Genomic DNA, 144179 nt, shown 5'->3' with positions numbered 1-144179 from the left:
AAATCATGCACCTTCCCAAACCTATCGTTTGTTGGCTTACTGCTCCAAATATCGGCACCCTCATCTCCCTTAAACCCGACACTACCAAACCTGACCCTATCTAAACTTGCTATCCTCCCCTCCCCTTACCTCACTAACTCCTCCACCTCCTTGTATTTTTCCCCTATACCTCTTCCTAACCTTCACACAGGGCTCATTAAAATTTTGATTGACTAGCCTTTACTAAGGCCCTCATTATAAATAAGCCCCCAAGTGACTTGTACTCCCTTCTTTTATTTCCCACCTAAAAATCTTTTCCCACCTTTTTTGCTTGTACCCCCCACATTTAAAGAGGAATTACTCACCTTTCAAACTAGCCTCTCCTCCCTAACTATGATACTTTGTACAGGTTTTTGAACCTTGAATCCCTAATTAAACCCCCTCCTCTCTCCCTTTTTCTTTACACCACTGATGAGTTAATTTAGCGAAACGCGTTTGGTGTAGACTCTTGTGTAGTTCCTCTTTTTCCCTTTCCTTCTCTCTCAACCCCCCCTCCCTTTCTCCATTTTCCTACCTTTTTGCTATTACCCTTGTGTTTGAAACAAGTTTCGCTCGCCAAAAATACTATATTTTTTAATTAACAAGGATTGATGCTTTTAGAATTGTTTTGCCTACATCTAAGAAATCTCGTTGGGATGTAAAAGATGTGCAGGCTCATGCATTGATTGTGTTGTTTGTGAAATACACTATTACTCCCCACATTTGTTCAATGAAATATGAAAATGTAAGAAACTAGGCAACTAGGCTCTCATGGATCCTCCTCCCAACCTCCCTTTATAGGTGGGCTCTTAGCCCCTTGCCCTAGACGGATCCCCTGTCCACACTGCCTAGCCCGGCCCTTGGCCGTAGTACTTGCCTAGCCTAGTTCTTAGGGTACAGGACCCGTGTCCCATTACTGTCCCCTTAAAGAAGAGTTTTCGTCCTCGAAAACAAAAGTGGGAAACTTCTTCTTAAGAACGCTAATGTTTTCCCAAGTGGCATTGTTGGACGGATACGCCGCGACGGACGTCAGCACAACGAGAACTCACCTAACAAGTTATGTCAGCTAAGGACGAAGCTCGACCCGCAGGTGCATGGAAGCAAGCATAAGGTGTCAACTTACACTCGACCGACTCCTAACTAGTTCCTACAGAGGCCCCTACCAATTGTCTAAGTCACAGTCTTCAAGAGAACAAAAGAGGACGCTTCCTACAACGCTTGCTAGAGCCGAACACCTATCAAACACTTCGGAAACACCACAGAACTTGAAGGAGACCCTACGAATACCTATAGGCCACTCTCCCTAAGGTCTGTGAACCAAAGTCACGACCCAAAACACCCGGTGCAGAAACACGTAGGATGTCTGGCCGAAATCTTCAGGTCTTCGTTTCCGAAATCTAAAGTGCCTAATGTGTGGTTCTACTCAATGTGAACGTGTGGATATGCTGCAATGCAAAATCGGACAACGTATGCTCACCCAAACAATCGATGAAGCTCGTAGAAGAAGCTCCCAAAGCCGGACCGTATGCGCGCAATGTTGGTATCGGCTCGTAGCTCTAGTTGGGGGCAACACGCTGCACTTCTCCGCACTCGATTCCGACCACCATAGCACACGTAGCGTCAAGACAAAGCTCACACTCTCTCTCACGTACACAGTACTCTCACTCACAAACTTCAACTTGTTTAAAATGACAAAAGGTCTTTCATTAAGGTCAAAAAGTGATATATATACCTTACAACTTCTCAAACCCTGAAGTTCCAAAATCATCCATCTACTCCTTCTAACTATCAAAACTGGGATACAATCTGGAAACTTCTGTAAGTCCCAATATTTACAAGGTGAAAAATCGGGTTTTCCTCAATGAATGACTAATTACAAAAAATAATAATCCGCCGAGTAGTTAGATGCCGTGGGGTGTGTCCAGCTTCTAACATCCCCCCCCTGCTTGTTCATGTCGTCCCCGACATGGCCTTGAACTTTTTGCTTCACCTTATGGTCTCCCGCATCTTTAGCAGCGATTCATACCGTGCATGTAGATTCAGCATTGTTGGCCCAAAGATGTCTGTATGCATGGTAAAGAACCCCGTGTAGAAAGCTTCTTCAAATGCCTGGAGGTGATAAGATGGGAGAAACATGATTCTTTGATATAATGCATGTATCACCTCCTTGGAAGGTTGACCTGACATCTCATACGCACATCTGTATGTGTCCTGGAAGAAGAATATGCTATCAATCACCTGTCCTGGCTTGAAGGTTTCAAACACTGCTAGGATGGTCCTGCAGATCTTTCTCATCATTGTGCATGTAAGGTCAGGTGAGCCAATGAACAACTTTATGGCGCCTGTTAGGGTTTTCACCATGTATTATACACTCATTCTCTCACCTGCCTTCACGCCTGGCAGCTTTGGGTAGTTCAGCCAAGTGGGTTGGCTTCTCTGTAAGATTTCGTGTGCTTTCCACGTCCTAACCCATGGTAGAGGGCAAAAGCTGAGATTGTCCCTGATGTGTTTAGGTGCCTCTACCAAGTATATTAGGTACTGCGGGTACTTGGTAAGCCAAGCTTTCCTCCACTTGGGCTAAGAATCTACTATCAGCCTTACTCCTTCTGGCCTCGAGGTGTCTGCGTTGTAGAGAGGGACCGTTGGTTCTTCTCTGATCCGCTGGTTTATTGTTGCTGCTTCATATTTAAGCAATGGATATGGGAGAGAGGGTTGTAGCCATTCACGCCTGAGATTGTTGGCGTCAATTTTCTGAATTGTCATTGATTTGAAAACCCTATGTTCCCATTCCAAGGCCTCTTTGGTGCTCTTTCTGAGCTCTGCCTCTATTGCTTTTCGCAATTTTTCCTCTTCTTCTTGTGTTAGATCCTGGGGCTCTTGAGAGGAGCCTGCTATGCTTTCCTCTGGCATGGGTGTGTCCACAGGATCCGACACATTGTCGAGGTCGACCCCCTCATTGGCAGCTGGCCCTGAGCTCTCTGGTTCTGCTTGTTGTTGGCTTTTCAACTCCTCTATTTGCGTGAGGAGTGTCTGCTTCTCCGCTTCTGCTTCGCCGCCCATAGTCATGAGGAGGTCATTGAGTTCAACATTTACTTTTTCTGCCTCCTTGAGCTTTATCTTGATGCTTGTCAATTCTTCTTGTAGGGCCTTTTGGCTGTCCTCCAATCTGGTTTGCATTGCAATAGAACCTTCAGCCATGATCACCCTCTGCTTCTTCTCGAGAGTCAACAGCTTTTGGAGTTCTTGCATTTGCTCTTCATACATTTGACTCTCCGAAATAATTTGAGTTGAGCTTGTAGCTCTAACTCGCGCAGGTGATGCTCTCAGCCTCTGGATGGTTTGATCTTTGACTTTTAATTGGTCCTTGAGCTCAAGGACTTCATCCAGGCTTTCTTCTTGTTCTATTTCCGCCTTCTCCTTAGCATTCCTCAAGGCCTCTACTTCTTTTGTTTCTTATGCTAGCTAGAGTGTTAGATTATCCCTTTCTTTTTCTGCATCTCGCAATGAATTGCTGAGTTGTGAAGTCTTGTTGCTTTCGGGGTAGCCGTTAGGCCGCCATTTCTACTTGTAGGTCTCTACCGCTCGCTTTGTGTGTGACCTCTACGCTAGTTTTCGTGACAGAATGACAAACATGCGCGAAAAGCTCAAGGTGGTGAGCCTACCTCTCATGTTTGGAGCTGGTCGGCGGGTAGACGTGCGCATCGTAGAAGCTGCTGGAAGGTCGATCCGCTCTAGGTGGCAGAAGCTTTCTCCACAAGGTCAATAGTGAGAATGAGCTAAAAATGGGGTGAAAAATTCTTATAATGGAGGTCCCCGAACCATTTTTCATGAAATTTGACATGTGCTACTATTTTTCTGCAAGATGAGGTTTAGGCTTTAAAAATTCTTGATTTGGACTCCATTTGCTCTGTTTACCAAAAATTTGTCATTTCGGCCAAAACCTGGCCAAAACACACTTTCCGCTTTAGTCTCATAATTGCACCCCCACTGTACTATAGGTTGTTCTTTAGTCACTGGTCATCCCCATATTTTTTGTTTTTCATTACGACTGTTTTTCACCTGCTTTTTGTATTTTTGAAGTTTTTCTGCCGAAAATTAGCAAAATTAAAAGGAAAATAGCAAATCAATCCCAAAAAATCCCCATAATTCATAATAGATCACAAACATCACCGCAAAACATTATATACACTCTCATGCAATTTTTGTGGCCAGATTTCTCCGTTTTACCAATATTTTGCCTAAAAAATGGCTATTTCTACATATATACACACACCTAGGGGCTTAATTTTGGCGTTTGGCCCCATATTCCTGTAGCTTCATGCTGTATAAGGACATATATACTTGGGTTACTCCAAAAAATTTTGCAATCAAACGTCAACCCTGAAAATAGTCGAAAATTGTGCCCTTATTTGCTATTTCTGTTATTGGTTCCGCATTGAGAATGCCTCCCCCCCTCCTAGTCGGAGTCCCCCTGGACGACAAGGTTTCGCCTCGGAGTATGTGCCGTGCATAGGTTGAAAAAGTCGTGCTAATGCATGGCCAATTAATGTGGCCCTATTTTATGCATACTCGGTCAATGCATGGAAAAATTAATGCTGTGTAAGAGAAGGGAATAAGCAAGATGCTTATTGGAATTCGCCGTCGAGGTTTCGTGTTTTCTTGGCAAGTAGCAGCTGTAACTCTACTGCTCTTTGTTTAATGGTCTTTTTGGTCAGAGGCAACTGCGTTGCCGACACTGTTGATGGAGTCGTAGCTATTTCGGAGGATGTGTTAGCTATGGGCTGTATGGCCTTGGCTGTCCATTGGTAGTGTGGTGCGGCCAGCTTTGCCCCTTGTTGGTTTGTCATCGGCACCCCCTTATATTTGTTTGCCCGGTTGACCTGTAGATGTCTACTTTCCATCGTTGCTTGTACCGTAGGTATTTGCTTTGTCTTTTGCTTTGGTATCCAAATGTGAGTGACATGAGGGTTTTGGCTAAGCATTTTCTTTGGAATCCATATCTGCTTGGTTACCTTGGTTTTTGGTTGCACCATCTTCTTTGTTAGAATTCGATTGTCACATTGTGTTTTCCCCCTCATGGCGTTTCTATCCTTCCGCATCCATACTTGTTTACCTTGTTGTGGTAGTCTAGATTTTTGCAGTGTAGTCGGTGATTTCAGCTGTCTGTGATGAGCATGGTTGGCTGTTAGCTGGTAGTTGGTCTCAGGTTTCGTGTTGATCGTTGAGGGTATTTGTTCTTTGGTATTTGTTTCCAGTGATTGCATGGCTTGCATTTGATCCGGATGTTCCTTTTGAGCAAAAGCTACCACCTGCTGTTCGTTTTCGTGCTGGATTTTGACCGCCTGTGCTTTCCAGTCTATTTGGACATTGTATGCTTTTTGCCAAGGTTGCCCTAGCAGCATTGGTTGTTGTGTGCTTTCATCTGTCACCACATAGAATTTGTGTGGGTAAATATATTGATGTAATTGTATATGCAATATAATCCACCCTAATGTTTTCAATGGATGTGATGTGCTACTTTCCAGCACTTGGGGAGTAGGATGAAGTTGATCTGCGACTTGGAGCTGTTGGTATAATCCGTAAGAGATCAAATTTGCTTGAGCACCCGAATCGAGCAAGGCTGGTGATTCAACTTGATCATTGCCCACCTTGACTGTAATTATTGTTTCGACGGTGTCTTCTTCCAAGTTCATGAGTCGAATGGCATTGATTCTCAATGGTGGTTTACTTTGTTGTTGTTGTCGCAGAAGCCGTCTTTTTGCAATGCGTTCTTGTGCTTCGGTTTGAGCTTCCTCCCGTACTCTCTCTTTTTCTTTCATTCTTTGCTTTCCTTGATGAATTTGTTGGAGCATCTCCTGTGTGAGTGGAAGGTGATATCTGCTTAGTCGACACCCACTAATCCAGTTTGGCATTTCTTCACCTGCTAATGTAGCAAGCTTTATGGCCCCACTTTGTGATAGATCATGAATCACAAATGGTCCCATACCTTGCTCTTTCAGTTTCTTGGCATGTTGCTTCAATGTATAAACAAGTACGTAATCTCCTGTTTTAAACTCTTTGGTACGCACATGTTTATCAAAAAACTCCTTTTGCCTTCTCTTTTTAGCATAGATCGAAGCGACAGCTCGTAAGCGGAGTTCATCTAGCTTTTCAAGATCATTAATTCTTGAAGAGAGTTCATGCCTTGTCCATTCCAAGTTTGTTTCTACGCGTAGAGTTGGGACTAAAAACTCTATGGGTAGTATAGCATTTAGCCCAAACACCATGTTGTATGGTGTTGTTCCTATTGAGGTTTTGTAAGCTACCCTGTATGCCCATAGTGTTGAGTGTAGCTGCTGATCCCAGCCGGTCCTTGAATGTGACACTATTTTAGTGAGGACCGTGCATAGTGTTTTATTTGTGGCCTCCGCTTGCCCATTGGCCTGTGGATGCTATGGTGCTGATTTTCGATGTATGACCATGAAATCCTCTAGTAGATATTCAATGACTTCATTGAGGAAGTGTGTTCCACGGTCACTGACAATTTCTATCGGTAACCCATAACGTACAAAAACATTCTCATACAAAAATTGAGTTGTGGTGCGTGCATCAGCTTTTTGTGTTGCTTTGGCTAATTCGACCCACTTTGTGAGATAATCCGTAGCCACAATGATATATTGGGTATGGGTGCGATATGCAGGGGGTGATATAGGTCCCACAAAATCAATTCCCCACTTTGCAAATGCCCTTGCCCCCATCATTGGCCTTAATGGCATCTCATCTCTTTTGATTGGTACGTTGGTGCGTTGACATGCATCACAACGTTTGACAAACTCTTCGGCATCCATTTGCAATGTAGGCCACCAGATTCCTGCAGTTAAGACAATTTTCTCCGTCTTATCGCCCAAAAAATGGCCTCCAGTTACTCCGCTATGTGCATGTTCTAGAATCAGCAGGTATTCGCTTTCACTTGCACAGATTTGGAGTTGGTTGTCCTTGCCCCGTTTATAGAGTTGATTTCCAATTAACTAAAAGTCACGAGCTTCCAGCTCTATAGATTTCTCCCGTGCTCTTGTAGTGTTCTCAGGGAATGTCCTGGTGGTTAGAAAGTCAATGATATATTGACTCCATGCAGGTGCTATGTTCACCCGAAACAATGTTGCGTGATCCACTGGTTGCTTGGCACTACATACTGTACAATTGGTAACGTAAGAATGTGTATCCGCATACATAGTTGGCCAATAAACTCCTAATTGTTTCAGTCTTTGGTGTGTTTTCACTGTTGAACAATGAAATGCACAACCCTGGACATGAGCCTCTTCCGGGTAGCACTTGAATTCTTCCGGATTTATACATAATCGTAGGATTAGGTCAGATTCAAGATGATACAGCCGTCCTGCTATCAACTGGAAGTTTTTTGTTTGTAGAATTGTTCGCTGTTTGTTTCTACATCCTGTATTATCAAACTCACTTCCAAAGGATAGAATGCTAACTATTTCCTGAGACCATTTGGGTACCATTTCGATGTTGAAAAGATAAGCATCTGGTATGTCATCATCTACCCCTTGAGGGGCTTCCCCGTTGTGTATTCTTCAAAGATGATCAGCTCGCAGATGAGTTTTCCCCTTTTTGACCACCAATGTGAAGTCAAATTCTAGCAATATAATAAACCAGCGTACGATTCTCCCTGTATTGCAAGGTTTATTTACTAGGTATAAAAGAGCTTGATGATCTGTGAAGAACACAAATTTGTTTGCAAGCAAATAATGCCGAAATTTCTTCATAGCATAAATCATACCTAACCCTTCCCTTTTGGTGGTTGTGTAGTTCTTTTCTGCACTGTTTAACTGTCGGCTCGCATAGCAAACTGGAAAATCCATTGTTCCGTCTCCAGGTTGAGCTAGAATGCTACCAATGGCATATGCCGAAGCATCAATGTGCACATGGAATATCTTGTTCCAATCTGGTGCCTTTAGCACAGGTGCGGATATAAGGTTTTCTTTCAGCCTTTGGAATGAAGTCTCACACTCATTGGTCCATTCGAAATTGACTAGCAAACGATACAAAGGTTGTGCGATAACCGCATACATGTATATGAATCTTCAATAATATCCACAGTGCCCCATGAAGGATTGCACTTGTTTTGCATTAGTAGGCCTGGGTAGGTCTACAATGACTTTGACTTTGTCCAGGTCTGTGGTTATGCCGTTTCTTGAGACAATGTGCCCTAAGATTCGTCCTTGCTTAACCATAAATACACACTTTTCCGGGTTTAGACAGATTCGATATGTTCTGCACTTTTCAAAGACTTTTTGCAAATGGTCATTATGTTCTTCTCGCAGAAGAGAGTGTACACATAGGTCATCCATGTAAATTTCTAAGAATATTCTTAGGTATTCCTTGAAAGCGTGAGTCATTAACCTCTGGAAAGTGGCTGGTGCATTTGTTAGGCCAAATGGCATAACTAGATATGCATAAATCCCCCATTATGTGGCAAAAGCTGTTTTGTGTTGATCCTCCCTTGCTATTGCCAATTGGTTGTATCCTGAAAACCCATCCAGAAAGGAATAAGCCCGTTTCCCGGCCACTCGCTCAAGGACATGTTCTGTAATTGGCAAGGGATAATTATCCCTTACGGTTGCCGCATTCACCTTTTTGAGGTTTACGCACACTCGCAGTTTTCCATTCTTCTTGGGAACGACCACAATGGGTGAAACCCAGTCTGTATGTTCAATTTCATAGATGAACTCTGCGTCCATCAGCTTATCAATATCTTCTTTGATTCGTTTGGCAAATGTGTCATTATATGTATAAGGACGTTGTTTGCTAGGTTTTGCATCTGATTTTAAAGGAATTGTATGTTGGCATATTAATGGATCAACTCCTTTAAGGTCTTTATAGGACCAAGCAAACACATCTTTATATTTCGTTAGAAGTTGTGTAAGATGTGCTTCCTCCTCAGGCTCTAAATCATTAGCTATATAGACCGGCTGAGGCTTTTCACCTGGTTCTGCGAGGTCTATTCTTTTTGCGTTTTCAAGCCCGTCGTAAGATTCTTGGTTGGTTCTCTCCCTGATTGGTGATGTCAAGATGATTTTTCTTTCCTAGATAGTAAATTTCCTATAGTGAGGTGGTACGTTCATGTTGCCCTTTTCTGACTCCCCTTTACCATCACTATCCTCTTCAGTGGTCCAGATCTCCCTCAAAGACCGTTTCAGTTCTTGGTATTTCTGTTTACGCTCTAGTTTGGTCCACTCTTGGTATTTTGTTGGTTCTTTTTTTGTTTTTTCAGATTTTTGTGATTTTGTTTGAGCCCGAGCTTTTCTTTCCCGATTCGCTTGTTCTCGCGTTCGTTCTTTTTGATTTTCTGAGAATTTTCCTGATATTTGATCTTTCACACAATCCTCTGCTTTTACAAGCATCAAATAGTGAGTTTTTCCTTTTATCCTGGGCATCAGGTTCTATCTCACTTTATTTTCGGCTCTTTTCTTCCTATAGCGTTCTTGGCGTCTAGGGTGTTGATTAGCAAAATCATAAAACTTGATATTCTCTGCTTCATTCCCACGCTCACTGGAGGTGTCCGAACACTCATTATCTGCCTCATCATTTACTTCCACTTGCTCAGAAGAGTTGTAAAACTCTTCTTGTTCTGGAGGTGCTACCGTCTCTTTTTCTGGCATCACGCTTACCATGTAATAGGGTAGCACATCGTAACCATCCTTATTGCAAAATTTTGTTGTTGGATTGTCGGTAATGGTACATACATCTAACGTTGCCAGTATGTGTTCCCATTGTAGAGGCTCCAAGGCATCTTCAGGGAATGGCTCCGAAATATACTCTTTGTCTTCAATTGCTCTTTCTAAGATGCAATCCTCTTTTCTTAAGCTTCCACAATGTGAAGCTCCGCACATCCATAGCTCTTTTGGTTGCCCCAACCATGCTGGTAGTTCTGATCCTGCTATTGTAGCCGAATCAAACTCTTCCACAGGTGTTTGGTTTACATCCTTGTAACTATGGTCTTTCAAGTGTATTTTAGTTGTCGTCTCGCCATGTCTGAGGTATATGTGGTCATAACCCCAATCTTGGACCATCTTCAGTTGTCGCATGAATGGTCGTCCCAAGATTATCTCATAATTGTTCTTTCTGTCGAAATCGACTATTGCAAATGTATGCTCATACTTGATTCCACACGAAGTGACGATTACCTTTTCCAAGAGTCCGAGAGGCTTCTCCATGAAACCATCCGCCAACTGCAGCTTCATTCGGGTAGCCCTCAGAGCTAGTTTTTCCCATTTTTTCCAGACTTCCTTCGTGGCGATAGAAACTCCCGCTCCACTGTCAAGAATAGCTTTGGAAACCACTCCTTGGAATTCTACAGGTAGTGTTGTGTTTTCGTCTTCTCCCTCACAATATTCTCCAACCTTATTCAATGGTACCGGCCTAGTGTTTAGATTAGGCCTGTCCAACTCCCTGATTCCTTCTTGTAGTTTCAAGGTGGGTTTTTTTACTCCAAATTTTTCCAGGCATTTTCCTACTGTGGTCCACATGTTTGGCCTTAGCTTTAGGAGTTCTGCTAAAGTGATTTTGCATGCCACCGGGGTGGCTAACAGCTCAATCAATCCTTGTGAGTCCATCACCTTGTTAGAAGAAAATCTTTGAGATGGAATTGCCCTCACTTCCGACTTAGCTTCGTATTCTCCTAGGTAAGAGGGTAAAGTTCTCAAAGAGTCTGGTTGGCTGTGTCCCGAACTAATAGATCCTTGGTCTCCCCCTTGTGAATGCACCTCAAAGTTTATTTGTGATCTTGCCTCAAATTCTTCAATAGGAGGTAGGATCACATTCTTTCCTTTTCTCGTGCTATTCATGTGGTCATTCATTCTATTAGCCTCGTTGGCCTCTCTGATTTGCTTCCACAGATCATCTAGATCATTACCGTCCTTTCCCATCTCTGCCGATATTCTAGGACGGACCCCGTCACTTGCCCCTTCGGTGGTATTGGGCACTATGATAGGCTCTCCTCTGGACTCATATTCATTAGTGAGTCTTTCCTTTGTTTCCTCATGTTTCTCTATTGTTGGTTGGATAGGGGTTGGAACTGGCACATCATGGCAATTTTCCGGTTTTCCCAACGGGTCTTCCATCAATGATTGAGCCGTCTCGATCATCTTTTTACACATATCCAATCTTTGTTTTTCTATTTCCGCATATGGATATGTCATCCATCTTTGCTCCTGGGTCTGGTTTTTTTAAAGCCAAGCTTCATAAGCTCTTAGAAGCGCATCCAGCTGCTCGTTTACTTTGTCTACTAGCACAGATCCTCCTGATCCTGCACTTTTGGGCTCAGCTATTTCCTTTGGTGCTATGGCTGATGTGGTGTGTGAGCTTAGGCTGGCTAGATCTTCTAACCGCTCCAACCTGTTCTTTGTATGTTTCAACTCATCGGATAGGGCGGTTTTCTCTTGTTCTTTCCTGGCTTTCCTACGCGCCTTTCTTGCCTTCCAAGTGCTTCTCGGATTTTTCGTTTCTGAACTTTGGGCATCCGTCTTTGGTTCTTCTATTATGGGTTCATTCGTCCTTCTTTGGGCTTGGGCCCATGTCACCGCCTGAACAGGTATGAATGTTTCACTTTCTAATACTCCACTAGAAGGTACTATTTCCAACAGATTCAAGGTGGTTTTTGCTCCTTTACTCGGGTTTTTAGGGCAATCGGGAATCAAATGAGTAATTCCACATTCTAGGCAATACGCATTGACTCTAATGATTTTATCATGGGGACAGTCTCTCAGCTAATGGTCTCCGCCACACTTGTAACAGGGGCCCTTGGGTTGTTGAGGTGCTCCTTGAGCTCCCCGTTGCTGGTAAGTCTGTCTCTGTCTGCCCATGCCTCCATTGTCTATGAACAACAATTTTCGTTCATCTAAGTTATATCTTCCTTCTCCTGCGGCCTGTATAGCAGTTGGAGGTCCTTGATTCCCCATCATGCTCCATGGATCTGGTGTCAAGGGTTCCTCCGGTGGATAATAGATAGGGTTTGCCACATATCCATTGGGATCCTCATAGTATGCATGCATAGGCACCAAAGCCTTTTCTTCTGGTTCAGTTACCGTTGGGGTGTATCTTACACCAACTGGTCGTAATCCTGGTAGGGGTGGTTGTTGCCCCAACACCGGTTGTGGTCTCTCTACACCTACAGGTCCTGGCAAGTTTCCTGCTTGATATCTAGGCATAGGTGGAACTTGAGGGGAAGCTACAGGAGCTTCGGGAGCATAAGGTCTCTCCCTTACATATCCCTTGTTATAGTAACATTCCTCGGTCCCATGGTTTGTCCATTTTTGTTTAATAGCACACCACTTGGGCGGTTTAGCCTGGGGTTTGGCGTACAAGTTGATCTTTTTTAGCACTTCATCTAAAAGCTGTTCTTGGTTTACCACTATTTCTCCTTTCAGTGTTGTCTTGGAGGACTTGCTCCCACTTTGCTGTGAAGATGAATCGTCATCAAGGTCCTTGAACTCCCCTTCTTTGTAAACCGCACAATTATCCACAAGGTACAAGGCTTCCTCGGTCAACTCATTCAATGTAGTGCTCCTCTTCATATGTAAGTCTTTTTGGAGATCTGCATTCCTTATTCCTTGGATGAATATCAGCATAAGTCTGGACTGAGTTGGCAGTTCTTCAACGGGACAGAACTTAACATATCTCTTTAGTCTTAGGACTGCCTTCCGTACAGATTCTCCATCTTTTTGTTTGAATTTATGGATTTGTGAGACGGTATTATGAGCTATTCCCCTTTGAGAGAATTCCTCAATAAACTCGTCAAACACTTCCTCCATCGACTCAAAGTCTCTACGCTCTACAGATTCAAACCAAGTTGCAGCATCATCCTCTAGGGTTAGTCCAAACCCTGCGAATTGGGTAGGAAAGTCTAATACCTCTTCAACTATAATCACACGTACAAAGGCTGTTACATGATCTCTTGGGTCTCTGTTTCCTGTGTATTTCCTGTTTTCCCATTTTTTCACTTGAGAAGGTCTAATTCTGCGATGGTCTACAAACCTCATCATGGGATCACCCCTTCCAAGTCTATACCCCTCCTTAGGCCTTCTGTAATAGGCTGGTTCCTCGCCTAACGGTGCTCCTAAGCCATAATTTCTAAAGGTTCTCGCCTAAGTCTATGCTCCTAAGTCTATACCCCTTCCGTTAGGCTGGTTCCTCGCCTAACGGTGCTCCTAAGCCATAATTTCTAAAGGTTCTCGCCGGAGGTGGTCCTTCTCTTCGAACTCGTTCCATGGGTGGTCCTCCAAGTTCGGTCAACCCTTGTGTCTTTGGCTTACTCTCTGCTTGATACCTTGAATAGTGTGGAGGTTCTTGCAAATCCCTGAGCCCTCGAGCCGCTGGATAACCCTCTCGGTTTTTGTCTGGTTCCATTGTCGCACTTTGTCTAAGCCATGCCTGCAATGATGGCTGGTTTACTGGTTGGTCTTGGTTGTTGAATGCTCGCGGTCTGGGGGAATGTGATGTAGCGTCATACTCATCTGAGAATGGATTCGTTGACTTGCTTGGGGTGTGGACGGCTCTTGGCATTTCCTCACGGGCATATGCTGATGCTCCTGGACCTGTTGCTCTTTCTACTTCCTCTGGGAGAATACGTTGGTATTCTCGCCCATATCTATCAAAAAAAACTATGCCCTTCCCTGTAGCAGTTTCATAAGAGAATAAGTAAAGAACTTTGTCTTTGCTTAGTTCGTCTGCGTATGGTTCTTTACTGCGAAAGTAAGAGACAATACCCTCGCTCTCGTGTTTGTAGATTCCCACATTCTCGTTATAAGTTGGAACCCTGATTGTTTTCTTATCGTACATGAAAATAGCTCCATGCCGATCAATGTTTGGTGGAGGCTCTTGAGTTTCTGAAATCATTTTCCCTTTAGCCACGTTGTCTCCATATCTGTTGTAATCTTCAGGGTTGCTAACTATTAAATAGTGGTTTCCCTTTTCGTCTCGGAATCTATCTCCATCATCATACACGTGGATTATCTCCAATCTTTGTGCTGGCCTCTCTTCAATACAAATGCACTTGCGACCTCGACAGTCAGAATAGACTAGGGCTCCTCTTGAGTTTGTTCCCTCCAAGAAGATCACAGTAAGCCTGGAATCATTCGAAGGATTTTGGGAGGTACTTCCTCCTCGCATAGGTCCCTCATAGGCAAAACTTCCTGGCTGTTGGCTCCCCATCATGAAGAAAGATTTTTCTGACGACGTGTCAGTATCACTACCTTCCTCAATAATCGGTGCTAGCGGATCTAACCTTGCCTGAGTTACACTCTCTTCAGTGGACACTACGCTAACTTGGTCACCTGCCACTTTCTGGTCTCTAACAATGTATCTTCCTGATCTTAAATTCATCAAACTTATCAATGCAACTTATCACAAGTTCAACCACTAACCTGGCAATGGATCAGTTTCTGCATAGCGTCTTGCTTTGTTGCTAAATATACCTGTACACAAGAGTTTTAATTTCGGCAATTGGATAAACGCATTTATGTGCTGGAGGTGATCTTAGTAATGATTGGTATAACTGGAGAGTTAATCTCAACCACTACTGTATTCTATACACTGTTGATGTTCCTGATTAGGTTGCTAATCTGAAACAGTACCCTTCCTTGATGTTGGCCAATTTACGTGAAAAAGCTTGAATTCAGTATTTGCTTTGTCAAATGGGCAATCACGGTCCAATTTTACCTCTGATAGAAGTTCTAGAGCCCTTAAGCCAAATAGAACCTCACTGTCTAGGCCAAGTCAAATTTTCTCTCCAGAATGCCCCAATAGACATCCTACGCATAGGATGTCTCATGCTGCATTTAGCCTAGATTTCTGCACTGTATTTTCCCCTTGTTGTGCTGAGCTTACAGCTGTTTTTACTTTTTGATTTGGACTTCTAGAAGCTGGTCAATGAGTCAGAAATCTGTTCTGACGGCCTGATGATGGTGTTGATCAGTCTAATCAACTCCAAATTGGACCAAAATTGACTAGCAAGATTGCCTTAGGCTATATAACCCCTTACAATGCTCAAAGTCCAATTATGGCTTCACTTTCTTGCATTAGACATACTACGTGTAGAATGTTTTTTTCTTCAAAATGGCTTTAAACTCAAGACTTCAGCTCTTATTGAGCTGCTGATCATCTTGGTATACTCAGATTTCAGTTTGGAGTCCTAAATCACTCAGTAGACATCCTACGCGTAGAATGTCTTTTTGGCCTGCTTGACCCCAGATTTGTTCCACAGCTTCCCCCTGATGTCAGTATCCCAGTGGTATGCTTAGATCTCAGTTTGGATGTCAAAAGTCTCAAACTTCTGCTGTTTTTCTTCTTTCAGTCAAAAGTGCTAAAGTCCACTTTGAACCCAATTTTCTTACCCGAATGAGGTGAAGACCCTTTCAGACACTCAATATATCATGCAAGGCACACTCATGCAGCCATCTTAAGGTTTTGGTTTCAAGTTGATGCTTTTGCACTAATTGGGTAGGATGTCCAACAATTTCAGTCTATCTGGCCTTATCCTGTCAAGAGAAGGCCAAATTTCCCCTTTGCAGTTGAAATTAGGGTAAACCCTACCTTCAGAACACACTGGTCACCTCAAAATTCCAAAATTCCTCCCAGATTGGCCTGTAGACATACTACGCGTAGGATGTCTCCTGGATTAAAATTAAAGTTTTTCCTGACAGGAATGCTGCTGATGCTCTTTAGGCCTATCAGAAACACTCACAGTATTCTTTGGACTTCGATTAGGCTTTCAACCACACTTTTGCGTCTTTTACAAACTTGTAATGATTCTACCAAGAAAGTATACATGCATGAAATGCTCTAGATCTGAATCATGATGTTCTACTTACTCTACTCCTACCTACCATGAAGAAATGGTGATAATTGGTGTTTTTGGTTGCCTTTTGGCCTCTCCGGACTCTCAAGCTCTCTTCACACCGCTTCTCCCACTCCCTGTTCCTACTCTAGAACTCGACTACAAACTAAAAAACTTCCTATGTGTACCTCCTCTACCTCAGTCGAAGGATCTAGGCCAGACACACGCTTCCTAAACTCCCTCTAAGACCTAGAGAGTCCTCCACCCTCTGATCCTATCTAAATGTAAAGCGAGACTCTTGGCAAGACAAAAATCCCAATCCTCAAGGATTAGTCTCGGTCACCTACCTAAGGTTTTCATCCCCGGCAGCGGCGCCAATGTTGGACGGATACGCCGCGACGGACGTCAGCACATCGAGAACTCACCTAACAAGTTATGTCAGCTAAGGACGAAGCTCGACCTGCAGGCGCGTGGAAGCAAGCATAAGGTTTCAACTTACACTAGACCGACTCCTAACTAGTTCCTACAGAGGCCCCTACCAATTGTCTAAGTCACAGTCTTCAAGAGAACAAAAGAGGACGCTTCCTACAACGCTTGCTAGAGCCGAACACCTATCAAACACTTCGGAAACACCACAGAACTTGAAGGAGACCCTACGAATACCTATAGGCCACTCTCCCTAAGGTCTGTGAACCAAAGTCACGACCCAAAACACCCGGTGCAGAAACACGTAGGATGTCTGGCCAAAATCTGCAGGTCTTCGTTTCCGAAATCTGAAGTGCCTAATGTGTGGTTCTACTCAATGTGAACGTGTGGATATTATGCAATGCAAAATCGGACAACGTATGCTCACCCAAACAACCGATGAAGCTCGTAGAAGAAGCTCCCGAAGCCGGACCGTATGCACGCAATGTTGGTATCGGCTCGTAGCTCTAGTCGGGGGCAACACGCTGCACTTCTCCGCACTCGATTCCGACCACCGTAGCACACGTAGCGTCAAGACAAAGCTCATACTCTCTCTCACTTACACAGTACGCTCACTCACAAACTTCAACTTGTTTAAAATGACAAAAGGTCTTTCATTAAGGTCAAAAAGTGATATATATACCTTACAACTTCTCAAACCCTAAAGTTCCAAAATCATCCATCTACTCCTTCTAACTATCAAAACTGGGATACAATCTGGAAACTTCTTTAAGTCCCAATATTTACAAGGTGAAAAACCGGGTTTTCCTCAATGAATGACTAATTACAAAAAATAATAATCCACCGAGTAGTTAGATGCCGTGGGGTGTGTCCAGCTTCTAACAGGCACCTTCTTTAGGTCGGTCTTTCCACTTGATTTGTGAGAGCGTACTATATACCATCTGGGTAGCATGCCTTGCATACAAAAATGAAAGCCCGTGGCTACCGTGATAACCGTTGAAGTCAACACCCTAAGTGCCTTGCACCGGTTAGACTGGTAAGGATTTGATGATATCCTGAATAATGTAGGTTCCCCAAACTTGGTTGCCAACTGCTCTTGTCGCCGAGGTAATCGGAGTACAAATTAGAAGCCTTACGTCATGTAAAATGGGCCAAGCATTTGGTTTTTCATAATACTGTCCAAAGTAAATGCAAAACGTAAGTTGTAGGACACGTGTATCATATACACCCTAATTCAGTGATCTTGCATGCATCTCAGAATGTTTTCGGCAGATCATATAAGCCGAGATGATGTGACTGGTCATACCAAAAATGACTGTGGCAGAAAACAATTGGGGTTTAACAATACCCAATTCAAAAAAACGTATATGATACGCTGAAAATTCCATATTGAAGTATGAGAAAATGGCTACGCCCAACATATTCAAAAAGCCATATAACTACCGTGCCATGCGCCAAAACTGGAGTTTATGTCAAAGCACAAACTCATGCATCATGCTTAAGTTTTTCGACATGTGAGCACTGCTTTTTTTGATGTGTTCCTAAGCAAATAAAGAATAATTGTTGACTTTTTGCACGTTGAAATTCGGATGGTGATAGGCGCTTCTTGACCACGTTGGTCGTGCCCTGATTTGTTTCGACAACCGAATTATTGTGGACATGTTGGACCTCTTTGGTCATAACTAGTAAATTGGCAACCCCCTGGGTTGCTGGCAAGTGGAGAGATGATTCTGGTAGCATTCTGTAAATTAGTTGTGTAAGATTTTCTACTTGTGTAACCAAGATTCGAACCCTGACAGCGAGCTTGCGAAATCGGGCATCTTCCAGTCCTGTCGAGTGACAAACTCCCTGGCATCTGGCAATTGACTGTCATCCTCTAGAATATCCAACACGCTCTGTGGAGGAGGGGTTGATAAACGAGGAGACAGAGATTGATCACCTAGGTTTGCACCATCCATCCCTGTTGCCACGAGGGTACTCTCTGTGAGAGTATCTGGCCCCATGACATCCACAGGTGGAGCTCATTCGATATATTCAAAGTCAAACATGTGTTGATCATCAATTTCCGCACTCATGGAGAATTTGTGTTGTGCGAACAAAAGAGAAAACAGTACCTTGGAATGCAACAAAAACTCGTAACCATATCTAACACAAAGGTAGTTAGCCGTGCTAACCTCGCCGGCGGTCGTAAAGAAGGTGAATTTCCAATCTTGGTAGAATTGGCGAAGAGGTGAAATCACTAAGGAACTTCATCACTAGCTCGTAGGCAGGTGCGATAATTAACTGGGTAATTATGTCTTCAACTGAACTGAACGTCGAAGTTGAAATTGGATTGTAAATCCCAAGCCACCACGAATTCAACACTTGATTTGCAGCCGAGGATGCCTTTGCAAACACTGATGTATGCTTCGTAGCCAATACGTGGATTTGCCTTTGAATGACTCTTGAAGTTGTTGCTAAAAAATAGTAGGTGCTGTAATTTTTGTAGTGAATTTTTCTTGCTCGGCTTGCTTCACCGGAGGCTTACCGGAACACGAAAGTGCTGCCTTGCCAGTGGGAAGGGCTACTACCAATGGCCAAATTCAATAGCCATGGCCAATAATCCTCCCATGTGAACTCACGGGTTTTTATTGAAGCCAAAAAAGCTCACAGTAGCGAGCAGCTAGCGAGCGACCATCTGCGAGCAGGGGAGTAGTGATGGCAGGGGAAAACGAGGCCGGCTACGGCCCTTCAGTGATGGCGCATAGTTTCATCTCCCCTTGGCGCCCCTTCCAAGACTAATAGCTCTGCATATCATGCACCATAGCTCCGCGTCCAAAACAGGAAGCTCTGCCCGATTTGGCAAGTAGCCTGGCTAAAAACAGAAAAGGAGCTTAAAAAGCAACGGTTCTTACAAAAGGAGCATGCTTTTAGGGGCCTAAAGAGACCATGCCTAGAGAGAGAGAGGAAGAGAGACCGAAGCTCTGATACCAGTGTAAGAAAATAGGAAACTAGGCTCTCCTGGATCCTCCTCTCAACCTCCCTTTATAGGTGGGCTAATAGCCCTTCCCTAGACGGATGCCCTGTCCACACTGCCTAGCCTGGCCCTTGGCCGTAGTCCTTGCCTAGCCTAGTTCTTAGGGTGCAAGACCCATGTCCTGACCGCAAAACAGGCTTGGGATATTCTGGCTGGTCGTTATGAAAGTCGTTAATGAGGCTAAAATTGCATTGCTGCATAAAGAGATGGAGTCAAAGATTATGCATGAGGAAGATGATATGGACACTTTCCTTGCCCGTGCCAAGGATATCAATGAGCAAATTATTTTTATAGGTGAAGTTATTTCAGACGGTTCCCTTGTGCAGACTGTTCTTGATGCCTTGCCAGATTCTTACTAGACTTTCGCTAGTACTTGGAGACTTATGACCCAAGGAAATCTTGAAGTTGTCAAGTTTGATGCATTATGCACATTGCTATTTCTAGAGTAAATTTCTAGAAAAAACAAGACTAGATAGTGTGTAGTTGAACATGCCTTTATTGCTACTCAAAGCAAAGGTGATAATAGTAATGTAGACACATCTCATGGTTCTTTTGCAAGCGATAAATCACATGTTCCTAATGCTTCTACTGGCAGCAATTTGTTTGGGAAGTTTGGTGATAAGGGAAAAAATAAGATGCATTGCCATTATTCTAAACTAATGATCACTTGATCAAGAAGTGTCCTAAAATGAATGCCAAAGAGGCTAAGAAGAAAGAGGGTGGTTCCACTGCAAATGCTAGTTACATTACAAATGAAGCTATTGTTGAGTCTTTTGCAAAAGAAAATTGTGATGCTAATGTTGATGTAGAATGGGATTATATTGCAGAGTGTACCTATAATCCTATTGTTCATGATGCATGCATGTCAATTGCTGTAGATTCACATTTGTCATATTTTGATAGTGGTGCTACAAAGCACATTACCTCACATCATGATTTATTCACCTCTCCCGAGTCTGTCCCTCACGAGAATTCAAGTACTTGTGTCAACAGTGCCTCTTATCCGGTTCAAGGAGTTGGAAAGATTGTACTTACCTGCTACAAATGGTAGTTCTTTCACACTAGTTGATGCACTTTATGTACCTGGGATCAAGAAGAATCTTTTTTTGGTATCTGCACTTTTCTAGACTTGGACTTGTAGTCAAATTTGTGCATGACAGATGTACAATACATGATCTCAGTTCGGGTGAGATGAAATTGTTGCATCTGGCATTTTATGTTGTCAGCTATATAAGCTCACTTTGTATGACAAGTGTGGGCAAACTTTTGCAAATGGAGTTATGGACTCAAAGGCTATTTCAGATGCAAAACTTTGGCATGGACGTTTTGGCTTTGCCTCTTAAAGAACTTGTCAAGCATATTTGTGAAGGCTGTATTTTGGGTAAGATGAAACGTTCAAAGTTTCGAAAGGATGGTTTGGTTAGAGCCACATGTATTGCAGCTTATGCATCGTGATGTTTGTGGACCCATGCAAACTCCATCCTTGCAAAATTACCTTTACTTGTGACTTTCATTGATGATTTCTCCAGCCATGCATGGGTATTTCCGCTTAAAGTGAAGTATGAAGTATTTATGTGCTTCAAACAATTTTTGGTTATGGCTGAAAATGTCTCAAAATGTACTATGGGCACCCTCCATTCGGGTCGAGGGGTGGAGTATATGTCTCATGGTTTTAATGCATTTCTGGCTAGTCATGGGATAGAACATGAATGTACAGTGCCTTATACACCTCAGCAAAATGGTGTTGCTGAGAGGAAAAACATGTCACTTATGAAAATGGTAGAAGTATGGTCAAAAGTCATGCTTTGCCACATTTGTTTTGGCTTGAGGACATCATGTGTGCCACCTATGTACTAAATAGGTGTCCTACAAAATCTTTGCAATCTATTACTCCATATGAAGCATGGCATGATAGAAAGCCTTCTATTGAGAACATGCGTGTTTTTGGTTGTTTGGAATATGCTTTGATTCCTTGAACACAGTGCATAAAATTGGATGATAAGGCTATCACATGTATTTTTGTTGGTTAGAGTGTTGAAAGCAAAGGTTAAGGGTTGTATCATCTGCAAACAAAGTGTATCTCGGTCTCATGAGATGTTGTGTTTGTGGAAGATTCTATTCAGCCGTTGTCGGCGTGTACTAGAAACAATAATGTCAGCTCACAGGAAATTTATGACACTTTGTTGCCTCTTTTTAGTGGTGGAAGTTTGAATGTAGCTTCCAATGAGGCAAATGTATAGCCTACAGGGGTTTTTAAAGATGTTTCAGATCAACATATTACTGATGCAGTTGTACATGATGTACTTGATGAGGAAAGGGATGAGAATAAGTAGGCTAGATGTATGCCTAAGATGGTGCATACTTTGTGTGATAGTAAATTGGATGCACGTTTGTCTAGTCGTACTCGTTCAAGTTCTCTCAATGCATCTTATGGATCAGATTGTTATGCTTTCACTGTGCCTAACTTACATAATGTTGAGGAGCCTATCTCTTTTAATGAAGCACAAAGTTTTGAAAATGGGATGGCTACCATGCAATCAAAATATGATGCACTTATAAAAAACGACACATAAAATTTATGTGATTGCCTCCTTGAAAAACGTCCATTGTTACAAAGTGGGTTTACAAGTTGAAATGCAAGCCATATGGTGAGATTGATCGCTATAAGGATCGACTTTTTGCAAAGGGTTATGCACATCAAAAAGGCATAGATTATGAAGAGACTTTTTCTCCCACTTGTCGTATGACTACTATGTGTTTTCTACATGCATTGGCAGCTCACTTTGGTTGGGATGTACATCAGTTAGACATTGTTATTGCTTTCTTGAATGGTGACATATTTGAGGAAGTTTATGTAACTCAGCCTCACGGTTTTGTTAAGAAAGGACAAGAAGACAAAGTGTGCATATGTAAGAAAGCTTTGTATGGGTTGAAGGAATCTCCTCATTCTTGGTATCAGAAGACTGACACTCATTTGGTCACACACCCAGACAACTCAACACCACACAAGGAATTTACTTAAACTCCAACCCACACACACCACCACTCAAGAGATCAATAATAATACTACCCACAAGATCAATTCAAACTCCAAACGCCTTGACTTATAAGCGCTTGCCTGCTTGCAGACACTACAAGGTGAGTCGAGTTGATCAACACTTGAAATCACACTTGATGGTGACCAAAATATACAGAAAAAACGATAAAAATTTCAAAAACTCCAGCCACAAAAGGCCACTCTCAAGCCATTGCAAATACCTCACCAAACTCCATTCTGTTGGACTCTTTGGAGTAGCGCCAACCCTAATGCCACCGATACAGGGTCACATAGTCTTGTAGAAAGCCGCACCTTCTTCCCTCAATTCCTTGCACACAAACACCCATGGAAACCTCAGAACTTCCATAGACTCTCCCAAGTGAAAATTTGGAGATAGAAAGCTCTTATTCACTCTTCCACACACTCGAAAATAGGACGCGAACGCGACGGGACTACACTAGATCAGGAACCCTGCTTCCTCCCACACACAGAGAGGTGAAAGTGCCAAGACTTGGCTTCAAAAACTCTCCTTCAGATGGACCATCATGGCACCGTGAGTGATGTGGAAATTTGAAGGCTTTTCACACCTTTTTTTACCATTTTTTGACCTTTTTGGTCCAGTTTTGGCCAATTTTGACCCCCAACGGGCATTTTTCGCGGGGAAAACCCCAAACGGACTCCAAAATTGACCAAATTTTGGATGCTTGATCCTTGATACCCAAATCACTTTTCCACATCCCCACATTCTATTTTTGACTACTTCTAGATGGCACATGTATCACTGCAGATCACGTACCATAAATAGACAGTTACTGTAGGTGCCAAACTTCTTAGGTGCTCTTGAGGAACATGCTTAAAATGTATTTTATCAAAATCATGCAAAAGCGTCTTGATGCCATACAACCACTTCTTCAAATTGTCTTTGTTATAACATTCCACAAACCAAGCAATTGATTCATGAATAGCAACACATCCCCTTTTGCAATGACCATCTTCAATCCAAACTCAATAGACTACATCAACCGAAGGAAAAGCGTGAGATACTCGGCCTCATTGTTCCTTTCAGCTTCATCAAGATCGTAAGCTCTAGATAAGATTACATCGCCTTTTGGGTTCTTAATGACTACCCCACCACTTTCCTTTTGAAGAACTTTCCTGTATGAACCATCAAACATCATTGTGTACGCATATATGTCATATTTGCTTCTTCTTCACGATCATCCTTGTCAACCCTTGGGTAAGATGGAAGCTCGCCTCCCTTGTGTACCACTATGTCCGCCAAGTGAGCTTTAATAGAATGATCCACTTTAAACTCAAACTCATACTCTTGAAGCTCCAAATTCCACTTTAAGATGTGCTTGCTAGGCTTTAAATGTTGTGCTACATCCGGCAACAAGTTTGATGTGGTGAGCACATAGAACTTTTGGGGCAATAGATAGGTTTTTCACCGGTGACAAGCAAGAACCAAGGCGAAGACCAACTGTTCCATTTCTATGTAGGAGAACTCGCTTACATTTTTCATCTTGCTCTCAAAATAGACTGGCTTGAATTTCCTTCCCTGCTTCTGTAAGAGCACGGACCCAAAAGCTATTGACCCCACACTAATAGATACATAGAAAATCGATTGCAAGTCAGGAGGACTCACTGTTGGTAGAGCACACAATACCTCCTTGACACCATCAAAAGCCTATTGCATGTCTTAATTCCACTCAAACCCTTAAACTCTTTGACTCAATTTTTGGAGAGGATACACATATTGACATAGCATCCATAAGAAACGTGACAAGTACCTGAGCTTATGCACAAATGGTGCCAAATCCTTTGTGTTGCTGGGTGGATCCATAAGCAATAAAGCCTTAACTTCTCTGGGTCGGATTCTATTCCATTTTGGAAAATCACATGTCCTAGCAAATGGACTCTAGCATGAGTAAACTTACACTTCTTTGGGTTGAGTTGCCCACCCTCTTATTGAAGCCTTTCAGAACTCAACATTAGCTTCTCCAAATGTGTGACCCTGGAGCTATAACATCCAATGTCATCCATGAAAACTTGAATGAACTTACCCAAGTAGGGACCAAACACTCTATTCATCCATACTTGAAAGGTAGCATATGCATTAACTAGCCTAAAAGGCATCCTTTTGTAGGAAAAACAACCCCAAGGAGTAATGAAGGTCGTCTTCAATCGATCTTCAATCGCTATCAAGATTTGAAAGTAGCCAGCAAATACATCCATGATTGAGGAACATTCATGAACTGCAACCTGATTGAGGATTTCATCTAGAAAGGGTAGTGGATAATGATTCCTTTTTGTGGTATCATTCAAAGGTTTGAAATCAAAACATATCCTAAATCTTCCGTTCTTCTTGGGCACAATAACAACTCGAGAGACCCATTCAGACTCCTCCACTCGAAAGATGAAATTTGCTTCCAAAAGCTTGATCACCTCTTCACGAAGTGCCTTCTCATGAATGACCCCCAACCTCCTAAGCTTTTGAACCTTTGGCTTGGCACCTTCTTTTAGATTGATTATATTCTTGACCCGTTTAGCTCCTTGCAAATCTGTATATTCAGTGGCAAATAGCTTTGGAAACTCCGTGAACATGTCTTCATACTCCTTCTTTTATTTCTTTGTCAAGTCCTCTCCTAGCATGCTCCTTGCGTTCACTTTGGCAGGCTCTACAATTGCTTTTGTATTGTCCTTCTCGTCCTAGACCTTCACATCATACATGTATTCTTCCTTTTCGACACTTATCCAAAAAGATTAAGACATAACTGCATCAAGCCTTCCTCTACACTCTCCTCTGATGATGTAGATGAAGCATCACTATCGTATGACGTAGTTTGTGTTGAATCTGTATCTTGCATCTCCAATAGGGGCTGTGTACGGCTCTCGTGTGTCTTCATGTTGTAGACAATGGTACTTCATTTCTCTTGGTTGGGGATGGTGATCAAGCCCGTTCCCCAATCCTGCTTAGCACCAAGGGTTATAAGCCATGGCCTTCCTAAAATGATTGGATAAGCATTGTCACCCTCTTGCATCACGTAAACCAAACACTCAATCCCCAAGACTATTATCTTCACATGTTTAGTTATCCCAAGACACCTTTCCTTTTTGTGGTTGGCCATCCTCATACGGATCAAAGCATTCACTGACATCTTGGAACGTGCTTCCTTCATGATAGCCTAGGTCATGACACACACTTGGGCACCACCATTCACATATGCTTGCATTTCCGTCTTCTTTCCCAACATAGCTTCAACTATTGGCACCATATCCACTGGGTGACCAACACTCAAGGAAGACACCATGCTTTGATGCTTTTCCTTTTTTGAAGGAAGCGGCGTACTCACACACTTGGTCCACTGCCTCCTCAATTTAGCATTCAAAGCCACCAACTAACCCAAAGATATATTTGCCTTTTGATTTTGTATGTAGTTGACAATATCATAGTCTTCAACACCTTGGCCAAGGGGGTAGTCCTTTGGATCTATTTTCCTTCTTCGTTGCCTCTTGCTACTCTCTGGGTTGTCTTATACCTTAGACTTTCCTTTCCTTGCTCTTGTTTCCCTCTCTTATTATGTCTCTTTCTCCCTATCATGCATAGCTCTCTTATTGGCCAAAACATCCACATATTGATGCTCAAGGGTAATGATGTTAATAGCTCTACCTTCTCCATTTGCAGGCAAAGGTTGTGGTTGTTGTTGTGGCGGTGGTATATCCCTCCTATTCTCCCTCAACGACGTCCATATAAGGGGTATATCCCTCCTCTCTCTCTTATACCCTCCTCTCTCTCTTGGCCGCTCAGGACAATCAGGGACGCATCTACCTTGTAGCCTTCGTCCCCTACCTCTCCCAGCTGGCCGCTCTTCTCTTTGGTTCCTATTCATTATGTTAATTCTTAATTCTTGCATCTAACCAGCAAGATCATGAAAAACCCGGGCTGTAATGAGATTCGGACCTTGAACCACTCGCTCCACTCTATCATCCACTACCACAGGAACCATTGGTTGCAACACAAGTGGCTCAACATGTGCCATGCCTTGCTCCCACCTTCTCTTGATCTTCTTGCTCTTGGTCTCGGCAATTTCCACAACTCTTTCAAATATAGTAGGCTCCTCTTGATCAAACTTCTCCCTTACACTTGGATGGAGACAATCCATAGACTGACACACTTTAAAGAAATCCCCTAGAGGTACTTGGGATGCCGCCTCTAATTGCACCCAAAGTACTTTGAAATGTTGCAAAAACTCTTTAAAGTTAACGTGAACATATTCATGTTAGGAAATAAGACGTAGCTAAATAGATAATTGAGTAGATTACTTAATGGAGAGAGACAGATTTACATACATGAAATTATAGAGTAGAGAGAGAGAGAGAGAGAGAGAGTACACACGATATACGTGGTTCACCCAATGTGGGCTACGCCCACGGGAAAGCAGCCACTCAATGGCTTTAGTAATTCAAAACAAGAAGTAATTTACAAAGGGATTATACCCTTAATGGAGCTCCCGCCTTGCTTCACTCTCACCACCTCACACTCACCTTGTTGCATCAACTTCACACTATGAAATGTGTGTAGAAATGGCCTCCTTTTATAGGCCAAAAGGGCTGCCCTCTCTTATGAGAGACAGCCATGTGTAGCCGCCCTTGTGCGAATAAGTCCAAATCGGACCCTCCAATCCGCCCATGTGTGGCCACCCTTGAGAAGACAAGTCCGCTTTTGAATTCGGCCACCGGCCATTGAATTCGGCTACCGGCCACCGGCCATTGACTTCCGACCACCGACCACCGGCCATTGACTTCCAACCACCGGCCATCGGCCATTGACTACCGGCCACCGGCCAACCGACCGGTTGTTTTCTGACCACTTTTCGGCTGCCGTCTGGCCATAATATTCCGGCGAAAAAGAATATTCCGGCCTTTAAAGTTGCCCCTAATTCTTGTCCGTGAAAATTTTGGTTTCCGGTGAGTGATTTTCCTTCACGCACGATGGCTTCTCCTCATAATGGGGGCCTTACAAATGTGCGCTTTTACCACAGAAAATTACAAGGGTAAATCAGGCTCCATACTTAACAATCTCCCACTTGGAGACTGATCTCCAAACCAAACCTGTGACTGCTTTCCATTCTGGCTTCTTATCCTTGAATGCCGATTGAAGATGAGCAAAAGCTCAACTTTTCCTTGTTGACCACCTTTGTAAACATGTCTGCAGGATTTTCACTTGTATGCACCTTTCCTAGCTTTAGCTGTCCCTCTTCCAAAAGAGTGCGTATGAAGTGATATCTCACCTCAATGTGATTTGTCCTTGAATGAAAGGCTGGGTTCTTCGCAAGATGGATAGCGCTTTGGCTATCACTCTACAAGACACAATTGTCTTGTTTGAATCCAAGCTCTTCTAAGAATCTGTGAAGCCACATAATTTCTTTGGTTGCCTCCGTCATTGCTACATACGCTGCTTCCGTGGTAGAAAGTGAAACCACTTTCTGCAGCTTTGAAGCCCAGCTTACTGCTGTGCCTCCAACCGTGAACACATAGCCAGTAGTGCTCCTTCGAGTATCTTTGTCACCTGCCATATTTGCATCAGCATAACCTTCTAGAAAAATATCAGTTCCTCCAAAATACAAAGCATTTGTTGTTGTCCCTTTTAGATACCTAAGTATCCACTTCACAGCTTGCCAATGCTCTTTACCTGGGTTGTCCATGAACCTACTCACAACTCCCACTGCATGTGCAATGTCTGGCCTTGTCCAGACCATAGCATACATTAGAGAACCTACCGCTGCAGCATATGGAACTTTAGACATATAGGATATCTCCTCTTGTGTCTTTGGACACATATCCTTCATTAGTTTAAAATGACTAGCCAAAGTTGTAGAAACTGGTTTTGCATTTTGCATTGCAAACCTTTCTAGTACCTTCTTGATGTAATCTTCTTGAGATAGCTTTATTGTCTTCTTCGTTCTGTCCCTTGATATTTTCATACCAAGTATCCTCTTTGCAGCACCTAAATCTTTCTTTGAAAAAGATTTGGACAGCTCCTCTTTTAGGTCTTTGATGTCCTGCATGTTAGCACTTGCAATCAACATGTCATCAACATACAAAATTAGGATGATGAATTTCCCATCTCCCAAATTCTTCGTGTAGACGCAGTGATCCGAGTTGCATCTTGTGAATCCATGATCCAACATCCATCGATCAAACTTCAAGTACCATTGTCTTGATGCTTGCTTTAAACCATACAAGCTCTTCTTTAATCTGCAAACCATTTTCTCCTTACCTTTTACTTCATACCCCTTTGGTTGAAGCATGTAGATTTCCTCCTCTAAGTCACCGTGAGGGAATGCCGTATTTACATCCATTTGCTCGAGATTTAGATCATGAGCAGCCACAAGGCTTAAGACAAGCCTAATTGAGTTCATTTTTACAACAGGAGAAAATATTTCATTGAAGTCAATACCTTTCTTTTGAGAAAAACCTTTTACCACAAGCCTAGACTTGTACCTTTTCTTCCCACCTTCTTCTTCCTTTAGCTTGTACACCCATTTGTTTTGAAGTGCCCGCTTACCTTTAGGCAACTCAACCAACTCCCATGTTTGGTTGCGATGTAGTGAGTCCATCTCCACTTGCATGCTCTTCGTCCATTCTTCTTTGGATTCATGTTGCATAGCTTCTTCATATGATTCGGGCTCTCCAGAATCTGAGATCAAGAGATGGTTGAAGGAAGGAACAAACCTTTCTGGAGGTCTACTTGCTCTTGTAGATCTTCGGGGAATAGGTTGAGGCTCCTCATTTGGTTGACGTTGTTGCACATTGTCACTGTTTGCAGTCCTTGAGTCTTCACCATCCTCAAGATCCATGTACTCATCACGTGTTTCTTTTGTTTGTTTTCTTTCCAAGTAATCTTTGTACATATTTTGTTCGTTAAAAATTACATCCCTACTCCTTAAGATTTTACCATCTTCAGGATTCCATAGGTGATACCCAAAGTCTCCTTCTCCATAGCCAATGAAGAAACACTTTTTGGACTTTGCATCTAACTTTGATCTTAGGCTTCTATCTATATGCATGAAAGCCTCACACCCAAACACTTTGAGAAATGCATAATTCACCGGTTTACCTGTCCATGCCTCTTCTAGAACTCCCCCATCCAATGCCGTTGAGGGTGACCGATTGATTAAGTACACAGATGTACTTATAGGTTCCGCCCAAAGCTCAAGCGGTAGGCCTACATGTAGTCGCATGCTTCGTGCTCGCTCCATGATTGTCCTGTTCATCCTTTCCAAAATCCCATTTTGTTGAGGTGTCCTTGGGGTTGTCCTTTGCCTCCGAATGCCATTGCTAGCACAAAAGCTTTCAAAAGCTTGGCTGCAATATTCGCCTCCATTGTCGGATCTGAGGCATTTAACCTTGGTACCTGTTTCATTCTCCACAAAGGCTTTCCACCTTTGAAATATGGAAAATACATCGGATTTATTCTTTATGACATAAACCCATGTTTTTCTAGTCGCATCGTCTATGAATGTTACATAGTACAATGAGCCACCAAGTGATGGTGTACTTGCAGGACCCCAAACATCAGAATGAACCAACTCAAGTTTTTTATTTTTTCTTTCATTTCCTGATTTTTGAAATTTTACCCTCTTTTGTTTACCATAAACACAATCTTCACAGAACTCTAAGTCCACTTCTTTCAAACCTAGTAGAAGCTTCTTTGTTTGAAGGATTTGCATTCCTTTGGCACTCATATGCCCAAGTCGGTAGTGCCACACCGCACTGTCAACTTCTGTAGTTGCTGCACAAGCTGAAGGTTGCGTGCTAACAGTACACAAGTAAAGTGTACCGACTTTTTCACCCTTGGCAACCACCAAAGATCCCTTTGAGATCTTCCACCGTTTGTTTCCGAATGCAATGTTGTGACCTTCATCGTCCAATTGTCCTGTAGAGATCAAATTTTTGCGAAGAGAAGGAACATGTCTAACATCTTTAAGCTTCCATTCATCTCCATTAGCAGTTTTGACAGAAACTGTACCTTTTCCGACAATCTCACAAGCTTCATCATGTCCCAAGTATACATACCCAAAATTACCTTTGGTGTAGTCTTGGAAATGTTGCTTGTGTGGTGTCACATGGAATGAAGCCCCGGAATCTACTATCCAGGAATTAGACACATTGTCTAATGAGAGAATTAGAGCATCTTGCTCTACTTTACCTGCCACATTGGCCTCCGATGTTGGCTTATTGTCTTGAGACTCTGTCTCCTTCTTCTTCTTGGACCAGCAATCCTTCTTGACGTGGCCCTTCTTGCCGCAGTTCCAACATTCAAGAACTGACTTTGTGCGTGACTTGCTCCGCCTTGAGCGATCACGACCCTTTTGGTTTTTGAACCTCTCCTTAAGCCTTCCTCTTGTTTCCACTGATAGTGCAGCACTTGATGATTCTCCTGTGCTTCTCCTTCGCATTTCCTCGCTTAGGAGAAAACCCACAACATCATCAAACTTAAGAGTATTTGTGCCAGAGATAGAATTACTTACAGCCATCACAAGGCTGTCCCAACTATCCGGTAGAGATGATAGTATAAGGAGAGCTCGCACTTCGTCATCGAAATTTATTTTCACTGATCGAAGTTGACTTATGTTTGTGTTAAAGTCATTTAGGTGTTCTGCAACTGAACCATTCTCTGCCATCTTTAGATTGAACAAGCGCTTCATAAGAAATACCTTATTGGATGCCGATGGTTTCTCGTAGAAGTCGTCAAGTGACTTCATCAAGTCCTCCGTGGTCTTCATCTCCGAAACATTGAAGGCCACCGTTGACGCCAAGCTTAACCGGATTGTTCCCAGTGCCTTTCGATCAAGGACAATCCATGCTTCATCTGCCATTGTTGCGGGCTTCTTCGCAAGACCGCCTAGTGGCAAATAGAGGTCCTTCTGGTAGAGATAGTCTTTAATCTGCATCTTCCAATGTTGGTAGTTTTTGCCGTTGAACTTCTCAATCTTGAGCTTCCCTTCCTCCGCCATAACTCCCACTCAATTCAAGGAATCCTTTCCTTGAGATAATTTAGCTACGAGCAAACCTTGCTCTGATACCAGTTGTTAGGAAATAAGACGTAGCTAAATAGATAATTGAGTAGATTACTTAATGGAGAGAGACAGATTTACATACACAAGATTATAGAGTAGAGAGAGAGAGAGAGAGAGTACACACGATATACGTGGTTCACCCAATGTGGGCTACGTCCACGGGAAAGCAGCCACTCAATGGCTTTAGTACTTCAAAACAAGAAGTAATTTACAAAGGGATTATACCCTTAATGGAGCTCCCGCCTTGCTTCACTCTCACCACCTCACACTCACCTTGTTGCATCAACTTCACACTATGAAATGTGTGTAGAAATGGCCTCCTTTTATAGGCCAAAAGGGCTGCCCTCTCTTATGAGAGACAGCCATGTGTAGCCGCCCTTGTGCGAATAAGTCCAAATCGGACCCTCCAATCCGCCCATGTGTGGCCGCCCTTGAGAAGACAAGTCCGCTTTTGAATTCGCCACCGGCCATTGAATTCGGCTACCGGCCACCGGCCATTGACTTCCGACCACCGACCATCGGCCATTGACTTCCAACCACCGACCATCGGCCATTGACTACCGGCCACCGGCCAACTGACCGGTTGTTTTCCGACCACTTTCCGGCTGCCGTTCGGCCATAATATTCCGGCAAAAAAAGAATATTCCGGCCTTTAAAGTTGCCCTTAATTCTTGTCCGTGAAAATTTTGGTTTCCGGTGAGTGATTTTCCTTCATGCACGATGGCTTCTCCTCATAATGGGGGCCTTACAAATGTGCGCTTTTACCACAGAAAATTACAAGGGTAAATCAGGCTCCATACTTAACAATTCATGCAAACCTCTCAATTTTGTCATTGCTTCTGTTGCGGTTAGTTTCTTTCCAAACCTATCAAAAATTGCCTACTTCACCAGCTCCCATGTTTTCTTTTTGTCTTCCTCTAAACCTTCAAACCACTCGCAAGCTTCTCCTTTGAGTGCAAAAGGAAATATATGAAGCTTTGCTTCATCATTCAAAATAAGCATACCAAGTGTATGCCGCTCGAAGTCAGCAATTCAGTCCTTTACATCCTCCTTCCCGATGAACACTAGCTGATTATATGCCATCCCTTCGAAGTCACTTCGCCCTTGCTTGAGTAATTTCACAAAAGTTGAAGTCTTGTACCTCAATCAAACCACCACTTTTCTTCAATGATGTTCGAACTTTACAGCAAAATCGCTTCACTTGGGTGCACAACCGGTAAATTTCCGCTCCCCAACGGGATCGCCAAAGGATGATGGAGCAAAAGACATCGTGCGCACATTCACACACCCAGACAACTCAACACCTCACAAGGAATTTACTTAAATTCCAACCCACACACACCTACACTCAAGAGCTCAATAATAATACTAGCCACAAGCTCAATTCAAACTCCAAACGCCTTGACTTACAAGCCCTTGCCTGCTTGCAGACACTACAAGGTGAGTCGAGTTGATCAACACTTGAAATCACACTTGATGGTGAAAAATATATACAAGAAAAACCATCAAAAATTCAAAAACTCGAGCCACAAAAGGCCACTCTCAAACCATTGCAAAGCCTTCACCAAACTCCACTCTGTTGGACTTTTTGGAGGAGCTCCAACCCTAATGGTACCAATACAGGGTCACATAGCCTTGCAGAAAGCCGCACCCTCTATCCTCAATTCCTTTCACAGACACATCCATGGAAACCTTAAAACTTCCATAGACTCTTGCAAGTGCAAAATGGAAGAGAGAAATCTCTTATTCACTCCTCCACACACTCGAAAACAGGACACGAACGCGATGGGACTTCACTAGATCACCACCTGTAGGAACATTGCTTCCTCCCACACACAGAGAGGTGAAAGTGCTAGTACTTGGATTCAAAAATTCTCCTTCATCCTGGACCATCATGGCACCATGAGTGATGTGGCAATTTGAAGCCTTTTCACACCTTTTTTGATCATTTTTTGACCTTTTTTGGTCCAGTTTTGGCCAATTTTGACTCCCGACGTGCATTTATCATGGGAAATACCACAAACGGACTCCCTAACTCACCAAATTTTGGAAGCTTGATCCTTGATACGAAAATCACTTTGCTACATCCTCATATTCCGTTTTTGTCCACTTCTAGGGTGGTGCACGCATCACCGCAGATCAAGCACCGTAAATAGGCATTGGCCAATTCTCTCGGGTGGGATGAGATTGCCCGCACTTGGCGCTTGCATTATTTACATCCTAGAAAGATCAAGAACATGTTCTAGAGCCAAAAGAGGCCACCAAGAACCATATCCAAGGTCGGGATACCCTATCCAGACATATTTTTGTACATATGACCATGTAACACACCAAAAGCGGTCTATCAGTGGCTTTTGTAACAATCCAACAAAAATCACATTGTATGTAAAGCGTGAGGGTGATGTACTTCTCATTGTGGTTCTCTATGCACATGATTTACTGATCACTGGACCAAACGATAGACCTATTTTTGAATTTAAGGATGATTTGAATGCTACTTTCAAGATGAAAGATTTGGGGTTGTTGCATGATTACTTGGGTATACAATTTAAGTAGTGTGATGGTGATATTGCCCTGTGTTAGAACAATTACATAGAGACATTGCTATGTAAGTTTGGAATTGAGATTGCAAACCTATTGCCACTCCCATGGAAATAGGTTTGCAATTGAGTCTTCATGATGATGGTGATCCTACAGATGTCACTCTTTACCAAAGTGTTGTTGGATGCCTCATTTATGTATGCAACACGAGGCCAGACATTTAGTTTTCAGTCTCACACGTCAAAAAATTAATGCATAGCCCAAGGTCTAAGCATTGGCAGGATGTCAACAGGATTTTTTTCTACTTGAGTGGAACTTTACACCTTGGCTTGTTTTATCCCAAGAGAGATCATTTCCACCAGACTTATATGCTTTTTTGGACTCAAATTGGGATGGTTCTTTTGACACGCAAGTGTCCACAAGTGGTTTTTGTTTCATGCTTTGCAGCTCATGTATATCATGCTTGAGCAAGAATCAACCTATTGTGTCCAGTTCTAGTTGTGAGTCTGAGTACAGGGAAATCTTCACAACTATAGTTGAGTGTGTATGGCTTAGATGCCTTATGGATGATTTGGGTGTTAGACAAGACATTGCCAACACTATCTACACTAATAGTCATAGCGCATTGGCAGTTGCGAGGAACCCAGTTTATCATGCTCGCACAAAGCACATTGAGATGCATTACCACTATGTCAGGGAGAGACTCTCAGTAGGAGAGATCAGCTTGGCTTATGTGCCAACACAGGACAACCTTGCAGATCTTTTCACAAAGGCATTGTCTCGTGAGAAGTTTGAATCTTTTCACAAAGATTTGAGCTTACTCCCCTTTTTGGACTGATCATGTCCTCATGGCATGTCACTTTCCTTTACTCTATGTGCCAGCTCTCATTCACCACATCACTCCAGAGGGGATTTGTTATCATATACATGTGGTAGTGATGTGTGTAAACACACTTAGGACTGTCGGGGCACTTTTTCCCTCAGTAAGAGGTTTATTCCCCCTTGCATTGTATATACGCCCATCATTCTAGTGCTATTGATCTTTCCCTTGCACACTAAGTAATACACTCTCTATTGTGTGCCTTGAGCTTACTTTGTCTTCTCCAAGCTGTGTGTGTTTTCTGGCAACCCTAATTCTTACAGTAACTTGGTAAAAATTGATTATAAATCAATATTTCCATTGCACACTAAGTAATACACTCTCTATTGTGTGCCTTGAGCTTACTTTGTCTTCTCCAAGCTGCGTGTGTTTTCTTGCAACCCTAATTCCAACAATAACTTGGTAAAAATTGATTATGATTTTGTCTTGGTTATTTCTACAAAATGATTCAAAAAGGACACTGTAATGCTTGATTGTGAAACCAAACTATTGTGAACACTAGTTTGGTACCAAAAAGGACACTTTAGTGTCCTTTTTAACGAATGTATATAAGATGGTAGATAAAATCTAGAAAAGATCTCAAGAAATGCTTTTGAAAACTTATAAAATGTTGTCCAAAGTACTCATAATAATAATCCGTCACTCTTGTGCACAAACTCAATAGTAACTACACTCATGAAAAGCACCTACGCAAACAACAGTCAATGTTTCACTAAATCTCATACTATAGTCTAAGAAAAAAATGAATAGTGTGCATGCAATAATGCATGGTAAGTCGCATGAAAAAAATAAATCTTTGTGACTAGAATTAAATATAGAAAGTCGTGTGGGTCAAATATGTAGCGTTTACAAATTCAATCAATAAACACATAAAACCTTTAGTTCATCTAAATTTGCAATTTCTTATCATGCATATATTTTAATTCTAGGACCCCATTAAGGTGATACTATTTGATGGTTATACAAGAAACATTTGGTGATTTATGTCATATTTCAAAAACTATGCATGTTGTAATTCTTATTTCTTAGTTATCAATCTGGATTTTTCCATTCATCCCACCCATTTGTATACAAATACCTCATATGGACACAATTTGGGAATCTATATGCACACTTCCCTTGGTTTTTCGTAGCAATTTTTCTCAAAAAACTATGTACTATATTTTTTTTTAATAATCTCAAATTACAAGATGTTTGTGAGTTTGAAAACTTTTAAAATGCTTAGTTGATGGGTATTGGCCTATAGATACATTGTAGACCTTAAGTTTTCCTACATTACCTCATCATGTCAAATGAAAGAGGCCTTGAAAGACCAAAATTTTACTCTTTGTGAGGAATCCTAATTCTCGAGAAAGTTTTTCGAGCAGACAAGAAACCAAGCAAGCACATACAATGAAAAAGACTAGATCTAAACCTCAATGATTACTCTATAGAGGATAGTATAGCAAAGTAAATGCAAAACCCAGCATAACAATGGCACAAACCCCCTAGGGCTCAACCTAGATGTAGGGTATTTTTGTGACTCCAAAAACATGGTGTGGAAACCCCATGCTTAATATCACGTGAGACATCATCAATGAATTGTACATACCTACTTGAATTTTTCTAGTTGTCCACACCATCTTTACAACATTTACCTCGGGCCAATATTCTATGTGTCTCTATGTGTAGATGCATATCCTCCCACCAATGGGTTTGATGACTATAACAAGATCAAGCTCCTCCTCCAATACCACACTTATAATCACAAAGATGAGCCTTTTCTTCATTCACAACCTTCTTGCTTATATTTGATCTATTCATCTCTGTCTGGACTTTGAAAACTCATTTCTGCCATCCACCCTGAGTGAGATTAGCCAAATTTCTAAAGACGGGCCAACAGATGAATGCTTTAACAATGTCTGGGAAAGGTCTTACAAACCATGGCGATTGCTTGTCTTTTCAACTTTAAGGTAGACATTGTACTTTACACTCCAAAGCATGGCCATTGCCGTATCTATCTAAGAAACCTCATATAGTCAAGCTTGTGGCAACATCATGGTCCATAAATGGCTATGTGCCTAATCATTGTCGATTGCAAGGTCACTCAAATGGGTTATTGGAGCTCCAAATTGTCTAAAACACAAAGATAAACCAAATTTTAAAATGTGAGATCCTTAATTTTAAAGACATTAGAAAATATAAAAATATAAAGTAATTTTTAAATTGGGTCCGCCCGATCTGCCTTCAACATGATTTTGATTCAAATTACGTTGATCTAGTTAAATGTGTCAATTGTGAAAGTTTCTCTCATTAGTTATATGTTAGCACTTGGTCTGTGTGAAAGTGAAAGAGTACTTTGAGAGTGGGCAAGGTTTGTGAGAGAGATTCATGTTTCATAGGTTTAAGATGCTTCCTTTATAGTCAATGCTAAAAGAAACTAGGTTCAATGTAATCCCATTGAGTAGCGTTAAACGGTAACCTTGCATTTGCACTACATTTCTACTCAAATGTATATATTTTTATCAAAGTTTTAACGTAGTGCTCATTCTCTCTTTCCGTAATAGCATTTTTCTATACAAACACCTTACCCTTCTTAGATCTTTATGCATTTACATCATATTTCTCTCTTCATGCTAAATGTAAATAGTAAACTTAATTCTACTCTCCTAATTTTTTACTGCATATTATTTTAACTAATTACCTTTACTAATTTAAATAGCTATCTACATCCCATAATTTGTAAATAAATAATTTATGGGCACTTATCTACCCATCTTTTCTCAAGGGTAGGGTTAACCTTGTAGGCCTTCCCTTCCCCACCACTATGTGACCCAACTCTTGGATCATTTACTTGTGTTGGTCAACAAATCTTAAATATAATGTATATCCCCAATAAATAAAACTTTATTGGAGCCTACCTCATTTGTTTAAGGTGGATTCTCTTTTGAAAAAAACATACTACACCTTGGATGCATACTAAAGGGTCCCCTACAAGGAGACTTGGTACAAAAGGTGTTTTGGATGCATCTTGAACGCCTTAGCTCGTGGATATACTTGAGGAACACTCCAAAATCAGCTTAAACACTTTGAGAAGGTCAACTTTGCCTTTTATAGCACCTAATTCTGACTTACAGGCTGAAAGTTAAAGTGAAAACAAGGTGCTGCGGACACTGTTACTGCAGGTTAAAGTTACAATCAGATAAACCACAAAGGTGAAAAGTTTTCTTGACTTCTTCAACATTCTAAAATACCAATGGGGAGTTAAAAAAACACTTGCATGTGGAGGGGTCGGCTCAAGATACTTCCAGAGACACAACAAACCGGATGGGGACACCCTGTAGGAGCCACTGGAGGGACATCATGGTGGGGCCCACATACATTATCAACCCTTATGGATCCTCCATGACTTAAAATGCTATTTTTAATGAGAAAATAAGTCCCTTATTTGCATAATTTAAGGAATGGTCAAAAGGGAACCTAACTATGGTTAATCACCTATCCTAGTCAAGTTTAACCTAACCCAAGTTCTTGTACAGCTATAAAAAGGCCCTTTGGCAAGCACAAAATATACACACCTACTCCATTGCTACAAATAAGATCCTCTAAGGTTAGGGAAGCCCTAATCTCTCTCTCCTCTCATCTCCCTATCCATTTCCTAAGCTCGCTATCATAAGCGTTGCCATAGAGAGAGCATCAATATGCTATTGCTACCATTCTCTTGCAAACATTTCTCTTACCATACTCATCCCTAAATAAGGATTGTAGCTTATATATGAGAGCAAGGATAAAAAGTTCATTGATCTATCTCATGGTTTGATCAACAAACTGCTGCAATTGGGGTGTCGTCGTCACACTATTGCTCTAAACGATTGTGAAATTGGTAAACATATCTTGGCAGCTTCTCATATTTTGTGCTCATTGGGTTGCTTGTTTTTGTTGAGAAAGTTTTTTGTGCACCATGGTGTCTATTTTCTTGGCTTCTCTCCTTATGTTGTATGTAAGTAACTCTTGGGGATGCATAGATGGAGAAGAGCTCTCTATGCATGCTGCCTTTTGTGTGTAAGTAGTCTCTTCTTTTGGGAAAGGAAAGGAGTTGTCAAGTATTTGTGCATTATGGTGTTTTGAGCTTTGCTAAGAGGTTGTGTGCTTGATTTTCTTAGAAGTATATGAGCACTAATATGGTGAAGGTCACTCTTTGCATGTGAGTTTGTGCATTGTTCAAAGGGATTGCTTAAGGAGTGTGTGTTGAATGGTTGAAGGGCATTTTGTGTTGAAGCACATAAGGAAGGTGTGAGTGAGTGTGTGTGTGTGTGTGTTACATATGGTTTGTTTTGGTTTCCTTCCTTCTCCATAAAAGAGGGTGATTCCCCCTAAGAAATACGCATGTGTAGGTCCTCACATATAGTGGTTTGTCTGGTGGGAGACTTGAGTTGAGCCCCATCTCAAAATTCCGCCCTCACCATTTCCGCCCTCACCATCTCTAAATTTTGAGACTTACCTCTAAATTTATAGGGTGAAAAAATCTATACATTTTGGATAAATCTAGTGTCATTTAGTGTAAAAGCCTTCAAATTTAATAAATTTACCTCTAGTAGGGATACCCAACTACAGGAAAATCAAAAACCCATGCAAATCTCACCAAGATACATGTTTGGAAAGCAAGAGCATGGACACGAGGGCTTGGGCGAGGGTAAGGACAATGGAGCTGGGTTCTATGAAACCTTTTTTTTAAAATATGGTTTGCTAGCCATGTCACAATCACCCAAAGGGTGGCTTGGCTATGAGAGTCTCTACAAGGAGCAAGGACCCAAAGCCCGGGAGCGTTCGAATCCCTTGCTCTCTTTTAAAAGGCATTTGTGCAGGGCTATGAGTTCCAATGTTGAATTTGAAGGAATCTCTGAATGAATGAATAAAAGTGTGAGCCAGTATATGCCCCCCCATTTCAAAAAAAATTATGTTGATGGCCAATCTTCAAAAGATATTGGGATGCAACTGCAAGAAACAAAAGTGTGACACTGCATGGAAATGGATATACTGAAGGCCTACATGTTTTGGAGCATAGTGACTGTGAGTGTGGCCATTATAACATCACACACACACATATTATTAAGAAGGCTCGTCACTCCTTCTCTCGCAACAAGTTTCGGGCAGCGGTAGTAGTGCTTTTATGCTACTTGTGTGAAGTTGTTTCATTCTCTCTCTCTCTCTCTCTCTCTCTCTCTCTCTCTCTCTCACACACACACACACACACACACACACACACACACACACACACACACACACACACACACACACACACACACACACACACACACACACACACACACACACACACACACACACACACACACACACAATACTAACTAGTAGTTAACAAGTAAACTTCTCTCGCTCTTTTTTAGGTGTGTAAACACTCATTACATTCCAATTGTTGGCCACAATGTACTATGCATGTTAGGTAGATAGAGTACATAACGTTGTTACTCTCCTACGAGCTCAACTGGATGTCTCCACATGTATGAGATTAATGAGAACCACAGGCCTTAAAGGATCAGAGATCCTAAAGTCGGAGAACAAGCTCAAGATGTAACATGCTCACACTTTCCATAGCGTATACCCCCACTTGTCCAACTCGCTAGTGCTGTTGGCTTCTTCCTTCCTACTCAACGCATGCCATCGAGGTTTTTTTTCTTGCTCAACTTGAGCATGCATGGACCCACACACATACTGATTACCCACCATACACACACAGCCATGCATCGTTTGCACATTCAACATTGAACCTACTTCTATCAAAAAAGAAGACAAGGCCTTCAATACTAGTCATATTTGTAGGTCAACCCTGCTGGAGTACCACATGGTTGTTTATTACTGGCTACATACAATGTTTCCATACTGGGTCAGATTTTGTTAATTGAAACACCTTATATGCAAAGGTGCATCCTCCTTTGTCTCTGACTCTCGTGCTCTCTTTATCTCTCTCATGCTCGTGCACATGCTTGATTACTTATATACAGGATAAATGTGATTTCATCCTACGTTATGCTTTCTCTCTCTCAAACACACACACACGCACACACACACACACAATTGAAACACATTGGCTCGCCCTTCACAAGGATGCGAGCTACCCTCCCTATGTTTCCTCTCTCTCTCTCTCTCTCTCTCTCTCTCTCTCTCTCTCTCTCTCTCTCTCTCTCTCTCTCTCTCTCTCTCAGACACACACACACACACACACACACAATTGAAACATACTGGTGCGCCCTTCACAAGGATGCAAGCTACCCTCCCTATGTCTCCTCTCTCTCTCTCTCTCTCTCACACACACACACACACACACACACACACACACACACACACACACACACACACACGTGGGAGATGGGTTGTGCTACACAGTCTATAGGAATTGTTTTCTCTGAGCCCTCTATGCTAGCCCTTGCTTTGCTTGCGAGTGTAGCTATGGGAAAAACCTTTCGAATAATTCACTGCAAGCTGTGCTGATGGTGGTCCATAATTGGCAGTCCTTCTAGTTTGTGCTCTTCTCACCACCCCCTCATCTATTCTGGCTTCAGCCTCACAGTACTAAGTTTAATATGCCCCTCGCCCTTTCAATCAGTTCACACAAACACACACACACACACACACACACACACACACACACACACACACACACACACACACACACACACACACACACACACACACACACACACACACACACACACACACACACACACACATGCACTCATACACACATCCCTTGATCCTCGTAGATCTGCAAAAAAAGGGGGACAAGGACTCAGCTAGGATAATCCTCACCCTTGCCGGCTATTGTCATTTGCTAGCAGCTTCAATTTTTGGAATACTCAAGCCAGTGAAGGCAACATCATAAAAGTCAATCATCAAGGTTATATGGGAGCAAGAACACACACATTAGGACATTGAGTGATTGCGGCCGCTATGATGTGAACTTTGCCATTAGAGGCTTCAATGGAAATTCAAATCTGGGAATCAATTTTTACAAAATACATGGTCAACTCCATGAACAGGTAGGTGCCCATGGACCTACTTAGAATCTAAACATGATCATATCAGTATTTTTCTGGTTCTTCTTTGAACTATTTTTGCAAGAACAGGCTCGACCTAACAAATTAAAAACAATAATTTATGTGTATGAAATCTTTAAATTTTTGCATAAAGACTATTTTGTCATTGTTGAGTGCAGTATCGAGGATTCGGAGATTGTAATACTTGTTGTGGGATGGTAGTATTGTAGATTCACGATGGTACATATGTCCTAATGGTTTTTTCTTTATTTTTAATAAGAGCTTTGCTTGGAAACTGAGGATGGTTTAAATTACATATCACCTTATAATGGCATGACATAGATTAACAAAATCAGGGATAATTGAGAACGTTAATACGCAACACACTTTTTAATCTATTATTGAAAGTTGACATGGCTGTGATGAAGTTATCTGACATAAAATGATGAATATGAAGGATAGGGTAGGTGGAGAACTTTACAAGTATACATTTTGATCTAGACTTGATGGATGATACTTGGGAAGATTCTTCTTGAAGTACGATGCATGTTTATACACGGTATATTTGTTGGTTGTGTTATAGTAGCCTCAAACCTACTGTGTAGGGTCTCTTTGTGAGATGGCATATACTGTTTCTTTTGAAAATTTCCCCAAAATATGAACAAGACTCTACCAAAATTTGGTCAAACACCAATTATCATATTGACTTATAGCTCAGGAAAAAGGGTAATCATCATGAGAAGGGTCCTATTGAGAAACCTTTTAAAATTTTTCCCAATGGTTTTTTGGGGATGTTTTCGTACATGCTTCTCTAAGACTCTAGTTATTCTAAATTTGGATGACAAACATCATTAAGGGATGTGGTAACTATCTTATAGCTTGCTTACTTGATCGTGTGGGTAAACTTAAAGAAAATATGATTCCTCAATCAAAGTCATTTTATTCATAGTCTTACAGGGTGTTTATGATACTACAGGTTTGTGTTTTTCTTGGGATCGATTCTCACTGCATAATATATAAACATAAAAGGAATTGAGAATATGTTTTTTGGAATCCTTTTTGAGATACAAACAAGATGCTACCAGACTTTTATAAAGATGGTTATATGTGATAGTGACATGTGATGTATTGCTAGGTTTTGACACATGACATACATGGTTTTTTCATTAATGAAGCCATAAACTTCCTGTGAGGGTCTCGTAGAAAGATGGCATAAACTAAGTATTTGAAATACTAATCAAATCACAAGGCAGATGCTGCCCAATTTTCGTCAGGAGGTCTATAATGATCTTTGAACCAAAAATACATAGCTATCTGCATCATATATGGTAGTAGTCATTAACATCATTTCTTTGGGGAAACTCAATGAATATTGGGACACACATGCTTCGACAATCAAAGGTTATCTTACTTAAACGCCCAACTTAATGATCAATCCTAAGGGTTGGCTGTAAACTAGGTCTACAGGTGTACATGGATGACAACTAGATCTAATGTTGACACCTGCAATACGCACAAACATAGCAAGTTCTAACTAAATGTTTTTGTATGGATGCAGGTAAGAGCTGGATCCTTCTCGATGTAGATGTAGTGGAAGCTCATCCCAAAGGGTGGACACATAGAGATACAACATTAAGATATCAAATTATAAAGTTCAAAGATCAAATTTTTGATCGAAAAGACTGTATTATCCATTAGATATAGAATGTTGTATTGGTGTATATGAAATGTTAATCGAGCTTTATGACATCTTGTTTTAATTTTTTTGTTATTTCATATATTATCGATACAATTGTTTAAGTATGGTTCAATTATGAGGGGATTTTCATACTTAAACAAACACACACACACACACACACACACACACACAATATCACTTGGAATATATTATAGTAATCAGTACGTGGCTCCACATGATTTGATTTATACAAGAGAGTTCTTGCTCATTGTATGTTTCAAAAGACTTTTAGAACATTGTATAGTTAATATGTGAGGCAACCAAAATTTATAAGCGTTGTCTCCGACTTTCTTTCTTAAAATTGGATCACATGCACTGCTAGGGTACACAACCCATGTTTTGACACTAAATCTCCCCCCCTCCCCCCCCCCCGCAACACACACACACACACAAAATATAATGACGATTAATTCATTAAGGCTCACTATTTGTAATAGGACTTGCATACATCCGCATATACTTTCACACAATTGCGTAGGGGAGACATGCTTCAGCCTATGATCTTCTTGCGCATACACCCTTTCTTGAAATTTCTCTTGCCACAAGTAATCTTCCTTGCTTGATAAACCCTAGAACCCCAAAGGAATACACTTCACAGTTGGGTCTCTTTTGGTTTAGCGAAATCTTTGAGCTGGTGGTGGAATTGATTGAAATAACTCACATAAGTGGATGCTCATAATGAAGCCAACAATTGTATGCGTGGGTACTTAAAAACGGCCCCTCTATTTATGGAAGTAAGTTTCTCATATTTACGGGTGGTCCTTCTCTCCATTACCATATGCCCTTTGTTAGAGGCTTGACACGCTCAACGGAGGATGATTGCCCGGCGAGATACTAATCCCCTTTGTAATCATTCCTTAATTGAGAAGAAAACCGTCATTTCACCTTTGTAAATAGTGGGGCTTGCAGAAGCTTCCAAATTGTATCCCATTTTTGACATTTAGACTTAGTAAATGGTTAAATTGGAACATTACGGTTTGAGATTGTAAGGTATTTATACCACTTTTGACCTTAATGCAAAAAACCCTTTTGTCATTTTCATAAGTTTGTCTATGTGAGTTGAGCATACTCTGTGTACGAGAGAGAGTGAGAGTTTATCTTGACGGGACGTACACACTGGTGGTCGGAATCGAGGGCGGAGAAGTGCAGCGTGTTGCCTCCGGAGAGAGCTACGTGTCAACACCTACATTGCGCGTGTACGGCCCGGCCTCACGAGATTGACCCGCAAGCCATTTTTGGTGATTCGGTGAGCATATGATGTCTGTTTTTGCATTTCAACATATCCACGCGTTCGAAATGAGTAGAGCTACGCATTAGAAATGTTAGTTTCAGAAAATATCGATCTGTAAATTTTGACCAAACATCCTAAGCGATTCTGCACCGGGTGTTTAGGGTTGGGATTTTGGGTCACGGACCTTAGGGAGAGTGACCTATTGGTGTTTATAGGATTTCCCTCAAGTTACGTAGTTTTTCGAGAACGTTTGATGGGTAGTTGGCTCTTGAAAGCGTTGTAGAAAATCTCCTCTTGTGTACTCTTGAAGGCTATAACTTAGACATTGGGTAGAGACCTCTGTAGGAAATAGTCAATAGTCGATCGAGTGTAGGTTGACACCCTATGCTTGCTTCCACGTGCCTGCGGGTTGAGCTTCGTCCTTAGCTGACAAATATTGTTAGGTGAGTTCTCGCTCTCTGACGTCCGTCGCGGCGTATCCGCCAACATTGGCACCGCTGCCGGGGTCAAAAACCCTAGGTAGGTGACCGAGACTAGTCCTTCAGGATAGGGATTCTCTGGCTTGCCAGAGTATTATTTTACATTTAGAAAGGATCAGAGGGTGGGGGACTCTCTAGGTCTTAGGAGGAGTCTAGGGAGCGAGTGTCTGGCCTAGATCCTTTGACTTAGGTAGTATTAGTGAAGTGGTCCGGGGCGAGCAACAAGAAGAGCAACCTCTAGACACCCTTCAAGGCTCCTGTGCTGCTCAATGGGGCTGGGGCACAACACAACACAAACCAAAACAACAAAACCCCAGCCAAATCCCAACTACACAAGGGGCACCACCTAGTTTAAGAGCGAACTAGGACGCAAAAGAGGAGAATCGTTAGAGCAACCCACAAACAAGCAAGGAATTTACACTAACCCTAACACCAATGGAACACTCTCATACACTAAAACACGAGAGAGAGAGAGAGAGAGAGAGAGAGAGAGAGAGAGAGAGAGAGAGAGAAAGAGAGAGAGAGAGAGAGAGAGAGAGAGAGAGATGGTGCTCGGGCTGCTTTGAAGTGTATCATTATTGATCAAGCAAACATAAATATATATATGTAAGAAAGAGAGACAAGGGGGAAGGGGGTGCTTGTTGCACTAATGTCTTCTTACAAATCTGTCATGACCAATCAAAGTGAGATTAGTATTTGTTCAACATAGCCTGAGTAAATTACACCACAACACATCACAAGAAAAAAGCCACCCCAATCACTGTCTTAAGGCCAAGGGAGTCCTCTCCACCCTGTCTCCCTCTTACAGCATGTGGTATTTATGGATAAATTGATAACAGTACCCGGAGACAAGCTATCAAGAACTTACATAAAACACCAAGACACTTACACATCATTATTTTCCATGAACTCACGTTGGAAGGGAGACAAGGTATCCATGCTTAGTCCAAATTCACCCTCCTTGATTCAGCAAATGTTGGGCTTACTCTAGTAGGAGAAATGATAGATTTCCTACTCTCAATTTAATGATCACTCTCTCTTACAATGGCATAGAGTTCCCTTGCTAATCACCCCTAATACAACACATACATATGCCTAATGCCAATGAGATTCCACTCAAGAGCTCCTTCTCAAGAGGTTGAGCTTGGCTTCTCAAGCTATAGCATAGTGCTCTTTCTTCTCCCCCCTTTTTGTGCTAGCTACACCCTCCTTTTATAGCAATTTTGAAGGCTAGGGTTACTCCTCTAACCATGGTTGGGTTAGATTTTCAGCAATTTATCTAATTTCTTTTGCTTGGAATTATCAAGAAAATGGTGGGGAAAGAGGGAGGAGAGAAATGGAGGTGATAGGACTTTTCATAGTGGGTTAGTGTTAGTAGAGTTAGTATTAATTTACAAATGGAATTGGATATTTACAATGGGAGTATCCATGTAGGATAAAAATAAGGAAGAAAAACTCTTAAGAGGTAAGAAAAGGTGGATTTCTTACAAGGTTGATGCTCCAAGTGTCTTGAGTAGGGCCAATTTTGACGCTTGTTGACGGTCCACTAGCTTTGACGATAAATTTTTCCTCCACTCTTGACCTTCCTTGAGAGACAAGGTAATTGAAGCTGAGTAATCAACCACCATGATGCTGTCTTTTAAGAGAAGAGGCTGAATTTTGTGGTTTTTTTTATAGATATGCGTAATTTGGAGGAGGAAAAATGAGACTAGGTGGTCAATTTTGGAATGGAATTGTGTGTGGGAGGTATGAGTTCACCATGGTTTCTCTTATTCTTCAAGGTTGAGGAGAAGGTGAGTAGGGTGCAGAGAGGAGTGGTGAGAGAGGTGGGGATGATGAGTGGAGAAGTGTGTGTGAAAGAGGAAAATGATAAAGTGGAAGAGAGAGAGTGGCTGCATAGCATGGGAAAACTGGGGTCCACTAATAAAATCATAGCTCACAGCTCGTAGCTCAAAAAAATATGAAAACATTTGAGACAAAAGTTTTGCCCACGAGCTACAACTTTTGTTTGTATCACCTTTTCAAATTCGGAGAGCAAGTGAAGTTTAAAAATTCAGCAAAACCGACCGTTTTTTTCCACTGCACAAGGTCCTTGTGGGGTCCTTCTTTGGATGATTCTTTTGAATACCTCCAAGAGTGAGCCGTCCATAGTGCATGTATGCATGCCACCTACCCTTGACCTTATTTGGTAGGTCTATAATTGAAGATATTGTTGAGATCATGATATAAGTGAATAGTACAACTAAGAAAATCAAATATTGAGGGGTCTAAAAAATATGTACATGTCAAATATAAATAATATAAGTGGAAAAAATATAAAGGGGTCAAAAGAAATATCTCTCATTATGAGGCTACCATAAAAAGATAAATATTTTTGGTGTTCTAATTTTTTAGAAAAAAACAAAATAGATGTAGGAAGGGAAAAATCACAATAGTGAAAAAATATACACATAAATAAAACTAGTTTTTTTGGATTTTTGTTGGAGTGGAGTTACACCAAATATAAGAGAAGCTTACATGAAAATATTTCTATATGGAATAAAGAGTATGAAAAATGGTAAGAAAAATTGTGGTAATGGTGAGGCAATGTACAGAGCATAAATAACACACACCTAGATAAAAATATTTAAATAAATACCAAAATAATTATGAAAAAATCTTTTATTTAGGCCCTATATACAAAGAAATATTTACATACGCATGGGCCATAATATACTTATATTTTTTATTTTTTTGGCTCAACTAGCCCAATGACTAGCTAATTGAGGGTTTTTTATTTCAGTAAGGAGATATGGGAAAAGTCCCCTAACTCACACGCACGTATATACAGTGAAAGGGTGAGGGTAACCACAGTGTTTGAGTGATTTGATAGGGTGAGATAACTCACTATGGCAATTATAGAGAGCCAAAAAACGGCTATCATTAGCCCTCCCCCAGGATGATGGTATATTCATGTACCATCATAAAGAATCTTTTCCAAAGAGAGTGCTTCAGAGTCCTTGACAAAATCTTCATTGTTTGGCCCCTTGGAATTTTTGTTTGTGTTACACTCATGCTTCATGGAACAATACTTACATGGGATAGTTGCCTTTTGCTCTGGTAGATCCTTTGGTAGAAGGCGACTCAAGTAAGGCTTCAAGGGATAGCCGTTTACCTTCCAGGAGTGCTCTTTCCCATTCAAGTCCATAAGTTGATAGTAACTTGAATTGAAAGCCTTCTTGAATATGTATGGCCCCTGCAATCTTGTTTCAAATTTGGCATCAAAATGATTATCGAGTCGATTGTCATACCTTGGCACAAGATCTCCTTCATTGATGCCTTTGTCCTTCAGTTTCTTGTCAAGCTTCTCCTTTGTCTGTGTGGCTTTCCTCTTATAGCACGCGTATGCTGCTCCTCTTTTCCACTCAAGCTCAGCTAAGGTAAGAAGTCGATCCATCCATGCTTCTTGATCATCTTGTGCTGATTTACCATGAAGTCGCATTGTTGGAATGTTTAGTGCAATTGGCTGTAAAGCCTCTTGACCATAGACCAAGTGAAATGGTGTGAACTCCGTGGCTTCCCTATATGTGGTTCGATACGCCCACAAGGCACCATCCAAGAAGTTATCCCACAACTTTGTCTTGTTTTTTACCATCTTTCTAATGATGCCTGCAATGACACCATTAGCTTTTTCTACCAAACCATTTGATTGGGGATAGTAGGGTGTACTGTGACGATGTAGAATGTGAAGTTCTTCACAGACTTCTGTGAGCAATCCCTTTCTAAACCCTGGACCATTATCAGAAACAATCTCCAAAGGTGTGCCAAATCTACAACAAATGTGAGTGTAGACGAATTTGCTCACTGTCCTCTCATTTACCTTTGCCACACTTTATGCTTCCACCCACCTAGTCATATAGTCTACAGCCACTAGAATGTAGAGTTTACCATTTTCTGTCCTAGGCAGAGGACCCATAGCATCAATGCCCCACTTTTCAAAGGGTCCATTTGCAAGCACGATTTGCCTTGGACCATAAATCGATCTTCTATTCCCATTTACTTGACAATTGTGACAACTTTTACACCAATGTTGGACATCCACATGCAGACTTGGCCAAACATACCCGCAAGCAAAATCTTCTTCACAGTTAATTCTTGGGAAAAATGACCACCACATGCCTCTTCATGCAAACCTTTTAGAATGGCTGGAATTTCCGCGATAGTTGGTACTCTTCTGCACACTTTATCCTTCCCTCTTTGATAGAGGGAGCCTTCTAGGAAGAGATACATGCTTGCCTTCTTCATGAGTCTCCTCTTCTGAGCTTTTGTGAAGTCTAGTGGAAACTCACCCTCCAAAATGTAGCCAATGATGGGAGCCAATGACTCCAATCCTTGGTACCTCGGTTGCTTCACAGCAGCCGCCACCATGATGACCTGCACTTCTTTCTTTACACATGCAACGGCTTGTTGTGCAAGTAAATCAGCATCTTCATTTTGTTTCCTAGGAATATGATATAATTGCACCTCCTCAAATTGATTAAATAGCCTATGGATGGTATGAACTTTGGCCCTTAGTCTTTCATTTTTGCATGCCCAAATGCCTAAAATCTGCTTCACAATGAGAACTGCATCCCCTTTTACCATGAGACGTTGTATACCATGGCCAATGCATATTTTTAAACCATGAAGTAGTGTGTCATATTCTGCTTCATTGTTGCTAGCTGAACTTGGTAGATTGAACTTCTCTTTCATGACCACCTCTCCACTTGGGTTGAGCAACACTAGCCCTCCCCCTGCTTTTCCTGTGGCTTGACAAAAAGCTCCATCAAAGAACAAGGTAAAAGCATTAGGAATACTTTTTGGTGGTGGCAATGGTAGGGTCTTTACTTCAGGCACCTTAATCTCCTTTTCATGCACCCTATAAGTGAGAATCCCTGCCAATTGTGCACGCACACTATCTTCTACCTTGAAAGAGTATTGAAACTCTTGCAACTCCATAATCCACTTTGAGATCCTAGTACTAAGATTCATTTGAGATGACACCCAAGGGAACAAATTCTCTACGGTGAGGATTACAAAAGGTTTTGGGAGCAAGTAGGATCTAAACTTCCTTATCACAAACATGAGAGAAAGCATCATGAGTTCTGCCTCCGTGTAGCCTCTCTCTAAATCATTCATGACCCTACTAGCAAAGTAGATGGGCCGCATCCTGGTACTATAGGGATCTTGTTGTAGCAAAACTACACCAATTGTTTCTTTCCCATCACTAGAGCTAACAAAGAATGTGTACTCCCAACAAGGAGGCATGAGTGTTGGTAGCTCTGACAAAATGGTTTTAATGTTACAAAAGTACTCTTCAAGCTCATCAGACCATGAAAATTCTACTTGTTGTGTCAACTTTTGCAAAGGGTGAAGTAACTTCGAGGCTAAGTGAATGACGCGTGACGTATACTTCACCTTTTGAATGAATGAGATGACCTCCTTAAGACTCTTGGGTGATGGTAGCTCAATAAGAGCCTTTGCCTTTGAAGGATCCACTTCAATGCCTTTGTAAGAAACTTTATGACCAAGCAAGATTACTTCATCCTCACCTATATGGCACTTGTCGGGGTTGAGTTGACCTCCCATGTCGTAGAGCTTCTTTAAACCTTCTTCTACCCTTTGTAGATGCAATGATTTTGAGCTATAAATACAGAAATCATCAATGAACACCCTAATTGACTTTCCAAAGAATGCTTGAAACACCATATTCATGAAACGTTGGAATGTTGCAGGAGCATTTGTCAGACCAAATGGCATGACTCTAAAAGCATAACAACCCCAAGGAGTGATAAAGGTTGTTTTCAATTGATCCTCCAATGCAATCCCTATTTGAAAGTAACCTGAGTAACCATCGCACACAATGTACTTCTCATGACTAGCTACCTCATTTAGTATCTCATCCTGGAATGGGAGGGGAAAGTGATCTCTCTTTGTTGCCTCATTGAGAGGACGGTAATCCACACACACCCTCCACTTACCATTTTTCTTAGGAGTGACAACAACAGGAGAGACCCACTCTGAATTCTCCACTGGATAAATGAAACCTGATGCTAGAAGCTTTCTTACCTCCTTAACACTAGGTTGGTAACAGGACAGATTTATGTCCTAGGACACTTTTATGTCCTGTTAACTCGTAATTTTGCCCGAATTAATTCTAAAAATATAAATAGGACTAGTACATGGGACCAATCCTCAAATTTCTCAAAAGACTTGAAAAAAACTTGGAATTAATTTCAAACCGGTTGCATGCCAGCAAGGTTGGGTAATTAACTCAATCAATAATTCAATTGATGGATTTTATGACAATTGGCCAATTGTCCATGGCATGTCGTGCAGGAAAAATGCTTCCATGCGCGTGCCTAGGCTCTAAATTGGGGGCGGATCTTGAGCGTAGGTTGAAGAGGGGATCCAAGGGTTGAGGGTGAAAGCCCCAAAACCCAAAATTGAGTGAGCCCTTGAGCGTGGTCTGGCAAAAACCGATTTTTCCCCTCTTGGAGCTGCCGAATTTTGCAACGTAGATGGCGTAAAATCAGAGGCGTTATGCTACAGGGGAAGTTGGTTGCAGATGCGCTGGATTCTACCCACAGTTTTTTCAAGCCCAAGAAGGTGCACTCTTGCAGGTCCCGGCAGTTTGGTTTGGGGCATCATGGGCTGAGCAAGAATTTGGAGAAAAGCATACAGAGGTCTTCTTTTTTGGTGTCTTGCAAAAATACTGAGTTAAAAAGCAGAAGTTCTCTTGCCGATTTGAAGGGGATTCAAAGGATTATTCAGCTTCATGGGATGATGTTGCAGAATTTGTTGTGCGGAGCTCTCAACGGGTGCATTCTCCTCAAAGAAACTGTGAGGTAAGACAAGAATCTACACCTCCACCTTCTTCATTTGGAATTGGTGAATCAAGTCATGCACCTATGCTATCAAAACGTAATTTGGGGGCTGCAAATGATTTTGATGCCCCGCTTGTTGGGGGGGAAGAGAACATAACGCATGTTGAAGAAGAGGCTAAAGAGACTCCACTTGACCCAACCCCACTTGGTAGGCGTCCTGGAAGACCACCTAAATCACATAAGCGGGGTAGACCAAAAGCATCATGCATGCCTGCAAATGGCACACCTGAAAATGTATCACCCGAATATAGTAAATCTGCATGTGGTGGCCGACCTAGAAAATGTAAGCCTTCTCATGCAGGGGGCAGACCTGGCCCTTCAACCAGCCCATTTGATGTTGCTAATGATGATGAAAGTGATGATGAGGATGCATCAGAAGGTGAGGGGGTTGAATGTGGTGACAATGAAATATTGGAAGCCGAGGGTCCTGTACTTGATGACTCTCCTGATGGAGATGCACATTTTGTTGATGTGATTCCTCCACGGTGGAAGAGTGGTGATGAATTAGAGCAAGAGCCACATGGTACATTTCGGGCTCTTCCACCTTTCAATGGTGTCAAGGGACCAGACTTGGGACACATGCCACGTGAATTTTGTGAGTTTCATTTGTTTTTGATGCTCTTTCCACTTGACCTTGTTGATCATGTTATTAGTGAGACTAATGCATATGCCGAGAAAGAGAGGCAAAGGTGTGGCCGGTTGCATGACTCCATGCGAAGATGGGCTCCAATAGATCGGCATTCTTTCCTACGCTTCATGGGTGTAGCTTTGGGCATGGCACTACACTACATGCCGTCAAAGCAACATTATTGGAAAGATGAGGTAAGAGGCTCCCTTCTATTTCCTAATTTTGGTGAAAAGATGAGTCAAACTACATTCCAGCAAATCAAAAGGTTTTTGCATTTACGGGACAATGCACAAAGACCACCTCGCGGAACTAGAGAGCACAGGTTATGGCAATTGCTTGAGCTAGAGGAGAGGTTGAATTACACTTTTCAAAAGCATTATAATTTAGGTCAATGTGTGACTGTGGATGAACGCATAATTCCTTCTAAGTGTAAATTGAATCCATGTAGAGTTTACAATCCCAAAAAGCCTCATAAATTTGGTATCCAGGTTTGGAATCTATGTGACTCCGCCACGGGGTATAATTTTGCATTTCAAATCTATGACAAGATGCCATGTACTGAATTGTCTTTTTATGTTGTTGCAAATTTGGTGAAGACATTGCCAAGAAAAAGGCACCATGTATTCTTTGATAGGTACTTCACATCTGTGAAGCTTTTGGAGCACCTAAGAAGTGAAGGTCAAGGTGGCACCGGCACTTATGTATGTAGCAGGAAGCACTTTCCCGCCACCCAAATGTTGCATTTGGGTAAGAGAGCACGGGGTGCTTGTCGGTTTGCTTATTGTAAGAAGCAAGGTCTTGTTGCTTGTTCTTGGATGGACAAAAAAGAGATTCTTTTTGCTTCTAATTTCTATGGTGTGCAAAAAGGTGAGGTGTTGCGCTTGGTTGGTGATAAGAGATTGCCTTTCTCATGTCCGGCACTTGCCGTGAAATATAATGCATGCAAGGCTGGTTGTGATGTCTTTGATAGCATGGTTCTTGGTAGTGGCTATAGCTTCCAAAGTACAATGCATGGTTTTAAGTGGTGGCATGCAGGTTTTTGGGGTCTCATGGATTCTGTTTTTACAAATTGCTGGATTATATGGAAGGAAATGTATGGCAAAAAGGATGTGTGTAGATTTGACTTTATGCTCCATATGCATGAGCAGTTGGTGGACAATGCATTTCGGCCTTATGTATGCAAGAGGCCAGTTGTTGAGGATGCATACAATGGTCACTTTCCTATCCGTTTGCATGATGTAGCCAGCAAGTACTGTGTCGTTTGTTCAGCTAAGCAAAAGAAGCTTCTTTCGGAACATAAGGAGGTTGATAGCTCAAAGCCATCACGCACCATTTGGGGGTGTGGTAAGTGTCAAAAGGTTATGTGTGCTGACCCTTGCTTCAAGGAATTCCATGCAAGGGTTGTTATCGACTTTCTTTATGATGGGCGCTCAAGAGTCTCTAGACGACGTCATCCGCCCTTATGTAACTTCTCTGTATCACTCTCTGTTTATGTGTAGGTATTTTTTTCATACATGGCTGGTTTTTGTGCTCATTGACTCCTTTTTTTGTTTGTTTGCAGGAAAGCTTTTGCAGGTGGGATGCTATTGTCTGGTTTTTGATGTAAAATGCTGGTTTTTGCTGCAGAACAGGTTTTGTGCTCATTGACTCCTTTTTTTGTTTGTTTGCAGGAAAGGGTTTGCAGGTTTCAAGCTATTGGCTGGTTTTTGTTGCAAAATCCTAGTTTTTGTTCATGGCTGGCTGTTGTTCATGGCTGGTGTTCGGCGATGGTTGGTTTTTGTTTATGGCTGGCTTCTTATCATGGCTGGGTTTTGTTAGGTATGTCTATTACTCAAAAACCTTTTGTATTAGCTTTCTTCTTGCTTGTATGGATGTATCATCATGGTTTTTTCCCACTTGTGATATGGTTATGGCATCATAATCCTGCTCACCTTTGCGTCATGTTTATGGTATCCTGTAGGCAGCGACTTATACCTTCCTTTTGGTAGCAGCGGATACACATGTAGTGGCTAAAGAAACTATTACATGGAAGATTGTGTTTTGATTGTAGTGGTAGCAGATAGTGATGATAGACATTTTGGCCAGTTTTAGTGCGACATGGATATTATGTATCACCTATATGAGGCATTTTGTCAAGTCTTTTGTCACTTGGAATTGTGCTTTGCATTGCTGTTTTTGCATCAGACTCATGACATGCTTGGTTATGGAAGGGATTCTAAATTGTTCCAGACTTGGTGATTAGGTCTCTTCATGTCTTTGCCTTGTGAAGTGTGTTTCACCATGTATATCTTTGCATCAAGTTTGTGAGGTGCTTTATGCGTATGTATTGAGATGATAATTTATCTTGCCATGTATTTTGAACATGGAATTGCAACATGTGCTAAGCTATGGTTATTATGGCTTTAGTCGTCTTGGTGCATAGCCCTATCAACTTCATCTTTGTTGGTTTAATTCTTCTATCTAATGCGACGTGTTGATAGGTGAATAGCCCTATCAATTTTATCTTTGTTGGTTTAATTATTTCTATCTAATGCTTTTGTTTTATGATAGGCTTGATCATGGCCAAATCTACCCTTCATCTCTAGAGCAAATGACAGAAACTTGGTTCGCAGAGTTTCGTATGGGTGTATGCTCATGGGTGCATGCGTGTGGGGTGTGTGTGTGTGGGAGTATATGTTCATGCGTGGTAGTATTTGTGGATACTATGCATGATGTAGCTAAAGGGTTATATCGTCTTGTGGTTCACAACCATGAGCTTATAGCTGCACTTTTTTGTTATAGGTGAATTTGATCTTTTCCTGGATTCATCTAGGTATATATTAGTCATCTTGGTCTTTATCTTGCCTTGTATTTTTGTCGGCTTTTATGTTTTTGTTGAAACATGGAATTGGAACATGTGCCAAGTTATGGTTATTATGGCATTGTTGCCTTGTTATGGCTAGGGCTATATTACAATGCAATGAATAGTTTTGAAGATGTTAGAATGATTATTATGGCTACTATTTTGGCCAATGTACATATGGTTCTTTTCCAAATGGTTGTATGCTATTGTTCATTAGGTCTATCTATCCTTGCGACTATGTTCATTGTAACTTACGTTGGTTGAAGAGTGGTATGTGCAAGTTTGTGGAAGTGTGGTGGTAATACCAACAGGTTATGCATGTTGAGATGGAAGCATTTGTTTTTGGTTATAGGTTGGGGCCTTGACATGTTATCTTTGTGTTACTTTGAACGGCTCTACTAAGAGATTTCTTTATCTTTGAGGAAGAAAATACTTTGTTTTATAATGTTTTTTAATTGCTATTGTGCATATTATTTTCATGCCATCTCTTTTTCATTGTGTATTATATATACCTTATCATTAGAGCTTGATACAAGCCTCCAATTTTTTTCCTCTGCAATATAACCTACTAGTATTACAGTGTTTTGTAGTTGGGAAATAGAATGTCGTGAATAATCTCCTTCTCATTATGAATGTAAAAGGCAAATAATTGGCTTCTTTGTGTCCATGACATCTAGGAAAGAGTTATAGTTCTCATGAAGTGGATGGTATACTAAATTGAACTCTCATTTAGGTATTTGTAGCCCGACATGTGCGTACACCCCAAACTGTCTAAAAAACATGCTAATTTGGAGTAAAATGTAAACCATCTAGTAGAATTTTTGAGGTAGTGAGCACTCATTTATTTGAAAGCTATAATATTGTAGATCCCTAGAAAAATTTCAGAATGGCTAGACCAATTTTTATTTTAGAATACCAAGTGATGTACTAATGAGATTCCCTGTTTTTTGCTGTTTGTTCAAATGCACTTACTTTGAGAGCTCGGTTCTCCCATTGGATTGTACATTTTACCATACTTATAATTTTTCCAAAAGCACACGGGTATTGTGAATGTGCTCAATGAAGGGTTTTGTGAATGGAGTCATCTTCTAGGAATTGTAAATTTTTTCTTAAACCCTGCAAAGGACACTTTTATGTCCTGTTAGGTTACCAACCTAGTGTTAAGTAGAGCCTGTTCCTTTATAACTCCTAGCCTTCGTAGCTTCTGAGCTTTAGGTGTGGCCTCAGGCTTTAACTCAATCTTGTGTTGAACAACATCTACCCCACGCACGTCGGTGTAGTCTTTAGCAAAAATCCTAGGAAACTTCCTTAGCACACATTTGAACTCCTCTCTTTCATCCTTTGTAAGTGTTGTTGATAGCATACCTTCCAGCATCCCTTCATCTTGAACACCTTCGTTCTCTTGAGGACCTACCTCCTCCAAGCTTTGACAAGAGGTCTCTTGGTTGCTTGGCTTAAACCATACCCCCATGACTTCGATGGAAGACTCCTCTTCAGTAATGTTGCCGCTACTTTCTTCTTCTGAAGTGCTATCGGTCCAACCTTCTTCCATCTCACTTTGAGATGATTCTTCATGGAGCTCCTCTTGGCGTTGCTCCTTCATGTCAAAGACAACCTTCTTATGATTGTCATTCCTGAAAATTAATTTCCCACTCTCCCAATCCTGCAAAGCTCGCATTTTCATTAGCCATGGTCTTCCTAGGATAAATGGATAACCACTTCCCTTGGTCGACATAACATAAAAATCCACCGCTTTCTTAATGCCAAAGGCCTCTACAAAGACATTTTTACAAATGCCTACACACCTAGCCTTGCTATTGTTTGCCATCTTGACTTTGATTTCAGGTGTCTCATGGATGTGCATGCCTAGTCTTTGCATGAGTCCCTCTGTCATGATGCAAATTTGTGCACCCCCATCCACTAGACCTTTCCTAACCAATCTTCCTTTGATGTAACTGTCTAGCACCGGTGTAATGTCCTCATTCATTTCAGCTTGTGCAATTTTTACAACAGGCACACTCTCTTTTACCTTTCTCCTAGTGCTAACTGCCCTTGTTAAATCCCTCCTAACTTGTGGACATAATGCAAGAAATTGAGGCCATGAAATATCAGGACCCTTACCTCTCATGTCTTCCAACAAGTTGTACGGAGCCATACCATGTCCAAGAGGGAAGTCTTGGAGGTTGATATGACGTCGAGTCCTCTTGGTTTCCTTGGTTTCCTTTGCCTTCTTGCCTTGTCCATGGTCACTCTGTGATGTGACTCCTTCTTTCTCTTTACCTTTTCCTCGGCCACTCTTAATGCCATTGGCTTCCATGTCAACCTCATTTGAATTTGTCACCTCTACCACATTCACATTTGGATCTGGCAAAGGTGGAACTCCTTCTACCCCTTGTGGAGGTGGTCTTGGTCCATTTGGCCTTTGTAGAAGCCTTGGTTGTTGACCAGCTCCTTCTCCTGCATTCATCACTGGGTAATTCAAGTTAGGTCTCCTTGGCTGTCCACGGGGCTAAGGACAATTATACATCCCATGTCCAGACTCTCCGCAATTCCAACATTGCAAGACTCTCCTAGTTCGTGGCTCTCTCTCTTCTGACTTCTTTGCTTGTCCCTTTGGACCTACAGCTTGTGCAAGGTGAATTGACAGGCTGCTTAAAGATTCATTTAACTTCTCAATCACTTCAGCCGTTACCTCAGGAAGCTCCCTAGATGTTGATGCTTGTGACTTACCTTTGGGTCTAAGACCTTCTATTGGAACCTCTCCCCTTAAGCACATGAGTTTCCTATACTTCTCAGCAGCCCTAGTTTCAGCTGCATCAAAAGTAGCAGGTGTACCCGCCTCAACTTTTACCTTAAGGTCAAGAAAGAGTCCAGCTATGAACCTCTCCTTCTTTAAAAATTCTGCACCATCACCAGGGTTAGCAACATTTCGTATCCATAGAGCCCAAAGACGTAGAAACTCTTGCTTGTACAAGTAGTAGTCATCTAAGTCTTTTTTCTTATGAGAAACAATGTCTTGCCATAGTTTTGAGTGTTTTTGGGATCAAAGAAGTATCTCTTAAAACGATTCAAAACTTCTGTGTAATTCCCCTTAACTTCCTCAGGCAAAGAGTCAAACCAAGTACTAACATCTTTCCTAAGGACCACCTCAAACATTTCTACACGTTCTTGATCGGTTACTATCCTCTTGATACGACAAGACATCTTGAAATTTGCTAAAAATAATTCTGCATCCTCTCCAGGCTCTCCAAAGAAAAGAGGATATCCAGACATTTGGCGTTGGCTCTCCATTATTATGAAAGATTACAACACGAGTTACAATAAGGGATACAATAGAGATTTAGAACCACTCGCCTGCAAATGAAGAAGTAAGAAAATACCACTCTAGGTTTTCTTCTTCAGCTATCCAAGCTTCAATGAGGTCTCGATTTGTTTGATCAAAACAAAAAGGTAGACTATTGATGAGCTCTAAGAAGGGTTGAAATTCTTCAAAGCTAAGGCGATAAACAGAAATCTCTAGAACTTCATTTTCTGGATCCAAAAGAGCAACCACGTCCCAAGTGATAAATTGCACTTGCTCTACAATTCCCAACGCACAAGCGGTTTGTATAAAAACTAGATCTTCATGCTCGTCGAAGGCCGTGAGAAAGTAGCAATTTACTAGGAGCTGCTTTCCTTCGAGTTCCACACAGTCGGAGTGAGGCAACCTTCTCACAATTTCATAAAGAACATCCTCATCAAGTCCAATCAAGTTTGCAAGATTTAAAGACTCCACTTGTGCTACAAAATTCCTGGACAAAAACTCCTTAAGATTATGGTTAAATCATTCAAAAGCATAAAGAGATTTACAATGTCTCTATGAACAAAGTGTCATAGAAAGTAGAGAAGGATGAGAATTTATACAAATTTGCAATCTTCTCTATGCTCTCTTTATTAAGACAAGCTCTGAATAGCTCCCTATCTCCTTTGTTGAAAGCGAAAGGAAGACTATTAATAAGACGCAAATGAGGGAAAAATTCACCAAATGTGAGTCTATGAAGCATGAACTCTGGCCGCAAGTTTTCTAAAGAGTCTTCCTCAATGGTGAAATGCACTCGCCAAACGCCAAATTTCACTCTATTTACCAATCTTAGGCCACACACTAGTTGGATGAATGTGCGGTCTTCCTTAGTGCCCAACAACAAGAGGAAAATGGAATCCACGCGTAGGACCTTTCGTCTTAACTTCACCACCCTCTTGTTATGAGGGAGACGCCTTACTACTTGCTCCTGCAACTCAATTGGTAATAGAGCTAGATCTCTAAGGATTGAACTTTCACTGCACACACATTCCCTGTTAGAACAAATGATCGTTTTTTGTTTCTTGTAACAACTTGGACAAAGAAAAAACAAACATACACACTATTTTGCCGGGCTGCACTTCATTTTAAAATAAAATGAACACATGTACATCAAAAGAAGTGTGGTAGTTGATGAGAGGTAGAATGACAGGGTTTGGTGATGCAAGAATTTCTCCTACTCTTTGGGCACCAAACATGAACACCATTCGTTGTTGAAAATGGATCTTTCTACTAATTACAACGTTTATTCTAATGTGTGGAGTAAAATGAAAGGGAAAAACCTCTATTCCTGGGACATTATCCATGGCCTATGCATGTCCTAATGCTTAAAATAACACAAAAATATAGACGTCCAAGCTAATATCGTACCTAATGAGAGGCAAAATAAAAGGATTTACCGAAGTGTTTATCTCGGCTAACCTAAGAGGACCTAAAATCCTACGAATTAAACGTTGAAATTGCAACTTAGTACTAACAATAATGTGTATCTTTTGCCTTGCAATGGGAATGAAAGGATCATACAAACTCTCGTGATTCATGCAAACTACTTGACTATGCTAAAAGTTGATCCTACACAAAAACATACACGAGTTGTTTTCCTCAGTGGGGGCACCAATTTGAAGCGGTCCGGGGCGGGCAACAAGAAGAGCAACCTCTAGACACCCTTCAAGGCTCCCGTGCTGCTCAATGGGGCTGGGGCACAACACAACACAAACCCAAAAAAAACCCCCAGCCAAATCCCAACTACACAAGGGGCACCACTTAGTTTAAGAGCGAACTAGGACGCAAAAGAGGAGAATCGTTAGAGCAACCCACAAACAAGCAAGGAATTTACACTAACCCTAACACCAATGGAACACTCTCATACACTAAAACACGAGAGAGAGAGAGAGAGAGAGAGAGAGAGAGAGAGAGAGAGAGAGAGAGAGAGAGAGAGAGAGAGAGACACAGAGAGAGAGAGAGAGAGAGAGAGAGAGAGAGAGAGAGAGAGAGAGAGAGAGAGAGAGAGAGAGAGATGGTGCTCGGGCTGCTTTGAAGTGTATCGTTATTGATCAAGCAAACATAAATATATATATGTAAGAAAGAGAGAGAAGGGGGAAGGGGGTGCTTGTTGCACTAATGCCTTCTTACAAATCTGTCATGACCAATCAAAGTGAGATTAGTATTTTTTTAACATAGCCTGAGTAAATTACACCACAACACATCACAAGAAAAAAGCCACCCCAATCACTGTCTTAAGGCCAAGGGAGTCCTCTCCGCCCTGTCGCCCTCTTACAGCATGTGGGATTTATGGATAAATTGATAACAGTACCCGGAGACAAGCTATCAAGAACTTACATAAAACACCAAGACACTTACACATCATTATTGTCCATGACTTCACGTTGGAAGGGAGACAAGGTATCCATGCTTAGTCCAAATTCACCCTCCTTGATTCAGCAAATGTTGGGCTTACTCTAGTAGGAGAAATGATAGATTTCCTACTCTCAATTTAATGATCACTCTCTCTTACAATGGCATAGAGTTCCCTTGCTAATCACCCCTAATACAACACATACATATGCCTAATGCCAATGAGATTCCACTCAAGAGCTCCTTCTCAAGAGGTTTTTGAGCTTGGCTTCTCAAGCTATAGCATAGTGCTCTTTCTTCTCCCCCCTTTTTGTGCTAGCTACACCCTCCTTTTATAGCAATTTTGAAGGCTAGGGTTACTCCTCTAACCATGGTTGGGTTAGATTTTAAGAAATTTATCTAATTTCTTTTGCTTGAAATTATCAAGAAGCTGGTGGGGAAAGAGAGAGGAGAGAAATGGAGGTGATAGGACTTTTCATAGTGGGTTAGTGTTAGTAGAGTTAGTATTAATTTACAAATGGAATTGGATATTTACAATGGGAGTATCCATGTAGGATACAAATAAGGAAGAAAAACTCTTAAGAGGTAAGAAAAGGTGGATTTCTTACAAGGTTGATGCTCCAAGTGTCTTGAGTAGGGTCAATTTTGACGCTTGTTGACGGTCCACTAGCTTTGACGATACATTTTTTTTCCACTCTTGACCTTCCTTGAGAGACAAGGTAATTGAAGCTGAGTAATCAAACACCATGATGCTGTCTTTTAAGAGAAGAGGCTGAATTTTGTGGTTTTTTTGATAGATATGGGTAATTTGGAGGAGGAAAAATGAGACTAGGTGGTCAATTTTGGAATGGAATTGTGTGTGGGAGGTATGAGTTCACTATGGTTTCTCTTATTCTTCAAGGTTGAGGAGAAGGTGAGTAGGGTGCAGAGAGGAGTGGTGAGAGAGGTGGGGATGATGAGTGGAGAAGTGTGTGTGAAAGAGGAAAATGATAAAGTGGAAGAGAGAGTGTGGCTGCATAGCATGGGAAAACTGGGGTCCACTAATAAAATCATAGCTCACAGCTCGTAGCTCAGAAAAATATAAAAATGTTTGAGGCAGAAGTTGAGCCCACGAGATACAACTTTTGTTTGTATCACCCTTTCAAATTCGGAGAGCAAGTGAACTTTAAAAATTCATCAAAACCGACCATTTTTTTCCACTGCACAAGGTCCTTGTGGGGTCCTTCTTTGGATGATTCTTTTGAATACCTCCAAGAGTGAGCCCTCCATAGTGCATGTATGCATGCCACCTACCCTTGACCTTATTTGGTAGGTCTATAATTGAAGATATTGTTGAGATCATGATATAAGTGAATAGTACAACTAAGAAAATCAAATATTGAGGGGCCTAAAAAATATGTACATGTCAAATATAAATAATATAAGTGGAAAAAATATAAAGGGGTCAAAAGAAATCTCTCTCACTATGAGGCTACCATAAAAAGATAAATATTTTTGGTGTTCTAATTTTTTTAGAAAAAAAACAAAATAGATGTAGGAAGGAAAAAATCACAATAGTGAAAAAATATACACATAAATAAAACTAGTTTTTTTGGATTTTTGTTGGGGTGGAGTTACACCAAATATAAGAGAAGCTTACATGAAAATATTTTTATATGGAATAAAGAGTATGAAAAATGGTAAGAAAAATTGTGGTAATGGTAAGGCAATGTACAGAGCATAAATAACACACACCTAGGTAGAAATATTTAAATAAATACCAAAATAATTATGAAAAAATCTTTTATTTAGGCCCTATATACAAAGAAATATTTACATACGCATGGGCCATAATATACTTATATTTTTTATTTTTTTGGCTCAACTAGCCCAATGACTAGCTAATTGAGGGTTTTTTATTTCAGTAAGGAGATATGGGAAAAGTCCCCTAACTCACACGCACCTATATACAGTGAAAGGGTGAGGGTAACCACAGTGTTTGAGTGATTTGATAGGGTGAGATAACTCACTATGGCAATTACAGAGAGCCAAAAAACGGCTATCATTAGGTAGGAGAGTAGGAGTTGGAGTGGTAGAGGCGGTGAAAGGATAGCTCGAGAGTCCGGGAGGCCAGGAAGCAACCAAGACACCAAAATTACCATCTCACATGATTTGTAGAAGTAGGGTAAGTAGGACATCATGATTTATGATTTGGAGCACTTCATGCATGTTATATTTGCTGTTAGGCTCATCAAAGAGCTGTAAAAGACAGAAAAGAGTGTTTAGAAGCTGAATTGAAGTTCAAAAGTTTCTGTGAGTATTTCTGAGAGAGCTCTTGAGCATAGGGAGTACTTCTGTCAGAAAAATTTTGAATTTTAAGACAGTAGACATCCTACACGTAGCATGTCTCTAAGGGGTTTTTGGCAGGGAATTTGGGGAAATTGAGGTCACCTGTGTGTTCAGAGGGTGGGTTTCACCCTAGTAACATATAGCCTTGAGTGTTTTTCCCTTATTGGATTGCCCAAAAGCTAAAGGAGGACTCATAAAATGTAAAAGTTCATAAAAGGTTTAAATTGAGAGAAATTTGCATATTTTTGCACTTGTGAGGCATATTGGCACTTGCTGAGAACATAGGGAAGGCAAAGTAGCACTTTAGTCTGAGAAAAGGAGCAGTAGACATACTATGTGCAGGATGTCTACAGGGTGTTTTGGTGAGAATTTTGAAAATCTGAGTTGACCATTGTATTTAGAAGGTAGCAATTACCCTATATTCATTTGGAAGGGGGAACTTGACCACATCTTGACAGGATAAGGCCAAAAGACGGAAATTGCCAGACATCCTATCCAAATTGTGCCAAGGAATTATTTTAAGACCAAAACCATAGGATGTCTTCATGAGCATGATCTACATGATTTATTGAGTGCATGAGAAAGGTTTCATCTCAATTGGGTGAGCAAATTGGGTTTTAAGCAGACTTTAGCATTTTTGAGTGAAAAAGTCTAGAACAACTAGTTTTTGGGTCTTTTGAAATCCAAACTTAAATCTAAGCATAGCATTGGGTTGCTGACATCAAGGGGAAGCTGTGGCTCAAGTTTGGAGTCAAACAGAGCACTTAGACATCCTACAAGCAGGATGTGTTTACAATGATTTAGCACTCCAAATCCAACTGTGAGCATACCAGAGTGATCAACACCTTAACAGGAGTCTGTGGATTGAATTTGGAGCAATTTTGAGCAGTTAGACATGCTACATGTAGTATGTCTAAGGCATGATATTGAAGTCAAAATCTGACTGTGGACATTGAGTGATGCTCCAATTGACTTAAGAGTTCCAGAACTTCTTTCAGAAGTGAAATTGGACCTTGTTTGACCTTTAGACAGAGAAAAGATGGAATTAAGACTTTACCTCTAGACTGACAAACACTCGAGTAAAGTACAGTTCCAGATTAGCAGACCTAATCAAGAACATCCTGAGTGTATAGAGTACAGTAGTGGTTGAGGTTAACGCTCCAGTTATACCAATCATTACTAAGACCACCTCTAGCGGTTAAATGCTTTGATTCGATTGCCGAAATTAAACGCTTGTGTAGAGGTATATTCAGCAGCAAGGCAATAAGTTGTGCGGAAACTGATCCCTTGCCAACTGAGTGGTTGGATTTGTGATAAATTGCATTGCTAAGTTGATGAATTTAAGATTAGAAAGACACATTCCTAGAGACCAAAAAGTGGTAGGTAATCAAGGTAGCTTAGTATCCAGGCAAGGCTAGATCCATTAGCCCCAATCATTGAGGAGGATAGTGATACTGACACTTCATCAGATAATTCCTTCTTCATGGTGGGTAGTCAACAGCCATGAGATTTCTCCGGAGAAGGACCAATGCTAGGAGGAAGTACCTCCCAATGCCCTTTGAACGATGCCAAGTTCACTATTATCTTCTTAGAAGGAACAAACTCTAGGGGAGCCCTAGTTTATTCTAATTATCGGGGACGCAAGTGTATTTGTATAGAGGAAAGACCTTCTCAAAGACTGGAGATAATTCGAGTCTATGATGATGGAAATAGATTCCGAGACAAAAAGGGGAACCACTATCTGATAGTTAGTAACCCTGAGGATTACAACAGATATGGAAATAATGTGACAAAAGGAAAAATGGTCTCAGAGGCTCAAGAGCTGCCTCCAAAAATTGATCGACCTGGAGCTCTTTTTATGTATGATAAAAAAACAACCAGGATCTCTACCTATAATGAGAAGGTGGGAATTTACAAGCATGAGAGCGAGGGAGTAGTCTCCTATTTTCGATGCAAAGAACCCTACCCAAATGAATTAAGCAAAGACAAGGTTCTTTACTTATTCTCTTATGAAATTGCTATGGGGAAGGATATCATTTTGTTGACAGGTACGGGCGAGAATACAAACGAATTCTCCAAGAGGAGGTAGAAAAGGCAACAGTTCCAGAATCATCAACATATGCCCCCGAAGAAGTACCAAGGTCCACCTATACCCCTAGCAAGTCAACAAATCCATTTTCAAAAGAGTACGACGCAACATCACATTCTAACCAACAACAGACATTCAACTACTAGAACCAACAAGCAACCCAACCGTCATTGCAGGCATGGCTTCAACAAAGTGCGACATTAGAACAAGACCGAAATAGAGATGGTTATCCAGACGCATGAGGGCTAAGAGATTTACAAGAACCAACACTCTATTCACAATATCAAGGCGAGAGTAAACCAAAAACTCAAGAGCCGACAGAGCCCGGAATACAACCCATAGAACGAGTTAGAAGAGATGGACCACCTCTTGCAAGTGTTGTGTTGCTCTAGTGCGTGTACGGAGTGTGTGCAAGAGAGGGGAAGAAGAGTATGGGGAAGGGGATGATACACAGGCAGCCTGTGTTGTGTTAGTGGAGAAGAAAAGAGAGAGATCAACCCTTCCTCTTTTTCTCCCTATATTGATTAGGTGAAATCAAGTGTACAAGGGTGGTTTCCCACGGCCACCTGGCCTACACCCCAACAACCTCCTACTTGAAGATCATGGTGGCCAATAGTGGCATTAGTATAGTTAGTCTATACAAAATTGATGAATCATTGTTGAGGCTTCATCCTAAACCCATAAGTTCTATACAATGTGTAAATCGCTCCGAGGCTAGGCTCTTTGTGAGAGCATCTGCGGGGTTGTCATCAGTGTGAACCTTGACAAGATCGATACTCTTGCCAGCCAATGCATCTCGTATGACATGGTATCTGACCTCTATGTGTTTTGACTTTGAGTGAAACACTGGATTCTTTGCCAAAGCAATGGCACTCTGACTATCACAATGTAGTACTAGAACCTCGTGAATGCCCAAATCTCCCACTAGACGAGCCAACCATATGGCTTCCTTGCTGGCGTCAGACGTAGCAACATATTCTGCCTCAGTGGTAGATGAAGACGTGCAATCTTGGAGACACGATCTCCAAGAGATAGCTGCTCCAGCAAACATGAACACATAGCCATATGTGGATCTTCTACGATCTACGCAACCCGCATAATCCGCATCCGTGTAACCTACAATAGATGCATCACTGTTTCCGAAGTGCAAACACTTGCTAGCTGTACCTTTCAAATATCTAACGATTTTCTTCACTGCTTCCCAATGCTTCTTGCCAGGGTTTGCCATGTACCTACTAACCACTCCCACTGCATGTGCAATGTCTGGTCTTGTGGCTACGATAGCGTACATCAAACTGCCAACTACTGAAGAATATGGTACTTTCTCCATTTCCTCTTTCTCAGCCACTGTCTTGGGAGAGTCTTCCTTGTTAAGTTTGGAGTATGCTTGCATTGGGGTACTCAATGACTTCCCCCCCTGCATACTAAAACGTTGCAAGACTTTGTGAATGTACTTTTCTTGAGATAATTCAAGAATTCCACATTGCCTGTCTCTCTTGATGTGCATACCAAGAAAGTGATTGGAATCTCCCAAATCCTTCATGGAAAACTGAGTGCTTAGCATCTTTTTCAACTGATTGATTTCATCAATTGATTTGCCTGCGATAAGCATATCATCTACATACAAGATCACGATGATTAAAGAACCATCGTTCAACCTTTTTGTGTATAAGCAGTGATCCTCTTGACTTCTAATGTAACCCTGAGACTGCATGAATTTGTCGAATTTTTGATACCATTGCCTTGAACCTTGCTTGAGGCCATAGAGTGCCTTTTTAAGTCTACAAACCAATTCTGACCTCGTTGGTTTTTGGGTTTCACATACGAATCCCTCTGGTTGTTTCATGTAGACATCTTCATCTAGATCCCCGTGAAGAAATGCTGTGTTCACATACATTTGGACAAGTTCCATGTCCTGGATAGCAACCAAGCCAAGCACGGTGCGAAGTGTTGTCATCTTGACTACTGGAGAGAAAATCTCATCAAAATCCACACATTTTTGCTGCTTGAAACCCTTGGCAACTAGACGAGCCTTGTATCTAGGCTCGGGATCTTCCGCTGTATACTTCTTTTTGTATACCCACTTGCACGGTAAAGCATTTTTGATTTTTGGTAATTCAACCAAATCCCATGTCTCATTAGCGATAATCAAATTGTATTCTGATTGCATAGCCTGCTCCCACTTAACGCTATCCTCCATTTGTATAGCTTCTTTGTAGCAAGTGGGCTCTCCACTGTCAGTGACCAAAATGTGGTGTATACTCGGCTCAAACCGCTCAGGCGCACGTGATACTCTCTCAGAGCATCTCAGTGCCTGACTGCTGGACTCTGCTCTCTCCGGAGCAATAGTAGTATCTTGCACTTGAGGAGTAGGTGCAACACTACTAAACTGAGTTGGTTCGGAGGCTACATCCTCAAAACGAACACGTCTGTACTCAACATCTTTGATGGGCTTCTTGTGCATTTTTTATTCATTGAAAATCACATGTGAGCTACGAATGTCTTTGTTTGATTCTGGGTTCCAGAGACGATAGCCCATCTCTCCGTTTGCACCATAGCCAATAAAAATGCATTTGTGTGATCTGGGATCTAACTTCCGACGAAGTTCTTTGGGCGCATGTGCATATGCTTCACATCCAAATACACGTAAATGCTCATAGTTTGGCCTTTTGCCAGTCCATAATTCCTCTGGAATTTTGAAATTCAAAGGAGAACTAGGTGACCTGTTGATGATGTGCATTGCTGTCAGAACAGCTTCCCCCCAAAATTCGGGAGTAAGCTTCGCCATAGACATCATAGAGACAACTCGCTCTTGAATCGTACGATTCATTATTTCAGCTATCCCATTTTGTGCAGGTGTGTATGGAGCAGTAAACTGCCACCGAATGTCTCTTCTATTGCAAAAATCCTTGAACTCTGTGGAGACGTATTCTCCACCATTGTTCGTGCGAAAAGCTTTGAGCTTTGTTCCTGATTGGTTCTCAACCATGGCGAGGAATTTTTGGAATGTCGAAAAAACTTCTTCCTTATGCTTAAGGAGATACACCCACACCTTTATGGTAGAATCATCTATGAATGTGAGAAAGTAGTTCGCCCCCCCTAGAGTTTTATGTGACATTGGACCACACAAATCATTGTGCACCAAGTCTAGAGGTTCGCCTAGTTTCTTATTCAATGGCGAAGATGTTAATCTAGTCTGTTTTCCATACAGACAATGCTCACACAATGGAAAGTCCGTGTAATCTAACACAGGTAAGTAGCCAAAATGCTGAAGTGTTTTCATTCCCTTTTGGCTAATGTGCCCTAGCCGGCTATGCCACAACTCAGGAGACGGCAGCTCGGCAACATAGATAGAGTGTTCGTCGACACTTGAAACAAACAAAGAGTACAGGGATCCGTTTTTATTGCCTTTCATCATGATAAGGTTGTTCTTGCAGATCATCCAAGAACGATTACCAAAAACTATAGTGTAGCCAAGATCATCCAATTGCCCTATAGAAAGCAAGCTTTTCGTAAGCTTGGGCACATGTCTGACATTCTGTAGCACAAAAGTAGTGCCATTATGCATCTGAAGTTTCACATCACCAATGCCAATAATGTCAAGCTCATAGGAATCACCAAGCTTGACTATTCCATGCATGGATGCATAAGAGGAAAACCACTCTCTATGCGGTGTGACATAAAAACTTGCACCAGAATCAAGGATCCAATTCTGTGCATAACCCTCATCCTGTGCAACCAAAGCATCTGGAGTGATATCTGAAGTGAAAATGAGAACATCTGAGGTATCTGTTGTCACCTCGGCATGAATCTTTGTGGGCATAATGTGCATCACTGGAGGAGGAGCATCCTCTACTGCAGTGGTAGGTATGGGAGACTCAACAATATTGAGCTCCTCAATCTTTACTGTACTTTTGCCTTTGCGAGAATTATCCTTTTGCATGTTTTTCTGATCTCTTAGGAAACTGCGACAATCCTTTTTGTAATGACCCTTCTTGTGGCAATAGTAACACTCGACATTTTTGGCATTGCGGTATCTACTTTGGTTCCTGTGTCTGCTAGGACTACGAGTATTTCGCTCTCTACTTTTGCTTTTGTATTTGTTCCTGTCACGGCCTCTTGGCTTTGTTGAACTGCCAGCCATATATGCATCTTCATGACTAGCATTATCGAGAGATTTACGACGAATCTCTTCAGTGAGCAACGCATCTGTGACAGCATTGAACTCTAGCTTGCCATTCGGAGCTGAATTGCTAATGGCTGTGCAAAAGATATCCCATGAACTGGGTAGAGAGCATAACAAGAAGATAGACTTGAGCTCATCGTCAAACTCCTTAAAGCCCTGAGATGTCAGCTGACTGAACAAGGAGTTGAACTCATTTAAATGACTGGAAACTGTGCTACCTTCTTTCATGTTGAGCTTCATAAGATTTTTCATGAGAAAAACTTTGTTGGATGCACTTTTGCTCTCCCATGCTGAACATAAGCTATCCCAAAGTTCCTTGGTTGTTTTCTTCCCGATGATAGTGAAGAAGACTGACTCGGCTAGATGTAGACGTATCGTAGCCATGGCTTTTGCATCCAAAAGCTCCCATTGAGCTTGTGTATAATCATCATCCTCTGCGCGCTCTTTTAACGGTTCTGAGAGGCCTTTGTTTATCAAAACATATTTCATGCGCTCTTTCCACATGGTGAAGTTGCTGCCATTGAACTTCCGAATGAAATACTCCTCCTTTTCTGAAGAAGAAGCCATCGCTGACAAGAGGGTTTGAGAGGTGCCAAACTATGGCGAGAAGCTGTAGAAATTTGGGTAGAGTAAACTTTGTATCGGGAGTAAAATCTCAACCGAAATAGACTCAAAAGTGCCAACAATGGAAGTCACGACTCGCGGGAAGTAAATCCGGCAGAGTTTCCTTTGTAAAAGGAGTCAAAACTCAACTGAAAATGCATATAAATGTGCCAATTGCACTAACTCGGCATCTGCTACACAAAACAACTGCTATGTGAGTGCCAACTCGGCGTCAAAAGCATAAATAACCGTCCAGATACATATCCTATGGCGAGGGTATCGTAAAGGGGAAGTCCAGCTACCTGTATCACCGAAGGTGTCTCAACATTCGAGCACACCCCAGCTCAAAGAAAACCTCACGCTATTGACCCTCCAAAATCTAATGCAGACACAAATGGACTAGCCACAGTCTCAGAAAGGGCTCTTCCGGTCCGAGTCTCAGAAACGGCCGGGAAAAACTGCCAAAATAGCCAAAAATGGCTCCACACGTAGTACAGTGGACAGTGTCTGCAACTCAACGTACATGAGTAAAACCGCGCTCAAATAGGCACCAAGAACTACTGCATGCAGTGAAAGTGATCCCTGCGGGGATATTTGCTCTCAAAAGAGCTCAGTAGCACTAGGTGTGCTCACAACAAAATGCATCTATCAACGCATGTGTCCGCAGAGAATCTGCTGTCAAAATGACTGCCAAATTGCCTGTGAAAGTGCTGTGCCTGGTAATCGGAGAGTCTGCGAGTGAATGGGGTGAAAAACCCCCCTGTAGCCTGTAACCTGCGTGTCGGTGTCGCTATGTGCCGATTTCTGCCGCCGGGAAGAAATATGCTAGTCGAATAGCCGCCAAAGGTGTCGTATCCATAAACTGTGTTGTACAAGGCGATCGGTGCGCTCGGTGCCGATGCCGGGTGTCACTCCTCTATGATAGAGGTACCTCACCCGCGCATGTCACAAGCACGGTCGTCAATCGCAGGAACGTGCTCGTGTGGTGAAGCGCGGATGTCGGAAATCCGCCGCAATGATGAGTGTTGAGCCGGTGCGCATGAGCGGTGTTGATGTCGATGTTGCCTTCTGCCGCCGGGCGGAAGTGGCTAGCCGGGTAGCCTTAAAATGCTAATGTTCGTTGGACTCGGTCGCTTGTGCTCGCTTGCAAGCACAGTGTCAAGCTCTCTATCTATCTCTCTCACTCTCTCTCAAGCTTGTCGGACTCGGTGTGCGGACGTCGAAGCCAGGTGACGATGTCGAAGAAGTCGATGTCAAAATCGGAGAATCGCTCATGTCTATGATGAGACCCTGGTCTTTGTCTCTCACTCACTCACATGCTCTGTGTGTTGCTTGGGCTCGCTCGCAAGCTCGGGAGAAACTTTCTTTTCAATAGCTCGAGGAGAGGAGTCGGGGGATTTAGTCGCAGGCTCGGTGGGAATGAGCGTTTGCACACACACTATTGTGGGAGTGTGAAATTAAATTTTTTTTTGCTGCTCTCTGTCAAAAGCTGCCTGCAGTCGATGACTTTGTGTGTGTGTGTGTGTGTGTGTGTGTGTGGTCTGGCAGCCTGGCTTTGCTCGCACTGGTTCAAGGCCAAGCATACACACAGTGAGTGTGTGTGCTATACACAACAACAATCAAGTGCTCTCGGCTGCCTTTCTTGCCCGATTCTGCCCACTGCTGAGACTGCCTGCTTTCCCCTATTCTTGGTTGATCTCGACCTGCTCTTCCCCAAGCTACTCAAGGCCTTCAATTCCCCCCATTTCAATGCTCTGTCTATGCTTTCAATCAAGTCTCTACTGCAATCGATGCCATCTTACTGTTGAGAACCTGTTGCCCGTAATTCCCAAGCTTGCTCAATTTCAGCTTCCAAGAGTGCCACAGACTCTTCTTTTCCTCTTGAGTCCCCAACCTGTAGCGCTACACACACAGTGTGTGTGTGTTTGTGAATGACACAACACCAAACCAAAAGAAATATTCTCGGTTGAGCCTTGAAGCTTCCCCCTTTGCTTCTTGCAACTCAATGTTCCAACCCTTCAAAGCTCTGACACCTGCAATGCTACCATAATTGACTCTAAATCCCCCAATTTCCTTCAAGCCTTTGCATCCAATTTCCTATTCAAGATCTAAGGATGCACACACAATTGAAAAGTTAACTTCTCAATTCCCCTTGCTTCAAGTTCTGTCGGCTTCCTGAGAGCTTTAAGGCTCTTTGATTTTGCTCTTCATCAAGCTTTATCCCCTTGAGCCCTCGATGCCTTTGCATGCAATGACTTCGACTGTCCTTTCTCGTCTTGTTCATTGTTGTCTCAACAAGCTGAATACACAAACCCTTTCTCAAGCTTCAATGCTCTACTATGTTCCTACAGATATAGAGTTTCTTTCAAGATTCCACCTTCACCTTGGAGGGATTGCACGCGCCGAGAAGCTGAGTGCTCCGATCTCCTCTGAGTGTGTCAATGCGGGTCGGATCTGCTGCCACCGCCAAGCTCAAGCACAAGCTCCAAGCTCCGCCATAGCCGGCGAGCTCTATTGCTTTCGATTCGATCGTCGGAGAGCGATCGCGCGCGCGGTTCGTCGTCGCAGCTCTGATACCAATTGTTGTGTTGCTCTAGTGCGTGTACGGAGTGTGTGCAAGAGAGGGGAAGAAGAGTATGGGGAAGGGGATGATACAGAGGCAGCCTGTGTTGGGTTAGTGGAGAAGAAAAGAGAGAGGTCAACCCTTTCTCTTTTTCTCCTTATATTGATTAGGTGAAATCAAGTGCACAAGGGTGGTTTCCCATGGCCACCTGGCTTACACCCCAACAACAAGAACCATCAGAAATTATGGCTTAGGGGTACCTCTGGGAGAGGAACCCTCCCAGTACCGAAGGCCATAGGAGGTATATCAAGTAGGACGAGGAGAACCAATGATGAGATTTGTAGACCATCGTAGAATTAGACCTTCTCAGGTGAAAAAATGGATAAACAAGAAATACACGGGAAACAGAGATCCTAGGGATCATGTAGCAGCCTTTGTGCGTGTAATTAGAGCTGAAGAAGTTTTGGACTTCCCTACTCAATTTGCAGGGTTTGGAATTACCCTAGAAGAGGATGCCGCTACTTGGTTTGAATCTATGGAGCGTAGAGATTTCGAATCTATCGAGGAGGTTTTTGACGAGTTTATTGAGGAATTATCACAAAGGGGGATAGCTCATAATACAGTCTCACAAATTCATAAATTCAAACAGAAAGAAGGGGAATTTGTGCGAAAGGCATCCCTACGTTTAAAAAGATATGTGAAGTTCTGTCCTGTGGAAGACCTGTCAACTCAGTCCAGACTTATGCTTATATTTATTCAAGGACTAAGGAACACAGATCTCCAGAAGGACTTACATATGAAGAGGAGCACGACGTTAACTGAGTTAACTAAGGAGGATCTTTACCTTGTAGACAATTGTGAGGTCTACAAGGAGGGTGAATTCAAGGATCTTGATGACAATTCATCCTCACAACAAAGTGGAAGCAAGTCCGCTAAGACAACACCAAAAGGAGAAGTAGCTGTAAGCCAGGAGCAGCTTGTGAAGGAAGTGCTAAAAAAAAATAATATGTATGACAAGCCTCAGGCTAAGCAGCCAAAGTGGTGTGCTATTGAAAAAAAATGGACAAACCATGTGACGGAGGAATGTTATTATAACAAGGGATATGTGAGAGAGCGACCTTATGCTCCCCAAGCTCAGGTAGCATCTCCTCAACTTCCACCAATTCCTAAATATCAAGCAGGCAACCTACCAAGACCTGTAGGTGTTGAAAGACCACGACCAGTATTGGGACAACAACCACCCATACCAGGAGTAAGACTGGTAGGCATAAGATACACACCAACGATAAACGAACTAGAAGAGAAGGCTTTGGTACCTATGCATGCATATTATGAAGACTCTAATGGATATGTAGTAAATCTTGTCTATTATCCACCGGAAGAACCCCCAAAGCCATAACCTTGGAGCATGATTGGAAGTACAGGGACCACCAACAGTTGCACAGGCAGTAGGAGAAGAAAGATACAGCTTGGATGAACGAACACTATTGTTCATAGCCAAAGGAGGCATGGGTGGACAGAGGCATGCGTACCAAGAGAGAGGAGCTCAAGGTGCACCTCAACAGCCTAAGGGACCCTGTGAGGTCCCCACCCCGCCGTATCAAACGGCGGATCTGATGGTGAACTTGGTGGCCACTAGATCTATAGCGGAAGCAAACAAAGCGGTTCAGGGTTCAGCTAGCGGACAATCTCTCATCACAAAGTGAGTCGAGTTCGAGCCTAAGTTCGAGCCTACTAGCAGTGAGATCTAGCTCCACCTCGCAGGGGAAGCGTACTTAAACTATCTAGCGATCCTAAGACCCATTTTCCAAGAGGATAGAAACCCCGAGTGCCTTTTTTCCCATGTTTCAGAGGCATGTACACTTGAGACTTTGCCACTCTAGGGGCAATGAGTATTACTAGTATCAATTTTAACACTATGGGGACAGAGAGTTCCCGACCAATCGGGACCACCCTTCTCATAGGCATTGGCAACCTGAGCTAAGCCCCCACTTTCCACCCCCACACTCACACTTCTTTGTGTGTCCTAATTACTATCACAATATTTGTTCAACAGAAACATTCCTTGATTAGATTCCGAATCAGAATGTTCGTTAAGAGAGCCCTTCAACTAGTATTGCAAACGGCACCAAGACAGTATTTTAGTAAAAATTCTACTCAAACTTATTCATTAAAATTCCAATGTTCTGGAGGTACAACATCCCCCCTCCAGCGAGAGTTTACTCCTCCCGTTGGTCGCCTAGTTGCCCATACAACTAGGTATGTCCACCGCATAGAAAGCACGACATGGACACTCCCACCGCATAGAAAGCAAGACGTCGGTTCCCACCGCATAGAAAGCAAGTCGTGGGTATCCACCGTATAAAGAGCAAGTCGTGATTCAAGAGCCCTTAACGAGGAACTCTGCCCCTATGATCAGTAGGGGGGCGAGGACTGATTCAACATTGGAAATAGAATGAACATGTCGAGCTAAATTTTTCCTAGCAGACATTCTTTCCTATTGCAAACAGCATACCCATCAATCATTTCTTTCCTACTTAGACTTTAATGTACAAATGAATTCAATGCCGAGGTTTCCGTCAGATTTCTCCAACATATTTGGGGATATGTTCATTCCTAGCTAAACGTGTGCAATGTTAAATTAAACAACTTGAATGAAATTATGACCTACCTCTTCCATTTCTTCATCAATGGCCCATGAGATGGCCAGTGTCCATGGGAGCTTTTCCCTTTTCGTTCACATTGCCCGTTCCCGCCTCGCGATCATGGGCACCACCGAAGCAAGTTCTCTTAACCGGGGCCATTTTACTCACTACTTTAAATGATAAACTTGAAGAAAAGAGCTAAAGTCCGAAAGCATCATAATAAACCAATTGGAAAATTAGAATCTTTAAAGAATGCTCCTTATGCAAGAGATTAGATTTTTCCTTCGAGACATAGCAATTTTATGGGTAGTTCTTTACTTGCCCTATGGGAATTGGCTCTAAAGTTAATCACTTGGCTTAGATGATTAAGAAATTCAGAATTTTACTAATTGATTTACAAGAGAGATGAAGTAATCAAGCTCAATCACTTTCCTAGAGCAATTTGAAGATGCAGAATTACCGTAGGCGTGTGTGATAGAATATTCTCTTCTTAATGGCCTAATGACGGTTTAATTTTCAGCCTTAATCACATCTTAATGTGGGATAAGATTGAGTCTAATTTAATTACAATACTATTGAATGATAAAAGAATGAATTCCATCAAATCTACGTTGTTACCGACTGACAATTTATTGACTATGCTGCCTAGAGAGAGAATCTATCCTAATCATGAATTAATCATTGATTAAGAATGATGAATGGCTGCATAAATTAGCTAATTGAAAGATGATTATGTAATGGAGTATAGCTATGTAAACTTAGAGAGAAGCTATTGGAAATTATAGCTGAAAGTAGGCATAGTAGACGAAGAATATGGGAGAATAATGATGAGAATTAAGAAGAGTCGGAATTAAACCATAATTACCGTGATTAGGGGCTGAGAATCCTCTGATTTTCCTGATCCAATGAATCCTCAAGATGAGAATTTTGGCAGCACCTCCCTCCTTGCTTCTCCTTCAAAAATTGTGTGTGTGCCGGCAGCACCTTCCCAAGGTGTGTGTAGGTGTGTGTGAGCATGTGTGTGTGTGTGTGTGTGTGTGTGTGTGAACACACTTTTAAATAGGCCCCCAAGGTGTGTGTAGGTGTGTGTGTGTGTACTGGGTGTGTGTGTGTGAGAGCATGTGTGTGTGTGTGTGTGTGTGCGTGTGTGTGTGTATGAGCACACCTTTAAATAGGCCTCCTCAAGCTGAAAATCGAACCTGCTTGCTATTTGCATCTGGGAGCTACTCCAGTTAAGCATGGCAAGTTCAGTTTCCTACTCACCAAGTGTCCAATTGGCTTGGTTAACTGGCTCTCACACTTAGTTGCAAGCTTGGAAACTCTCCCAAGACTCCCACAAGGACAAAAGGTGCCCCCTAGCTGCTAAAGCTGACCCGGAGTGGCCTGGAACCTGCTCCCACACAACCTCGAGCCCCCCTGTGCCTCCCCGGACAATTTTGGGAAAAATTGATTTTTGGCTAAAACGGGTCATACGAGTCGGATTTTGATGCCTAAAATTGCTATAACAAGCTCTAACTAAGGCGTACTGGCCCGAGTACCTGCCATATTTAGCAGCCCTCGGGGTCCGAAAATGCATTTTTTTCAAATTTGGGGTATGGATACAGTTTTTTGAGACGGTCAAAACTGGACGGGTCGGGTGACCAAAAACTTACTATTTTTGGAATTTTTTTACAAAAATGATTTTAATTCACATTTCGAAACTTTAAAACATTCTAAACATCATGGCACTGACAGAATTCAGAAAACTGCTAAAAATAATAACTTTTTTCATTATGTTCATTTCATGGTACAAGGGTGCTCTTTTTGATCGGGGTCGGAGACCTTACAGACCCTGCTACAAGTGTGGCGGAGATCATTGGCTAAGGGATTGTCCTCACGATGAAATCATTAGAGTCAACGCGTATTGCACCGAGTGTGGAATTACTCACTTGATTCCTGATTGCCCTAAGAACCCGAGTAAAGGAGCAAAAACTACTTTGAACATGATGGAAGCAGTGCCTTCCAATGGAGGGTTAGAAAACGAGACAGTAATACCTCTTCAGGCAGTGAGCCCCAAGTGCAAAAATGAAAAATCAGAGAAGCACTTGGAAAGCTAGAAAGGCGCGTATGAAATCCAGGAGAGAACGAGAGCAAACGGCTCTATCCGAGGAGTTAAAACACACAAAGGATAGATTGGAGCGGTTAGAGGATCTAACTAGTTTAAGTTCACACGTTGCTTCAACCAAAGGAGCCAAGGAAATAGTAGAACCCAAAAGTGCAGGATCAGGAGGATCAGTGCTAGTAGAAAAAGTAAATGAGCAGCTGGACGCACTTTTAAAAGCATGCGAAGCCAAACTCAAAAACAACCAAACCCAAGAGCAGAGATGAATGACTTATCCATATGCAAAAATAGAAAAACAAAGGTTGAAAATGTGTCGAAAAATGATTGAAACAACCCAATCCTTGATAGAAAATCTGCTTGGTAAACCTGCAAGTTGGCACGAGGTACCGGCTCCAACCCCTATCAACCAACTCTAGAGAAACAAGTAGACACGAAGGAGACACGAAGGAGAGACTCACGACTGCCTCTCAGTCTAGGAGAGAACCTATCATAGTGCCAAATACAACAGATGAGATAATTGATGGTTTCCAGCCTAAAACATTGGTAGAAATGGGTAAGGATTGTAACAGTCTAGATGACCTATGGAAGCAAATTCAGGAAGCAAATGAAGCTAACAGGATGAACCACCAAATAAATAGCACTAAAAAGGAGGAAAATGAGATCTTACCACCCATTGAAGAGTTTGAGGCAAAATCACAAATGAACTTTGATATGCATTCACAAGGGGGGACCTAAGGTTCAATTAGTTCGGGGCTTAGCCAATTAGACTCGCTAAAAACTCTACCCTCCTACCTAGGGGAGTATGAAGCTAAGTCTGAGGTGAGAGCAATCCCTTCTCAAAAACTTTCTCCTAACAGAGTGATGGATTCACAAGGGTTGATTGATTTATTGTCCACCCCTGTGGCATGCACAATCACGTTAGCCGAACTCCTGAGGTTACGACCAAACATGTGGACCACCGTAGGCAAATGCTTAGAAAAATTTGGAAGTAAAAGACCCTACCTCGAAGCTTCAAGAAGGGATCAGAGAATTGGATAAGCCTCAACTAAACACTAGGCCAGTACCTTTAAAAAAAGTTGGAGAATATTACGAGGGAGAAGATGGAAATACCACACTACCAGTAGAATTCGAGAGAGTAGTTTCCAAAGCTATTCTTGACAGTGGAGCGGGAGTCGCTATCGCCACCAAAGAAATCTGGAAAAAATGGGGACAACCAGCTTTGAGAGATACCAGAATGAAATTGCAACTGGCAGATAGGTTCATGGAAAAGCCTCTTGGACTTTTCGAAAAGTAATTGTCATCTCTTGCGGAATTGAGTATGAGCATACATTTGCAATAGTTGATTTCGACAAAAAGAATAATTACGAGATCATCTTGGGAAGACCATTCATGAGACAATTAGAGATGGTCCAAGATTGGGGTTACGACCACATATACCTCAGACGTGGGGAGACTACAACAAAAATATACCTAAAAGACCATAGTTACAAGAATGTGAACCAGACACCAGTGGAAGAGTTTGATTCAGCTACATTGGCAGGGTCCAAACTCCCAGCATGGTTACGACAGGAAAAAGAGCTATGGATATGCGGAGTTTCACATTGTGGGATCTTAAAAAGAGAGGAATGCATCTTAGAAAGAGCTATTGAGGACAAGGATTACATTTCGCAACCTTTTCCGGAAGATGCCTTAGAACCTCTGGAATGGGAACACATACTAGCAACATTGGATGTCTGTATCATTACAGATAGCCCAATGACAAAATTTTGCGATAAGGATGGCTATGATGTGCTACCCTATTACATGGTAAACCTTATACCAACAAGAGATGAGTATGTAGACTCACCAGAACAAGAAGAGTTTTATGACTCCTCTGAGCATTTGGAACTAAGTCAGGATGCAGATAACGAGTGTTCAAACAACTCGAGCGAGAGTAGGGAAACAACTACAGATATCAGATTTTATGATTTTGCAAATCAACACCATAGACGCTAGGAACGCTATAGGAAAAAAAGAAAAGAAAACAAAATTAGAGAGAACCTGATGCCCAGGATAAAAGATAAAACTCACTATCTAATGCTTGTCAAGGCAAAGGATTGTGTAAAAGACCAAATACCAAGAAGATTCTCAAGAGTTCAAAGGGAAAGGACACATGAGGAAATAAAACAAGCACAAAAGACTAAAATAGAAACAAAATCAAAAATCAAAACAAGAAAAGACAAAAGATCTAGAGTGGACCAAAATGGAGCGTAAAAAGAAATACCAAGAACTAAAACGGTCGTTACGAGAGGTATGGACTACTGAGGGAGAAAATGACGGTAAGGAGGATTAAAAAAAAGTAAACATGAATGTACCATCCCACTATAAAAAATTCACCATCCAAGACAAAAAAATCATAATGACACCACGAATAAGGGAAAGAATAAACAAGGAATCTTACGATGGGCCGGAAAATTGAAAACGGATAGACCTCGCTACGCCAGGCGAAGAGCCTCAGCCTGTCTATATAGCAACTAATTTAGAGCCTGAAGAAGAAGAAAGGCTAACACAACTTCTCAAGAAGTATAAAGATGTGTTTGCATAGTCCTACAAAGACCTCAAAGGAGTTGATCCATCGATATGCCAACATACAATTCCTTTGAAATCAGATGCCAAACCTAGCAAGTAGCGTCCTTACACATATAATGACACATTCGCTAAACGAATCAAAGAAGAGATTGACAAGCTGATGGATGCTGAATTTATCTATGAAATCGAGCATACAGATTGGGTGTCACCCATTGTGGTTGTCCCCAAAAAGAATGGAAAGCTATGTGTGTGTGTGTGAACCTCAAAAAAGTGAACACAGCCACAATAAGGGATAATTATCCCTTTCTGATCAGGAGAACATGTGCTTGAGAGGGTGGCAGGAAAACGGGCCTATTCCTTTTTAGATGGGTTTTCGGGGTATAACCAATTGGCAATTGCAATAGAGGATGAACACAAAACAACATTTTCCACAAAGTGGGAAATATATGCGTATAGAGTTATGCCTTTCGGCCTAACCAATGCCTCAGCTAGCTTCCAAAGGTTAATGACTCATGCGTTCAAAGAATACCTAATAATATTCTTAGAAATATATATGGATGATCTCTGTGTCCACTCTCTTATACGAGAAGAACATATTGACCATTTACAAAAGTTATTTGAGAAGTGTAGAACATATCAAATCTGTCTCAACCCGAAAAAGTGCATTTTTATGGTAAGGCAAGGCCGCATCTTAGGACATATTGTCTCAAGAAATGGCATAACCACTGACCTAGACAAAATTAGAGTTATAGCAGGCTTGCCCAGGCCTACTAATGCCAAACAAGTACAATCCTTCATGGGACACTGCAGATATTGTCAAAGATTCATATATATGTATGCAGTCATTGCACAACCCCTATATCGCTTATTAGCCAGTTTTGACTGGACTGAGGAGTGTGAAACTTCATTCCAAAAGCTTAAGGAAAACCTTGTATCAGCACCTTTACTTACAGCACTAGATTGGGAAAAGATATTCCATGTTCACATTGATGCCTCTGCATACACAATTAGGAGTATTCTGGCTCAACCTGGAGAAGGGACAATGGATTTCCCAGTTTGTTATGTGAGCCGACAGCTAAATAGTGCAGAAAAGAACTACACCACCACTGAAAGAGAGGGATTAGGAATGATTTATGCTGTAAAGAAATTTCGGCATTACTTGCTTGCAAACAAATTTGTGTTCTTCATAGATCATCAAGCTCTTTTGTATCTCGTAAATAAGCCATGCCATACTGGGAGAATTTTACGGTGGTTTATTATATTGCTAGAGTTTGACTTCACAGTGGTAGTAAAAAAGGGTAAAACTCATCTACGGGCGGATCATCTTTCAAGGCTAGAAAACGGGGAAGCTCCTGAAGGAGTAGATGATGACATACCTGATGACATACTTGATGCTTATCTTTTAAATATTGAAATGATACCCAAATGGTCTTAGGAAATTGTTAGCATTCTTTCTTTTGGAGGTAGATTTGATAACAAGGAAGACAGATCCAAACAACAAACATTTTGACAAAACAAAAAAATTTCAGTTGATTGCAAGACGAATGAACCATCTAGGCTCGCACCAAATTCTACGATTATGTATAAATCCAAAGGAATTCGAGTGTTATCTTGAAGAAGCACACATCCAGATTGTGCATTTAATTGTTCAACAATGAAAACACACCAAAGATTGAAACACTTAGGAGTTTATTGGCCAACTATGTATGCTGACACACATGCTTATATTAACAATTGTACTATATGTAGTGCCAAGCGACCGGTGGATCACGCGACATTGTTTCAGGTAACCATTGCACCTGCATGGAGTCAATATATCATTGATTTCTTCAAAACAAGGACATTTTGTGAAAATATAACAAAAGCGCGAAAAAGGGCTATAGAGTTGGAGGCTCGAAACTTTCATTTTATTAGAAGACAACTCTACAAGAGAGGAAAGGACAATCAACTTAGAATCTGTGCAAGTGAAAGTGAATACCTGCTGATTCTAGAACACGCACATGGAGGAATAAGTGGAGGCCATTTTTCAAGCGATAAGATGGCAAAAATTGTCTTAACCACAGGAATATGGTGGCCTACATTGCACATGGATGCTGAGGAGTTTGTAAAGCGTTGTGACGCATGTCAGCGCACTAAAGTGCCAATAAAGAGAGATGAGATGCCACTACGTCCAATGATGGAAGCACGGGAATTTGCAAAATTGGGAATTGATTTTGTGGGGCCTATTTCACCCCCTGCATATCACACCCATACCCATTATATCATTGTGGCTATCTCACAAAATGGGCAGAAGCCAAAGCAACACAAAAAGCAGACGCAAGAACCACTGCACAATTTTTGTATGAGAATGTCTTTGTACAATATGGATAACCAATAGAAATTGTCAGTAATCGAGGAACATATTTTCTTAATGAAGTCATTGAATACCTGTTAGAGGAGTTCATGGTCATACATAGAAAATCTTCTCCATATCATCCACAGGCAAATGGACAAGCTCAGGCCACAAATAAAACACTATGCACTATTTTGACTAAAATTGTATCAGAATCAAGGACAAACTGGGATCAACATTACACTCAACACTATGGGCATACATGGTAGCTTACAAAACATCAATCGGAACCACACCATACAACATGGTATTTGGACTAAATGCTATATTACCCATAGAGTTTTTGATTCCAACTCTACGAGTTGGGAGACGCTTAGAATGGACAGGCCATGAACTCTCTTCAAGAATAGATGATCTTGAAAAGCTAGATGAACTTTGACTAAGAGCTGTAGCTTCGATCTATACTAAAAGAGAAGACAAAAAGATTTTTTTGACAAGCATGTGCGTACGAAAGAGTTCAAAACAGGTGATTATGTACTTGTTTATACTTTGAAGCAACATGCCAAAAAACTTAAAAAGTGAGGGATGGGACCCTTTGTGATTAGTGACTTATCACAAAGTGGAGCTGTCAAACTTGCTACATTTGCAGGAGAAGAAATGCCAAATTGGATTAGTGGGTGTCGGTTAAAAAAGTATCATTTACCACTAACACATGATATGCTTCAACAAATCCATCAAGAAAAAAAACGGATGAAGGAGAAATAGAGGGTACGAGAAGAAGCACAAGCAGAAGCAAAAGAACTCATTGTAGAAGTAAGGCTTCTACGACAACAACAACAAAGTGGATCACCATTGCGAATAAATGCTATTCGATTAACAAATTTTGGTGAAGACACAGTGGAACCAATAATTGCAGTCAAAGTGGGTAGCAATCAAGTTGAATTGACGGCATTGCTTGATTCCAGAGCTCAAGAAAATCTGATCTCTTACAAATTATATAAACAGCTCAAGCTTGAGGAACAACTCCATCCTACTCAACAAGCCTTGGAAAGTAGTACATCAAATTCATTAAGCACATTGGGCTGGACGATATTGCATATACAAGTACATCAGAATTTTTATCCCCACAAGTTTTATGTGGTTGAGGATGCGAGCACACTACACCAAATGTTAATGGGACAACCATGGCAGAAAGAATATAATGTGCAGATAGGTTGGAGTTTGAATACAGTCATAATCCAACAAGCACAAGAACACCAAGTGGTAGCCTTTGCTAGGACAACTCAAAAGAACCCAATAATGGTGCCACAATCAATTGATCAAGAGAAGAATAGATGGGTGCCACTTAAACAACAAAAGATACCTACAAAGGATACACAAGAAACAACCAACTGTCTTCAATCAAAAAATGATATACCATAGACGACAAAGAATAGATCAAAGTCAACAAGAAGCAAACAACAAGTATGGGTACAGAAAGATCTACGTGAACGAGCCTACAAACCACAGTGCACTAGCAGACAGCCTCTAAAAAACCAGGTTAATCAAACACCAAACAGAGTCATCAAACAAATATGGATACCAAAGAACATGCTCAATCACCAAATACATGAGAAACGCGTTTGGATCCCCAAGGAGATGCTACAGGAACTCCCTTCAGTACAAGCAAAACCAGCAGCCAGACAAACGACATCGGCAAATCAGTCTGTGCGGATGGCGATCAACAGAAAAACCACCAAGACCAAAAAAGAGGCAATAAACCTACACATGAATCCAAAACAAAGCTACAAATGGCAAGAAAAAGAGAAGAAGATTATAGCCGCATCAGCCATGACAATTCTCTCCAAGGAGACAACCACGGCCATATCGATAGTAGCGGCAACCCAAGCAACTTTTGCAAAGAAGACGATCAAACAAAGAGCTATAGAGTTACAACTTTTACTTGCAAAGAAAAACTGCCAACCCAACCAAGAACAAATAGGAAACCTCGACGTCGAATGCCCATAAGCATCTTGCTTATTCCCTCCTCTCGCACAACATTAATTTTTCCATGCATTGAGTGAGTATGCATCAAATAGGGCCACATTACAAGGCCGCGCATTAGCACAATTTTTAACCCATGCACTGCACATACCCCGAAGCGATACCTTGTTGTCCGGGAGGACTCAGACTAAGAGGGGGGGAGGCATTCTCAATGCGGACCCAATGAAGGTGAAAAGAGAAAAAAAGGGCATGTTTTTCGACTATTTTGAAGGGTTTTCATTTGATTGCAAAATTTTCTGGACTAACCTAAGTACATATGTCCTTATACATCACGAATCTATAAGTATACAGGGCCAAATGCCAAATTAGGCCTTTAGGTGTGTGTATATTTGTAAAAATAGCCATTATTCGGGCAAAATATTGGTAAAACGGAGAAATCCGGCCATAAAAATTTCATGTGAGTGTACATAGTGTTTTGCGGTGATGTTTTTGAGTTATTATGAGTTTTGGAGATTTTTTGGGTTTATTTTGCTATTTTTCTTTTTAATTTTACTAATTATCGGCAGAAAAACTTCAAAAATACAAAAAGCAGGTGAAATAATGAAAAACAAAAAATATGGGGATAATCAATGACTATAGGAAAACCTATGGTACAATGGGGGTGCAATTATGTGAATGTAGTGGGAGGCGTGTTTTGGCCAGATTTTGACCGAAACGTCAAATTTCTCGGAAACTGTGCAAACGGAGTCCAAATCAGGAACTTTTCGAGCCTAAACCGCATCTCGCAAGAAGTTAGGAGCACATGTCAAATTTCATAGAAAGTGGTCCGGGGACCCCCATTATAAGATTTTTTTACTTCACTTGGAGCTCATTTCTACTATTTCTTTCTTGAGAGAGAGCTCTAGCCACCTAGAATGAACCGGACTTCCAGCTACTTCTACGATGCGCAAGACCACCCGACAGGCTCCAGATATGAGAGGTAGTTTGAGCACCTTGATCTTTTCGCGTATGTTTGATGTTTTATCGCGAAAACTAGTGTAGGGTTCACACGGGGAACGGGTAGTAGAGACCTACAGGTAGAGTTAGTAGAGACCTACAGGTAGAGGTAGCCACCTAGCGGCTAACCCAATAGCAATAAGTCTTCATAGGGGGGTTACCCTAGCATAGGAGACCACTCTTGAATGCACAAAGGTTGCAAAAAACCATTGGGAAAAACCCTGGCACCACAAGCCCTGCAAGAGGCCATCAAGTGGTAAATCGGTGGAAAGTCTCCCAAATGCTACCAAAACTCATGGGTAGGGGCATCTCAACATGCTCTACAAGGCTATATAGCTCACATGGCCATAAGGCGACCCGAAGCAAGACTAAGCTTCAGAAACGGCATCGGACACACAAAGCGTCAAAATTGGCTCTCACGGCCAAACCGGATGTCCGTTTGCCACCAAACGTCACGAGTGACTTGCCTAGACCATCAACAACCAAGTCCTATGGTGGTAGACCACCACAAGTCATCGATGGCATGCAAAATCAACCACCGGCGCTTCCAGAGCGACAAATCGCCAAACGGAGCTCCAGTGAAGCCAAAGCCAACAAAAACCATATGGAAACGTTCCCCAAGGAACCATGAAGCTATGGAGACTAACATCAAGAAATTTCATCGCCGAAAAGCACTCCAAGAGTCAGAAAACAACTCAGAGGCTCTGAAAGCCAAACAGGGAGTTTCTCTATCTTTTTGACTTTTTGTTGAAATAAGGCTTAAAGGGGACTCAGGGGGGCTAAGGGCATATACTAGTAGCACTTCTTCCAAAATAATTCCTCAGAAGACATCCTACGCATAGAATGTCTCAGGGCCTCTTTTGCAAGCCAAACTCAATATCTCACCTCATACACAGCTTCTGCATAGCTTATACATGCTAGCCATTAAGTTTCATCACATTTGGACAAGACTTGACCTCATATGCATTATAAAAAAAAACGGAAAGTCAGAGCATAGAGGCAATAAAGGGTCATAGACCTACCAAAACTAGTCCACATCACATGAAACTTGCACAATATACTCATTATCACATTACCAAGCTAACTGTGGAGTCAGATATGAAAAAATAGTGAAATAGACATCCTACGCGTAGGATGTCTAAATGCCCTATTTGACCTCCAGCTGGTGTTTTTGAGTTCCACATATCTTTATAACATCTTCACAAGCTCATATATCAAATTTCAAGACAGACCCATCACATTTGGCCCCCGAAACCTCAAAGATGCACTTTTCTGAGCCTAAAAGCACTAAACATGCTCCTAACAACACCAATGCTTATCCAAATCAAAATCTAAGAACAGGGCCATGTTCTACATGCTAAGGGCTACCCATAGAACCAAAATCAAGTCATTCTGAGATAAGAGACATACTACGCGTAGGATGTCTCTAGGGTCATATTGACCTTCTGGGCAGGAGTTGACATCATGGGAGTCTTTTACATGGTATAAGAAGCCTATATATCAAATTTAAATCCAATTGGATATCATCTGCCCATTCATATAGGACATACTACCCATTTTGTGAGCCAAAAGCCTAAATCTGCTCAAAATTGCACTTTTTGATGTCCAAACCAAATTCCAAGTACATAGCCATGTTGCACAGGTCAAGGGCCACAAGCATGTCAAGTTTCATCAAAATCAGAGGAAGTAGACATACAACGTGTAGGATGTCTACATGCTTATTTTTTAGCCAAAAACCTATTGTGGGCACATGCATGGCTTCCCTAGTCCCTTTTGAGTTCTTATTTCAATTTTCAAGTCATTTGGGTAGTCAGAACTCAGTTTACCAGCAAAATCTGTAAAGAACGCTAACTTTGGACTACTGAGTGCAACAGGATCCATGGCAGCCGCTAAGTCACCAGCAAAGAAGAAAAGAATGAACAACAAAGATTACCTAGATGAAGTGGAGCCATTTGTAATACCAGAAGGAACCATAAAGCCCATTACCACTTTGTTACAAAGCAACCTAGTGGAAGCAAACGACCTCAGAATATGCCAAAGCCTAGGACCCATAAGGCAATGCCATAGAGCTGCCAATGATACCTCAGGAACTCAATGAGTTCACGAGAAAGCCAGATATACTCTCTCTCTTGGAAAAGCTGGAATTACACAATTATTTTGAAGCGTTGCCAGCAAAAATTTACATCCAGAGTGTCTGGGAATTCATCACCACAATCAAAGAAAATGGCATAGCCAAAGTGACACATCTGCAAGAAAAGACCAGAGTATTGTAATCACGCAAGAAGTGGTCGCAAGTGCATTGAACCTCTCTAACAAAGGTGACAATGTCAACAAGAGGCGAGAAGAGGTAAAGGTATACAAAGAAATAAAAAAGAACTACACCTTTGAGGATGTTGTTGATCCAATGGTGGCAACCATGTGCCAACTTTACAACCAATATTTCCATATGTGCACAAAGAGACCTCAAAAGTACACTGCACCACCGGCAATCGGAACGACATTTACATGGGCAATGAATACAAGCAAGCCAAAAGAGATAGATTATGCGGCGTACCTATAGTACAACATTGTGAGAATGGGAACCCAGAATCCTACATACATTGCACCACGGGAGATGCTTACAAAGGTGATATATGAAGCTTTACATGCAAGGGGCGAGTGGCCTCTTCCTCCATCACAGAATGACTGGTTATAGCTAACAGAGGACAGGGAAGAGGAACAACATACAGCTCCAAGGGTAGCCACAAGGTTGAAGCGCCATTTAGAGACAGTGCCAGAAGAGCCGCCACAACCCAAGAAGGGGAAGAAAGAAACTCTACAAGTGCTAGTAAAGGAAACAAAGTCACAGAAAACAGCAAGGCTGGAAAGACTAATGGAGAGTTTTAGAGCTGAAAAGGGGATCTGAGCGAATTATGGAAGCCCTCACTTGAGGATATGTCTGGATCTTCTCAAAGGACTAAAAGGGATCGGTTTGAAGATTATATAAAGAATTTTGATATCTTAGATGCTACAACTGAGAATATCCCAAACATAGCTTTTACTGACCAAGAGGTTGATGGTGTGAGGCGGCAACTGCTAGAAGAGCAGGAAGGGGAAGAAAGAGAGAGGAAAACAAAAGCTAACCGGGATTTCAAAAAGAAAGCATCAACCTTGCCATCAAGCCGAGAGTCAAGTCCTCCACCATCACCACCTCCTCCTAGTCCTCCTCAACCCCGACAAACTCAGGAGTTGAAAAAATTTGATGGGCAACAAGACTCCAAGGAAGAGGAGGACAAAGAGAAAGAGCAGAAGGCAGAAATTGAACCAAAAGATGAGAAGCCAGATCTAGAAGCAAAAAACTATAGAATATTCCTTGATCTACTAGCTGCTGGATACTCTCGAGAAGAGGCAGCTCATGCAGGTTTTCAGTTGTCTAGGCCCAAAGAATATATGCTGAGACCTCGATTGTGGAGTTGAAGGAAATGGCCACAGATACAATGGATTTATAGCCACAAGCCAATGATTGGGATGAGGTGATGCAAAGACTCACTGGGCTCAAAGCAAGGTCTATGGCCACTGAGATTGAGTGTGATAATCTCAAAGTAAATGAAGTTCAAATCAAAGACGAGGTGGACTTGCTGCAAAAGCAGGACCAAGAGAACACACAGAAGCAAGCCCGGCTGCAAGCTGATCTGGACACGGTGATGGCTGATTTTTGAAAATCAAAGAAAAAAAAAACTTATTTTTCCTCTGCTGGAGCCTTGGCGACATTGTTGGAAGGCTCGATAATGCCTGGTAAACCTCACGACACCTCTACGGGCATGACACCCCCCCCTTCGATTGGCCGGCCTTATCACCCTCAGGCCCCCACTTGTCTATACCCTAGCCTAGCCGGTCGCCCTCGGTTTCAGATACCCCTTCTCTCTTCCCCCCGTAGTTTATTCCCCCCCGGCAGGCATCGGATGAAATAACCCCTCCCCCCCCTCTCTCTCTCATTTTCCCTACATACCTCTCTCTAATATCCTCTCTCTCTCTCACCCAACCCCCCCCCCCCCCCCCCCCCCCCTTACTGGCCACCCTCGGTCACGCGCAAGCCTCGAGCACTCACCCCAACCCCTCTCTCGTTTTCCCTCTCGTTCTCCCTCTGTGTCGAGCGCATGTGAACTCCCGTTCTCCCGTATTCTTATCTTCACCCTCTTCCTCTCTCACACTCTTCCCCCCCCCCCCCCCCCCCCCCCCCCCCCCCCCCTTTTCCCCACCCTCTCGCCTCACCCTCCCCTCGGCCTCATTACCCCCCCTCCCTTGGCCCGCTATCCCCACCCTCCACCCCCCCCCACACCATTGACTTCTCCCCCTCCTCTCATCCTTGAGACACCATGCAAAACAAATAATAGGACAACCCCCCCCCCCCCCCCCCCCCCTCACACACTCTTCCCCCCCCACGGTGGGAACCCACCCTATGGATTCCCTCTCTCTCTCTCCTATCCACGCCACCTCATCCTCTCTCTCTCTCTTCTGTTTCAGCCCAAAGGTGCAACGCAAGAAGCAGGGGCTCATGCTCTCCCACACCACACACTCACACCCTCATCCTCTCCCTCACTCACCACCCCAATCCCCTCTCCTTCTCTCGCACTCTATTTTGGCACCACCCGCCCGCCATCTCTCTCTCTCTCCCTCTCGGTCTGTACAGGTGTAGCACGACTTCTCTCTCTCTCTCTCTATACACACACCACACACTCACACACACACACACCCCATGCATACACACACACACACACACACACACACACACACACACCATTCCCCCCCACCCCCAAAGCACGCGTAGCTGCCGTTGGCCGCCAACACACAGAGAAAAAAAATATAAAAAAACATATAATATATATATATTATGTAGATAAGCCCTCGTTCCCACCACACACTTGCGCACACATACAAATACACACACATGCACTCACGCATGCGCACCCATATACATATATATATACACATCCGCCCACATGCACATACATACACACACACACACACACGCATATACGCACATAAAGATAAGAAAAAAACGAAGGATTCCACGACTACGACGACAATGAAAAAGAAGGAGGACCCAAGGCACGCGCCGCCAACAACAAAAAGAGGAAATGCACCAAAGGCATGGCCCAACCGACCCCGAAAAGAAGTATGCTCTACACCGATGCATCGGAAACACACCATTTTCCGATAACACGCAACCACGACGCCGTTTCTAGTAATGTATAGGGTATTTTCATCATTTCTTCAGTTTTCACCCGAGCCATTGTAAATTCCCATTTTTTGTAAATATCCTCTCTCTAGGTGATGGTCACAAAGGCCCACCTAGAGATTCTCATCTTTTAATAACCTCCCAAAACAAAGCAAGGGTCAACCACACTGGGCCCACCACTTGCTTTGTCTCCCCGATTAAGCTTACCCTAATCACCCTAGGATTACCATAATCCAAGCAGCCACCACCTATAAATTGGCACTGAAAGGTCACTATCGGGGGGTTAGCACTTGGTAGAGTGAAGTGGGAAGAGTTGACACTATCACCATCACGGGGGAGGGGGGGCTTGTGTGTTGGGCTTGCGTTGGGAATTGCACCATGCAAAGGGAGCCACGTCCACCTCTCGACTCCAATGGTCAATGCATACATGCACATAGGCTCTTGATAGCAAGCTTCACAATCATTGAGTCATCGTAGAGAACGCACCAAGTAGTTTGCACCACCTCCTCTCCCTACCTCTCTACGACCACGGCTTGCCATTTGTAGATACTGCAGAAATCATTCTCCCTCACACCCTTGAGGGTTTTCATCATTTGAAAATCTCTCTCTCTCTCTCTCTCTCTCTCTCTCTCTCTCTCTCTCTCTCTCTCTTGGTGTGTAAGTTTGCGGTGTTCATATCATCGTGGTTTGCGTCCTAGCCGCTCAAAGCTAGGTGGTGCCCCCTGTTCGCTTTACCGTGATGGGCTCGAGGTGCGCCATTCGGCCCCCGACGTTTTAAAGGCCGTCGGGGTTTGGGGTCCGCTTTGCTCCCGTCATTTGGTGCCCCAACGGAGGAGGGATTTCTAAGACCCTTCAGTTTACAATGCTGAAAGTGACGCCCACTATCCATCATGGACGAATGGCTGAAGGAATTTTTTAACTGGAGGACGGAAGAAGAGGAGACGAAGGAGGCACTAGCCGCCTTCATTGAGGTGCTACTGCCAGGCTGAAGTGTCGTTAGCATTCAAGAGGTAAATTCTCCATCTCGTGTTGCTCGTTCTAATCATAAATTGAGAGCATCAGGTGGGAGGTCGGTGAAGCGCCATCACTGTTGTCAACCAAGACACACTATCAATGAGTGCCAGCAACGAAGGCAGCGAAAGGGCTGAAATCGTCTACATCGACATTCATCGTGAAGAAGTCATTCACATCAAGGAAGGCAAGAAAACGGTGAGGCCTCTTTTCCCTAAAGAAACTGCAGTCAAAGTTATAACTCCAAAGTGGCCTAAAGGGACTGCTTGAGCCAAGGGTAAGGAGAAGTTAAGCCAATCTCGAAACACATGACCCCGAAGGGAGAAGCATCTGGCCAAGCAAGTACTTCAAGCTCAAAAAGCCGGATAGTACCCAGCTCGCCAAAGAGGAAGTCATCCAAAGCTAAGCGGCGGAAGGTCGCCTACCGATTTGAACGACGCATGCGAGTACTACCAATCCACTTCGACAATCTGGAAGAAGAATTGGTAAGAAGATTCCCATGTCCTAGGGAAGAGTGGTGCGGTTATTGCTCCCGCTGTTTTGGAAAGCGAGTGGAGGATCTTCCTCCTCTCCCTATAAAACTTATCTTGAAGAAGCTTTCAACCACGGGTGAAACCCAGTGGGCCGGGGACAATGGGCCGGGGACGAGTTGCAACTGAATGGAGTAGAATTCATGCAACACGCCGACTACGGAAATTACCTGCAATTGCTACTAGCCAAGAGGCTGGGAGTGGTCAGATGCGTTGCCATCACCCCGTACGTGCTGAGCAACGAAGGAAAGGTAGAGCCCATGAAAGGCGATGACCTCTTGTGGATGTGCCGACTCATCAACACTGGCACGGTAAGAGTATAAGTAAGTATTCCACCCTCTGTGCATGATCGAAAACGGGCCGACGACATTCCCGTTCAGATTTCTGCAGCATATGCATGTGAATATCTATGTAGATAGGAAAGTCTTCTACCAACAAAATATCGTATACCTATTCGGTGTGGCGGTACTAGGAGAAATCCTCAATTCTCCAAACCCTATCATTCTCCCCATATTGGATTACCATCATTCCTTTAATGTTTCTATCTTTATCTTGTTTTAACCTATCCATCCACCCCTGTAAAAAGACACCATGAGCCGCTACTGTTGTTAATGAAAAAAAAAAGGTTTGTAATTTCTGGAGTCACTACCATGGCAAGTGTTTCTTTCCCCACATTCAGTGGAAAGAAGGGAGAGGATCTTAGCACCAACTTTTTGGATGATTTCGACATTGCTTGTGTCGTCTCCAACAAAGATGACGATGCTTCATGACTTAGAATTTTTACTCTACTGATGAAAGTAGAGGCCAAGTCCTGGTATAATGCATTGCCCCAAGCCACCAAGAATGCATGGGGTGTGTTTAGAGCTGCTTTTGTAAAGAGGTTTGGTGGAGGCACAACCTCAGAGAAGCTATGGCAACTACTTATAGAATTAAAGAAGGGAGGTCTGCTGGAGTATGCCACCTACGAGTCCAAGTTTGTGGACTTATGGGAGAGATGGGTTGCCTCACTGGAGGAAGGCGAAGGAGCGCCTAACTTCCTAAAGAAGGACCGTTTCATTGTTGGTCTATGGTCGCCGCTCAGAGAGAAGGTGAAGGGAAGGTTTCCTGCAACAAATGAGTTGGGAGTCGAAGTAGCCCACCTTAAAGACAAGAAGCTATGCATGCAAGCAAGAGTAAACGAGTCAGAGGAAACAAGCTCCACCAGACCAACCCCAGTGATTGTAACAGCCAACCATAGAGTCCAACCATAGGAGGCATCCGAAGAGTAGCAAGACCTGCTGAGTCGCATCACCACCCAACTAGAGAGTTTATCTGTGCATCTGGTGTAGCAAGGGCATGCACCTAGCAGGAATCCAGAACAAGGAAGAGGACAACGAAGGTAGAACGAAGAGTACCACTGTTACAACTGTGGGGAAGATGGCCATGGAATGTACTACTACCCACACCTGAGGAGGCAGAATTTCAATAGAGGGGGGAGATAGAATCAGATCTCTCCGCCAAGAGCAAGAACACCACCACCTAGGCAACCAGGACCAATCCCACCGGTCCAAATCCTTCGACCACCTGTACAACAGCAACCACCACCCCAACCTCTCATTCCGCCACTACCCCCACCACTTGTTGTAAACCAAGCGGTGAGTGTTATTATCTTGGAGGCTAAAGGGAAGGCGAAGGTAGAAGAATCGGTTTGAAAGAAGCACAAAGGGAAAGCAAAGGTAAAATAAGTGGATGCTATGGGAGTGAAGAGTACCAGGAACGAGGAAGCATCTCAAAGAGAAGAGAAGATGAAAGGGAAGGCCGAGTCTAGCAAGCAAGCAGCTAAACCGCGGCGGAAGATAGACATCGTGGACTTCTCATTAGGTGAGTATGCAAAACCCTATGACTTAGTTCAATATGTGTTAATGTAGGGCCCAAAGATAACTTGGCCCCAATTACTGCACCTTGCACCCAGAATGAGGAGGCAATGGACAAAAATGGTAGGTACCAGGAAATCAAGGCCAGGGATAGCTGGGGCTATCTCTGGAAGGGATCTCGATGACATCCTACCAACCATGGATGCTCACATCAAGGGGCAACGAATCTCAAACGTCTACATAGATGGTGGCGTGCAAATATGCGTCATGAGTGAAAAGATGATGCACCATCTAGGTCTACAGGTAAGTAGGCCAGCAACCTGCCAAGCCAAGATGGCAAACAATGTAAAAGTGAAATGCGTGGGCATTGTAAATGCGATCAAAGTAAAAGCATTCAATACAGAAGTGGAGGTAGATATCTTTGTCATGCCACACAAAGGGGATGGCTACCCCATCATTCTTGGGAGGCCTTGGCTTATGGCTATGGAATCTAAACAAGACCGGAGCACCGGGATGATTAAAATGAAGGGTGCTAAAGGGAAGTCCATATTCTATGACATGAGGACTGGGAAGCAGCGCAACATGATCTTGGAGGCTTTAGAAGATGAGTCCACCAGCGACTACTCGTCTACCTCAGGAGAAGAGACGACCACCACCGACGGAAGTGACAATAGCATCGAAATGATGGGGGTCATTCTTAAAGACCCAAACAGATTGACACAATTTGAAACACCCCCGACAAACCAAGAGGGATCATCAGGTATGCAGTCCTTGGAGGATGCAGGTAAGTTACAAAAAATTCTCTCAAATGAGTTAACCAACGAAGAAAGGAAGGAGTATGTCTCCATGCTAGGTAGCTTCACTACTTTGTTCATTGATGGCTATGATAAGATCACATGAATTACAGTAGTGCAACACCATATAAAGCTCAAAGAAGGCAGTAAACCCGTGGTACAAAATCTCAAAAGACTTGGAGTAATCCAACAAGAGGCACTGCTTAAAGAGGTGAGATGTTTGCTACAAGAAGTTTCATCTACCCTGTCGAAGACTCAGAATGGGTCTCCCTAGTAGTAGTCACCCCAAAAAAAAAAAGGTAAGTGGAGAGTCTATGTGGATTATAAACCTCTCAATGCAGCCATGAAGCAGGATCACTTTCCCCTCCCATTCAAGGATGAAATACTCAATGAGGTGGAAGGTCACGAGCGATACACAGTGTGCGATGGCTACTTAGGATACTTCCAGATTAGCATTGTGGAAGAAGACTATAAGAAGACAACCTTCATCACACCTTGGGGATTTTTTGCCTACAAAGTGATGCCGTTTGGCCTCACTAACGCCCCGGCCACATTTCAACGCTATGTCACTTTTGTTTTTCCAACCCTACTTTGGAACATCAATACGGGTGTTCATAGATGATTTTTGCATATATAGTTCACAAGCCCTTCATCTAAGCAAATTCTATGATGGATTAACCAGGCTACAAACCTTGGGTGGCTAGCTCAACGTGGATAAGTGTCACATTGGTGAAAGAAAAGTCACTCTCCTTGGTCATGTAATTTCAGCAAAAGGGATCGAAGCTGACCCTAGCAAGATTCAAGCCCTGGTATCTTTATCATCACCCACCAATGCTAAGCAGCTAGTTTCTTTCCTTCAGAAGGTAAGATACTTAAGCAGGTTCATTTACTTGCTATCTCAAGTGGTCCTTCCCCTACAAAAACTCACCTAGAGGGATGTCTTCTCGTGGAGTGAAGAGAATGAGCAGTAGTTTACTGAGGTAAAACAAATCCTAGCTAAGCCTCCCACTATTTCACCTCCTATTATGTGAACCCTAGTGTGGGAAGTGATACACTCGGAGCCGTGCTAATGCAAAAGGACCCCCAAAATTCTTTCATGCGCCCTATTTACTTCTCTATTCGTGTCATGACCCCGTCAGAAAAGGGATTTACCAAAGTAGCACACATGGTTCTGGCACTAACGTTTGCTACCACAAAGTTCCGCTCCTATCTCCTTCCTAGACCCTTTGTAATCCTAACAATGGAAGAGGTTTTCCCATATGTAATGCGACACATGGATGTCTCATCTAAGATCTCAAAGTGATTGATTAGATTACAAGAGTTTGACTACACCATGCAAGTAGAAAACTCCACTAGGGCTAGTTTGGCAAGAATTCTCACTCATCGCCATTAAGAGAAGAAGTTGAAGGTCAACATGGAAGCAAAGGAAGAAACACCAATAGTAGAGAGTCCTAGTCTAGAAAGAGCTCACTCTCTTTTCTTTGACGGAGCATACAAGAGAACAATGGATCAGTCTTAGTCATTTTCAATGAACAGCAAGAAAGAGTATTCTCCATCGGGCAGTTATTACACTCCCACTCCAACAATGAAGCAGAATATGCAGCCCTAATTCTTGGGTTAGAAAAATGTATTTCACAAGGAATTCAACGCCTAAATGTGTTTGGTGATGCTTTGCGTTTGATAAGGCAGATAAATGGCACCTGGGATTGTAAGAATCAGGTTTTACTTGGTCAACTACGCCAAGTTAAGGACCTTCTAAAGAAGTTTGAAGCAGTGAAGCTATTTCATGTCCCAGAGCAGAAAATCAGGAGGCAGATGCTCTAGCCAAAGAGAGAATACAAGACGTTTCCGTAGGAGCAATCAAACTAAAAATACCCCTCTTCCAAGGTAGTGATGCTATGCCTAATGTCGTCAGTTTTTTAGATACGGGAGAATGTCCAGCAGGATACACCAAAGGCCAGAAACAATGGCTCGTAAGGAAGGCTACTAGGTACCACCTTGTAAACAACCACTTATATTGTAAGGGCAAGGATCAAATTCTCAGGCGGGTGCCAACCTCTAGTGAGATCACAGAGGTAATTTCAAGTTGCCATGATGGCGTCTGCGGTCGACGGTCATTTTGCTCTAGACATCACCAGTAGGAAGATTCTACAAGCGGGATACTCTTGGCCTACTTTGAACAGGGATGTACACCATTGGAGTAAAACATGTAAGGCCTGTCAAGTGGCCAACGATCGCACCTTAACCTACGAGCCAAAAACTCCTATCATCTCACATGGTCCAATTGAAAAATGGGGAATAGATGCAATCGGTCCTTTACCAAGGGCCCAATCAGGTAAATTTTACATCATAGTGGGTGTAGACTACATGACTCGATGGGCAGAAGCAACAACCACCACCAGCATTACAGTCCAAGAGGTAGAAAAGTTCATTTTTGAGCATATCTGTTGCTGTTTTGGCACTCCTCTTGAGATAATATCAGATAGAGGACCAGGGTTCATAGGTGATTTGGTGGGAGAACTGATGAAGAAGTTAGGCATCACACGTCGTCATTCCACACCATACTACCCACAATGCAATAGTTTGGTAGAGAAGGTAAACGGAATGATTTGAAAAATCGTCACAAAGCAGGTGAAAAATCACACAGGGGATTGGGATAAACATATCATGGCAGCTCTTTGGGCCTACAGAACAACGTTCCAAACATCACTAGCTTTCACCCCTTTCCATCTGGTTTATGGGAAGGAGGAAATTCTACCCATTCAGGTACAAATAGCCAGCTTACGAGTTTTGGCTAGCTAGATACATCGTCCGATTGTAAATCTCCGAAACCACATCTTGGATCTGGAGAGACTCCAACTAGATAGGGAAGAAGCAATCAATCACTATACAGTGCAGGCAGAACGACGCCGGGTCACTTTCAACCAAGGGCTTAAAGAAAAGGGACTAGAAAAAGGTATGTTAGTACTGAGATAGGAAAATAGATTTGACACCAACAAGGATAAGAAATTTCAACCCAGATGGGAAGGGCCATTCATCATCAAGAAACACTACGACAACAGCAGCTATAAGCTGATGGAAGTAGATGGGAGAATTCACAAGACTAGGGTCAATGGATGGAGACTGAAAATGTATTTTCTTAGGCTTGATCCAGAATTCATGTTAGAAATTCTAGAAGAGGGAGAACCCTCTAACTCCACAGCTGAAGATGCAGAAGACAGGCTAGAAGCATGAATGCCTCTAGCCAAAGGGAGAGGGCTAATGATGGCTGATTTTTGAAAATCAAAGGAAAAAAAAAATCTTATTTTTCCTCTGCTAGAGCCTTGGTGACATTGTTGGAAGGCTTGACAACGCCTGGTAAACCTCACGACACCTCTACGGGCATGACACCCCCCCCCCCCTCTCTCTCTCTCATTTTCCCTACATACCTCTCTCTAATATCCTCTCTCTCTCTCTCTCTCACCCAACCCCCCCCCCCCCCCCCTTACTGGCCACCCTCGAGCACTCACCCTGATCCCTCTCTTGTTTTCCCTCTTGCGCTCCCTCTCTATTGAGCCGCATGTGAACTCCCGCTCTCGCGTATTCTTATCCTCACCCTCTTCCTCTCTCACACTCTTTCCTCCCCCCCCCCCCGCCCCCCGCTCGCCTCACCCTCCCCTCTATCTCATTACCCCCCCTCCCTTGGCCCGCTATCCCCACCCTCCATCACCCCCCCCCACACCATTGACTTCTCCCCCTCCTCTCATCCTTGAGACACCATGAAAGACAAATAATAGGACAACCCCCCCCTCACACACTCTTCCCCCCCACGGTGGGCACCCGCCATATGGATTCCCTCTCTCTCTCCTATCCACGCCACCTCATGCTCTCTCTCTCTCTCTCTCTCTCTCTCTCTCTCTCTCTCTCTCTCTCTCTCTCTCTCTCTCTCTCTCTCTCTCTCTCTCTCTCTCTCTCTCTCTCTCTCTCTCTCTCTCTCGTTTCAGCCCGAAGGCGCAGCGTAAGAAGCAGGGGCCCATGCTCTCCCACACCACACACTCACACCCTCATCCTCTCCCTCACTGACCACCCCAATCCCCTCTCTCTCTCTAGTGCTCTGTTTCAGCAACACCCGCCCGCCATCTCTCTCTCTCTCTCCCTCTCGGCATGTACAAGCGCAACACGGATTCTCTCTCTCTCTCTCTCTCTCTCTCTCTCTCTCTCTCTCTCTCTCTCTCTCTCTCTCTCTCTCTCTCTCTCTCTATATATATATATATATATATATATATATATATAAATATATATACACACACACACACACCATACACTGTCTCTCACACACACACCATGCATACACACACACACCATTCCCCCCACCCCCAAAGCACGCGTAGCTGCCGCTCGCCGCCAACACACAGATAACTTTTTTATAAAAAAACATATATAGTATATACATTGTGTAGATAAGCCATCGTTCCCACCACACGCTTGCGCACACATACAAATACACACACATGCACTCACGCATGCACATCCATATACATATATATATATACATATCCGCCCACATGCACATACGTACACACACACACACATATACACACATAAATATAAGAAAAAACGAAGGATTCCACGACTGCGACTACAACGAAAAAAAGGAGGACGCAAGGCACGCGCCGCCGACAACAAAAAGAGGAAATGCGCTGAAGGCATGCCCCGGACGACCTCAAAAAGAAGTATGCTCTACACCGATGCACCGACAACACACCATTTACCGGCAACATGCAACCATGATGCCGTTTCCAGTAATGTATAGGGTATTTTCATCATTTCTTTCGTTTTCACCTGAGCCATTGTAAATTCCCATTTTTTGTAAATATCCTCTCTCTAGGTGAGGGTCACAAAGGCCCACAAGATTCTCATCTTTTAATAACCTTCCAAAACAAAGCAAGGGTCAACCACACCGGGCCCACCACTTGCTTTGTCTCCCCAATTAAGCTTACCCTAATCACACTGGGATTACCATAATCCAAGCAGCCACCACCTATAAATTTGCACTGAGAGGTCACTAACAGTGGGGGGGCAGTTCATGAGAAGTTAGCACTTGGTAGAGTGTAGTGGGAAGAGTTGACACTATCACCATCACGGGGAGGGGGGGCTTGTGTGTTGGGATTGCCTTGGGAATTGCACCATGCAAAGGTAGCCACGTCCACCTCTCGACTCAAATGGTTGATGCATACACGCACACACACTCTTGATAGAAAGCTTCACAATCATTGAGTCGTCTTAGAGAACGCACAAAGTAGTTTGGACCACCTCCTCTCCTTACCTCTCTACCACCATGGCGTGCCATTCATAGATATTGCAGAAATAATTCTCCCTCACATCCCTGAGGGTTTTCATCATTTGCAAATCTCTCTCTCTCTCTCTCTCTCTCTCTCTCTCTCTGTGTGTGTGTGTGTGTGTGTGTGTGTGTGTGTGTGTGTGTGTAAGTTTGCGGTGTTCATATCATCGTGGTTTGCGTCCTAGCCGCTCAAAGCTAGGTGGTGCCCCCTGTTCGCTTTACCATGATAGGCTCGAGGTGTGCCATTCGGCCCCCGGCGTTTTAGAGGCCGTCGGGGTTCGGGGTCCCCTTTGCTCCCGTCAGCGGCACTAAAAAGATGCCAAGAGTTGGAAAGTCAGAGTCAGGCAGCAGACCAAAAGCTTCAAAGAGAAGATGAGGAGTATAATAAAATCAGCAAATGACTGACGGATGCGGAGAAAGAAAGGGACAACTTGACACTCCAGCTTGCCGATGAGTCCAAAGAAGTGGAGACTTTAAGGAATGCTACGGAAAAATCTGAACAAGAGGCCAGCCAGGACAAAGTTATAGAGCTGAAAGATCAAATAAAAGTGAAAGATCAGACAATCCAGAGGCTAAGGGTATCTCCGCGCAGAGTCAAAGCCGCGGTCTCAGGTAGCACTGTTTCAGAGAAGGATATGTATGAAGAACAGATGAAGGAACTCCAAAAGGAGTTGACACTAGAGAAGAGACAAAGATTGATGCTATCCGAGGGCTCCCTAGTGATGCAGAGCCGTTTGGAGAATGAGAACAAGGCCATGAAAGATGAGCTAGCAGCCTTGAAAAAGAAGATGAACGAGGATCTCAAGAAGATGTAAACTGAAAATGAAGACACCAAGAAGAAGCTAGAAGAGGTTGAGAAAGCCAATGCTGAATTGAACGACAAGTTTAGTGACCATGGGGGATCAAGATGAACATGAAAAGAAAGCATATCAAAAGCAGATTGATGAGCTAAAAGGCCAACAGCAGACTAAATAGCCACAATTGAGCATAGGGCCAGCAACTATGGAAGGAATTGATATAGACAATGTGTCAGATCCAGTGGACACAACAATGCAAGAGGACATCCTTGTGGGACCATCCCAAGAGCCCCGGGATCATACACAAGAAGAAGAAGACAATCTACAAAAGGCAATAGAAGTGGCCATAAAAGACACCGCCAAAGAAGCAATGCAGTGGGAGCAGAGGATATTGAAGTCTATGACCATTCAAAAATTAGATGCAAATGTCATTCGACATGAATGGCTACAACCCTCTCTCCCATATCCTCTTCTCAAGTATGAAGCTCCTACACTAAAGAAGAGGATGAAAGAGGAGCCGGCAGTGCCACCATACAAAGAAGATATCACCAAACCAGAAGGTGTTAAGCTTATTGTGGACTCTTAGCCAAAATGGAGGAAGGCATGGCTAACTAAATACCCACAGTATTTAGTACATTTGGTAGAGGCACCTAAAATAATCAGAGACAACCTTAGCTTTTGCCCTCTACCAAGGATGCGGACCTGGAAAGAACAAGAACTGCTGAAGAAAAGCCACCCCATGTGGCTCAACTACCCAAAGCTACCAGGCTTGAAGGAAGGTGAGAGAATGAGTGAGCAATACATGGTGAAAACCCTAACGGGCGCCATTAAATTGTTCACTGGCTCACCTGACCTCTCTTGCATTATGCTTAGGAAGATATGTAAAACCCTTCTGGCAGTTTTTGAGATCTTTAAACCTGGACAGGCAACAGATAGCATATTTTTCTTCCAAGATACATATAGATGTGCGTATGAACTATCTGCTCAACCTTCCCATGAGGTGATACATGCCCTCTACCAGCGAATAATGTTTTTTCCCTCGTACCGTCTCCAGGCCTTTGAAGAAGCCTTCTACACCGGTTTCTTCACCATCGATACAGATATATGTGGCCCTACATTACTGGCCCAGCATGCATGGTATGAGTCTGTTTTGAAGATGTGCGAAAGCCTCCACTGAAGAAGTAGTTCTACTGTCATGTCGGGGACGACATGATCTAGGAGGGGGGGAGTGTTAGAGGTTGGACACGCTCAATGGAGGATGATTGCCGGGCGAGATACTAATTCCCTTTGTAATCATTCCCTAATTGAGGTCATTTCACCTTTGTAAATAGTGGGGCTTGCAGAAGCTTCCAAATTGTATCCCATTTATGACATTTAGACCTAGTAAATGGTTAAATTGGAACATTAGGGTTTGAGATTGTAAGGTATTTATACCACTTTTGACCTTAATGCAAAAAACCCTTTTGTCATTTTCATAAGTTTGTCTGTGTGAGTTGAGCGTACTCTATGTACGAGAGTGAGAGTTTATCTTGACATGACGTGCACACTGGTGGTCGGAATTGAGTGCGGAGAAGTGCAGGGTGTTCCCCCGGAGAGAGCTACGCGTGAACACCTACATTGTGCGTGTATGGCCCGGCCTCGCGAGATTGACCTACAAGCTATTTCTGGTGATTCGGTGAGCATATGATGTTTGTTTTTGCATTTCAGCATATCCACGTGTTCGCAATGAGTAGAGCTATGCATTAGGCATGCTAGTTTTAGAAAATGTCGACCTGTAAATTTTGACCAAACATCCTACGCGAAACCGGGTGTTTAGGGTTGGGGTTTGGGTCACGGACCTTACGGAGAGCGACCTATTGGTGTTTATAGGATTTCCCTCAAGTTCCGTAGTGTTTCGAGAACGTTTGATGGATAGTTGGCTCTTGAAAGCGTTCTAGAAAATCTCCTCTTGTGTACTCTTGAAGGCTATAGCTTAGACATCAGGTAGAGACCTCTGTAGGAAATAGTCAATAGTCGGTCGAGTGTAGGCTGACACCCCATGCTTGCTTCCACGCGCCTGCGGGTCGAGCTTCGTCCTTAGCTGACAAATCTTGTTAGGTGAGTTCTCGCTGTGCTCAAGTCCGTCGCGGCATATCCGCCAACACAATTTCTTGCTCGGTTCTTTCCCACGAGAGAACACGGGAAAGCGTACACACATGCACCCCAGAGGAGATCTCGTCACACAAGATCTCTCTCTATCTCTCTCTCCCTCTCTCTCTCTCTCACACACACACACACAAAAGATGTCACGGGACAAAAGAAAGCTTAGCTAATAAGCTTTACAGCTACATCTCTATTATGCCGCCAATCACATGATCACACAAACAGCTATCAGAGTAGAAGCAAGTATTTGGTCGCTCTGCCAAAGGCACGATACGAGTCGCCAAGGCTACCCCATACTCCCGAGTGTGGTGAGTATAGTTCAAATATCCTCGTAGCTGATGACCATAACTACGGTATAGGAAAATCTTCTGAGGAGGTAGAAACTAGGCTAGAAGATATAGCCGATCTGAAAAACTAGGCTTTATGGAATGCTCGATATAATAATACTTAGGCCCTAGACCCACTGCTTCAGTAAACATCGCCAATCGGATATTATTTTTGAAATTTTCACGACCCCAAAGTGTCACTCTGGTCACTCGATCCTGATATGTCCACCACTTTGTTTGAGAAACAGAGGTTCCTAACTGCAAGAATAGATGTTGTTCATAATGGAGTAATGTTGCTCGACGTATAGATTCATTTGACATAAAGAGATGTGCTGTTTCTATGAAAATAACCTGGTCACGACAGTAGGCCATAATACACCAAGGATGCAAAATAGATGAAGAATGCCAAACTCGAGAATGATACTCTATACTTGGGGTTTTATATTTGACAAACCATCTCTAATAAAAAACTTTTTTAGGAAAGTGTGCCTAAAATGGTGGTGTCTCTCACATTTTAAAAGGTTTTTTTCACATTATGGTGCGGGTGGAAGCCTTGCAGAGGGCATGGATAGCATGTATAAATACCTACAGTATACCCGAGACCCGATACAACTTACTAGATATGGGTCTAGAGACCTGGGTATGAATATGGGAATCATTGCTATTTAAATGTTACCTCGGGGTGATGAAGTCTGTCTGACCAGGCTTTACAAATAAATTGGTGAAAACCACTTACTTCTAAGGTCATGCTAGGATAGCAGATAAAAAATACCAACTGGGGTGTGTATACCCGACACCGTATTTAATCACGTCTAGTGAATAAAAACCGGGCTTTGTATGGGCATATATGCTATACCATTGTAGAGGTGACTGTCCGACTTGGCTTCACATTACTTGGTCTCAGTACAAATCCTTAAATTTCTGTAAGCGTGGCTTATGGTCCTTCTTGCATTCTCTGCACGCCACCGCGTAGGGTTTTTTGGAAAGGCCGGCAATGACAGACTTCCCCGCCATGTTTTCTTGAGCAGTAGGGCTGATATTGTGGAATCTTACCTTCTAAACCTATGGATTCTACCTCCGGGCCGTAGGCTATGGGGGATACAGATGTACGTACCTGGACTGACGTCCTCGATTGGGGGCTTAACCTGTCCAACTCAACTGTCGCGTCTGCTACAGAGGAGCATCAACTATTTAAACTTGACTTCTAAGGTGAGTTATCATACTCACATAGCTGCGTCTCTGTTATCATTTTCCTGCGTGTGTTATTTCAAAAACTTTACGTATTCATCTACTGGTGGCTGTGGCTCAAACATGCCGAAAAAATCGGAGAAAGCAAGTGTGGAGGCATCATCGTCTCCTAATCTTCAGGTTAACAGAAATTTTCTGTCTTGCTCTAAGGAATTTCTTTATACACTATGTAGCTTTGCTGAGACTGTTTTCTGGAAATTTCTTAAAAAAAACTTGCTAAATTATCTCCGGATACTGAGCTTTCATGTGAATGGTGTATGAGGAGATATATACGACTGGCTTGCCTTGTCATCAATGCAAGTTATGGTTTTGCTTTAACTAATGTGTATGGTCCGTGAAATCAGTGGATGGGGAAAGAAAAATCTGGTTTTTTATATCGTTTCTTGAGGGGTTTAGTCTGACACTATCGGATATGGAATAAAATGACGTGAGCATGTCTAAAGGCATGTTTATAGAGCGGACTGTAGTGGAAAATGTAATGATAAGCTGGGTTTGATAACTAGTTGATGTATGTCTCGCTGATCTTTACATAGAGCTAGAGATTCACAAAGTTCTAAAAAATAAATAAGAAAAAATAAGTGTGATTATAATGTCAGAAACTTATGTCTGTTGTAAATACTAAGGAGTCGGAGTACAGTTATTTACATGAGCTGATCTCAGACTGAGTAGACTCAGATTACAGGTATCAAATTTTGGAATGAAGAAACTTGGAATTAATTAAAGGATATTTTTTGATTTGCTGTTGGATACTGACCTTTTTCTTGTGACTAGCTGAAATTATCTCTAGAGTCTGGCATGTGTTATCCGTTTGACTGATGGTGTTTGTTTTCATAAAATAAACAACCTAGCTCTGGAATCTGACTCTTACTGGTAAGAGAAGAAGCGTGGATGGCTCAAGTTAAACTAAGAATTACCTCCTAATCTTCAGGTTAACAAGATTTTTTTATTCTGATACTTTGTTTAAAGAAAACCAGGTAGGTAGACGGCTTTTTCTTGCTCTGATGATTGTTCTTAAAAACAATTCATAGGGAGAAAAGTATATGGAATGGGGTTTTGCTTCGACCAAAGATGTGTTTTTGCTATGTAAAAGCAGTGGGAGACTGGCTCCAAAACATGGCTCTTCTTGGCATGAAGAATGCGTTAAAATAAACCAGTATCTACTAAATAATGTTTGATGGAAATAAAATTAAAAAAGAGGGGAGACTGTCTAACTGGTTTTTGTGTATGTCCTATATTTTTTTTTTTGGAAAAAAGCAAATAGCTAGGTGTATGTCTTATCCTTTGACTGCATAAAAATGAGGATAAAGGACATGAAGGGTATACAGTGTTGACTCGGGTAATATTGTTACTCAAAAGGGTAATGTACTCATGAATGGTCTACTATTGATATGAAAATAACATGTCTTACACTAAAAGAATGAGATGTTTGTAAGTGGTTGGATTAGTTTGGTGACTTTGCTGAGGTAATTTCGGAAAAAAGGACTTACCCAAAATTGAATCTGTTACTAAAATGGAATGCCTATTTTTTTTATATACTTTTTAAAACTACTTGAGAGGATTCAGAGTTCATTCGAAACTGTTTTTTCTAGAAATAGTGGCCAGGCATATTACTTTACAGTCGGGTATGATAGGTTTCGCATACCCGACTACAAGATTAAAGGAGTTTTTTTTTTAAAAACTCAACTTCGTTTTCCGGCAGCCTAGTGTACTGAAGCGGCTAAAAAGGTTATTCTGTGTACCGGCTTCGGGTATGGTGCCCTTGATGCTGACTTCACATACCGGACTAAGGTTAAATAAAATGCAAGTTTTAACTGGTTTTTTCAGCATTGTCATAGAGGTAGGTTCTGATTAACCTATAACTTAGTTCAAAGAGGTAACAGATTTCTAATAGCACAAGTTCGGTCGAGCCTTGGCTTCTCAAATCCTTTTTAACTTCTTCTGCTGGCTTCTTTTTCTCATTTAAAGTATATAGGCACTTGGACTTACCTAACATCTTACTAGTAAGTTTGATCTCGATACCACAAGGTAAAACATATAGTGACCTTAAGTGGATCCTGGGTGGTTAAATCTGATGTTTTTTATAGCAAAGGTTTTTTTTGGATTTAACTAAAAGGATACTCTGAATTTACAGATTACTTCAGTGTTACTACCCTAACTTCTGATAGTTGATAGGAAGGAATGCATGATATGATGTTGAGCATGGCATACAGTTCCCTCTGGCTGGGCATAACCTGAGATTGGTATTAAAAAAAAAATCCGGACCAAGTCTAGGTTGGCTCACTATGACTAAGTGGTCCAACATATTGTAGTATACATTTGTTAGCTGGCATATGGCAGCAGTAGGAATGACATAACATAAAAATAAGGAACTTTGGGAATAATGTTATGATTTTTCTCTAAAGAAGGGGTATCTCCGCTAGGTAATAAGTGGTTAAAGCTAAAAGTATTTTGGGGGATATCTCAGCCCGATTATAAAATAAGTCCCGAAGATGAGGCTCTATTACAAATGTTGTTGATAGACAAGGTAGTGGGTGTGGGTATTTTTTCAAATGGAATAATCTTGTTAAGGATGAAGTTCTGGAAATTTGTTTTACCACTTTTTTTTTTTTAAGATTGGTAATATTACGTTGTTTGAAAAAAAATAAAACAGAATTTATGGCTGCTCTATTGGGTTGGATACCGTCTGGATGAGATTGGCTGAGAAGCCAAGGATCTTCCCTCTTACCATTTTATTTTTTTAAAAAAAATCATATATTTAAAGTTAAGAACTATGTTTTTTTTATCGTGACATGGATAACAACTGGGATGCCCAGCATCACTTGCGTACAGTCACGTGCTAACGAACTGTTTTCTTTTGGCTATGGGTGCAAATGAGGGATACCTTCCTCGATTAAAACGTCCAGTTCTTACGAAATGGTGGATCTCGTAGTGTGATACAAGATTTCCTAGACTTTGGGCTTACGAATACTTGAGCTGTATTTTGTTATCTTCATTACCTTGTACATAATTTATTTTCAACTGTAAATAAATTACTGTGCAAAGGCACTGTACTTTTCTAGAATTGTTGTCTGTGAAGAGTTAGTGTTCGTTTGCGTATAATTTTATATATTTAGAATAGCTATACACACAATAAACGCAAAAGAGGGATTGACTTAACAGTTTTTCTCTCTCAGACAATGACTCTAGAAACTTTTGCCTATAATAGTATAAAGTTTATACTCTAATAGGCAGGGGTGCTATCACACAGTCTCTGTGGTTTTCTTTACCTGACTGGTGAAAAGGTTGATAGCACTACCATTCCACTTTATATTCATGCTTCTTACTTTACTTTAAAATACTATCATTTACATAATATATTACTTATATTGACCAGGTCGTGGGAAAGCTCACTGCAAGAATGAAAGTATGCTCTGACCCTGAAAAAAGAGCTCTGATTTCAGAGAAATTACATCTGGCTAAATAAATAGAAAAGACACTCCCTTGTATCTATCATAGGACTAGGCCTTATCTTCATAAGGCTGTAAAATTCAAAAAATGTAACATTGTGGATTAGATCTTCGGGTCTATACTCCTAGACTATGGAATTATAAATAATGATAATTTTGCAGATTGTTCACCTCTCCCAAGGACTGGCTCTTCCTGTGGAACCCCTTTCCCTAGCCTCGCTTCTTTTACTAAAATGTATACAAGATAGAGAAGCTTCTACCCTAATTTATGATGCTTCGAAGGAGTCTAGTCTATCTCTTGTCCAACTGATTTCATTTGACCTATTGGTTAAAGTACTAGCTCTTCTTGTAAAAAATAAATCGGATGGTATCAACCTTTTGATGGAATTTACTTCAAATCTCGCTGGACTTTCCAAAGCACACATTCAAGACTTAGCGTCTTTTTCTTCCAAAGGTTCAGAACTGTCAAATCTTCTTAGAAAATTTTGTGGGCTTAGTCCTATCTTTGTTACTGCTCCCTCTACGCATATTGTCCCTCCTCCGAATAGTCTCATCTGTAGAGATGCAGCTGCTTTAGAAGCTGTAAAGTAATTTCAGAAAGACCTTTGTAAGGAGTCTATTGAGTAATGGCTTGAATCATATTCCTCCCTTTCCGCTAAATCCTCAAAGTGCCTTATCTGCACTACTTGAATGCGTGGCCGACTTGGCCTTAAAACTCCAACTAGAGGAGGAAGTTCACTTCCAACTTACATCAACTCTCAAAAGAATTTTTTGGAAAAAGATTAGTCTTTTGCAACAAGTATGGCTAAGCACTGATACTACGTGGCTTACGCCAAAAATCAAGACCTCTATCTATGATATTAAAAAGAAATGGCTCATTATTGGCCTAGATAAAGCGTCAAACACTGCATCCGTTATATGTAAAAAATTGACCTTTGAGGCATCCAGTTCAAGACTTAATATTAATGACTTTAGTAAACTTGATAACTCTCCGCTATATGTAGATATAGCATTGAACAAGGAATTTTCAAGACTCGGCTATAGTCCTGAATCTCTAAAAATTCCTGTACTCTTCCCAACATATAAAAATCATAAGCATAAATTTAGATGGATTTCTGACGCTTCAAATTGCCTGTTCTCTTGTGTTACAAATGATATCACCCATTGCTTAAATTTGGTCCTACTAGAAATCAAAAATATCTGTGCCATCCAACACAGAGATATAAAGAGATTCAAAAATATAGACTATTGTCCTTTTTGGGTCATAAAAAACGCGACTGAGGCAGACATAACTCAATGCTATGAAAATATCCCGTTAGATGGGCCATTAGGACTTATTTATACATTATCGTGTCTTTTAAAGATTGCCTTTGCCAACAGAAAGGAACTTGGGTATACATGCATCTCACAAAAAGTGAATAAAGGATGGGTAAAAAAATCGAACAAATCTGCACCATTTAGCTTTAAAGAAGAAGATCTATATAAGTATATCCTTTGTCTACGAAATAACAGCTGTATCCAATTAGGAAATGCCTGCTACAAACAAACTCTAGGAATCCCAATGGGGTTTGCATGCTCTCCGGTTATGTGTAACCTTTACCTCTGTTACTTCGAATATCAATGGCTCCAGAAAATTTTAAATAACCCCGGAAGTAACTCATTACTCACACATTTTGCACATTCATTTAGGTTTATGGATGACCTATGTAGCATCAACAACCCCATATTTGAGATTACTCTTAAAGATATTTATCCACCTTGCTTAAGTATTGAACCTACATTTTTCGAAAGAGTACTATGGTGGGATAAATGGATAGTTTCTAGAACACACTTCTTGAATATTGAGTTTACTTTCACTACAAAAAAAGAAGGTGTTATCGACGCATATATTGACGCTGACCGTCGCTATGAGCGTCACTATACGCGTCGCTGTGAAACTAGTCGCTATTAGCGACGCGCATAGTGACGCATATAGCGACGCACATAGCGACCCATATATCGACGACCATAGCAGAATTTTTTTTTCTTGGACAGAGGGCAGGTAGCCTAGCCTGTGCCCAGTTAAAAGATGGACACAGCCACAGCCAGACTTCCTGCCCTTTGCCCAAGAAAGAGAGCAGCACCAAAATATCAACCATGCTCCCGCGCGCAGAAATTTTGGCAGAGTTCCCTTTGTTTTTACATTAACTTTTCAAAAAAAAACCATATCATGTATGCGCCTCCTACATGCTATCCATGTAGGATGTCACATGAGATTTAAGGCCAATGAAAGACAACCGTACCAACTGAAAAGCATAGCCATATCTTAAAAGCATGACCATAACTTAAAAGGATAACCATAACGAACCATAAGCATAACTTAAAAGCATAACCATAACGAAACATAACCATAACTTAAAACCATAACCGGCTATAATCACTTTGATCAAAACCATAATGCAGATAACCATAACCATAAACAAAATTAACAATAACCATAAGCATAACTAGAAAGAGAAACAATAACTGTCTATACAATGACAATGACAATAATCATAACCATAAGGGAAACAATAACTGTCTGAACACTAACTGTTTGTACAAAAAAGAGACACAGAAGCGTGTTTGTGTCTCACAAAGCATATAGATGAAATCTGGTCCACTAATGACTAGGCGTCGCAACGTGCACATAGGACAACTCACAAAATTAGTATTGATATTACTTCACATATACTGACTTAATTAAATCAACTCACACGTATTAACGTCTCACCTCAAGCGATCAGCGAGACTGTAAGGCCTCCCAGTCTACAGGCTCTCCTGAAGCTTCAAGATCATTCAGTACTTCAGAGATACCTCTGCAATATCCATCTGACTCCTCCTCGTGTGATGGAGCTTGATGCATCGCAAGATTCTGCGTTTATACAAAAATCAAAGTAATAAGAATACATGATTCATCGCGTTTTAAAAATTGCCATAGTTAAGATTGGATTAGAAACTCACAAACTCATAGCGAAAGGTGTCAAAGCCTTCGCTTCCAAGATGAGCTGTCCCCCTAGTCATCTGTCAGACCTCCGCGGCCTCACGTTGCTGTCTGAACCGCGTGGCCGCTGTCCCCTCATCCTCCCTGATCTGTAGCCACGTCTCGTGTGGGATGCCCGAAGGCTTCCGCAAGCTGGTCTTGAAAGCCTTCCGAGCTGCATCTCGTCGATGTTTGATGGTGTCCCGTGCAACACCCTTGATCCACCGTGCCGAAACAACGGAAGAACCCGGAGCTGATCCCAAGACGTCAAAATGCTGGTCGAAAACTGCAGCTCCACGAGCTGGCGAATCAGCTGTCGCATCTCAGTCCCGACTCTATCCATGTCAACAGAACCATCTCCCCATACAGTATAGAGCTTGGAGGCACTAGGATCGTGTGCCCCCCAAGGTGTCCGAGGTGTGCCAAGAGGTGTGTCGAGAGGTGTGCCTGGGTCAGACGGAGGTTGTGAGCGAGGAGGGGTCGAAGTATCTGTGGACCCTCCTCCACAGCAACCACCACCTCCACCTGACGATCGTCGAGTGCACCTGTGCTGCGAAGATGAGGACGTACCCGCCTCTGCCCCACCCTTAGGTGTCAAAGCGGCCGTGATGGGAGAAGAAGGCATCGTACCCATAGGCGTCCTGAACCCCGTAGGTGTCCCCCCCCTAGGCGTCAGTCCCTCGGGTGTGAAGCCCGGAGGCGTAGTACCCGTGCCTCTGGCTACCCAGTACTGAGAAGCCTCTGCCATCTGAGCAGGCGTCATCCGTGTAACGAAGCCCATGAATGCATCTGCACTCATGGAAGCGGGATCTGGAATCTCGTCTGCCATACTAAAGTCCTTCACAAAGAAAGTAAAATAAAGCGTGAGAACACAGTTGTTTAAATTAACTTTAAGCTGAATTTTAAATCAAAGTCTTCACACAAACACTTACAGGCCTAGGACTCGACGAGTGAGGCATCATCGATAAGATCTTGCACCGTATCATCGTCTATCTCTAATTGCAAACATAACTCTGCCCCAACTTGTTCTTCATCCATTGCATCTTCATCTACAAGTGTCAATTCTGGCTCGTCTGCGCCATCCCTCGTATATCTGTCAACTTCCTCTGCCATACCTTCGTCCATCTCATCTAATGTCACAGTAGTATGGATGTCGTCTGACTGACTTTCCTCCAGGAGATCTTGCCCTTCAAATACTTGTTTATTTCTTGGAGCAACCTGAACCAAAAACCACCATTGTCGCTCTCGAGGGTCCGGTACAAAGACCACTTGCTCACAATGTTCGGGGAGATCAAATGTGTCGCTCGCATCTATCCAAGTCTTTGTAGAATCTATTTGCACAAGTTTGTTTCCATCTCTGCGTACCGTTGCATTGCGACCAGAAGTAATCACCTTGAACCACTTCACATCCAACAAAAACATCTCAAACCGCCTGAAGCTTACTTTCAGGATATCTGACACCAGACCACAGTAATCCAGGTTGCTAGTGCTCTCATTCGTGTCTCTAGCACTGGCCCTGCTCTTTTGCATGAAACTAACCATTACCGCACTATCAAACGTGTTTCTTCTGCTGTCAATTTGTTGTGTTCTGAAATGATTTCCATGCAACCACAGTGCCATGTATGTATGATACTTCCAGTCACATCCAATATCCAGCTCTTCCTCTTCTAGAGATATGGGTTCTCCGATCTGTCGAGCTGCTCTCATTGTCTTGTCCAACCATGCCATTGTAGGGAATTCAGGTAGAGGAGCGAGATAGTCTGGCAAGGGTAAGCCTCTAGTCGCTCGACTTTGCCTGAAATCCTGTCACTCTAGATTGCGTCTCTCTTTCTCTTCTTTGTACCTTTCAAGCCATTTTTGCATCGGCGCTGAATTTAGTATACAGAACTTCATGATCTTTTCTCGCATGGCCAGGTTCATTTTCTTCGGCACCCCTTGCCCTTGCGGCTCCTCTCCCACCAGTCTTGCATCCTCCTCATCGCTCCACAGTCGAGGCATTTCTGGGTTAGAAATGGATAGAAATTCGATTGTCAATACAAGAGACTCTTGCACCAGCCATCCTTCTGCCATGCTCCCCTCTGGATGCGCTTTTTGGCGAACAAAACCCTTAAGTGTTTTCATGAACCGCTCTAGAAAGAACATCCAACGGCTGTGGACTGTACCTGCCACTGCAACCTCATCTACTACATGGACGAGCAAGTGCATTTGGATAGTTAGGCAACTCGTGGGTAGATACTTCTCAATCATGCAAACTGCCTCGATGGAGTTAGCCCTTGTGACTGCAATAGATTCCTCCCGTATCTCCTTGGAAGAGATCCTCCATGCCGTCGTCTTCTGTCTGTAAGCCCTTTTCTGCTTCCATTCGTGGCTCTATATTGGTCGGACCTTCACGCATAATCTTTTTTCTCTCTCTCTCTCAGATGTAGGTGCTATGTTGCGGAAATCAATGCCCGTTCCGTAGGAGTCGTATCACAGATTCTGTACGGTTTCTCTAGCAAACTCTCCGTACTTGTGCACATGCTCATTACATATCCTACGCTTGCGCAGGATTTGATACTTGTAGAGCGTGCACGAGCATGCAATCTTTTCCTCCATGTTAGTTGATGACGTTGCCATCTACAATGATTATGAATGTTGTTTAAATAAATAAATAAATATATATATATATACTCCTCACAATGTAAACTACCTCGCATTCTCTAGTCTTGCCCAATCTCCGTACACCTCGGTCCAGAGGTGTACGGAGATCAGGACCACTAGGTCAAAATCTCGTCTTTATTGGTCAAATCCTATATGGGTAGACACATACGTGCACTTCCAGGTGTACATGGCAATGCATGTAGCAGGCAAAACCCCTTTGCCTCTTTTAGTTCCATAGTTTCTTCTCTGTCTACGAACCCACCTGCCTACATTCCGAGGTAGCCTGTCAGAGAAAGCTTTCCAATGCCGCACTTGATGAATCATATATTAAAGCATGACCATTTTGGTCATTTTTGTAATTTTCCATCTGTTTGCAATTTTTTGCACAGGTTTTTCCAAGGATATTATGCCCATCCTGGTGTTTTTTTCACCACATGCACAAGCCATGGAAGTTCTCAGCCCAGTGAAAGTTTTCTACCTGATTGTAAACCGGACGGGGCCTCCATGTCCAAGCCAGAAGATAATGTGGAGATGGATGAGCAACTTGAGAAAGATTCAAAAGCCTTGCATGGTTCTTGCTCAAAAAAGGGATCTCGATCTCTCTTTCTCTCTCGATCTCACTCTCGCTATCTCTCTTTCTCTCTCTCTCTCTCTCTCTCTCTCTCTCTCTCTCGATCTTTCTCTCGCTATCTCTCTTTCTCTCTCTATTTTCTTATTTTCCTATCTCTCTCTCTCTCTCTGTCTCGCTCTTCACTTCCCTACCTCTCTCTCTCTCTCTCTCTCTCTCTCTCTCTCTATATATATATATATATATATATATATATATATATATATATATATGTATTTCTCTATCTCTCTAGCTATTTCCTATCTCTCTCTCTCCCTCTCTCTCTACTTACCTCACTCTCTCTCTCTCTCTCTCTCTCTCTCTCTCTCTCTCTCTCTCTCTCTCTCTCTCTCTCTCTCTCGCTCTCTCTCTCTCTCTATCTCTCTACTGATCGAACGAGCGACTGAGCTAGGGAGATCTAGACGTCCACGACTGCGAAGGACTACACAACATCAACAGAGGCTGCATCAGAGGATCTAGCTAGGTCACTTTGGCTCGACATGCATAACGCCCGGTCAGACTACTGACCATGGAGGAGATTGATGAGATCCGCCAGCGACAGCTGCTGGATCTCCTATGATCTACCTATCCCAGCTAGCTGGTTTAGCCGTTTAGTCCATACCCAGCAGTTTAGGATTCCATAATATTTTATTTTGTCATCTTCTTACGCTGACTTTGTATCAGATCCATCACATTGTAACTTTCTTGTCTCATGTCTCATAGGTCACTTTGGCCTTTCAAAGATGTTAATATAACATTTCATTTCATTTCTCTCTTTAATTATTTTTCTTTAATTTTAATTTCCTAAGCATATATTAATTCTCTCTCTCTCTCTCTCTCTCTCTCTCTCTCTCTCTCTCTCTCTCTCTCTCTTTGATTACCTACACACACACACACACACATTTCTCTCTCTCTCTCTCTCCCTCTCTCTTTCCTACACACACACACACTTCTCTCTCTCTCTCTCTCTCTCTCTCTCTCTCTCTCTCTCTCTCTTTCCTACACACACACACCTCTCTCTCTCTCTCTCTCTCTTTCCTACACACACACACCGCTCGCTCTCTCTCTCTCTCTCTCTCTCTCTCTCTCTCTCTATTTCCTACACACACACACACACCTCTCTCTCTCTCTCTCTCTCTCTCTCTCTCTCTCTTTCCTACACACACACACACACACACACACCTCTCTCTCTCTCTCTCTCTCTCTCTCTCTCTCTCTCTCTCTCTTTCCTACACACACACACACGATGTAGAGTGAGAGTGAGAGAGAGAGAGAGAGAGAGAGAGAGAGGGGTTGGGAGGGGGCATAATACATGCGCAGCAGGTGGAGGCCAAGATTTGAGTAGAGCGCAGGCGAAAATGGCCCCTGCTGCTCGGGGGTTTCGTTTTTTTCCCCCAATTTTCTTTGTGTCGCTATACGCGTGGGAAATAAAGCCTTTCCACATGTATATCGATGCACATTGCGACGCGTATATCGACGCCCGCCAATTTCATCGATATACGCACGTCAATATCTCCATGTAGTGTTGTAGTGTTTGACTCCCCCTTTTTTGGGAAATTTTTATACAAATTTTTTTTGAAAAATAGATAATCTCAAACTTGTGTCCTCTGAGTTTACGAAGAAAAAGAGCAATAGACCATACAAAAATTCTCTACACACTTGTCTTGGAATGCTTTTTCTTATAATGTATGCCTCTTCCGACGGTTTTAAAGCATATGAAGAGATTGAAGCTTTGATTGACAAGTTCATTAAAAACGGGTTTACAAAAAAACACCTTGTTGCATGCATCTGCAACTCCTTAGAAAAACACAATTGGACCTACCTCAAGTTTGAATTACATAATCTGATTAGTCTGCTTAAATCAGAATAAATCTAACATCAGCATAGCTGGTTGCGAATTAATACAAACACTTCTTGAGGTGGTAGGCCCCTATTCTATGGGGTCTACTTCCTCATAGGATAAGGTTCCTGGGAATGGGTGGGCACACACACACACACACACACACGCACAAAAGATGTCACAGGACAAAAGAAAGCTTAGCTAATGAGCTTTACAGCTACATCTCTATTATGCCGCCCATCACATGATCACACAAACAACTATCACAGTAGAAGCAAGTATTTGGCTGCTCTGCCAAAGGCACGATACGAGTCGCCAAGGCTACCCCATACTCCCGAGTGTGGTGAGTATAGTTAAAATATCCTCGTACCTGATGACCATAACTACGGTATAGGAAAATCTTATGAGGAGGTAGAAACTGGGCTAGCAGATATAGCCGATCTGAAAAACCAGGCTTTATGGAATGCTCGATATAATAATACTTAGGCCCTAGACCCACTGCTTCAGTAAACATCGCCAATCGGATATTTATTTTTGAAATGTTCACGACCCCAAAGTGTCACTCTGGTCACTCGATCTTGATATGTCCACCACTTTGTTTGAGAAACAGAGGTTCCTAACTGCGGGAATAGATGTTGTTCATAACGGAGTAATCTTGCTCGACGTATAGATTCATTTGACATAAAGAGATGTGTTGTTGCTATGAAAAGAACCTGGTCATGACAGTAGGCCATAATACACCAAGGATGCAAAATAGATGAAGAATGCCAAACTCGAGAATGATACTCTATACTTGGGGTTTTATATTTGACCAACCATCTCTAATAAAAAACTTTTTTAGGAAAGTGTGCCTAATATGGTTGTGTCTCTCACATTTTCAAAGGTTGTTTTCACATTATGGTGCAGGTGGAAGCCTTGCCGAGGGCATGGATAGCATGTATAGATACCTACAATATACCCAAAACCTAATACAACTTACTAGATATGGGTCTAGAGACCTTGGTATGAATATGGGAATCATTGCTATTTAAATGTTACCTTGGGGTGATGAAGTCTGTCTGACCAGGCTTTACAAATAAATTGGTGAAAACCACTTACTTCTAAGGTCATGCTACGATAGCAGATAAAAAATACCTACTGGGGTGTGTATACCCGACACCGTATTTAATCACGTCTAGTGAATAAAAACCGGGCTTTGTATGGGAATATATGCCATACCACTGTAGAGGTGACTGTCTGACTTGGCTTCACATTACTTGGTCTCAGTACAAATCCTTAAATTTCTGTAAGCGTGGCTTATGGTCCTTCTTGCATTCTGTGCACGCCACCGCGTAGGGTTTTTTGGAAAGGCCGGCAATGACAGACTTCCCCGCCATGTTTTCTTGAGCGGTAGGGCTGATATTGTGGAATCTTACCTTCTAAACCTCTGGATTCTACCTCCGGGCCATAGGCTATGGGGGATACTTATGTACGTACCTGGACTGACGTCCTCGATTGGGGGCTTAACCGGTCCAACTCAACTGTCGCGTCTGCTGCAGAGGAGTATCAACTATTTAAACTTGACTTCTAAAGTGACTTATCATACTCACATAGCTGCGTCTCTGTTATCGTTTTCCTGCGTGTGTTATTTCAAAAACTTTACGTATTCATCTACTGGTGGCTGTGGCTCAAACATGCCGAAAAAATCGGAGAAAGCAAGTGTGGAGGCGTCATCGTCTCCTAATCTTCAGGTTAACAAAAGTTTTCTGTCTTGCTCTAAGGAATTTCTTTATACACTATGTAGCTTTGCTGAGACCATTTTCTGGAAATTTCTTTAAAAAAAACTTGTTAAATTATCTCTGTTAACTTGTGAATGGTTTATGAGGAGATATATACGACTGGATTGCCTTGTCATCAATGCAAGTTATGTTTTTTCTTAACTAATGTGTATGGTCCGTGAAATCAGTGGATGGGGAAAGAAAAATCTGGTTTTTTATATCGTTTCTTGAGGGGTTTAGTCTGACACTGTCGGATATGGAATAAAATGACGTGAGCATGTCTAAAGGCATGTTTATAGAGCGGACTGCACTGGAAAATGTAATGATAAGCTAGGTTTGATCAACTAGTTCATGTATGTCTCACTGGTCTTTACATAGAGCCAGAGATTCACAAAGTTCTAAAAAATAAATAAGCAAAAAATAGTGTGCTTATAATGTCAGAAACTTATGTCTGCTGTAAATACTAAGGAGTCGGAGTTCAGTTATTTACATGAGCTGACCTCAGACTGAGTAGACTCAGATTACAGGTATCGAATTTTGGAATGAAGAATCTACGTACCTGGACTGACGTCCTCGATTGGGGGCTTAACCGGTCCAACTCAACTGTCGCGTCTGCTGCAGAGGAGCATCAACTATTTAAACTTGACTTCTAAGGTGAGTTATCATACTCACATAGCTGCGTCTCTGTTATCATTTTCCTGCGTGTGTTATTTCAAAAACTTTACATATTCATCTACTGGTGGCTGTGGCTCAAACATGCCGAAAAAATCAGAGAAAGCAAGTGTTGAGGCATCATCGTCTCCTAATCTTCAGGTTAACAGAAATTTTCTGTCTTGCTCTAAGGAATTATTTTATACACTATGTAGCTTTGTTGAGACTGTTTTCTGGAAATTTCTTAAAAAAAACTTGTTAAATTATCTCCGGATACTGAGCTTTCATGTGAATGGTGTATGAGGAGATATATACGACTGGCTTGCCTTGTCATCAATGCAAGTTATGGTTTTGCTTTAACTAATGTGTATGGTCCGTGAAATCAGTGGATGGGGAAAGAAAAATCTGGTTTTCTATATCGTTTCTTGAGGGGTTTAGTCTGACACTGTCGGATATGGAATAAAATGACGTGAGCATGTCTAAAGGCATGTTTATAGAGCGGACTGCAGTGGAAAATGTAATGATAAGCTGGGTTTGATCAACTAGTTGATGTATGTCTCGCTGGTCTTTACCTAGAGCCAGAGATTCACAAAGTTCTAAAAAATAAATAAGCAAAAAAAAGTGTGCTTATAATGTCAGAAACTTATGTCTGCTGTAAATACTAAGGAGTCGGAGTTCAGTTATTTACATGAGCTGACCTCAGACTGAGTAGACTCAGATTACAGGTATCGAATTTTGGAATGAAGAAACTTGGAATAAATTAAAGGATATTTTTGATTTGCTGTTGGATACTGACCTTTTTCTTGTGACAAGCTGAAATTATCTCTAGAGTCTGGCATGTGTTATCCGTTTGACTGATGGTGTTTGTTTTCATAAAATATACAACCTAGCTGACTCTTACAGGTAAGAGAAGAAGCGTGGATGGCTCAAGTTAAACTAAGAATTACCTACTAATCTTCAGGTTAACAAGATTTTTTTATTCTGATACTCTGTTTAAGAAAAACCAGTTAGGTAGACGGCTTTCTGTTGCTCTCATGACTGTTCTTTAAAAAAATTCATAGGGAGAAAGGTATATGGAATGGGGTTTTGCTTCAACTAAAGATGTGTTTTTGCTATGTAAAAGCACTGGGAGACTGGCTCCGAAACATGGCTCTTCTTGGCATGAAGAATGCGTTAAAATAAACCAGTATCTACTGAGTAATGTTTGATGGAAATAAAATCAAAAAAGAGGGGAGACTATCTAACTGGTTTTTTTGTATGTCCTATATATATATATTTTTGGAAAAAAGCAGATTGCCAGGTGTATGTCTTTTCCTTTGACTGCATAAAAATGAGGATAAAGGACATGAAGGGTATATAGTGTTGACTCGGGTAATATTGTTACTCAAAAGGGTAATGTACTCATGAATGGTGTACTGCAGATCTGAAAATAACATGTCTTACACTAAAAGAATGAGATATTTGTAAGTGGTTGGATTAGTTTGGTGACTTTGCTGAGGTAATTTCGAAAAAAAGGACTTACCCGGAATTGAATCTGTTACTAAAATCTGGTGCCTATATAAAAAAACAAAAACTACTTGAGAGGATTCAGAGGTCATTCGAAACTGTTTTTTCTGGAAATAGTGGCCACGCATATTACTTTACAGTAGGGTATGATAGGTTTCGCATACCCGACTATAAGATTAAATGAGTTTTTTTTTTAAAACTCAACTTTGTTTTTCGGTAGCGTAGTGTACTGAAGCGGTTAAAAAGGTTATTCTGTGTACCGGCTTCGGGTATGGTGCCCTTGATGCTGACTTCACATACCGGACTAAGGTTAAATAAAATGCAAGTTTTAAATGGTTTTTTCAACATTGTCATAGAGGTAGGTTCTGATTAACCTATCACTTAGTTCAAAGAGGTAAAAGATTTCTGATAGCAGAAGTTTGGTCGAACCTTGGCTTCTCAAATCCTTTTTAACTTCTTCTGCTAGCTTCTTTTTCTCATTTAAAGTATATAGGCACTTGGCCTTACCTAACATCTTACTAGTAAGTTTGATCTCGATACCACAAGGTAAAACATATAGTGACCTTAAGTGGATCCTGGGTGGTTAAATCTGATGTTTGTTATAGCAAAGGTTTTTTTCGGATATAACTAAAAGGATACCCTGAATTTACAGATTACTTCAGTGTTACTACCCTAACTTCTGATAGTTGATAGGAAGGAATGCATGATATGATGTTGAGCATGGCATACAGTTCCCTCTGGCTGTGCATAACCTGAGATTGGTAAAAAAGAAATTTTCCGGACTGAGTCTAAGTTGGCTCACTATGACTAAGTGGTCCAACATATTGTAGTATACATTTGTTAGCTAGCATATGGCAGCAATAGGAATGACATAACATAAAAATAAGTAACTTTGGGAATAATGTTATGATTTTTCTCTAAAGAAGGGGTATCTGCGCTAGGTAATAAGTGGTTGAAACTAAAAGTATTTTGGGGGATATCTTAGCCCGATTATAAAATAAGTCCGAAGATGAGGCTCTATTACAAATGTTGTTGATAGACAAGGTAGTGGGTATTTTTTCAAATGGAATAATCTAGTTAAGGATGAAGTTCTGGAAATTTGTTTTACCACTTTTTTTTTTTTAAAGATTGGTAATATTACGCTGTTTGAAAAAAAATAAAACAGAATTTATGGCTGCTCTATGGGGTTGGGTACCGTCTGTATCAGATTGGCTGAGAAGCCAAGGATCTTCGTTCTTACCATTTTTTTAATTAAAAAAAATCATATATTTAAAGTTAAGAACTATGTTTTTTTTATGGTGACATGGATAACAACTGGGATGCCCAGCATCACCTGCGTACAGTCATGTGCTAACGAACTGTTTTCTTGTGGCTATGGGTGCAGGTGAGGGCTGCCTTCCTTGATTAAAACGTCCAGTTCTTAACAAATGGTGGATTTCGTAGTGTGATACAAGATTTCCCAAACTTTGGGCTTAAGGATACTTGAGCTGTATTTTGTTATCTTCATTACCTTGTACATAATTTATTTTCAACTCTAAATAAATTACTGTGCAAAGCCATTGTACTTTTCTAGAATCGTTGTCTGTGAAGAGTTAGTGTTCGTTTGCATATAATTTTATATATTTAGAACTGCTACACACACACATACACACACACACACACATTTTGCATGGACCAATCCTACGAAGTTACTTGCACACACACCATTTGCTGGTACCTTGGTGAATCTCCCTCTTCTCCTACAATTCTGTTGTGATTTGCTGCTCGTGATAGACAGACTATGACTCTCTAGTTGCAAAGCCTTGGACCTTATGCAATCTACCTCACATGCCCATGATAGTTTTGGCAATTTGTCACACAGCATGGTAGCATGGCTCTTGTCAATTGATTCCTTCTCCATGTTGGCCTTCATCGCCACTCAAACACACAACAAGATTGACCGAATGTACATCTACGGTGGTAATCAACATCAAGCTTTTTTCACCTACAAAAATCTTGTCTATTTTAGAAAGGAAAAAGATCGACATACATGTAGGTGCAACTGCACCTACTCAGTATATTTTGAGTTTATGGTAAATAACAATTTCTTAGAATGTTCTAGAAAGATGGCATTCCTTGAAATACAATACTATACATAATTCTGGGAAATTAGTGTGAAGTTTTTGCAATAATAGGAATGTCTTCACTAAATTTTTGCCATTGAAAAAAAAACATTTGGAAATTGCAAGTTGTAGTGTCCCTTTGCAAGTTTTTGTACTTAGCATAATGTGAATTTTTTGGCTTTTCTATTCACTAATGAAAATCAATGGGTTGGCCTTTCAACTTGCTGGCTATTTCTATCAGGCCGCATATTGTTATTGCTAGGTCATTGGGACATAAAGTCCTTGCACTTCTGCACCTGCTCAGTACGTAGTTAGATTTCCATAAAACATTGTTTTTTTTGCTTAAGATTTGGAGAAAGTGTACAAGTGCTGTATTTTGACATCTAATCAGTTGAAACGTCATGATAAATGTGGGTTTTTACTTCTCATGTCATGCAATTCATATAGACATTGGATGGTTATATACCAGACTGATTCATTGACCTGAATGTATCAAGGCTGAATGTATCAAGACTGATTCATTGACCTGAATGTATCAAGGCTGGATAGAAAAAAAAGAAAAACAAACTTTCTCTGTGCAAATGATTGTCATTTTTTTTTTTGCATACAACCTCATGTGATGGTCTCATGGTAGATGACATTGACTGGATTTTTCTTGAAATGACTAAGCATATACAAAGGAAATGCTTACATAGCTTAGCTTATAAATGGTTATTAACTTTAAATGAAGAGGATGATTGGACGTTCATCATGTGGATTATGTATAAGTGATGGTTGTTGAGATGACAATCCTTTACGCACTTCCTATTCTCGAGTCTATGAAAGAAGCAGATCCATAATGCAGGAAGGCATTGTTATGACTCACGAAGACTTTTTGTTGATTGAGCTTTTTGATGGTCTTTTTTGGGACTGAGCTCTGAAACCTATGTCAAGATGTACATTCATTTTAATTACATAGACTGAAAGTTGGAATTTCATGGTTTTAATACAAAAAATTCATAAAGGTTAACTATTCCAAAAATTAAATTTTCTTGAGGTTGAAAGAGGATAGGTTTTTGGGTGGTTATTTGGATCCACATACATGTCTCTTTTGATAAAAGATATGCACATCTGGTAAAGTATTGGTTTCTCGCTTTGTTATTGGTACTAATATATAATTAAAGCAAACTCATGATGATATTTATGGAATATTGGTACTGATGAAATGTTTGTAGGGAATTCTTGTGAATTGGGATGATTGGGGTTTGGAATAATGAGCCTCACTAAACAACTTGAAAAAACATATCGACTGGTTACACTTACTATGCATAATTGTTAACTTTAGCAATTTGAATTGAGGCTTATCTTGATGGTTTTTGACGTGAAAGTAACACATTTACAGCTTTTTACTTTTGAATAATTTAGCTTTGGATTGGTTGCTAGAATCCTTAAAACTCATGTGAGGGTCTCACCACAGATGGCATTGAATGGATAGTTGAGATATTGTCCATTTTACAAAGGAAGTGTTGCCTAATTTTTTTCTTTTTATTGTCATAAAATCTAATCTCTACTAGGTTGTTAGTTTCTTTGTAATTCTGGACACCGATAACAAGGGGAAGGGGTCATTGATACATGTTTTCCCAAGTAATGCTAGTACTGACGTGCTTGTGTTCTTGGATGGTGGAAGATAAGAGGTTCCTTCCTTGGGATTACAAAGGGATTTGCAGTAATAGTTGGAGATCATCCAATGTTTGGTTTTTTACATGTAAACACTTCTCTGATAAGTATATATATGCAATACATCAAGTCTAAAATGTTGTCATTTGTACAATCTTGTCTCTATCATTTTTTACCATAAAGACATATTTTTATGTATTCATGTAACCCTTGTCTGGTCTCTAGTCCCATTGTATGGTTGTAGAGTTTGTTAAATCAAACTATTGTTAAATAATCAATCATAAACACACACACTCCTGTTTCTAGCTAGCCTTTGGTCGGGCTAGCACCATACAATTGACCTAGAAAAATCCTTTATCGCTTAACTTGACCTACCCAATCCAAGAGGATGGGTTGGGGGCCAATGGTTCCTCATCCAGTCAAGCAGATAAAAGCTTATAGTATTATATTATACATCAATAGCTTGCTGTCTAATTAATTTAGGTAGAGTAATGGGTAAGAGGAATTCTCTTACATGTATCCATACTTTTGGCACTCATCTTTGCTCTAATAAATGGTATTAATGATCATATATAGTTTTCATATTACAATATTTTCTGTATATGTTACCATGATCTGACCCTCTTTTGTAGTAGATACGTCTATAAGCCTTATTGACACCACATTTACCGAAAGGTACCCTTTGAAAACATATTTTTGAATTTTCTTTGAACACAAGAATAATTTTTTATCTAAACTTGCAATTAATTCTACTTGGTTGAGGCAGGGTTCCACATGGTGGTCCCTACCTCCCACCATCTAGAACCTCTCCTATGGTTGGGGGAGGGCCACATACACTCATTATCACTTGGAATATATTATATTAATTAGTATGTGGCTCCACCTGATCTGATTTATACGGGAGAGTTCTTGCTCATTGTATGTCTCAAAAGACTTTTAAAACATTGTATACTTAATACTTGAGGCAACCAAAATATATAAACATTGTCTCCTACTTTCTTTCTTAATATTGGATCACATGCACTGCTAGGGTACACAACCCATGTTTTGACAAGAAAATCTCCCCCCCCCCCCTCCCCCCCCCCCCTCCCGCACACACACACACACACAAATATAATGACGATTAACTCATTCAATTGCATAGGGGAGAGATGCTTCAACCTATGATCTTCTCATGCATATACCCTTTCTTGGAATTTGTCTTGCCACAAGTCATCTTCCTTGCTTGATAAACCCTAGAAGCCCAAGGGAACACACTTCACATCTTGGTCTCTTTTGGTTTAGCTAGAGCTTTGAATTGGCGGTGGACTTGAATGAGATAACTCACATAATGTGGATGCGCATAAAGAAGTCAACAACAATTGTATGCATGGGTGATTAAAATGGCCCCTCTATTTTTGAAATTGAGATTTTCTTATTATACGGGCGGTCCTTCTCTGCATTCCCACATCCCCTTTCTTGCTCGGTTCTTTCCCGCGAGGGAACATAGGCAAGCGAACACACACACACCCTAGAGGAGCTCTCCCCACACAGGATCTCTCTCGTTCTCTCTCTCTCCCTCTCTCTCTCTCTCTCTCTCTCTCTCTCTCTCACTCACTCACTCACACACACACACACACACACACATTTTGCATGGACCAATCCTGCAAAGTTACTCATGCACACACCAATTGCCGGTACCTTGGTGAATCTCCCTCTTCTCTTGTAGTTATGTTGCAATTTGCTGCTCGCGAAAGACAGACTATTGCTCTTTGGTTGCGTAGCCTTGGACCTTATGCAATTTACCTCCCATGCCCATGATGGTTTTGGAAATTTGTCACACAGAATGGCAGCATGGCTCTCGTTAGTTGATTCCTTCTTTGTGTTGGCCTTCATTGCCACTCAAACAGATAATAAGATTGACGGAATGTACATCTACGGAGGCAATCAACATCCAGCTTTTTTCGCCTACAAAACCTGGAAAGGAAAAATATCGACAAATAGGTAGGTGCAACTGTACCTACACATTATATATAATTTTGGGAAATTAGTGTCAAGTTTTTGCAATAATAGGAATGTATTCAATAAATTTTTTCCATTGAATTTCTTTTTGGAAACTACAAGTTGTAGTGTCCCTTTGCAGGTTTTTGTACTTAGCATAATGTGAATTTTGTAGCTTTCCAATTCACTAATGACAATCAGTGGGTTGGCCTTTGGACTTGCTGGGTGTTTCTACCAGGATGCATATTGTTATTGCTAGGTCATTGGGACATAAAGTCCTTGGCCTTTTGCACTTACTCAGTGCGTAGTTAGATTTTCTTAAAACATTGTTTTTTTTGCTCAAGATTTGGACAAAGTGTACAATCGAATGGTTTACTAGACTGATTCATTAACCTAAATGTATTAAGGATGGATAGAACAAAAAGAAAAAACAACCTTTGTCTGTGGAAATGATCGTCATTATCTGTTTTGCATACAAACTCATGTGAGGGTCTCATGGGAGATGACATTGACTGGATTTTTCTTGAAATGATTAAGCATATACAAAGGAAATGCTCAAGAAACTTTTGCGTATAGTTTAGCTTATAAGTGATTATTAAATTTAAAATGAAGAGGAGAGTTGGATGTTCATCATGTGGATTCTGTATGAGTGATGGTTATTGAGATGACCGTCCTATTCTCGAGTCTATGAAAGAAGCAGATTCGGAATGTAGGAAGGCATCGTTATGACTCACAAAGACTTTTTGATTGAGCTTTCTGACGGTCCTTTTTGGGGTTGAGCTCTGAAACCTATATCAAGTTGTACATTCATTTTAATTACATAGACAGAAAGTTGGAATCTCATTGTTTTGATACAAAAAATTCATAAAGGTTGACTATTCCAAAAATTGGATTTTCTTAAGGTTGAAAGAGGATAGCTTTTTGGGCGGTTGTTTGGATCCACATACATGTCTCTTTTGATAAAAGATATGCACATCTAGTAAATTACTAGTTTCTCTCTTTGTTATTGGTACTGATATATAATTAAAGCAAACTCATGATGATATTTATGGCATATTGGTATTGATGAAATGTTTGCAGGGAATTCTTGTGAATTGAGTTGATTGGGGTTGGGAATATTGAGCCTCACTAAACAAGTTGAAACAACATATCGACTGGTTACGCTTACAATGCATAATTGTTAGCTTTAGCAATTTGAATTGAGGCTTAGCTTGATGGTTTTTGACGTGAAAATAACACATTTACAACTTTTTACTTTTGAATAATTTAGCTTTGTATTGGTTGCTAGAAGCCTTAAACCCCATGTGAGGGTCTCAACAGAGATGCATTGAATGGATATTTGAGAAATTGTCCATTTCACAAAGGAAATGCTGCCCAAATTTTTACTTTTTCTTGTCAATCTGTACTAGGCTGTTAGTTCCTTTGTAATTTTGGATACCAATAACAAGGGGAAGGGGTCATTGACACATGTTTTCCCAATTAATGCTAGTACTAACATGCTTGTGTTCTTGGATGGTGGCAAGTAAGAGGTTCCTTCCTTGGGATTCCGAAGGGAACTCTAGTAATAGTTGGAGATCATCCAGTGTTTGGTTTTGTACTTGTAAAAACTTCTCTGATAAGTATATATATGCAATACATCTAGTCTAAAATGTTGTCATTTGTACAATCTTGTCTCTGTCATTTTTTACTACAACAATGTATTTTTATGTACTCATGTAACCCTTGTCTGGACTTTAGTCCCATTGTATGGTTCAATAGTTTGTTAAATTAAACTATTGCTAGATAATCAATCATAAACACAAACAAACATACACATAATATAGCTTGAAGAAGGACTTCCCCCTGCGTGGTGGGTCCGTGTTTGCTTCTATGTGTGTGTGTGTGTGTGTGTGTGTGTGTGTGTGTGTGTGTGTGTGTGTGTGTGTGTGTGTGTGTGTGTGTGAGAGAGAGAGAGAGAGAGAGAGAGAGAGAGAGAGAGAGAGAGAGATTGTGAGGCACAAAAAACTGAGTATTGATCTCATGATGTGATTCCATTCAAGAGGTAGAGGCATTATACGCGAATGAAGTGGTTCACATCTCGCCCTTCCAAATTCCAAAGAAACTTGGAAAAGAAGAATTTGTTCCAAAATATGAGAGTGTGTTTAATTAGGAGGGATCTAACAAGATTCCTCTTCAAGTTAGATTGAAAAATCGGTAAGAAAACGAAAGCTAGGTAGCAGAAGTCAAGGTGAGGGAAGTTCAGACATGAACTAGCATATAGGTGGTACGCGGAGCCAAGGTGAGCAGGAGCTACGACACTACAAGCAAGTAGGAAGTGATTGTAGGAAGTTTGATAATGTGGCAGTAGGAGGCCCAAGCTGCACATGTGAGAAGAGTGTAGCTTGTGATCGAGCTTAGCAATCTATTGTAGCACGCTTCGAAGGGAATGTGGTAGAGATTGAATGGGCGTAGACCGAGTAGGGGGTACCCTAGGTCTATTGAAAGTGAAAGTTTTTTTACTAACACTGTTTACAAAAAACTCAGAACGCAGTCACCGCACATTGGCATGTGGTCCTTGTTGCAGGATGGGCATTGTCAAGATTATGCAGAGAAAAACAAACCATTCTCTCTCAGGCGACCTCTACGTCAATAGATTATATCTACTCGGTGATGAAGAGCTTACACCACTCTATCTGATGTCAAGGCAAGAGAGCTTCGTCATCTGAGAATGTATCCATCTCCCCAAAGTGAAAGAAGAGAGGTCTTTATATAGGCTCTCGAGGCCAAAAGCACTAGCTAAGAATAGACTGAGCAAGGAGGGACAAGTTCGCGCAGGTTCGTAGCTTTTCAAAAAAAATAAAAAAATCTGAGGACACGGATTTTGATGCGCGATTTAGAAACTGCAAGAAGAAGTTTGGCCTCCAAGAAAAGAGTCTTAAACTAATCTCCTCCTCTCTTTTCTAAAAAGACTCTTTCTTTCCTAAAAACAAGCCTGTGCTTTTTGCTTGTCAACTCTCCCACTTACCATTCAATTTTTACATTAAATTTGACCATCCAAACAATATTTAACCAACTAATGAAAATCGTATCTAAACTACACCACACAGTAATATCACGACATAATTATGACTTTCCAATACTGTCAATCAAAATTCGACGAAATAGATATTGGAAGTTATTTTTCTTATTTTTAGAAGAGATCCAAAAATTGGGGATCTTACAAGGATTTTGTTGAATAGGGTTACTACATGCAGAGAAGTGGGAGAAAAGATTAGTGAAATGCCATAGAAGGAGCTAGATGTAGAGGGATGATATCTTGCTTCAGGTGATGTGGAAAAGATGAAGGTTGAAATGAGAGAATATATGAAAGGTGTGTGGGAGAAAATCAAAGTCAGTATGTATGATGTGGTCAATAAACCATATCAGATCTTTGTAGAAGAAGAAGTAAATGAGGAGAACTTGTTTGTGCAGAAGAAAAATGATGAACTAAAACAGTAGTATGAGGAATTGAAGAAGTAGTTGGAGTAGCAAAAACATCATCAACCTGAACAAATACATACTCAAAGTGATACCGCAACTGAAACTGAAGTCCAGATGCAGTGACAATTAAAGTTTCAGGTGAAGAGGCAAGGGGTGCAGGTGAACAACAAAAATGTAGAGATCCAGTAGTGATTATTGTTGAAGATATACTCAGTAAGGAGAGTATTGAGGTTACAAAGAAAACAACTGAAGTTGAAGTGGATGCAGGACTTGGTGAACATGATAAGGAAACTGCAATTGAAGGGGAAATTTCAAAGAAGAATGAAGTTAAAGATCATGTTCATGTTGAAATTTTTGATCACAGGATGGGTTCTCACAATGTTTGATAAACATTGCCCACCAAGTGTGCCAAGTGTTAGGGCCTTATGTGTCAAGATACTTATCTTTTTGAACTTCAACTAAGGTCTTATCTTTAAAACCTTGGGGCCATTTTTACACAAGTGTCTAATGCTTAGATAGTTTGAAATACCCGAATTGTTGTATGGTATGTAACATTTTTTGGATGGAACCAACGAGCAGTTTGCAGTTCTCCATGTAGTCTTATTATTGTTTTGCCCTGTAGTCTGATAGTGACGATAAATACACAGTGAAGTAGTACTATCTTATCTCAATCATGGTGTTTCTTATTTATATGCTTTGCCTTTTTGTGATTTAATGAGCAGTCTCTTGTAGTCATTTTCCTTTATACTGCATGCCCCTAACACTGCCTCATAGTGCAGTGACTATGGTTCAAGTTAGTGTTGGACAAAACCTTTCACTTTTACCAATTTGTTTGAGGTGTTTCATTCAGTGAATCTTCCAAGATGTTGTGCTATCTTAGAGGGGGAAAAAACGAGGGAGGAGGGGGTTCTTATCTCTCATGAAAAAGAAGAAGATGGATACTCTCTCTCTATTTGGTTATTATATTCTCTCTCGTTTCACGGTGTACGCGCTCTCCGGAAGTTTTCGTGGCAGATATCTCTACGTAGCTCTCATCACCGCTCTCTTGTGGCAAAGCAAGAAGCCTTTTAACAACCACTAATTGATTCTAAAGCACGGTAAGAAACCATAAACTCCATAGTCATCATCTCTCTCTCTCTCTATGTCGTTTTTCTGCGTAGTCTCCCTCTCGGTGATTGTTTTTTCTGCATACAAGTGCATGTATGGATTAACCAAGTACATACGAGGTTGCCTCTTGATTATTTCATCATGTTTTACACGTTGATTCATGAAACTGATGCGTTATGGTCACGCACGTGCATAAAAAAGTGCTCATTAGGAAAAGTTTGGACTAAAAAATGGGCCTTGTAAGAATTGTTGATGTGACATAGCTTTCAAAAAGTGGGGATCGGTAATTTTTTTGCAAATAAGATCCAAACTTGTCGGAGGTTGGATATTTAGAATCTACTCTTCAAATGCTATCTATTGATATATAGCATGCATGTATCGGACATTGCCTTCATGTAGATCTAGAAAAAGGTGATTTTAGATTATAGTAACGGTAAAAACAAAACCTGGCTGATTGAAACAAAATGGCATAACTTTCATAGAAGTCATCCAAACTTTTCGGACCTTGGCTCTTTAGAATCCATTTTTCAAGAACTTTCCAATGATAGGTCATATCATGGGGTTCTAAGCAATATTTAGAGGGGTCTATCGGGCTGCTTTCTTTTGTACAAGTTTGATGATGTGGCGCTCTTAAAAGGCCCAAAAATGAGTTCAAAATTTTCCTAATGTTTCGTTTCACGTCATAGAAGCGGTAGGAATGTTTTGGTCATAAATGACAAACCGTTATGAATTAGCCCGAACCCTTTATACCATAGATAAAACACATCATTTAGAACATTTTCTTTCTGATATGTCATGTGAAAAACACGCACAAGATAAGAGATATGGTCAAAAAACAGATTGTTGTCCACTACACTAACCAATTTGTTTGACTCCAAGCTCCTTGGAGAACTACTATATAGAATGACTAAATGGACAAACCCACTTAACCAATTGAAAAGCTTGATAAAACTTGATGATAAATGAATTTAGGTCTCCGTTTTCACTTTGGAAATACGATTTATTAATCACTCTAGTATCAGTTTTACCTACACGCGTAGGAGTGCTATCATAGCTCAAGGTATTCACAACATCCCTATCCTCTGGAAAAACACCTTCGAACACACAACTTACACTAGTAGACCACCACCTGTTCGATTGCTACTGCTCACACACTCCACAAATCCACCACACGAGGCACACCTACTACCACTGCTTGTCTCCACCCTTACACACAAACACAGCCACTCAATCTCACTCTCTCACTCAAAACACCATCGGTCTGGGGGGGTACACACATCCACACATCCGGCACCGAGGAGAACCATAAAAGCAGGAGAAAGAGAAGGGGGGAAGGGGAAACAATAGCACGGGAGGCAACTGTGGCTTGGTTTCACTTCAAAAAACATATGCACCCGCTTGTACTGCCATCACCATGGCCATTTTCAAGCAAAAGTTAACAAAGGGGCTAGCTTGCTAGAGAACTCCACTTTGCAAGCTTCAAACGGTGGTGCAGCCAAAGTTAGTCAAGGCTAGCAGGTGGTCTATGCCAGGAAGAGGGTGCAGTCGACTGTGTAGAAGGTTAGGGCAGGTACCAAGGCCCTTGGCAGCCAAAAGATAGCGGGGATGTATGCTTGAAGCGGTTTTTTAGGCCAAAGTGCTGCAAGATAGTCCAGATGGGATGGCAGGTCAAGGTATCCAAAATGCCAAATCACTATCCTAAAATGTAGTGTTCAGTGTGCTCTAGAAGGCAGTCCAGACGGCTCTTCAAACGGAGCCCCGATGCTCAAGATATTGCAGTTTAAAGAAAGAGTATGTTGCAGATCCCCGAAAAACCGGGCAGCTGGGGACAGGTGGCCCGGGCTGATGTCAGTGTATACATGTATAGAGCTCGAGTTGTGGAGCTTGCCTGTCTTCTCCGATTGCGAATCGGAGCTCTGGATGGCGAGATATGGTCAGTCAAAGATTTTCAGGGGGTCGGGTCTGAGCCCATTTGATCGCACCAGGGAATATGCCATCTGGCGTCTTTTGAGCCTTTCCAAGATTCTTGGTGGAAGGATGTACCATGTGGAGTTAGCACAAATTGACTGCACGTCAATCAGATATTCGATCAGTCAGATACTACGAGACGAAGCTAGGAGCATTTGGGCAGTGAACAATTGCAGATGATTTTTTAAGTTTTTCATGGCCTTGGATATCGAGCTTAGAGAAGTCAAAATACAGTAAGGCTCGCATGGCTCGGAGACAACTTAGTGGAGATCCGACACGGTTTTCCGGATCAGCCATCGGACACGGGAGCAGTAAGAAAGGGCCAATGGGACTGTGCTACCAAACTGGAAAATTTAAGGCCATTTTTCTTATAAAGTGGGGGCCCTTGGGGGTGCATTAGAATGAGGGGCTGCCATGTGGCACCGGGGAAGGTCCCACATGCGCAAGGCGGGCGATAGAGGACGTTGTATATACTCCAGGGCGTGAGCCCCTTCATTAGCATGAGAAAGAGAGAGTGAAACTCCTTGAGCTCGTGAGCTATGGTGGCGAGCGCCTTCGGCTTTGCGCAGGCGGAGATGTGGCTGTTTTGGCGGTGACCGGCAAGGCGGGGTGGGCTTGAGGCGGTGGACTCGCATGTGAGTCGGTGGGCAGTGACAATGACGTGGCGCCCGACACGGGAAGTTCCCACGGACCCATGGGGCCTCAAAGTTTTAAAGGGGAGAGAGGGGGCAATAGCGATATCGCTATTGCCTCCCCCCCTCAGGTAAGAGGAAAGTCCCATAGCAGAGAGAGAGAGAGAGAGAGAGAGAGAGGAAAACCCGGAGGTCTTCAAATGGGCGAAGCCAAGCAAGGCCAAGTGTCCGGACAAGGGGGAAGACCAAAGGAGCAGAGAGACAACTCTAAGATGAGGCGGGCAAAGTGAACCAAAGTGAAGGCTAAGGGGCAGAGGAGGAGTTGGATGGATAGAGGGAAAGAGTCAATGTCCAAATTGAGTAGTATAAGGTAAGCCTAAAGGGGGTAAAAGATGAAAGTGAAAAAATAAAAAAATGAAAAGTCTAGGGGGCAATAGCGACATTGCTAATGCCCCCCCAAGTGCAAAGAGTGAAGAAGAGAAAGGTAGAGCAAAGCGGTGCCCCCTTTCCCAAAGATGCCAATTCAAGATGCCAGGTGGACCAATTAAATTGTAAATTCCCAAATTAAAGGCCCCCCCTATAAAAGTCAAAAATGGATCAAATCAAGGGCTTTTTTTCTTGGCCTTTTGAGGTGCCGTTTGAAGCCTACAAAGTGGAGTTCTCTAGCAAGCTAGCCCCATTGTAACTTTTGCTTGAAAATGGCCATGGTGATGGCATTGCAAGCCTGTGTAGATGTGTTTTGAAGTACAATCAAGCCACATTTGCCTCTCGTGTCATTGTTTCCCCTTCCCCCCTTCTCTTTCTCCTGCTTTCTTGGTTCTCCTCGGTGCTGGATGTGTGGAAGTGTGTGCCTGAGATTGAGTGGCTGTGTGCGTGTGTAAGGGTGGAGACAGGTAGTGGTAGTAGGTGTACCTTGTGTGGTGGTTTTGTGGAGTGTGTGAGCAATAGAAATCAAGTAGGCAGTGGTCTGCTACTGTGCGTTGTGTGTTTGAAGGTGTTTTCTGAGAGGATAGGGGTGTTGTGAATACCCTGAGCTATAGAGAGGCCTTCATGTTGGTGCCGGGTGTGTTCCCCCATTCCCCTTCTCCATCTTCTGGTGCCCCCACAGAGGAGCACACTGATTTCTCCTAGATGAACGAAAAGAAGCGGTTTCTCGCATTGAAAGTCATGGCAGCTAGAAGCTATGGACCGATTTTCACAGGAGAAGAGAGCCTTGACGAGTGGATGTGAGATTTTGAGTTGTACATGCTCTCATTGCGTATGCCGAACGAGGATAGAAAAATTACTACTTTTCCTTTGGCATTAGGAAATTTCGGAGGTCATTTGGAGAGCCTTCTAAGAAAATGTATTTTTTGCACTCTCTCTCTAGAAAAAATGGCAAATAAAAGAGCTGGGTCTTTCATAGTAAAACTTCAAAAGGTGTACTTTAAGTAGATTCCTTACTCTTCTGAACATTCGTTCGTAATGATTGAGGGATAATCCTCTTTTCAGTTGCATTGAATGAACAACGTCAATATGGAGGGAACGAGGCTAACATGGAGGGACGAATCCGTAGCCGCTATTCACTTTCCATTAAACCTGCACATTTGGCTAATGGCGCACTCCTCAAATGGCACAAATGTTACCTAGAAACGAGCCAAATATCACCTTCACATTGATTTGGACAATGAGTACCAACCATCGATTAAGCGCAGTAAAACAAACACACATATACCTCCCGCCTCCATAGACACGCTCAGAGCTCAAGGAGCTAAACACATAGATATCTGGACGAGAGGCTCTCTCTACCCTAAGAATCCAATAACTAATGCGTCTCCACCGTTTGTCAATCCTACAAGCTTATTGACCTTTGCTGGTGATGGAGAAAAGGGCCTTCTGGGTTATTGTAAATCACTTACAAGAGAAGCTGAAACTTACAAGAGCATTCTCCAAGCTCAACAATGTGAGATTGTTCTCCTTTCACATTTACATTCTACAGATCAGGTTACCATTTTGCAACATAAAACAGAGGTACAAGAACTGAAAGGAAAGGTGCGAAGTTGTCAAATGAAGGACACCATCTTGGGTGGTCGTATCCGAAAGAAGAAATTGCGCAATCTTGAAACATTGCAGGTTGCATCAGGAGGTCTCAAGAAAAGAATCCGAGCATTAAGGTGATGCTTCTTGGTTGGCTACATTGTCTTAGTTAAGTAATCTTTTTGTTTTTTCTTGTTATGCATTGTTTTCATGTGCCTAAATAGTGTTAGTGAAGCAAATTTTCTGTTATTTACTTATGCATTGTCTTCATGTAGAGATTCAATCTACCCTGACAAGGAAAACATTGACCCCAAAGCCAATATAGGAAAGAGATTGAAGCCACTTATAAGTAGAAGCCTGGCAGCAGATATAGTACATGACAAGAAGTTTAAGGTTCTACAAAGAAATGTAGTGGACCGCTTTATTTCAGAGAACTCAGTGCTTGCAAAAGAGATACAAGGCACACTTGATTCACTTGGTGTAAGAAAAAGAGGATATTCAGCTATCCAAAAGTCTGTCTCATCCATCTTTGTTAGGAAGGGTATAAAATCCAAACTTCTACCATCAGCCTCAAGTGTTTGGAAAGAGAGGCTTCAGCTTAACGAGGCACAGGGAGACTATCTTGGACAGCCCTTTCATATTAAAGCAACTTACAGTGGCCATGGAGCGAACATGGCATATGATGAGTTCAACAATATTTTTATGGACCTGCGGATACTACAGAAGAGAATGGTGGAGTTTTACAACATCACATTTGAAGAGTCACGTGGGCTATTACATTTTGTGTTAAAACTGGATGAGTGTGAGCTTGTTAAAGAGAAAAAGCTAGAGCGTGTTACTATTACTTTAACGAATAGAGCCCTCTCAAAGTGTCCCAGTGATGATCCTTTATATTTTAGTGTTCAATCAGAATCTAACCTATGGTGGCTTGGTGCGTTTGAGGTAAGCGATATTCTCAAGTAAGCTCAAATGTTCAGATCTACTTAAGTCTCATTTATTTTGTGTTGCAGGTAAAGAAAGAAGATCATGAGATTCTATATTGGGTGTTCCATCGAACTAATATTCCGAAGGTGATTGATGGACAGACTAACCAGGGAGAGGTACTACGTCTAGATGGAAGGGGAGACTTTCAAGTTCAGTGGCATCTTGCAGGTGACCTTAAAACATTAAAGTGCATGTATAATTGTGGAATGGGTGCAATGGCAAAGTCACCGTGTTTGTTCTGCATGGAGCCTGCAAAGGTCATGGACCCAAAGTGGTGGAGAAAAGCTCCAACACGTCACATTGAGGATCCTGCTTTTCGACCCGTTTTGAAAATACCACTTGTGAATGTCCACATTTGTACAATGCATGCCCTTTGTAGAATTGTGGAGAAATTGGTCTACTTATACATCAGGTTTGCTTGGAAGATTAAGAACTCCGCAGAACGACAAGTAGCCCTGTAGTGCTTAGAAATGGTACTGTCGGATATGGGGCTTCATGGTGGCAATGTGAAAATCCAGCGGGATGAAAAGAGATCAACTGCTGAGAAGGATGTCCCATGCAAACCATCCATCGGTGGGGTGAAGGCACGGAGGTTTTTATCTAAGCCCCAAGGTACAAGAGATCCAAAGCTAACAAAACATGGAAAAATATATAACACATCTTATGTTAGCAAGGTAGAGTATCAAAGTTGGAAAAAGCTACATATTGCAGTCAAAGACCACGAACCAACTACTCGTAACGCGAAGGCTGAGGTTTGGCGATCAATAGACATCCTATTTTTGATGTGTGACAAAGATGACTGGTCACAAGGTGATATGAACAAGTTCAAGGAAAATCTCAACCTTATGAAAAAATCATTCAAGACAGCATGGACAGACACCCAGATTACTCACTACATGGTATTATAATGTATTTCTTTCTCTCTTATGTGCAAATATGTGACTGTAAAACATTCTAACTAATCTGTTTTCATATCCAGCACATCATCTTCAATCATTTGCCATATTTTATACAGAAGTATGGGAACCCGGCAATATGGAATACCCAAGGGATGGAAAAGTCTCATTACATGGCGAGAAATGCTTATTTCAGGCACACACGACATGGTGGCTCTCGAATCAAGGCTAACAGTTTGAGAGAACTATTTGAATGGTTCTATCGTAGAATCATTCATTGAATGCAGGCAAAAGGAGTCTTGGCAAATTCAGCAACAGCACAAGCCATCAAACATTTACAACAACAAAAAGCTAAAAGATCAATGGCATACAACAACTCCGGAGCTCGTGAAAGTCAACGAAGGTGGAGAGAGACAATGGTGTATGTGAATCACAAGTGGAGAAAGATACTCTGAGTGGATGACATTGTACAAAATTTATGTAATACATGATCTTATACAATTGCTACTTGAAGTGTATCAAGATTTTGCAGGTTCAATTTTGTTTTTTGGCACGTCACCCTTGTAACGAATCATGAGATGTTTGCCATACTCTAAAAGTTCATCTGGGTTTTGTCTACCAAGAGCTAGTGCTATTGCTGTGTAGGTGTAGTAATACGCTGCCCGACCACCTGTATAGCCTGGGCAGTAACCAAAACAATCTCTAGCAAACACTTTGTCCACAAGAATGACTTTATCTGCACTTTTGGACAGCACCGGTCCACCCAAGAAGCGTGATAGTGTCTTGAATGTGTAAGTTGCTATTGAACCCTCTTGTGACATGGAATTGTGAAAAACTACTATCGGCGACTCGCAAAGCTTTGAAAGGTACTGTGCTAGGGCCGCATCCCTTCCTCGATACTCTCTTGTCCAGCGCCGAAGGAAGTCATCCTTGTCAGCAATCCAAGACTGCACATACAATGTCAGAAATGACACAAAGAGAGAGAGAGAGAGAGAGAGAGAGAGAGAGAGAGAGAGAGAGAGAGAGAGATAGAGAGAGAGAGAGAGAGTTACCATGAAGCTCTCATCCTGCAGAAAGAGGTTTTCTTGCCACAGGTCTACAGATGTAGTTGACCCCTGACCTGAATGGTTAAACCAATCCTTCACTTCTTTGTTACTTTTCAATGGTCTTAGGCTTTGTCTTATTGCTTGGAAGGTGGCTTCATCAGGTAGTGTCTCCTTGTATTTTTCAGCTTTTTCAAAGCATCTTCGAAGGCATTCCATTGGATTGCTGGATGTTTCCATTGCCTCATCATCACTACTATCCTCTGAAACAAATCCACTCCTCTCCTCTTGGACTCTGGAAATAATAGCTAGGGAGAAATCCTCCCTTAAATAAAACACACTTTGCACATCATGTAAGAAGATATAGGTCCTGTCTCCAATCCTGAAGTCAGGCACAGCAGGCAACATCATCTGAGCATGCTTCTCAGTGAAGTTACTGACATCCAATGAAAGTTTGATTTCTGTGGTTTTCACAGAGAGCATCTTACTTCTTTGTACTTCAATTGCCTCAACCTCAAGGTCGACTGTGTCTTCAACCTCCTCGACTTCTTGCATATGAGTTGTCTCCTCGCATTCCTCATCTGGTGCTGCATCCTGCTCCTCTAACACCTCATCAGGATTCTGCATGAGGAATCCAAACAGGCTGTTCAGGTAAATCATAAAGCCAAAGGCTTCCTGAATGAGTTTGCATTCTTTTTGATGCAAAGGGCAGGCTGAATGTCGGCAAGAGGGTGGTAATTCCCTATACTTATTCACTCCCTGTCCCTTTCCACCACAGTCATTTAAATGCACAAGAGTCATAGTAGACAGAACAACCCTTCCTACCTGCACCATCACTTCAAACTTATCTCTGTAGGACTGCAAGAAATTACTGTGCTGAGCTAAGAGGTCTTCAATGTCAAACTTTGGATTAAACATAGAATGAACTAGATCATACTTGTCCCCAGCACCACAAGATGCTGCAAAATCAAACAGCCTCTCATCAGTTGCAGCTGGGTCTTCCAGAGAAGACACATCCTCTTTGTCTTTACATTTAGTTGCACAGGGACTAGTTTCTAGCACATCTGCATCATCTGAGAAGTCTATATTCCTCTTTCTTGTATTTTTCTTCAGAAGTACTCTACAGGGCACCACACCCTTGTAGGGTGAGGGATCCTCTTGCCCTGGTGACCTCTCTGATTGATCTTCACCAATCGACTTTTCTTCAGATATGTCCTCACAAAAGTCAACAGTTCTTTTGGCAGATACATTAAGCAACTGAGCCTGCAAGGGTTGAAATCCTGGCACAAGCTCTGGATCTGGTTTCAGCCTCTTCTGCCTACTGGACCTTAATCCTATTCATCAAGAAACATGACAAGTCAAAACCATCAGGAAACATGACAACTCTGCCAAAACCAAACCATCATGATCTCTCTCTCTCTCTCTCTCTCTCTCTCTCTCCTGATAGATATAAATATATATATATATATATATATATATATATATATATATCTGTCTCTCACCAAAGCACAAACAAAAACACACCTAGTCTCTCTCTCTCTCTCTCTCTCTCTCTCTCTCTCTCTCTCTCTCTCTCTCTCTCTCAGTGCAGCCGTTTTTTGACCTAGTAGACAGCAGTCCACTCTTTTGATCATAACTTCTTCATCCGAACTCCGATTTGGGTGATCTATAGCCTCAATCGAAGAGCACGAAGTCCTCTACGCATTGATGTAAAGACAGAAATTTTCAGAGTTATGGAAGGCATTTCTGTAGCAGCATTTCCGAAGTGAACAGGTTCAACAAAATTGATTCCCATCTCCTATTTTACATACAATGTCTTCCGGCACTCGCAAGGGTTCTTCTTCTTCAACAAGGTCCACAACCATTGTGGAAAATGATCCAAAATCTCCTAAGTATGGAGATAGCAACACAACCACCCAACCAACGACATCGGAAACCATGATCATGGCGTACTTGGTATCATTGCAAGAGACCGTAAACAAACAAGGCGAAGACTTACGAGCACTTGCAATGGAGAATGGCACACTAAGGGTACTTGTGGTTGAGAATAAGAATCTCAAGAGGACTCTTGAGATGCAAACAACACGTTTGATGCAACTTGAAGAGGAAGTCAAGGAATGTAAACGCTCTTTTGTGGACTTGAATGCTTTGAAGGAGCGGATGAGCAAAGTAGAGCATGACCATGTATTGAAAGAAGAGAAATTTGACACTATGAGCCGGGATGTATGCGACATGAAAAATGCATGCACAAACAAGTCTTGGGCTGATGTATGTGGTAGCAATGTGGTTTCTAATTCCTCACTCATGCAAGCTATGGTTCAAACAAAGAATGTTGAGAATGTGGACGTGGAGGAGTTGAAGGAACGGGAGCGACGTTCCAAGAACATTGTTATTCGTGGAATTTCCGAAGAGAAGTTAGAGACACCTCCTTCTCTTGCCATTGTTTTTGAAGATTTCTTCAAAACCCACTTTGGCATGTCCGGAGTTATGGTCTATGGAGCACATAGAGTGGGGAAGCAAGGAGCTCCTCGCTCGGGAGAACGGCCAATTGTATGCACCATGCCGGATGAGACCAAGCGAAAGATTATCCTTGATAATAGCTGGATCTATTTGAGGGATACAAAATGTTTTGTATGTGAAGATCGCACTATTAAGCAACAAAATATGCGTCGCAAGGCATATGAGGAAAAGAATAATAAAAACAAGGAGATCTCTCATGAAGAAAATGTGCCCAAGGAGGAGGCAAGTCTCTCAAGCAAATAGGGATGCGTGACCTATGAGACCGAGTTACAATTGAAAATATGCTTTTGGAATTGTAATGGATACCCATGGAATGCGGGGGTTGGCATTGATGAACTAACAAGCAAAGCCGATGTTGTACTTCTTGTTGAAACTTGGGAGCATGATACACAAAGGATTAACGGCTTGGAGGATTACAATGTACATTCATTGATGTGGTCAAAGAATCTCAAGCAACGAAGAGGACAAGGAGGGTTAGCATGTATGGTTAAGAAAGGATTGGAAGATTTTGTATCAATTGTGAAAGATGACAAGTACAAACGTTATGTATGGCTGAAAATTATGACACCAAATTTTTGTAGCCGGTTGCTACATTCCTCATCATGATTCTCCCTTTTATGCTTGCATGGATAGAGATCAACCATTTTCTGATTTGGAAGAGGACATTGCTTATTTCAAAGGTGAAGGTGATGTTATTGTATTTGGGGATATGAATGCTCGCACAAAAACATTGCAACATGATACTCAACAATTTGATATGCCATACATTTCAAGGGAGTTGGAGGAAGTTCACTTGTATGATCGTACTTCAATGGATGCGAAAGAGCCGGATCACTATGGAAAGTTACTTTTACACATGTGTAATAGCACGGGTATGCTCATTGCCAATGGTGTATCTTTGTGGAGTGGAACCAATGGATTTACATGTAGAAGACATAATGGGGATAGTGTGATTGACTATATGCTACTCTCTGAAGCCATCATGTATCGCATAAAGAGTTTTATGTTTGGTCAATGGACCCCGGAATCCGACCATCGCACCTTATGTATTGACCTTTCATGCGGAGAAGCAACTAAGCATGATAATCTCAGCCAAAGGAAAGAGAAGTTATCACTATGTATGGATTTCAAACGGGCACCAATGTACATTGAAATGGTTGAGCAAAAATTATGGATGACAAAGCTTCAATGTGATGCACCATTGGAAACTAAATGGGAAGCTTTCAAGAAAGCTATTTGTTCTTGTGCGGAAGAATGCTTTGCCATAAAGCATCTCCATGGTATCAACAAAGATAGATCACGCAAAAGGTGGTTTGATAAAGAATGTCAAGATACTCGAAAGTCCTTGATAAAGCTTGATTCAACTATGGACAAAGACAACTATCAAAGTCATTTGCGTACATACAAGGCATTGATTCAAAAGAAGAGAAGAAGATGGGAAGTAAAGTAACAAGAATTTCAAGTCCAAGAAAAGGCACATGCATGTGGAAGATTTTGGAGAAACTTGAGAGGCAAGCGGGTTGAGAATTTTGGTAACTTGAGTTTAGTGGATATGTACACACATTGTAGGCAATTATATGAGCAAGAAAATACTGAAAAAATGCCATTTTATGGTTCACTCCCATGTATGCCGTCTTTTTTTACTATTGAGGATGTATGCGGTGGGCTTGAAAAGTTGGCCACTCGCAAAGCGGGAGATCTTCAAGGTATCAAGCCGGAGATGATCAAATGGACAGGAGATTTTACCCATGAGTGGATATGTGATATGTTCAACCTTGCACTTCAACATGGTATGCCTTATGATTGAAGTACTAATTGGGTTAAGCCTTTGCATAAAGGAGGGGATGTAAAGAATGTAAGCAACTACCGGACTATAATGATTGGGTCTCTTATGGCAAAGTTGTTTGGGTGCATAATGGAGATGAAATTGAGTGATTGGGCTGAAGAGAATGACAAGCGTGCAAAGGGACAAGCGGGTTTTTGTCAATGCCATAGCACCATTGATCATCTTGTCACTCTTCGTGTTCTCATGGAGGAAAGTCGGTTGAAAGGAAAGCGATTGTATTGTTGTTTTGTGGACTTTAAGAAAGCCTTTGATATGATTCCACGTAACAATTTGTGGAGAAGGATGGAAGAACTCCAAGTGCCAAGTGAGTTTATGCTTGCGGTTTCTCGAATCTATGAGAAGGTGATTTGTCAATTGCGCATGGGAAGAGAAATTTCAGAAATTTTTGTAAGCACTATTGGGGTTAAACAAGGATGTCCATTGTCACCAACTCTCTTTGGTCTATGCATCGATCAATTGGAACAAATGGTACTTGACTTTATGCAAGAAGAAGGCATTGAAGAGGTCACTATTTACAATGCGGTAATCATGCTTTTGTTGTATGCGGATGATGTAGTGCTTCTAGCACACACTTTAGAAGATGCACAAAAGCTTATGGTTGTCCTTGAGAAATTTTTCTTGCATAGTGGGCTGATTGTAAATGAATCCAAAACAAAGGTTATGCTTGTGAAAACCAACCATAAGGAGAAGCCATGCATTGTGTACAACAACGAGACACTTGAAGTTGTTGAGAGCTTTAAGTACCTTGGCCTTGAGGTTCCATCCAACCACAAGTGGCATGAATGTGCTATGCGTCGTTTGGAAGCGGGAAAGAGAGCATATTATGCATTTGAGAACATGTGTAATGCGGGAAACATCAAGTGTTGGGTTCTCAAGAAGTATCTTTTTGATGCATTGGTGACACCGGTTCTTCTTTATGGAGTTGAAGTGTGGGGCGGGAGCATCTCAAAGTCTACTTGGAAAGAGTTTGAGAATGTCCAAAAGCGTTTTCTTACAAACTTTCTCCAAGTTAAGACACAAACACCATATATGCTCCTACTTCTTGAGTCGGGATCTCTTCCAATTGAGGTTATGGGCATGGAAAGGGTTGTGGAGTACATGATAAAGATGCGTCAAAACCCCTCACATCGACTTCCTACAATTGCATGGGAAGCAAGCAAAAAAGTTCAAAAGACGCATAAAAGCAAGATCTTGAGCACGGGATGGATGCAAGACATAAAGAAGTGGTTTGGGAGATGGGATGCATTACACTTGCTACATGATGCTTCGATTGACTCTCAAGTGAATGAAGCTTTTCTACAACGCCAATGTATTACGGCTTGGGAGAAATCCGGTGGGTCACGCTTCATACATTACACCACCTATATTGCCCCCAACTACAAAACCATGTTCTTCGCTGAGAGAGGAAACCGTACTCACACTTACATGCTTGAGCCTATTCCCTTGTCCGCGATACGCACTATCGCAGCAATTCGGCTTAGCTCCCATTTCCTTCGATGCGAGATAGGGC

General features: G+C 41.9%; 1 protein-coding gene across 1 annotated transcript; it reads left to right on the top strand.

Moving 5' to 3' along the window:
* The first annotated feature begins 51851 nt into the window (after positions 1–51851).
* On the top strand, positions 51852–130043 carry LOC147450841 (uncharacterized). Its single transcript, XM_086520540.1, has 7 exons — positions 51852–52613; positions 52704–53333; positions 53442–54189; positions 54407–54476; positions 54530–54663; positions 129503–129671; positions 129767–130043. The coding sequence occupies exons 1-7, from the start codon at positions 52242–52244 to the stop codon at positions 130041–130043; spliced, it is 2400 nt and encodes a 799-aa protein (XP_086376666.1). The 5' UTR covers positions 51852–52241.
* Positions 130044–144179: the final 14136 nt, after the last annotated feature.

The sequence above is a fragment of the Adiantum capillus-veneris genome, chromosome 9, assembly GCF_014529385.1.
Source record: "Adiantum capillus-veneris isolate H3 chromosome 9, ASM1452938v2, whole genome shotgun sequence".
In the NCBI taxonomy this organism is placed as follows: domain Eukaryota; kingdom Viridiplantae; phylum Streptophyta; class Polypodiopsida; order Polypodiales; family Pteridaceae; genus Adiantum; species Adiantum capillus-veneris.
Note: the sequence above shows the minus strand (reverse complement) of the source record. Positions and strands in the feature narration are given on the sequence as shown.

Excerpts from the sequence above, each read along its gene's own strand:
- LOC147450841 (XM_086520540.1), top strand. The coding sequence starts at position 52,242 with ATGCTATCAAAACGTAATTTGGGGGCTGCAAATGATTTTGATGCCCCG. Across the intron at positions 53,334-53,441 it reads CTCATAAATTTGGTATCCAG|ACATTGCCAAGAAAAAGGCA; the intron begins GTTTGGAATCTA and ends AATTTGGTGAAG. Across the intron at positions 54,664-129,502 it reads TCATGGCTGGGTTTTGTTAG|GTGATGTGGAAAAGATGAAG; the intron begins GTATGTCTATTA and ends ATCTTGCTTCAG.